The sequence below is a fragment of the Pantherophis guttatus genome, chromosome 1 (assembly GCF_059756535.1).
Source record: "Pantherophis guttatus breed Tessera chromosome 1, ASM5975653v1, whole genome shotgun sequence".
Classification (NCBI taxonomy): Eukaryota; Metazoa; Chordata; class Lepidosauria; order Squamata; family Colubridae; genus Pantherophis; species Pantherophis guttatus.
The window spans coordinates 111219089-111363267 of record NC_142063.1 but is presented as its reverse complement, the minus strand read 5'-3'; the positions used below and the strand labels follow the sequence as shown (position 1 = coordinate 111363267).

The following is a 144179-nucleotide window of genomic DNA, read 5'->3' as shown; positions in this document are numbered from 1 at the left end:
TCTGGGGAAGGCTCTGACAAGGGCTCTGCATTGGAGGCAGAGAAAGGGCCATCTGGGAGGTACGTGCTGCCTCTGGAGACTCCAGAGTCGGACCACAGCGAGGCAGAGGATCAGGGGCAGCCTGTTTCCAGTGCACGCATGTGCAGAGCTGCCAGAAGGCAAGAACAGCTTTAAAAAAAAGGGACAACTCAGGAGTAGGGCTGGGAGATGATTAACTCCTCCCATAAGATTTAAAAGAGGAGCAAAGGCATGTGGGCCTTTGCAGGAAGCAACGTTTGTTCATTCGGTTCAGCTTAAAGCCTGAAGCTCTGTTTGATTCTGGACTCTGTACGGTTTTGCCAATTAGGTTTTTGGCAGCGTGTCAAGGGAGATAAAGTTGGGTGATTATCCCGAAGGACTTTTCCTGAAGGACTCTTTATAACTAATTGGGACTCATCTGTGAATGAACAGAATTCACAGCTGTTGCAATAAAAGATGTCTTTGGGACTACTCGTGTGTTTTAATGACTCAGGAAGCCTAAGTCAGAACAGTTGAATCAAATAAAACAGTTCAGTGGGAAGCTGCTAGTAGGAACATTTATATTTGAGCATGGCATACAATATCCAATGTTGGCATCTCTAGCAAAAATAACCATGTAACAGGGTTGTAGAATCCTCTCTTTTGAAGTGCTGCAGCTAATCAAAATGGGAGAAACTCAGCTTTAGTCCAGGTAGTACAGATAGTCCTTGACTTGCAACCACACTTGGGGACCAGAATTTCTGTTGCTGAGCAAGACGGTTGTTATTGAGTTGCTCCTAGTTGTTTTTTACCCTGATTGTTAAGCAGATCACTGCAGTTGTTAAGTGAACGGTGTGGTCATTAAGTTAAACTGGTTTCCCCCATTGATTTTACTTGTTAGAAGCTGGCTGAGAAGGTTGCAAATGGTGATCACGTGATCCCAGGGATGCTGCAACGTTCCTAAGGGCAAAGACCATTTATAAGTCATTTTTTTTCAGTGCTGTTATAACTTCAAATGGTTGCTAAATGAATGGTTATAAGTCGAGGACTACCATTATAGTGTTTTGTATTTCATTAGAAATGTAGTTTCTTCAGCTAATACAAAAAGAATTTTTCTGCATTTCCCTTTGGTTCAATGGTGGGTTTTTACTACCGGTTCTGTGGGTGTGGCTTGGTGGGCATGGCAGGGAAAGGATACTGTAAAATCTCCGTTCCCACTCCATCCCAGGAGAAAGTTACTGCAAAATCCCCATTTCCTCCCAATCAGCTGGGACTCAGGAGACAGAGAATAGATGGGGGCGGGGCCAGTCAGAATTTTTACTACCGGTTCTCCGAACTACTCAAAATTTCCGCTACCGGTTCTCTAGAACTGGTCAGAACCTGCTGAAACCCACCTCTGCTTTGGTTGATCATTCAGCTTCCACAGAAGCTAGTTATTATGTATGGTTTTAAAAGCCCATTTGCAGAAGATGAATGTAGTAATATTCTCCCATGGGTGTTCCTTAACAACTATTTTTAAGAAGCATGAAAAGATAAAGACTCCCTTGAGTCTCCTGCTAATTACATGGACATATTACTGTGGTTTTCTTCAGCAACAGCCTCCAAATGATTTGTCATTTGGGTTTCTTTCATAGGGTTACCCATACTGGTGTGCAAAGCGCCCAATGACTCCAGATGATTGCAGAGATGTAGAGAATTTCCTCATTACTGCCCCCAAGCAGTCAACCCTTTTGTAGTAGCCCCATAGTTTTGTTTTACCTCATTTTTTTTAATTTTCAAATCTAGTCTATTACCCTGGTGTTCTCTGATGGTTTCCTGTCCATGTACTAACCAGTTCAGATCATGCATTTTGAAACCAGCCAAGCTCCACTAGTGTTTGTCACTGAACTCTATAAAGAGAAGCACCTTGCCTCTAATAACAGGGGGAATATAGTCTTGCCATAATTAGCAGCTATTGATAGGCTTACTTTTCATGAATAGTTTGATTTCCCTTTAAATCCAAGTTGGAAGTCATTTGCATATCCTGAATTAACAAATTTAATTAAACATCCCTAGGTTATAAGAATCCCAAAATGTTCCCAAGATCTACTACTCTTAAAGAGTAAAACTCTTTGGTAAATATGTTCTCTGTATGATGTGGGTGTATATAAATGTATCCACATGTAGCCCACAGACATATATCCGATGGTGTCCCTTTCCCAATTGTTCCATATTCAGAGAAAATAGAGGGAAATTTGAGCTTCAGCAGGACTTCAACAAAAAATACTTAAGTTGCTGCCATCAAGAAAAGTGAAGAGGGGATGACTTTCATTTACCCTATAAAAGGTAGAGGAAAAAAACCCCTTCAAATTCAATTCCTATGGAGAAAAAAAACCCACCAATGTGATGTTGCTGCTGTTTCTGGAAGGAAAGAAACAGTTCAGCTTTCTCCAAAAGGGTTACTTTTTCCTTCAAGTTATTGATCTGGTAAAAAGGAATAATTTTCCTCCAGATCATTTTTTTCTTAAAAGCATTTCTCAAAACTAAATGATCAATAGGCTAATCCTTACCTGAAAACTCATGACTCTTCAGCTGTTTGATAATCCCTGTCATCCTAACCTTGTCCCTTTAGTTCTGCTCTAAAAAGAATAAAATCTAACTTTATTTTTTTTAAAAACAGATTTTTTTTAGTGTGGATGAGGGAGGCTTCGATGAGAAATCCCATTTTAAAATAATGATGCCAAATGCCCATAAAAAGGAAAGGTAAAGGTTTCCCCTGCTCAGTCCAGTGGTGGGTTGCCCCCGGTTTGCACCAGTTCCATAGAACCGGTAGTAAAACCAATGGGAGGCCCCGCCCACTGACCCTGATGTCATGAAAACACTTCTGCACATGAGCAGAAGAGCATGCGCATGAGCGAAGCAAGCGTGCGCGCATGGCCCCATTGCAAACCGGTAGTAAAGGTAAGTAGAACCCACCCCTGGCTCAGTCGTGTCCAACTCTGGGGTGCTCATCCCTACTTCTTAGCCAAGGGAGCCAACTTTGACCAAAGATGCTTCCTTGAACATGTGGCCAGCATGACTATACACTGAGGCGTACCCCTCATGGAACACTATTACCTTCCCATCAAAGTAGTACCTATTTATCTACTCACATTTGCATGTTTCAAACTGCTAGGTTGGCAGGAGCTGAGGCAAGAATAGGAGCTTACCCCGTCATGTGGTACTTGGGCCACAAAATGCCAACTTTTCAGTTGATCATGCAGCATCTGAACCACTAGGCCATAACTGCATATAAAGAAACTTTACTTTGGAGAAGGGGAATAACGAGGGAAGACAACTATCATACAACCAGGTTTATGAATGAGAATTAAGAAGTCATTCTAGATCGTTTAACTCTAACCATGTCTCAGCCTGTACTTACTCACTTTTTTATGGGGTAAAAAATTCCTAGTGAATAGTTGCAGTCAGAAGGGAGAATCAGAAATGAACGTCAGAGGTATAATGTAGATCAAGTCTCTTAGGATATCAATGTTATCCATCTCTTCTTTTTTATTCTAGGATGCATTTCGGGCCTTTCATCCAGATATCACCTTTGTAAAGAAGTTTCTTAAGCCATTATTGATTGGAGAACTTGCTCCAGGAGAACCCAGCCAAGATAGAGGAAAGAATGTAAGTAAGAGGTGGCTTCACTTTCTTTGACATGGGAAGGCCAAAAAGAGCCTGAAGGAAGTGGTATCACATGGAGCATCTGTAAGAGAGAAATGGATAGAAGTATTGAGGTTAAAAATAGGGTAGCAAGAAAATAAAGTGGAAAAGAAAGTAACAAAACATAGACAAACTGAAGACCAAGATAAGATACTGAAGAAATTGCAAGTGCTTTAAGTTGGGAATACATTGATGTGTCTCCTTGCCTAATATTAGCTGAACTCCTCTCAGGCAACAAAATATGCTGAAGGAAATCCATGCATAAAGCATTTATATTAAGATATTTCACCCAATAGAGTTGTGCAAATCTTTGAAGGGGTGCTTCATTTTAATAAAGATTCAAAAGAATCAATCTTTGGAAGAGCTAAATGTTGCTTCGTTTTCTTCTTCTTCTTCTTCTTCTTCTTCTTCTTCTTCTTCTTCTTCTTCTTCTTCTTCTTCTTCTTCTTCTTCTTCTCCTTCTCCTTCTTCCTCTTCCTCTCCTCCCTCCCCCTCTTCCATAAAAGACAGTGCAAATTAAACTCAGCAATGAAAAGGAAAATAAAGATTAGAAAGTGCAAGAGAAAAAAAAATAAGCAAAAAAGGAAGCAAAATAAGAGAAAGAGAAAAGAAATATTTAAAGAAATGACTTCCACTTTTCATCACAAGACCCACAAACAAATTTAGTAATTTTCAATCTCTAAGATTGCATACATGTATCTCTTCTTCCTATAACACATCTCTTATCCATATGGAAATCCATAAACCAGGGTCAGCAAAATGTATGCAAAGGATTCACAGAATTTTATAGAAACATGTCTTATTTTAACCTTGAGCAAACAAACCAACTTCGTACTTCTCTACCAATTTTTATCTTTAATTCAATTAGATGTTATCATAGGATTTAATATCTTGTAAGGATTTTTCCATCTGAAAGGCTTCTTTGAGGCTTTAGCAAATCTCTTTTGTGAATCCAATAAAGCATCATTTCCCAGGTCATTCTCTTGGCTTATCATTTGTATTTCTACTTTGTCATCTCTGTCATATAATCCACATCATTTAAACTTTTCCAGTATTTCAACAACTTCTTTATAATATTTCTGCATTGAATAATGTTTATTTCAGCTCTTTATCTTGTAGCTCTTCCAAGGTATTCTTTTTCATGTGTGTCATTTCTTTTTTAATGTCCTTTGGACAGTCAATCCATAGAAGCTGACATCATTGCTGACATTGTAGTTGCTAGTTTCTGTCCCCGTTCTTCAAATACCAGAAAATGGTATTTAAAATGCCATACTATTTTCTGTCATTTTGTTATTGCTGACCAATAACAAAAGCAATCCTGTCCCTCTCTCTTTTTCTTTTCTGATTCTTTTTATACTTGAAATCTTCAGTCCTCTTTAGTGTAGAATATCTGAAATCATAAAGTCTCAAATTTCTATTAGAACATAAGGTCGATTAAAGAATTTGATTCCCATGAAAGTGATGTTTATTTAAATATTTTCAAAATCTTATAGCAAAAGTACTAATAATCCAAATTTGTGTGGTCCTTTAATTCATTTATAACTTTCTTGAATTAAAATTTTATTTATTTTTTTGCTGTTTATTTCAAATTCTTTACATTCTTAGGGCTTATAATTAATTTTTCTTTTTTTATGGAATGAAGGCAAACTCACCAGGCGGCTTTGCAAACTTATTTGCAGATAAGATCTCTATCTCTATTGAAGGTCTATGTTCAGATAGTTAAATAGGTAATTCATAAAAATGATTAGAAAATGAAGTTAGTCCTTTAAAAATCTGCACAGCTGTTGAAAGTGTGATAATTCCTCTCTGTTTCCCAGCATTAAGACACATAGGAAACAGCTACCCTATGGGAATTTTATTTATTTATTAAATTTATTTGACACCCATCTTTCCATGAGGAGACTTGGGATAACAGGGAGAGGCCAGATGGAGGACTGCTCTCCTGTCCTTAACTGGAGAGGTTACATGGGACTCAACCAGTTCTAAGATGGAAATAAAAACACCAGAATACATCCTGTCCAGCAACCAATGCCCAGATAAGCATTAATATTAGACAAGCAATCTTGCAGGAAACAATACCCCAATCAGAGGTGGGTTTCAGCAGGTTCTGACCAGTTCTGGAGAACTGGTAGTGGAAATTTTAAGTAGTTTAGAGAACCAGTAGTAAAAATTCTGACTGGCCCTGCCCCCATCTATTCTCTGCCTCCCAAATCCCAGCTGATCGGGACGAAATGGGGATTTTGCAGTAACCTTCCCCTGGAGCGGGGTGGGAATAGAGATTTTACAGTATCCTTTCTCTGTGACACCTACCAAGCCACTCCCACCAAGCCACGCCACACCACACCTGCCAAGCCACGCCCACAGAACCAGTAGTAAAAAATTTTAAAACCCACCACTGACCCCAATCAATATCTTAATCAAGAAACTACTAAGGAGAAAATCACATCCCCACCCAGGGGACAAGGTACTGTATATAAACAGGGAGCAAATCTCTTTCCCACTAGCACTGGTGTTACCCAGTTGGACAATGAAACATTGGTAAACAAACAGACAAGCACAGTGAACACAAAGATTCCACTCTGAGCTACATATATTCTCTTCCATGGAACTGCTCTATTTCAGTTTTTGGTCATGATCATGACATCATCTCTATTTGTTCAGAGATGTGCTAGCTTGCTATCCCTCATCCAGAAGCTTGTCTTCTGAACTTCTAATGGTTTCAAAATTGGAAGTTCCATTTGCAATACTAAAGTGCAAGGACATTTGTCTGCTCAAAACATGTTCAAAATTTTATTCCTATATCTCAGCTGTTGATTAAGACTTTAAGATTATATGAAAGACCTTGATGAAGACTCTTGCGTTGCTTTTGAAGTGTGAACTTTGCTGAAGCAAAGCTCAGACTCCTCATACAAGCCTAAGAATGCAGCTGAGATTAGAAACTGTCTGGCCAAGAAGGAGGAATAGTCAGGGAAGCAAATATTCAGGGATTTTTCATCACTTCTTATTCCATCTGCTAGGATTTTGCTCCCTACCTCCTCTCAATTAGCTGCTCATAATCAAACCAATCAGATAGATAGATAGATAGATGATAGATAGATAGATAGATAGATAGATAGATAGATAGATAGATAGATAGATAGATAGATAGATAACTTAAAATGAAAAGCAAAGAAAAAACATTTTGGAAGGCACATAGGTGTGCATGTAGGATATGTTGGGAATTCCTTAATCCCTGCATCTTTCTCAGGATTGAAAATTTAGATCTTCAAATCTAAAGTGCTCACAGCCCCCTCCCTTTTCCTTCTTCTGCACATGACATCAGGTATGGTTTTTCTGACTGAAAGCAACCTGTGCATGGCCTTTTAGTAACCTGAAGCTTTTCTGAAGTCTGACTTGGAAGGTAGCTTCACAGATATGTCCCTGATTCTTTTTTCTCATCTGTCCCTTGTCTCCCAGCCATTCAGAATCCCGCAACTCCCAGCTGTTCAAGCTATCAATTATTCAGCCCTTCTGCTTTGGTTGAGCACTTGCCAGCAAAAGCCCTTCTGTTCTCTCTTTCTTTTTTTGGAGGTTACAATTAGGACAACAAGCCAATGTCTACATATCACCCTGCAAATGCTCCATTATTCTTTCACTATTCCTTATCAAACAAAGAGGGTGGTAAGGCTTAAATTGCATTAATTGATTTCTACAGCCTACAGCTAGGTGGAAATATTGAGAAGCATAAGGTCTATCATGTTATATCTCATTAAATTAGTTCTGACAATGGCCACAGCAGCCACCACGATTTGCAATGGCAAAATACTTTGGTACCCTCCAAACTTCATGATCAGGAACTCAAAGAATCTCAAAGGAGTTTTTACCATTTATAGAGAGGAGACCTTGTGTAAAAGAGCTTCCCTAAATTTGTGCCATCTACATCTGAAGGATGATACAACAGACATGGCTGAGCAGCAAGATCCTTACTGCTCTGAACCCCAAATAGTTACCTGTCATGTCAAATTATTGAGCTTTCATTTAGCAGCCAACACTAAAGTCAAGAAGATTTCAGAAATAAAGAATAGAACACTGTGTTCTGCGCATCCTTGGATCTAGAATGTAGCATTCTGAAAATCAGGGTACATATTAATATATTTCGTTGTGTTATGTTACATCATATCAAATATCAATCATATATCATATTATATCATGCTATCGTTATATTTCTATCCCACCTGTATTATTTTTATAAATAACTCAAGGTGACAAACATACTCCTTTGTCCTCCTATTTTCCCCACAACAACACTGTGAGGTGAATTGGGCTGAGAGAGTATGACTGGGCCAAAGTCACCTAGCTAGCTTTCATGAGTAAGGCAGGACTAGAGTTCAGTCTCCTGGTTTCTAGCCTAGTGCCTTAACCACTAGACCAGGGCTGTCAAACTTCTGGCCTGTGGGCTGGATGCGTCATGCACTGGCCACACCTATGCCCGGTTTAGGAAAGGGGGAAAAGTCCCAATATATCCCATGACGACAATGTGACGATGTGAGTTTGACACTAGACCACTAGACCAATATTAATATTTTTTTCTTCTGTTCAGTTTGTGTCCAATTCTTGGAACTGTTTGTTCAAGTCCCTGCAGTTTTCTTGGCAAGTTTTTTCAGACTTGGTTTGCCATTTTTCAGAAGTGGTTTCTTATGGCTGAGAGAGAGTGACTAACCCAAAATCACCCTGCCAGATTTCATGCCTAAGGGGGACACACGGTCTGCTGGTTTCTAAACAGGAGCCTCAGCTTCTACAACTGGCTCTGTATGGTGTGATGCAGTGTAGTATAGTATAGTATAGTATAGTATAGTATAGTATAGTATAGTATAGTATAGTATAGTATAGTATAGTATAGTATAGTATAGTATAGTATAGGTATAGTATAGGTATAAGTATAAGTATAAGTATAAGTATCGTATCGTATCGTATCGTATCGTATCATATCGTATAGTTGTTGTGGCCCGTCAGCGGCCTGTGCAGCTAGTAGCTGATTCTAACAGCGAGGAGGCTGGTGTGCTGCTGTGCCAGCAAACTGTGCAGTTGGCACTTGAGTCAGACAATGAGGAGGCTGGAGAAGATGTGGTGCCAGAGGTGGGGCTTCAGTCAGGGCCTTCAGAACTTCCAGAAGCTCCTATAAATGAAGAGGAAGAAGAGGAGGAGCCTCTTCTTGATGCACGGGTGTGCAGAGCTGCCAAAAGGCAGGAGTGGCTCCTCAGGAGGAGGTCTCCTCAAGAGTAAGGCTTGGGGCTAATTGGCCACTCCCTTAGCCAATTTAAGGAAGGACGACGACTGAGGCAATTTGCAGGGAACAACTTCGTTCACTCTCCTTTGTCTTGATCTTAGTTCTCTTATCAGCTTCCTGCAAATTGCTTCTGGGCTTTCTGCCAACCATAGTAAGATTATGATTATTTATTTTTTGGATTCTTGTAGGCTGTTAAGAAAGTTAATTAACAGCCTTTGTTTGAAAAAGACTGATTTAATTTAGTAAACTAAGGTTTGTACAGACTTTGTGTATGCTGCGTTCTTTGGGGTCCATAGCTGGGGCAGAACAATAGTATAGTATAGTATGGTATTTAATGATTTTACAGGACAGTTGAAATAGATATGGTTATGAAAATTATATAGAAGTCTTGTTACACAATCAAGCACTGAATCCATGAAGTTCAGCATTGGCCTGACAGAGCAGGATTACCAGACTGAAGTTTGTGTAGTGCTTAAAAGTGAAGCCACCCATTAGAGTATAAAGCATCCAATATCTCATTTTTTCTTCTGTTCAGTCTCAGCTAGTAGAAGATTTCCGTGCCCTGAGAAAGACAGCAGAGGACATGAAGCTATTCAAATCCAATCCTATATTTTTCTCCCTTTATTTGGCTCACATCATTGTGATGGAAATTTTGGCTTGGTTAATGGTATCATATTGTGGGACAAGTTGGAGCATAACCTTGGTACTTTCCTTCATCCTCACAGTCTCTCAGGTGAGATTTTGTTTGCTAAATACTGAAGGTTATCAATGCTTGGTCACAATGTTCTTCTGTCATTGAATTCGTTAAATAAATGCACAAGTTACTTACACTTCCAGGTAACTGTGCTTTTTGGTGGGGAAAGTGAAAGAAATTATAATTCAAGAAACTAAAATCAGTTAGTCATTATTCGAAAGATGATATATTCCCATTCCCAATATATATTTTTTTTGCTCTCACCCCAAATAATTGCAATCTGTCTGCTTTTGACTTGCAAACTGATTGAATTTATTCCCCCCCCCCTCTTTTTTTTAAAATTTGGTTTTTGCCAAGTAAAAGAAAATCCTACTAGGTCTCATCACTGCCCAGCCCAGACCTAGAATAATGACAACCGAATATTCTGTATTCCACACAATTGAATATTAATGACTGAAGATCAGCTTGCAAATGTTGTATAGAATGCTACTTGCACTATTTAATGTCTCATTTTAAGAACTGAAGGCCAGAAAGCAAAAGAGTCTGGACAAAAGCAGGAAACTGGAGGAGATGCAGAAAGTGCCGATCTGCTTCAGGGTAGGGAAAGTGGCAGTGACAAGATGGTCAGGCACTGGATGATGACTCCGAGTGCAGAGATTTCTGCAGCAGAGTCAAATATTGTGGAAATATCTACAAGTAGCCTTTGACTTACAGCCATTTGTTTAACAACTGCTCAAAGTTATATCGATATTTTTATAAAGTGACTTATGACCAGACTTTGCACTTATGACTATCTCAACATCTCCATAGTCACATGATTAAAATTCAGGCGCTTGGCAACTAGCATGTATTTACAATGGTTGCTGCATCCCAGGGTCATGTGATCACTACTTGGGAGCTTCCCAACTGGCTTCTAAGGAACAAAGTCAATGGGAGAAGTCAGATTTGCTTAATGACTTTGTGATTCACATATTAACTGCAGTGATTTGCTTAACAACTGTGACAAAAAGGTTGTAAAACTTAGGCTTACTTAACAACTGCCTTGCATAACAATGGAAATTCTGGTCCCAATTGTGGTCATACATTGAGGACTACTGCATTCAGATTTTTTTCCTTTGAACACAGGTGCAATATTTGGAGACGCATTACTGAAAGCTGCTTACCAGATTGCTGTTAGCAACTTTCCAAACACCCTTCTCTCTAAAACAGTTGACAGGGACTACTGTAGGTCTACTAAAAGTAACTTTGGGGACCATTTATTTGGGTTATGAGCAGGCAATTTGGTGTTTGAATTCATTTTATTTCAACCACAAAAGCATACAGAACTCTGAGAGGAAAACATGTATAAATGCATGTTTTGTATAAACCAAGAATGGGCAACTTTAATTTAGTCAGTTGTCCCATTAATTAAAATGGAAGATAAGACGTATGATGTTACCGTAAGGAGCAGGGACAGAATTCTCCTCTCCTCTTTTTAGGGAAGGAATAGCAATAGCACTTAGCAATAGCACTTAGTTTTATATATCGCTTCATAGTGCTTTTACAGCCCTCTCTCAGCGGTTTACATAGTCAGCATTTTGCCCCCAACAATCTGGGTCTTAATTTTACCGACCTCAGAACGATGGAAGGCTGAGTCAACCTTGAGCTGGTGAGATTTGATCTGCTGGCAGCCGGTGATCAGAAGTAGCCTGCAGTACTGCATTCTAACCACTACGCCACCGCGGTTTATTATGAATGAATTTTGTAGTTTTGTAGGTTTACTAAGCTCTGATTTTTGTAGTTCAAATTTAAGTGAAGAGACTACCAGAAAGATAAGAAGGAATTTGACATAGAACTAGGAACCAATGGACTAGATAAGATTTGGATGGGTACAGAAAATAAATTACTAGCCAAATTATACACATATCTGCTCGAATATGAAAGGGAAGAGGAGGTAGTCAAAAAACAGATGATCGCATGGGAAAAAAATATTGGACGTAGTATAAATTTAGACGATTGGGAAACAATTTGGAATTACAATCTTAAATTGACAAGAGCGGTAGCATATAAAGAGAACCAATACAAGATGATATATAGATGGCATTTAGCCCCCACCAGAATAGCTAAAATTTCTGCACGTCTTAATCCTTTTCTTTTCTTTCCAGGCCCAGGCTGGGTGGTTGCAGCATGACTTTGGACATCTCTCTGTATTTGAGAAGCCTGTATGGAACCATGTAGTTCATAAGTTTGTGATTGGTCACTTGAAGGTAAGGCCTATGCCTGTCAAATTACAATAGAATGATCGCATCAAGATCTAATGAGACTATGTTGCTCACTCTTTTCTGAAACAACTCTGGGCCTTTCACATCATTATGATAGGAGGTACTCAGAGGAAATGGGCTTCCCAACTCAGGACAATTTAGAGAACCAGTTGATTATATTTCATTCTTAAATTCTAGCATCAAGCCTACCTGATTTGCTTCAGAGTAAGAAATGAGCAATCCGTTTTAGAAAAGTTTGTGTAGAAAATTTTATGTTGATAACCAGCATTCATAGATCCTAAACAGTACTAAAGAAGAAGGAGCATACCTTTCTTTGCAATCATCATGTCATCATTTTAGCTAGATCCAACTTCATATCCATTTGTATGAGAAGAATTTATAATCCAGAAACCAAAGCTGAAAGAGTTACGTGAGGATAAGTTAATTATAGTAATGGTCAATAAACGCTTGTCTTGAAGGCAAGACAAAACAGGGAACATGGCCAATAATGAGAGATGCTAAGAGCTGTAGTTACTGTCAGGGTTCCAAGGAACACCTCCAAAGAAATCAAACTCAGAAGCTTGAAGTTCCTCAAAGCTAACTTTTATTAGAATGTCATATTGGCACATCTGGGAAAACCCGAATCTGAAAGCTTCCGGGTTTTCCTCATCCACAAGAAAGTTCAAGATTTGCCAACAGCTTCCACATGTCCACACAGCTCCAATCAGTTCTTTCCTGAACAGAAGACATCCTCCAATTTCTTCTTTGCACAGCTGCTGGACACCATGGCCTTGAACTTCTCTTAGAGAAGTTTGTTATGGCTATCTCTACTTCACTCATGCAATCTCCCCTCCCAACTTCCCACGGTATGATTGTGGCAGGCCTGGATCCTCAAGGCACACAGGTAATATGGCTCCCAGGCATGACAGTTACAAGGAAGGAGTTTAAGCTAAATATCAGGATGACTTCCTGATTGTACTAAAGAACCCATAGAACAGATTGCTACAACATGTGGTTCTTCTTTACTAGAGGCCTTTTGTCAGAAGCTGCATGTTCTTCTCTCAGAGATGTTTTTTAACAGATCCTGCACTGAGCCGGGGATAGATTAGATGACATTTATGGCTACTTCCAGTGTGATTTTATGACAATACAAAGAATGCACAAAATGAATAAACAGAAGTCATCTATTTTAAGTTGATTAGAAGAATACTTAGAGCAGCTTTGTTTTAAAGTCTCCATATAACACATTTAGCAATTACAATTGGGATTGGCAACTTGTTTAGAGTCTATTTGCATAAACAAGTCAGTTGCTAAACAGGACTAGCTGTAATTATTCTGTAGAATTTGCAATCACAAACTCTAATGGTTACTACCTTCAATGGCTTTAGAGGAAATTAGTTCAATTCATAGAGGACAGCTTTATCAATGCAATTGATCTATTAACTATTGTCTATAGATATTCTTGGGGGGGGGTCAGGTTAAAACTTCTGTAAGAAATATAGGATATGTATATCTAGTTGGAAGGAACAAAATTTGCAGTTAAGTAGCAACAATGTGTTGAATTCAGGCCCTCACTTTTAATGGAAGGAAGTTTATTTTGTATTTTAATACCAATATAGTTAATAATTTAATAATTTAACTATATAATATATAGTTAAATTGTGTGTATCTCTGTATGTATATATATATATACACACATACATACATACAAACACACTCACACATACATACTATATGCATCAAATCAAACATAATTTCTGGCTTTTCACAATTCTTTGAAAATTACAATATATACATGAGGAAAATATATATATACAAAATCATATTATTTGGAAAACAACCATTACAAAATGAGAAATAAAACACCATAAAGTAATATAGGCAATTCAATTTTTTAAATAGCAGAAAGAGAATACATTTTTAAGTCATTGTATAATTGATGAAGAATGGGTGTCCTTCCAACTTTGGAGTATTCTATTTTGTAATCATGAAAGCATGCAGTATCTATTTCCATTGTCCTTCTGTTTCCAAGCCACTGGTATAGAATTGAAAAGAATATGAGGATCCATAAAAACAATAAACCTTCTGGAACAAAAGTAATACATGAAACAACTTCTGTGCAAAAGGGAACCATTGTAACAAAAGAGCACATCATATGATCCAATGATGCATTTTGAGCACCTCTCCAAAAATTATCTTCTTTATATCAAAGATATAAAATAATAATTAACTGTAACATAGTAAATGCCAATATTTCTTCTGTTTGTGTTCATAGGCTGGCTCTTATCTGATCCCATGTTGCCCCATTTTTTTGCATATGTAATTCTATTAATTGTTATTTCTACTTTATTATTGTGTAAAAACATATTTAATCTTCTGGAGGATTTCTGGCTAACAGCCCATTTCTAAAGGACAAAAGATTAATAAAAGGTGTTATCTTTCTGTAATTTTAGCAGAAAGAATATTTTTTTTTATGTTGCAATTCTCAAATAACAACCAGAAAATTGTCTTCAAATTCTATTGAGTGATCTAAAGTACCATAAACATTCCACATTCTACCATTGTGCCATTCCATGCCATGCTTTTTTTGGCAACTCTTATCAAAGGAGGGAGAAATCCTTATTTGGCAGGTCTCCAAACATTTTTATATTTACATTTGGTAGCTTGCCAAGTATTAGTTGGTTGCAGAAGATACTTTGAGGAAAGAGTTATAAGGGACTCTATATTTTTTTCAGCTGGTTTCATAAATATTTATCATCTTGAATACAAAGTACAAACTATTACCTGTAATGAAAGAATTGTCCTGCTAAGGGACAGTACCTCACTGATCTTGGCTAATCTCAGAAAGCCTAAATGGGCTCAGATTTGTATTGGATGAGAGACAACCAGCAACCATAGGGTTGTCGAAATCAAAGAAATCAAAAGAATCTCAGAAACAAAGGAGAACTACTGTGTCATTGCCAAGAAAATCAAATGGTCTGTCTATAAAGTTATCAAGGGGAGGTCTTACATTTTTAATCCCCATCTTTGGTGGTATTCAAATGATGACCTTGACAGTACTTTAAAAAATGGATTCTCCATATGTTTCCATAGGGTGCTTCAGCAAATTGGTGGAATCACCGGCACTTTCAGCACCATGCAAAGCCAAACATATTTAAGAAAGATCCAGATGTGAACATGCTGCATCTCTTTGTCTTGGGAGATACCCAACCTGTGGAGGTAAGATAAAAATATGTGAATTCAAGTGCCTCAGATCCAAAGAAAATTCCAGAGGCAGTAGAGACCCAGAAAAATCTAGCCCTCGAGGCAAAAAATTTAATTAATAATTCCTTGTAGAAAAAGGAATACTGCAGACGCTTGTGTTAACCAGTGTCTGTAACAAGTGTGCCCCCTCTTAGTCCTCTTCTCTTGCTTTATCTGCATCACTCTGATTGGGTTCCTCAGAATGACATATTGGAGAGCTTTATTATCAATTCCCTTTGCTGGCAAAACTCACAGCCATGGTGCAATGCATCACTCTTTTTCAGAATCATGTTACTAGGACTGCTAACTGAATAGAGAGCTGATTTAGAGAACTGCCTACCTTAGTAGGCACAGTGAAATAATTGATACAGGTGATAAATTAGAAAAGCAGGTGGGTAAGAGAAAGGCTGCAATTTTATGTCCAATATTGTATGTCACCAAACTAGCTGCTTTTCACTTAATGTCAAGGGCAATCTGTTGACGGATGAATTATTTTGAAGCAAAACTAGTATATCTTTATTTGTTTTCTGTTATAGTTTGTTTTTACTTTTTAAAATAAAATTGCTACCCAAATTCTATAGAAAAAAAAGAAGCATTGAAGTTTGTCACCTAGTGATATTTCAATTCATTTATAAAGATTAATATACAGTACCAAGTTGCCTCTTATCTATTGCTAAACTATATTGAAAATCTCTTAACTACTTGGTAGGATGATATCCAAGTGACCAACTTTTTCTGAATCAAAAAGTCTATTTTGGGATGGTTTGATATCTAATGATATGGCATAGCCATAGTAGAATTCAGAGATGCAACATTTATTCTGCTGCTTCTTGAAAACCCAAATTCCAGTATCCATTGCCTGGTGCAAAATACATACCCTAGAATTAAAGAGTTCAGAGTCCAGAAATTCCAAATCCCAAACTAAAACCTGTTCATAATTCTTTCCCCAATCTGGGTTCCCACTGAGAATCAAAATCAAAGAACCTTGCCCATTTACTGCAAGTCCTGCAGCAATATACCAGAAGACCCAGTTAGATCTACTTTCTGTTTACACTTTCTCTAAGAAAGTTTCCTTTCCATATTCAGCTAGAGATGACTTATAAAATCCAGATGAGTTTTGCCTTGTGTAGATCAGCAAGGAAAAGTAACAATATCATGTGGTTCCTTAGAATGGTATATTTCCTATGGACAATGCTAGAAGAGTGTGCCCTTGTGATAGACATGTCCTTGAGGGACACTTTGCTCTTCTCTAGAACAAAAATGAACTCTAGCTAGGAAAATCAGAGAGCTTCCTGTCCTAACTGATTCCAGTTGGAAACCTGGGCCATGGTTGCTACAGCAACTTTGAAAGTGCAATACATTCCAGTGCCTATTAAGCAAATACTGCAATACAGTCTAAAATATTTTTATATTGTAACTAGCTAAATACATTCCACAAAATGTGACATTTATGTAATAAATTGAACTCCAAAGGCCCATAAGAACAAATTAGTCAACCTTGTCTGATTGTTTTTTAGGCAGTTTTTCTTCCTCTCAATTCCCCACTATCACCCACCATCCTATTTCCACTCAGGACTTATTTGTTGTCTATTTTTTCATAATGATTTTTTCATTCCATCTTCAAAATTATCTGTTTGCCTCAGTGGGATGCTTCAGTAAAAATGCTTTGATCAAATCATACAATTAAAGCAGGTTCATAAAGTAGCTTGGCATTTTGACTTATCTGGAGTGGGGAAGCCATGCCTCTGCTTTGATAGCTTCACTTTGCCATTTGCTGAGAAATGAAGCAGCCAGCTGAGGCAGATCAGCACCTTCTCAAAGTTTCAGGAGGTAGAGCTCATGACCTATGAGGTGTGGCTTTGAATGTCAAGGCCAGTCAGAAGAAGTCAAAGAAAAGCAGCAGGAAAGATCACTGCTACTTTGCTCATATTTGATAATAATGTGTTAGCCTTGTTTTCTTATAATAGCAATAGCAACAGCACTTATATGCCGCTTTACAGTGCTTTACAGTCCTTTCTAAGTGGTTTACAGAGTCAGCATATTGCCCCCAACAATTTGAGTCCTCATTTTACCCACCTCAGAAGGATGGAAGGCTGAGTCAATCTTGAGCCCGAATTGCAGGCAGTCGGCAGTCAGTAGAAGTAGCCTGCAGTACTGCACTCTAACCACTGTGCCACAGTAGCTCATAATGGAAAAAAACTAATTCCCGATTTGTCCAATCTGTGATGAAGAAATGCAGATGTAGTGATTTAGTTTCTCTGAATATGAATATTTCCTTCTCTGTGTGCAGTCAGTGAATCTACTATTCTTTCCTATTTGTTCCTTTGCTTTGTTATATGGAGCATTTTTACCACACTTAGACATAAGTAGCAAAATAAAAATGAGACCTTGATCATATGCAGCTTTTCTGTTGTCTAAGAATCCTTTTGATATTCTTTCTAAAAAGTTACTTCTCCATTTCATGATGAACATTTTAATATTTGCCTTTTGTGACAAATATTTTGCAACAGGCTACATACTCTCTCTGAAGCTATTTAACCTATAAAGCAGTGGTTCTCAACCTTCCTAATGCCGCAACCCTTTAATACAGTTCCTCATGTTGTGGTGACCCCCAACCATAAAATTATTCCTAAAACCATTGAAAATATGTGTTTTCCGATGGTCTTAGGTGACCCCTGTGAAAGGGTCGTTCGGCCCCCAAAGGGGTTGCGACCCAAAGGTTGAGAACCACTGCTATAAAGGCTTACATGGCAAAGGGCCTGGTTACTTGAGGGATCACCAGTGTCCCATAATACCTACCCAGTCAGCTCAATCTGGCAGGGTTGGCATGCTCCATTCGTCAGTGAAGCAATATCATCAATCAGGACTCCAGATTAGCACCTTCTCTGTAGCAGCACCAGCCCTCCCCCAACTTTCTCCCAAAGTTCAAATGTCCCCCATCATCATTCAATGCTGTTGCTGAATCTGTGATTATATTATTATTTCTAAAACTATCCCCTCTGTATTATATAAACCTCAGTTCTTTGAAGCAATATAATGAAAAATATTGAAATCTGTGGAAGTCATCTGAAATAGCACAAAGGTAAATTTCTAGTATTTAGATTTAGAAATATGAATGTTTTAGAACTACAATACCTACAATTTTAAAAAAAATATTGCCAACAGGTACAGCAAATTGTGTCTGTATCAAAATTAATATATTTAATGTCATTGAAATCTTATTTTTTTCTGTTGTTCATCTAACATAATTTTAGTGGTATAATACCAAATTAGGGTTTTATTGTCTTGAATAGTCAGCACTGAAAAGTTTTTGTCTTCTCCTTCAGTATGGAAAGAAGAAGCTGAAATACTTCCCTTATAATCATCAACATGAATACTTCTTTTTGAGTAAGTATAGTTCTTTATACAGAAGGCAGAGCTGATATTTATTTCCTGCTTATTTTTCCATTAGTTGTCCCCAACACAGATATTACAATCAATTCACTGAAGTTTTCCCCCTATATGTTAAAACTGGTTTGTAAGTTAGAAGCCTTGTCTCTTTCTAAACTTTTTGGGAAGTGGACATATTTGAAACTGCCAGAGCACAGTCCTGGGAATTGGCTAACTTCAAGAATACAAAATGGCCATCATGACAAGCACAAATTGCTGCTGGGCACAGGCAATGCATCTTGAATTTAAAATGTTTCACACTCACAATGGGAGAATGTGTTGTTCTGACCGTAGTTGGATGTTGAAAAATGCCTAACTTTGGAACACTTCCAGAATCATTGGAACAGCACTGAAAGATTTCCTGTAAAGTCAGAACAACTGTTTCTGATTTAGATGGAGCATTTTGAACTGGAAACAGTATTTTATTTTTATTTTATTATTTTATTATTCATATTTCTATGCCGCCCACTCTCTGAGGACTCTGGGCGGCTTACACCAAAGACAGTATACTAAATAGCATATTGCCCCCAACAATCTGGGTCCTCATTTTACCCATCTCGGAAGGATGGAAGGCTGAGTCAACCTTGAGCCGGTGAGATTTGATCCGTTGATCTGCTAAACTAGCAGTCAGCTGAAGTAGCTAACCACTGCACCACCTCGGCTCTTATTTTAAGCTGTAAACATTTTAAAATTGAAATCAAAGTACAGTGAAACACCTATTGAGCACCCTCACAATTCCCTCAACTAACCCACATCTTTTTTTTTTTTAACTTAATCTTACCCCAGTGTCTTTTTAAAGGCAGGTGGATACACTTCCATCCCAATTCAGGGCTGCACCACTTATCATGTTTATTATCTGAGGCGGGCTAGAGTAGCTGTGCCAAGCATTCTTGTTAATGGTTGATGCTAGAGTTTTATGTTGCTTTCAGCATTCTCATTTCCTTTTTATAAATTAAATAATATTTTAAAAATTAAAGAAGTGGGCCAGAAGCCATACGGTCAAGAGGGGAGATGTCTGTAGGCACATTGGTTCCCAGAGGGTATCATGTTGGAAACACAAGTCCTGATTATTTTAATAGCTTAAAATATTGAGCCGTACACAGCATTTCTCATCATTTACTGCCATATGCTTTCTCAGAGAGAGTGAGAGAGCGAGAGCGAGAGAGAGACAGCTTCACTGCAGACATTTATTTTTATGTTGTTTTTCAGTCCCAGGACACCATTCTATGTTTTGTGTTGCCTGCTTCCCCTAATGCGTGTTGTTTTGTTTACAGTTTTCCCACCTCTCCTTATTCCAGTATATTTCCAAATGCAAATCTTCACAACAATGTTCAAACACAAGTTCTGGGTGGTAAGTGAAAAATCCCACATGCCCTTTATTGCTTTCATTTCTCTGCATGAAATGAAAATTCATCTGAAGAAGATCTCAGCTGAGGGGGTGAAGCAAGGTGTCTATGCATATTCTTTGGAAAATAAATAATTGTTGGCCTAGGGATAAAAGACATATAGCATTTGCCATGTATAATGTTTTCCTTGTCTCCTAGGACCTGGCATGGGCCTTCAGCTACTATGTACGCTACTTTATCACCTACATCCCATTTTATGGATTTCTTGGGTCCCTGCTTCTCCTCACCTTTGTCAGGTAGGGTTAGCTACTAAAACATTTAAAAGGTACTTCTGCTGGTTTATAACAGTCTGAGAAGTTCAAGACCAGATAAGTTATAGATTCATCTATTTCCAAACAAATCTGCCCAATGTTTGTGCACAAGAAGACTACATTATGACTGGCTGATATAAGTCCTTGCTTAATGATGGTAATTGGGACAGGGAACTCTGTTGCTAAGCAATGTGGCTGGTAAAGTATGACTTCACGTGACCATTTTGACTTATGAGGGCAGTAATGGCAGTCCCAGTTGTCATTGTTACGTGAATCCTGTGTTGTTGCAGCAACTCACAGGTATGTAATTGCCATTTGCGATCTCCTGCCAGCTTCCCCTTTGTCTTGGTTTATTGAAAGATGGCAATGAAGACTATAATGGCAATTATGTCACCACAGGATGCTGCACTGTTGTAATTAGGAGCCAATTATGAATTGTGATCATGTGATTGTGGAGATGCTGCAATGGCTGCAACTAAAGGACCTATCTTCTTTTCCCTTGTCCAGTATCATCATAACTTTGGTTGTTGAATGAATGGTTGTTCAGTGAGGACGACATGTGCTTGTTTCTGCTGTAGACAGGCATTTTCTGCATTGCACTTTCCAGCAGTGGAATATTTTGTTGGAATTTTCCCTCCTATGACTTTCCTTGATTTTATCAATTGTTCTAATGTGTAGTTACTTATCCTTGATTGATTTGATTTGATTTGATTTGATTTGATTTGATTTGAGTGACTGCTTATATCATAGCAACTCTAAACAGCTAAGAATGCATTAAAACACAATCCACAATAACGTCTAAACAGTATTAAAAGTTTCTTTGCAGAGTGAGATCAGTACAGTTTATTTATACAGTTAATAAATAAATAACCTAGAAAGGCAACTGATTGGTAAAAGCCAATCTACAATGAACTTGGAGCCACAGCCACGCTGGCTTCAACTTACCTCCTGGCCCCCCCAAAAAACATTCATGACTTCTACATTTTCCAGAAACCTAGCAGAGTTGAGTTCAGCATATCTTGACGGATAAGGTATTCCAAAACCTAGGTTTTACAGCAGAAAAATCCTGTAAAACGACATTAATCAATGCTGCTGAACAGATGGATATAAATAGCTGTGGTGGCACAGTGGTTAGAATGCAGTACTGCAGGCTACTTCCGCTGACTGCCAGCTGCCTGCAATTTGGCAGATCAAAACTCACTAGGCTCAAGGTTGACTCTTCCTTCCATCCTTCCGAGCTTGGTAAAATGAGGACTCAGATTATTGGGGGCAATATGCTGACTCTGTAAACCGCTTAGAGAGGACTGTAAAAGCACTGTGAAGTGGTATATAAATCTAAGTGCTATTGCTATTGCTAGTCCCACATATAACCCTTTCCCACTGGACTCTAAAAACCTGTTTTTTCTTCCAGGATTTACTGTAAGTTAGAAGTTTCAGGAGGGGCTGAGGGTTAGTGGGTGGATGATGTAAATATATATTGCAATGTATTGTTTTTCAGATGATTGCTGTGCTGTTATATAATCTGTGTACATCTGGGTGCCTATATATCTATGCTTGTCTTTTTAAAAAAATCTTCTGAAGCCACCCAAAGTAATTTGGAGATGGGAGACTTAGAAATTTGACATATAAATCAATAAAATAAAGGCAAATGACATATTAGAGACCAACTATATGCCTACAAAATGTGGGAAGTTCAAGACTCTCCATACTGTTCTGACCTATTATTAAATTACTGGACATAAACCTAATCTTTGACCCTTTTGTTGGCCATAGTTTCTCTAGATTACAGCTTTCAGGCTTTTGAGCTCAATCCCCTCTCTCTTTCTTGCTCTTTAGGTTTATGGAAAGCCATTGGTTTGTTTGGGTTACTCAGATGAATCATATTCCAATGGAAATTGATAGTGAGAAGCACAGAGACTGGCTCAGCTCCCAGGTGAACTTTCTTTACTGAAATCTCATTCCTACCTGGCAATAAGTGTCACCGAGTCCAGGGGAGTTTCTGAGCAACCATGCTTGGGATCATCTGGTAGAGTACTGGAAATGTGTCCTACTGACTTTATCTCAGGTTTGATGAAACTAACGAAAATGTTCCTCCATGCTCCACACTTCTTGTAAAGCAGACTAAACCGGGTTAAGGATTTAATTTAGCAAAATTTTAATGTAGCTAAATCCTTAGTCATCATTAATACTGCAAATATCAATTTAATCTGGCATCTTGAGACAAAGGAACAATGGTTGACCTATTTTTCTAAAAACATGAAGCTGGTTATAATTCAGATCTACACTGCTTTGTTCCAAATGTTGTTTGAAACATATTATTTCTTAATTTCCTGCCTCTTGCAATATCTCACTATTTTGAAGAACTCAAAAGATTACCATTTTACTGTGCAGTCATATTGCACCATGTAATAGATTGTAGCATGTCCACAGTACTGTAATGGCAGACTTTACCAAAAAGAAAAAAGTAATGATTTTGAACTTAACCTCTTTTCAAATTCAGATTTATTGGAATTCACAATTGCCTTTCTTTCACAGCTGGTAGCTACTTGCAATATTGAGCAGTCTTTTTTCAATGACTGGTTCAGTGGACATCTAAACTTTCAAATAGAGCACCAGTAAGTATGCAATGTTTATTTCTGAAGGTACGTTGGCAGTGAAAATACATGCACAAGATGTAATAGTCACCTTGGAGAAGATGGAATAAGAAAAAAATGTTGGCTAACAGCAATAACCATAGAATTTTAGTATGCTACAAGGATATGTAATATTTATTAAATTTATATGGTACAAGCATATGTAATAATTATTAAATTTATACACCGTCCAGAGTCACTTTGCAGACTGAGATGGGCAGCATATAAATTTAATAAATAAATAAAAGGCAATGTACATAAAACTATTGTACAGGTAGTCCTTGACTTAAGATTGAGCCCAAAATTCTGTTGTTAAGTGAGTTTTGCCCCATTTTATGACCTTTCTTGCCACAGTTGTTAAGTGAATGATTGCAGTTGATAAGTTAGTAACATGGTTGTTAAATGAATCTCACTTCCCCATTGATTTTGCTTGTCAAAAGGTTGCAACAGATGATCACATGACCTTGGGACACAGCAATGGTCATAAGTATGAACTAATTGCCAAGCATCTGAATTTTGATCATTTTGACCATTCCAGTGATCTTCCATATAAAACATCCAAATATTCCATCTAATTAGAAATGGAAAAACTAACCTTCTCCCCACCCCACCCCACCCAAAAAAATCCCATGGAGTTTTAAAACCCATTTTTTCAAAGCTTTAAGCTCTTGCTGTCTTCTGGACAAATTTAAAAAAATAACAAGATTACGAAATCTTTCCTCACAGTTTCAGTTTAAAGTATATATAAACAATACAAGTGCATATATAATGACCTAGATATATGGATAGGGAGAGAGAGAGAATGCAAAAGATGTTGGGCTCCAGCCAAGCTTGCCGTATTGCCTCAAAGGGATGTACTCATATCTTAGATGCTGAAGCAATACAGTCCATCATGTTGCTTCTGGATTCAGCTATCTCATCCGGCTGTTGAACAGACTAGGCTCTGTTTATTTCTATAGTGCATGGCATGTCCCCCAGAACTGCTGCTCCTGCGCTTTCCTCATGCTTTCTTCTTCTGTTTTATTTGAGCTTGTTTCCCACAATGCCACGCCACAACTACCATAAGATAGCACCGTTGGTAAAGTCCCTGTGTGCCAAGTATGAAGTTCCTTATGAAGAAAAACCTCTTCTGAGAGCATTTGCAGACATTGTTGGGTAAGAGACTCAATAGGGATTGTCAGTCTGTTCTATCTTTTGGGGAGCATAGAGACACGAGTACAACTTCATAACGCCAGCCAGCCATATTTATATACTAATGGGTTACAGAAATGCAGAAATACTTAATCTGTATGCTGATAGATCTGGGAGTTCTCTGTCTTTCTTACAAGTGTTTACTATAAATTCACGCTTGGGAGAAAGCTCAGGGTCAGCTTACACAGTCAGACTTCTGTTATACTATTGGAATCTCATACCTGTCTTCTTACTCTTTAGATCCCTAAAGAAATCTGGAGCGCTGTGGTTGGATGCTTATCTCCATAAATGAAGCTGGATTTTGGTGAAGAGAATGACTTAGCAAAGGGGAGGGCTGGGGAAAGGGGTAATATGTATTCTTCTTGTCTGATTTCAGTCTGTATGTGTACACACATTTGGAAAGAATTTTCCTGTACTGTATTGTCAAACTGAAGTTAAGGCAGATTGAGGGAACCTATTTTAAATCAGAAGGAATTTCAGATGTGTCAGATATTGGGAAAAAAAGAGAGAAAAGATTCAACACAGGGTAGCTCAGAAGGTTAGGACCTTTTAAAGAGAACAGACAAAGGTGTGAAAGAAGGAGAAAGTTGATCTTTGTATCTTCTCCTAAGTCTTGCTGTTATAGTTCCAGCTCTGTCTCTTACCACAGGGGTTTTCAAAGTTCTTCAGGATTTTTTCAATTGAAAAAAAAAAACTCAGAACCCAATTAAATTTAAGTAAAGCAATGACTCATAATAAATGCAAATATCCCTCCCCAACGGGGTTGGAGTTTTTGAATGTCGGCCAAACAGCCCCACCCTTTCCATTGTACCATGGAAAAATTGCTGCAGACAACCATAGGCTGTGTTTGAGTGGACTTTTTTCTTGCCCTTAGTCTCTCATGAAACTCCAGGGTTCTATAAAACACAGTTTTAAAAAAGCTGACAGAGATGGTTGGGTTATAGGGAATCCAGCTATCTATTTGATCCACATTAAATACAGGAAGCTTAGTTGGTTCTTTCAAAGAATGAACTGTAAACAAATTTAAGGACTTATTCTCCTTAATAATGGTTGCACAAGAGAGGAGGAAAGGGTGAGATATGTTTAATCCAGAGAATAATATCTAAATTATCAGGTAAAACTGCTTACATTCCATCTAAGGGAACAAATCCCACCCATTGATTTAAAAAAAAAAAAAATTAAAGATCAAGTAACTAAGTATTATCAGACATCTAATGGAACCTTTCTCCTTTTCCAAAATGGTCAGGTGAAAATGCTTACATTCTAATGTTTTTAAGAAATCAAATAAGAAAGCATTGTCTCTTATCAAATGAAGCTTCTGTTCTCAGTTTCCAACACACACACACAAGCACAGCTGCAAAACGTTTTCTCTGAATTTGGATAAAAACTTGGTAGGGATTTGCATATGCATATGTTTCTTGAATTTTCCCTACCTCTTCTTGTCATACTGTTTGAAGAAAATTTAATGTGCTTCACTTACACTGAGCCTCCTGGAGGTTAGTTCCTATTCTCTCTTCAATGAACAATTCAAATGCCTGTTTACACTGGATCAACCAACCTAAACCAACTTTGGGCTATGTGTGTATCCCTAACTAGATTCCTAACCAAATAAGAGATACTTTGTGCATATAGATGTGCATGCATGGTTCACCAGCCATTGCTGTAGACAGACAGCTGCACTTAACAGAATGGATTTTAGAATGAGCAAACAGGAAAGTCTGTTTATCATTCTCCATGCCTAAACAGCTGATTAGTAACAACAATGGGCTGTACATTTACATTTTTACACTAGGACCAGCAAGTTCGTGTTTGGCATCATTGCTCAGTTCAGTCACAATTTCTACAAGAACTGACATAAAACATGCTTGCTTTAAACAGAAACTTTTAAAGATTTGCTTCAGGTTCCATGCATGGTAATTCTTAATTACTACTGTATATACAATTGCAAACAAAATCACTGGCATTTTTTCCTCCTCTTAATCAGTCTATTTTACAATATCTAATTCATTGGGGAATCGGTTTTTTAAAGAAACCATTTACAGTGCATGGCCAATGTTTTAAAAGGACCAAAAGTAGACAAACTTTGTCAGACAGTGTGATATATAGATATTGCCTTAAATCTGAGTGCAGTCACCTAGTCTGTTTTCCAAAATCAAAATAATATAAGATCTCTCTAGTTTTATTCCTGATGTGGAATTCCAGAGGCCTTTTAAGAATTACTTTAATCACTTACAATTCATGACAACAGTTTGTTTGTTTTTATATATTGAGAAGACACTTGACTTTGTTTTCTGTGGTTGTATAGATAATTTCCTCTGTTAGTTTTGCTAATTAAAAGCATCTATATATGAAATTTTAAAAAAATCCCAAAACAAGACAATCTCCCTCATCGCTTTATGGCATCAGAAGTTCAATTTCTAGAAGCAATCCAGCTGCAACTGATGTGTTTTCTCTCATTTATTTCTTATCCCTGCTGAGAATTGTGATTCTCTCAGTACAGGGAATCCCTACTTGCAGAGGATAAAAAAGTAGTTTGAATGATTAAAAATAGAGCTTATGACAGCAAACTAAAAAAAAAAAATCAATTTTTTTAAAAGTAAAAACTAATAATTGAATTATGTAGCTCTTGACCATATGTGAAATTGTCCCAGTTCTGCTGGCATCTAGTTAGAGTCTTAGACAGTTCAGGTAATTTAATCAGCCCTGAAACTCATTGTGTGTCTATATTGGAAATAGTTACCTTGGCTAACATACAATATAAGTTTCTTGTGATTAAAACATTGAATATAGTTACCTATCCACATATACCACACTGAGCTTCTGGGAAAAAGCTAATTTAAGAAATTAATAAGTCCATGTGAATGTATTCCCCAGAAATGCTAGAGACATTGTGATGGGCAAGGCAATATACCGGTATTTGGTGAATCAGTTCTTGGACATTTCAGAACACTAAGAAGTGTTACCAAATAGAAACTTTCAGAAATTTCAATTCAAGGATTTCAAAATTATAAATCAAGTGCACTAAATATATGTATGCTACTAGCAAAGAAATCCAACTGAATGATGAGCAAAAAGGCATTTAATTTTTGCTAATGAAATGTTGGACTCTCTTTCGCAATAGTTTCATTGAAAATTATATTATACAGATAAAACTAATGCAACTACATAGTACAGAAAGACATTTTAAAAATTTAAAAGTGCAAAAAAGGGGAAAGAAAAGGAACAAAAAAGATAAAAGAAAAAACCTCTCCCTGTATCCTCAGCAAGCATACTCAACAGGTTATTACTAATACAACCAAACATCTCTTCGTTCCACATCTCACCCTATTCTCCATAAGCCTGTCTCTAAAATGTCCATGTTAATCAGCAAAACCCAGTAAGCATTAGCAGAAATAAGTATTACAAACTTTTATCTGGTACACCCAATTTGAACCTGTTTGTATTTATATCTAGTTATATTTAAAAGATCCTCCATTTCTTCTATTCAAATAGAGTCTAGTCCCAGTTAAAAACAATTAAACATTAGCAGAAATAACCATCATCATCCAGTCCCAATCAGAAAACCATTTAATCCCAACAGAAAGAACAATTCATTATTTTAATTTTGATCAAATAAATTGAATTGTATTCATTCTTCTTTCTCCCAACCATCTTTGAATTCATCACAGAAAGTTCTAACATCTGCTTTCTCATACTCTTTTTCTCTCTTCTCGCAAAATTCTTGTCATTTTTGTCAGGCCCCTTTTGTAATTCCAATGTGACAACTCCTGCAAATGTTTTTTATAAATCCAATATAAGAAAATTATCCATATCACTCTTCTGATTTGTACTTCTTTTAATATTTTAAAAATCTTCATTCAATTTCAGTTTGTAAATCCATTGTTTTCATCCCTTTCTTATAGACTATAATTTTTTTAAACCACCTATAAGTCAATTTCAGTTTTGTTCAATGGGATTTGTTCAATAACACCTTCTGATTCTATTATAGTAGCAGTCTCCAACTTTTCTGGCTCCATGGACTGGCGGCATCAGTGATGGGGGGAGATGGTTTCGTATGTGTAACCTAATCCTGTACATGCAAATGAAGCTTTACGCTCTTGCCCATCACTTGCACTGCAGTTTCCCACGGGGCCCGGACTAGTACTAGTCCATGATCCAGGGGTTGGAGACATCTGTATTATAAACATAAATAACTCAAAGACTTCCTTCACTCTTTCATCAAACATTTATTTTATTTTTATTTTTTTTAAATTTGATTTATATGCCGCCCTTCTCCAGAGACTCAGGGCGGCTTACAATGCGTTAAGCAATAGCCTTCATACTTTTTTGTATATTTATACAAAGTCAGCTTATTGCCCCCACAAACTGGGTCCTCAATTTACCTACCTTAGAAAGGATGGAAGGCTGAGTCAACCTTGAGCCTGGGGAGATTCGAACTAGCAGTAATTGCAGGCAGCTGAATGATAATAACAGGCTATTAGTCTGCTGCGCCACCAGGCTCCTTTTAAGGTAGCCATTGGGTTCCCTCTAGTGTTGAACTTTCAAAGTATCAGTTTCAAAGTATAAAAAAGAGCATTTTCCCATGAGAGAAGATCCTTTTAATTTGATTCAAAGTCTTAAATCAAGTCATCTTGATCCCTTGATTTCACATTTTCTAAATCCAGCAATAATTATTATGTTGCTGTATACTAAAAAATGTTACAAAACTTTAACAAGTTTTTTAAAAAAGAATTGAAGGAAACTCGCCTGTAATTTCAGTAAAATTTGCCAGACTGATATATAAAAGATTTGCCAAGCTTATATATACATACATACATACATACATACATATATATATATATATATATATATATATATATATATATATAGTAAAAAAAACCAGCCAAATGGGAGAAAAATTAAATACAAAGTGATTAAGAGATGAATCTCAGTCAAACATATGATCCATATAGACCAGAGGTCTTCAAACTTGGCAGCTTTAAGACTTTAAACTATGCTGGCTGGAGAATTCTGGGAGTTGAAGTCCACAAGTCTTAAAGCTGCCAAGTCTGAAGACCTCTGATATAGACAATGTTAACGGCTATAAGCACAAAGAAATCCCACCATTTATAATGAGTTGACCACAAAATGAATGCATTTCCTGATGTCTGCTCACAAAAACAGCTGTGTGGGGTACATGCAGGTAATTTTACAATCGCTTTACTTTGGAGATATTTTGGCAGCACAAAAGCATTTGGGTGCCATTTTCAGCCACAATATGTTTTTCTAACATCAGTTTGTCATGATGTCTCACTGGAAGCTTGAAATATTGGGTTAACTCTCAAAGAGTACATGTCAAATTGCAGTCAAAATTTTTCCTAATGCCTATTCATTGCTTCTTGATAATTGGCAAGTAATGGAATTCCTACTTGCCACTATGCATATAACTACCACAAAGGTGGTTTTAACCTTAATTAGACAAAATATTTTTTATTATGAATCTGAGAATCTCTGGTTCCAGAATTAACAGAAACATTCCATATTTTTAGCCTCTTTAGAACATAATATAGGGAGTGAGTAAACATTAAATTATGGATAACACAATACTTTGCCTTAATCCAGACTTTTCCTATCTGATGTCCTCCAGATGTTTGGAGCCAGAGCCTTTGAGTTTTCCTAGATTGGGATATGGGAGTTTTGAAGTTCTGGAGGGTAGCAGAGAAAGGATGTCTTAATATCTCAGGGCATGACCCAGCCAAAGTTAAATGTGAGCAGTTTAAGCACATAATTTAGCATTGACTCATATAAATGTTGGCATTTGGCTTAGTCATGCCTGCCTAGTTCCATGAATGTACTTCATTTTCTTTGTTGCAACAGGAATGAGCACAAAAATAAAGATCCTGTAGCATCTCTTATGCAGTCTTCCAATTGGACAGCTCACTTAATCTGAAGGCTTCTGATTTCTTTGTTGTTCTCTCGACCTTTTGTTCCAGAACAATTCATTTCTATCAGAACTTGCAGGAATTTCCTACAGTTTTGTTCCACTCCAGCCACCTTGCATTGCCTGGCTATTTTCTATTTGTTTAACTCAAGAGGAGCCCCAGAATGTTGGGATTTCAGCCTTCTCGATTCAATAGCTTTATTCTTACCAGGTTATTAATATTTTTTTAAAAGTCTGTAAAACACCCTGCACTGCCAGCAGTTTTGGGGAAAGGCAGCTGCATCTAATGATAGCACCTCTAGGTAAGAATCATTGTTTAAAATAAACAGCAATGTTGCTGGGACAATCCACAAAAGAAGGGGCCATTCACAGTTGTACATAACAATTTTTTGCAAATATAACAGCCCCACTAGAATAAGATAGGCAGAGGAAAGGAAATGGTGTGATAGTTACTTTTCCTTCCTTAACTAAAAAGCTCAATGGTTGCTTAAATTTTCTTGTTTGTGAAAAAACATTGAAAATAAATGGTAGAAATAAATTGAAATAAAATGGTAGCTTTTGCATTTGGAAGACAAGTCTCTTTTATTGTACATGTTCTTGAAGATTAAAATACTTGGTAATCACATGCACACATTAATTGGTACATCTATATGTCAATCCATATGATTATTAGCTCTAAATATTGGGTCTTGTGTTCAGTTTTCTAACCAATTTTTTTCCTCTCAGACTAATCTGAATCAATAGGTTCCAAAGGAGTTGGTGCTTTCTGTGGATTACTGAAACATAAACTGAAACATAAAATATTGCACTAAGTAAATATAGGATCCAAGTCATGCAAAATATTTGTTCCACTCTACATTGCCCTGATCAGATTCTACTTGGAATACTTAGTTCTGTATTCCATAGTTCAGAAAAGACATTGCCCAACTTCAGAGGAGGGCTACCAAAATGGTGAGGGATCTGGAAGATCAGTTAAAGTTTCTACATTTGTTTAGCCAATGGATCAGTCAACTGAGGGAAGTTGTTTGAATCTTCAAATATCTGAAGATTATCCACAGAATGAGTGGACTTATTTTTTATTGTCCCAGAAGATAGGCCCAAAATGAACAGGTTAAAATTATGAAGTAGGCAAGATGGATTGTATAAGCTTTCAGCCAAAGGAAAGCTGCCACATAATATAGCGAAGTCTTCAATGGAAGTCTTCAAACTGATGCTGGATTGTCATCCTTCAGAAATACTCTTCCTGATCCTGCTTTGAACAGGGGATTGGATTAAGTACCTTCCAATTCTCTGATTCTAAATTGATGAAGTATATTTGCTTGTTTACCAAATGGGTGCTTGGATGATGAAATAAAGTTATATAGAAATATATCCTCAAACTTCACATTAAATTTCTTCTCCAACTGAATTATTTTAGGAAGTTGTTGAAGTGTTGGGCCATTGTATAAGCAATGAAGGAAGATGAAACTGCTATCTAGCTGGATATATATATATATATATATATATATATATATATATAATATATATATATGCAAAAAATTAAAATCTCGGGTGTTTTCCCACGTCAATAATAATAATAATAATAATAATAATAATAATAATAATAATAATAATAATAATAATAATAATAGAGAATCTGAGAAAGCTGGGCCTGTAACACGAAGCCAAGCAGCTAGGAGGAGGAAGCAGGAAGAAAAACTGTTATCCTCCAGTTGGAACACAGAGTTGCAGGCTAGCCAGCATACGTCAGCAGCAGCAAATATAGATAAGCGACAGCTCCAGCCCCGCAACAGAGAACCCATAGCTTCTACATGAAACAGAGCCTGAAGATGACAGGGTTGTGAGCCTGTCGAAACGTTGCTTTAAGAAAAACTTTTAAAGTCACTGGTAGGATTTTAGCTGAGGTTTTAAAGGACCTTGCAGAGTGCTCTGTAAGGATTTTTAGAAGATTTTAAGCTGGGATTTTAACCAGGATTTTAAATATTTTAACCAACTTATTTATAATGACGCGGGAAAACACCCGAGATTTTAATTTTTTGCATATGCACACCTGCGAAAACTTAAGAAGACATATATATATATAAATACTTGTTCAGCTGAATTAGTTGTTTAGGCATAGGCCTGGCTATTCAGTATACCTGAGATGTAATTATATGAAGAACTATGGCTGAAGAATTAGTTTTATTTATTTATTTATTATGTGTCATTCATCTAAAGGCAACTTAAAATTAGACGTCAATGAACATATGTTATTTTATGCTGCTGTTCTACAACCATTTTCTCTTGATTCACCCAGAAGATCTGGTATCAGAAACGAAAATATATTTAGCTTTTTTTTTTTTAAGGAAGGTATAAGTAATTTTACTGTTGCTTAAGGTAGGACTATACATTGTCTGAGTTTGAATAATTCCCTCAAGACAATAGAATAATGTAGCAGCATTGCAAATATTAATATATTCAAAAATTCAAATTAAAGCATGCCTGATAGCTTCTGCTTGAACACATTTACAAACAGGAGCCAACCTTCTCATTAGATAATCTGTTTTAACATCAACTGCTTTTGCAGTTAGGATCCCCCCCTCCCCATATTCAATCAGAATATCTTCCTGTAACTTAAATGCCTTGTTTTTTGGGCTTCACTCTAGAATAATAAAGCACAGTAAATGATCTTTTGGTACTTTGTACTAACATATCTCCTTTTAGCCTCCTCACAATGAAACCTATTTATTTCCCTCAGTCTTTCCTCCTAGGACCTAGTGTCCATCTTTGCTACCCTAAGTGAACCTGTTTCTATTTATCTGCATCCTTAAAGTGTAGTGCACAGAACTGCACACAATACTTAAGATGAGGTTAACCAACCCAGGAGAGAACAGTTACTTCCTGTGACAAGGGGAACCTTATTATTGTTATTATTTTGGTGATCATACATATTCAGGTTTGAGAACAAGAAATCATAAGGCTGCCTGCACTTTATATAGTTCATACAGAATGGATTTGCCTCTGATTAGAATTTATTTTAGATGCCATTATTGTTAAAGAATATTTGCCTCCAAGGATAGTAACTGCTATATTGGATTTTGTTTTCTGCTTTTGTTAGGATAAAAAGAGCTTCCTTAAGTTTCTTGGTTGCTAAAAGAAGAAAAAGCAATTAGAAACAAGGAGGAGTTTTTTTTTTTCCTGATGAGGTGAAGTATGGTAATTCCCAACTGACATTTCAACCAAGATGAACCTTTAATCTGATTAAATTAGAGAAATACTGTAATATCATTGTGGTAAGGAACACTAAGATAGAAAGGCTGTTGCTGAGCTATATCATTACAGTCTTTATATGGATGAAATGCACATATTTTATTAAGATTGCAAATACAATAACAGGTGAAAGTTCTACAGATAATATTAACCCCATGACTTAAGCATGGACAAGAAACAATTTAGAAATAATTTAGATGCTTTGCTATTTCATTCTTCATTTGTAAGAGCAACCTCAGTTTGTCTGTGACAAAAGTCTAGTGTTTGGAATGGCACAATAGTGCCCATGGAACATCTATCTAGGAAGTGGACTAATAAACTGACTGCTTTTGTTTCTCAAAAAAACCACTCAAGTAATTTTGTTTATTCAATGGCACACTTGTATATGACTCTTTATGACTCTATCTAGAATCACTAAAACGGTGGACTTAATCACTAGATAATTGCCCATCTGCTGGCTATATTCTGGTATCATAATCTTTTGCTTGTTTGAATAGAGGTATTGGTCTCTCCAAAGAAGCTTTTACTTATTTTTTGTGTTTTATAAAACTAAAGAGTGATGAGGGAAAAGAGAAAAAGAAATGCTTGCCTGGCAACATTCAAGCAGAAGGTTGAAATTATCTTCTTTTCAACTATAGTCTCAGCAGTGATTCTTGAATATATAGTGAAACCAAGTATCTTATTCATCTCTTTCAACCCACCTCACAGGGTTGTTGTTGTTGTTGTTGTTGTTGTTGTTGTTGTTGTTGTTGTTGTTGTTATGGAGAAAATAGGAGGAGGAAGATATTAGGTATGTTTGCCATCTTGAGTTACTTACAAACTGATAAAGGAGGTTAACATCTAATAATAAATAAATAACCCATTTACTTAGACTTTGTCCCACAAATTTGAAAGGCAGCAGGTTGAGGACTTATGCAACCTGTATTTTTATTATGTCTTTTTGTAACTACAGATTTGAGAATTCTAAATACGGCACCATTTCTGAGACACAAAGAGCCATGCTGGATCAGTCATACAGCCTTAAAATCATATATAGAAAAATAAACTTGGAACTCTTGTTATCAGAAGTTAATTTAGTGATTTAATTGCATTTGAAAAGATTGTGCTAGATGCATGAAATGACTTGTTTGGGTCTTTGCAGGTATAGTGCAGCTCTCTGTAAACTTCATGCGTATGTATTCAATGAAAGTTTTAAGTGGCACATTAGAACTGAATGAGGTAATTCATCTTCAACATTAATCTTCCAGTCTGTACCTTAATGGTCTGTACCTCAAATCTTCCTCCCTCAATGCTGTTGAAGATATGAATAGATTCTAAAGTAGGCAACCTATGAAAAACAGGTCAGGCTATTCTTAGAGAGAGATTTACATTAGGTTATAAAAAAGCACCGGGGAAGCTAGGATGAACTTTAATATATGGTGAAAGAAGGCTGGATCAAAAGGAGGATGAAATAAGGGAATCATGAATAATGTTGCTAAATTTCAGGGCCTGAATCAGATACTACCCTGGAGCTCAGAAATGCCCGATAAGAAAGGGATGGACTTTCAATGATGTGGGCATAGCTGTCATCTTTCTTGCCATTCACCTTGTGATAGCATTTCCTACTGTTCCTAACCGATGGTAATCATTGCTGAGGATTGTTGAAGTTGTAGCCCACCAATTTAAAAAAGTCACCAATTTAAAAAAAGACTGTCATCAGGAGCATCCATGGAGAATATTTAAAAGAATGGCTGGTTCTTTCACAGTCAGCTTGCTTCTTGGCTGCCCTGCCCCCAGCTGGAGACTCAACTGATTACTTCTTCAAAAAAGCACTCTTGAGGGCATCCAGCTACACAAGGAAGCAAAAGGGTTGATTTCCAGGATTTCCCTTTTCCCAGGGGAGTTTCTTCTGACTTAGAAAACACTCTAAGTACAAAACTGTGAAGAATCTGTAGTAGACGAGAAGGAAATCCTACAATCAAGACACCATGATTCCGCTGGAAGTTTTCTTTCAAGTCCAGAAAAATTAGAAACACACTTCAGTGGGAGGGGGGACAATCTCCCAGGATTGTCTACTAAGTAAAAAAATTACGATCAGGTTTTGCTAGTCTCACAACCTTTCTTTTACACTGTTGAATGCCTTTTGTGATTGAGAGCATATTAGGACTCCTGCTACGAAATGGTTGCTATGGTAGGTATGGTCAATCTCAAAGTACCCATATACACAAAAGTAGATCATTGAGACAGCTACCTATCCACTCTTAACCTTCCAGAATACTTTATATCAGTCAAATTTAGATTTTTTTTCCTTTGCAGGTGGGCACAATTCTAAGCAAAGCACCTAGGCTGTGTAGAATCTAAGTGATGGAAATCATAATTAATGTAACCTTGCAAGTGATTTGCATTGCAGAAGCTTCCTTTTGTTACTTTACATCGTCTTTTAAAAATGAAATGGTGTACTCTAATAGAAGCGTTCACTGTCCTTTTATACTATGGCACTACATAGTTTCCTAAAGACAGAGGTGGGCTGCGCTTACTTTAACAAAGGGTTCACTGATTGTGAGCACACATGCCCCTTTGGGAGAGAAACATGCTCCTAATCAACTCAGGCAGCTCTGATGAGTACAGCAGGTGCAGCGCGGCCAGCCAACAAGCCAGAAAGTTAGTTATAAATGGAAAGCATAGCAAAAACGGTGGGTGGGTGGGCCCAGCGATCAGAGCTAAGGGTTCGCCTGAACCCTTGCGACCATGCAGCAGCCCACCACTGCCTAAAGAGTCTGCTCTAAAAAGTTGGCAAATGCAAGGCTACTGAGCCTGCAGTCCTTGATTTTTCTTCCTCTACCTCTTATTTTTCCATAATTGGACTCCTTTGATGCCTAGAGATAGAAGAGCCAGTGATTTAAAGGACTATGGCCTGGATTCCAATAGAAGAACTCTGACTCTTTGCTCAGCTGGGATGTTCACTACTATAGTGGCCTTTGCAGCCAGCATCTAACCTATTCCACCTATTATTGTGAAGATAAAATAAGAATGGAAAGGACAACATACACCACATTGAGTTCCTTGAAAGAAGTGCACAACAACAGTGTATAAAATGGTCAGATTGTAAAATCCTATTAACATATCCTGTTGGAGTTTGCAAAATGTAGTATATTCCAATAAACAACATAGAGGGGGGGAAATCCATTAAGAAGTGGTTAAAGAAATTGTATTTAACCACCCCCTTTTTAGGAGATATAGTACTAGACACTAGGCACATAAAAGGTGATGTACAAGTAAGTCTTTGACTTATGACCATAACTGAGACCAGAATTTCCATTGCTAAGCAAGGAAGTTGGTAAGTGAATCATGCCCAATTTATGACCTTTTTTGACACTGTTTTTAAGCAAAATCACTGCAGTTGCTATCTGAATTATGCAGTTGTTAAGTGAACCTGGCTTTCCTCATTGACTGCTTAACAGAAGCCAGCTAGGAAGGCTCCAAATGGTAATCACATGACTCCGGGACTGTAAAATTGTCATAAATACATTCCAGTTGCCAAGTGAATTTTGATCATGTGACCGTAGGGCTGCTCGAACCAGAATAAGTGTGAGGAGCAATTGTCTTTTTTCAGTACATTGTAACTTTGGTCACTAAACAAATAGTTGTAAATTGAGGATTACCTTTATAAAAAGCATTGAGATTATTAACGACCAATATTCATTATGGAAGGAAACGTTTACTCTCAATGATTAGTTGGTGAATTGCAGAGGGGGGATGGAATGAAACAATTATTTCTGTCAATATTTGACAGGGTTTACATTTAAGGCAGAGTTCCCCAACGTTTCCAGCTTTGCAAACTGGCGGGGAGAGGGGAAAGGGGATGGTTCGTGCAAAGCACACGGCACACAGTTCCATTTCCGTGAGGGCTTGCACACACATCTGCCACTTATACAAACGGAGCCCACTGCTCACATAAGTGAGGATATGCATGCGTACCCACTCACCGGCCATTTTCACAGCCCAGCTCCAAACCCTTCATGGCCCACAGATTAGGGACCACTGGTTTAGGGCCAACCTAATCCCAATGGCAGTTGTCTTAAAATCTGGATCAAATCCTGGTCAAATAGAAAGAGGATGGGATGGTATATATTTATCAGCAAGAGGCAGAATTCTTCCTGTACAAATTGTACATAATTGTTTGCTAAGGCAGACACTCTTTTGATCCTAGAGCTCAGCCAAAGAGAAACACATGGGGAGTGGGTAATAAAAATTAAAAAGAGTTATTCTGTAGGAAGGCTAACCGTAGATTGGCATCAGATTCTTACATCCTCCACACAGGAGACTGTTCTATTTTAGAGGGTTTTTTTAAAAAAAGTTCATTTGTGCATCAAACTGATTCACGTGCCAGAGATGTGCCAATTTTTTCTCTCAAAGGTATACGCTATCTGCATTTGGAAAAGCTCTTCTTTGGAGACTGTTGGTGTATCTTATTATGGGCAGAGGAAAATCAGTCTGTATAATATGGAAATTTGTTACATGTTAAACTCTCCCTTCCTTCAGGATTTCTCCGGGATCAAGGCTACTCAGCAACCCAAAGTGTGGTTGAGCCATGAATTTAATTCTCATATTCCCTGGCCTTGGAACTTTGCATTCATTTTATTCAAGCATCAGCATACATGAATATTTGTTGTATCAGCTGCTCCTGAGCAAGAAAATGAAACAATCTGTTGATAATTGTTCTTGAAATTAGCATAACAAGGACAGACTCATTTGAAATTTCGCTACATGGATCTTCAGATTGAGCATCTCAGTTTCTAGTCAGTCACTTTATTGTTTTAATATCCTTTTTAAGAAAAAAAACTTAATACCACTAAATGGACCGCTTTTATAGTTTATTTTGTCATATTTATATGGTATATGCCTATTTCTCAAAAGCTAACCACTATTGCTAACTAGATCAAGATTTAGTTCCCAGAGTGTTGTAGATTCTCCCACCAGGAAGTCAGTCTTCTCAACTCAATTTAGGTGAAATGTAGAAATGTGATGAATGAATGAATGAATGAATGAATGAATGAATGAATGAATGAATGAATGATCCTTAATTGTGCTTTTGATACATTAGACCAGCTGCTACAATCCCCATCTGCTTGGGGATTACGGTATTAGAGTTGTGGGATCCTTGGTGTTCTCTGATCTTGGTTGTTTTCTTGCAGATGTTTCATTACTAGGTAATGAAGAGTTGAAGCTCAATGCATTTAAGGGGCAACAGGAGGGAAAGGCTGCTGTAAATAGTTTAAGAAAAAAAAGCAATGTCAGGGCTCTTCCAAAAATGCCAGTTGCTCATCACAGTTCACACTTTCTTTCACAATTACCCAGAGCCCACAGATTATGTATAGATTAAAAAAAAACAAAAAAACCACCAGGAGCTAAAATCCAATTAAAGTCAGGGAGGCAGATTCTTTCTAAGCTATACAGTTTCAAATGAGTTAATTCATCAGGCTGTGTGAAAGCCCACATTAATCTGCAGTTTTACAAATATAGCACAGGAATAAAACTAGGAAAACTAAATCTTCACTAGGGCAACGTATTGAACTAAGCCACACAGAGATGAATTATAATTTAATTTCATCACATTTGCTCATAACTAAGAGACCCATATAACCCTAATCAACTGTCTATTAGTCTGTGCACTTATAAGTTAATTTTTACCTCAAATTTTGCAATATTCCAAGGAGCATAAAATAGGATGACAGACTGTGCTTTGTAGAGCATATTAGTCAAGAGGTAGGGAACACCTATGTTCAAATTCATACTGAAAACCTTTAATGGTCGTTATTCACAGATCTCCTTTCCTGGATTTTAGGATTTGTGTTCCAGGAAGCAAAATTCTAGGCCAGAACATCGATCAAAGCCTGGTCCTAAAGAGAAAAATGCCAATTTGTATTTTGGGGTGTGTTCTGAATGAGAGAGTCATTTTCTACCTCAAATCATTCTTTCCTCCACACAAAGAGCTCTTGTTTTACTCAACCAAATGGCCATTTCATGCTTACAAAGCGTGACACTTAAGTAATGCCACAGCAGAGTATTTGATGGGGAAGTATTTTGAGCAGGCAAGCAGTTAATAGAAAAAGTAGTTAATCTGTACAGACTATGCTTCTGACATTCCTCTGATCCAAATCAAGCCAATATTTTATGTTAAAATAAACAATATGGTCAAAGTATTGTCATGAATACTTGTGGGTACTGTTTCTATTCGCTCCTTGGTGGTTTGTCTTATTGTGAACTAACTATGCAAGCCAAAAGGGATTGTTTTGGACTCTGGAGCTAGGTATCTTTGATTTCTCCATTTGAACAGGACATGCATCCTTTCCATGGTTAATGTGTCATGCTTCAAACTGATGGGTCATTCTGACCCCAATGGAGATACTGCTGACTTTTAGGCCAAGGCTCTTTTTGGGTGCAATTTTGAGTTTGTTATTTAGGTAATCTGAATTGGATTCTAGTGCTGGTGATTGTATGGAAAAATGTTTGCCATAATGATGTCTCTAAAGGCAGTAAAATTAATAGTAATTCAAGCTCCAACACTAATATATATATATATATACACAATCAATACGGGTTGTAATGCCTTGTTTATTTTATCACTGGAATACATGCAGACTTCAAAAGAAATAAGTCCAATGGCAATAAGAACCAGCTTCATGTCAACACTGGAGTCTATTTATTAAATAGAAATCAGCATACGTTATTAGAATAGGAACACAGAAATAAGGAAGAGATAATAATGCAACCAGGAGAAAAGATTCAAAGCTGCTGTAATATGCTTTTTTCTTTCTTTTCAGGCAACCAATTCTTGTAATTTGGGAAAACTGGCAGCTAGCAAAGCCATCTTGATCTAATCATTTCCTTCATCTCTTCTTGGACCAAATATTGATAAGTAAATAATGACAATGCAAAACCTCCAGCCAGTATGAAATAAACTGGAGGCCTTTGCAGGGAATTTGGTGTGAGAAATACTTTTTGCAGATGAAATTTCAGAGGATATTTCTTCACAACAGTTCATTTTGTACTCAAAACAATGCTAAATCTCCTTTCAATGAACAAACTGAAATTTCTCATAAGGCAGTCACCATTTCTACAAGGATCTCTTCAGTTGTTCTTCACCATCTTTTATTATTTGCTTGCCTATCACAGTGCCTTAATGCACCCTCCACCTTCTTACTGTCTTCCAGATGAGCTGGACTAGAGTTCTCAGTTAACCCATCAGGAGGACACTGGGCTGGGGAAAGGTGATTGAATATCAGAATGCTCTAGGGCGCATCCTTAATAGGTCAATTCCTTAATCACCTAGTAGGCAAAATTGCAGAAGTCAATATTCTTGAAGCAAATGTTGCTAGAAACCATTTCACTTCTGGTTTTAGCTCAATAGAAAAGCAATCAGATACATGCTCACCACTGAGTATGAATAGATTTAAGGCCTCCTTTGACAATTTCATTCTGCGGTCTTTGCAAGATGACTAACTGCATCTCTGGCCCAAAAGATCGTTCTTCATATACTCACATAGTTCATCATTTTAGGTGTCTGAGAGGTGAGATTATAAAGGCAGCACTCTCTGTTGTAATAGAAGCAATTCTAAAACTCTGGCTTATTCATCCATCTTGGTGCAGGTGCCCTGTGATGCACAGAAATCTTATAGCAGGAAAAGGGTGTGTTACTACTTGTTCTCCTGATTAAGTAATTTCAACAGCATATTTCCCAAATACATCCTTTAAGAGAAGAGTTCCTGACTGCTATGTCTTTAGCCCTCAAGTGGTGCTATAAATGATTAGGATAGTAGGATAGTAGGGATAGTGAACAACAAAGCAGTGGGGCATCTTTAGTTCCACTCCAAGAACTGGGTCAAGAAAATACTGTTTGATATGCAACACTATCAAACACTCCCAAGTCAATAACTTCCAGGAAAATGCCAAAGAGTGCTTGTTCTATTGCTCATAAACACAACATATTAGTGAAGTCAACCTATTAATTTCAAGGCAAACTGAAGAAAACATTACTTCCCCAAGAATGGAAATGGTAGGGTCCAATTCAGCTATTATAGACAACTCAGATGTGTTGTCAGTCAGATGTGGCTTCACATCGCATTCAGAAAATAATCCCAACAACCCCACCAATGATCAGTTGATAACCTCTAGGCACTGTGTCATGTTCTGGCTTCCTCCTCTTATGATGGTAGAGTTGAAAACCTGGTAAAGTCCACACAGATCTGGGACGAGGGTGTAATCATAAGGAGCCAAAAGGAAGCCACAATGTATGCAAAACTCTGCTGCCAACCAGGTATACATGCCCAATGGAACCAATGGAACAATCTCTCAGTAACACTAGCTGAATTGATTGGCTAAATTCATCCAAGCAGGAGACTCTGTTTGTAGAGGCTTTGTGAATTCATGGATTACCAACAAAACCTGATTTTCATTGTCATTATTCAGCTGAAGCTGAAATAGCAAGTGCCTTCCGCAATCAGTAACCAGCAACTAGACCACTCGGTCTGAAAGTAGGAGGGAATGGCTACCAAGGGAAATTATGTCTTCTAGGAAGCCTGTATCAGCTGTTCTCATCTCAGAAGTTTCAAAATATTATCCCAAAGGAAAAGCTGTTTCCTTCTTTAACCAAAGAAAATGAAAGGCATTTTCATTGTATTTACACCCAACAGATCATCTAGATATTTGAATTAAAAATTCAATATCAACTTTTAGTATACCCTAAAATACAATAAAAAGAGAGAGATCCTCATCAATACTGTAGCATCAAAACTGAAGATTCACTTATGAAATCCAGATAGCCCCCACTTTTTTAAAAACTGCAGAATGTGTATAAGGACTTACTAGAAAATTCAGTCTCTGTGGTCAATCTTTGGATGTGAATCAGGTGGGGGTGGGGGGGAGGGCTTAAGTTTAGAAAATACTTAGCCAAATGCAAGCCTCTAAATGAGAACCAGGAGTACAGCAGAAATGTGGGCTAAAGAAGGTCATGGCAATGGATCCGTGACTGGTATGTTGAATGCAACGAAGCATAGTTGAAGAAGCCTTGGGAGAAAGAATTTCAGGTAGGAAGAGCTTGTTCTAGAATGTCCGTGGCATAAAAAAGAAGTCCATCAGTTACAAGTGGCTATCCATTAGATCATTTCCCCATCCTTCCATCGTGACTGGGGTTTTGATCAGGAGTGGCTTTAATACCAGCGTGCAGAGTATGGCAAAGGGTCTGTGGATCCCTCAAAGGAAAACCCTGAGCTACAATCAGAAACAAAAGCAAAACCTTTCCCAACTACCTCTTTCAAGCTCCTAAGAAATACTGGAGGAATCTGCACCTTGCAGCTTTCAAGGAAGGCCGTTTTCAGCAAGAGCATGTCTTTGGAAAGCTGGAGCAGTAGTTTATCTATCTATCCATTATGCAGCAATGATCAATAGCACTTAAGATTTCAGAATGGCAAACAGATAATGAGCCCAAGGTCCAGCCGAGGCCTCAGGAATATGTTTTTATATATTTATATATGTGTGTATATAGAGTGGCTTTTAAGTAGAACATTATATACTGGCTGAGGAGGAATGCATAGAAAAAAGGAAGGAGTTCCAACATGGCCTCATTCCATAGTGCCAGAGAGCTCATATTCACTAGGTAAAAATGCCTGGAGTAGGTGCTCTCAAGAAACTGAAGTTGTCACTCAACAGGAAAAGCCTGTGCTTCTTACATTTTCAATTAATATTGCACCATCTTGAATATGAGCAGACATTCTGTCATCGATTTTCTGGGTGTCCACAGAATAACTGACAGCAAAAATCCTTCCTGACCATCATCTTCCATTTACATCTCGCTGGGATAGAAGCCCAGTTTAGCAATGGACATTTCCTTCCGAAGCCTCATGACTTCCCAATACATCAATTCCACTGTGGGTCAAAGGAAAAGAGAGAGATTAAACAGAGAAGCAAATGAGAAATCGTTGTAGCAGAAGGCAAACGTTGTAGCAGAAGGCTAGCTTCCCCAAGGTAGTGCTCTCCTGAGCTCAACACTCATTGGCTCAGCCAGCATGGCCAAATGATCAGAAGTCATGAGAATCATTTGAGGAACCTATCCCTTCCATTTGGAAAATCCACTTCATATTTTAACAAGAGATCTTGATAAAATATGAAGGTAGAGGAATTGATGTGTATCGTTTGTGTGGCACAAAAGCAAGATCCTTGCCCTGCAATAATGGCTATTTCTCTATGGACCAAAAGGTGGGGGGGGTGTTACCACTGTACTTTGCTTAACAGTATGATATCTTCTTTTCCCACCACCATCAGCCCTCCACTTTCTCATATTATTTTATTTATTTATTTATTTATTTTATTTTATTAGATTTATATACCGCCCTACTCAGATTTATTAGATTTATATACCACCCTACTCAGGGCGGACTCAGGGCGGTGAACAGCCAAAAAGATAAAACACACAGATTATAAAATTTAAAACAATATAAAAACGTATTAAACAATTTGGCCAGAGACGAATTAAAACATCCCCATATTTAAAAACAGATTTAAAATTACTCATATACCATTTAAAAGGGAAAGTTAGGCCAGGCCAGCCTGTTGGAATAAAAGGTCTTGAGGGCGCGGCGGAAGGTGCGTAAATCCGGGATCCTCCGTATCTCCAGAGGAGCTCATTCCAGATAACAGGTGCCCCCACAGAGAAGGCTCTCCCCCTGGGGGCCGCCAGCCGACACTGTTTGGCCGACGGCACCCTGAGGAGCCCCTCTCTGTGAGAGCGTACTGGCCAGTGAGAGGCTATTGGTGGCAGCAGACGGTCCTGTAAGTATCCAGGTTCTAAGCCATGGAGTGCTCTAAAGGTGGTAACCAAAACCTTGAAGCGCACCCGGAAGACCACCGGGAGCCAGTGCAGCTCGCACTGGCTTACATTTCTGCTCTGGATTCAGATTTCTTTTACCCAAGCATCTTAGTTGTGGCTCTTCCTCCTGTTCACAAGGTTATTCCTTCTGCCCAGGACAACCACATATTTATCTTCTCACTGAATGGAAGGCATTTGTATGTTGAAACCCTACCCATTTTTAATTAATATGCTGTCCTAAAAATAGTTCAAATTCTGCAAAATTCAAATCCGAACGTGGATCTTAACATCACATATACCTTCTTGAACTTATTTCTGGAGTTTGGGGTTTGATTTTATGCACAGGAACTTTATGCCATTACACATTAGATTATCTAGATAAGTTCAGGTAATGTAGCTGAACACATTAGTTCAGCTAGACTTCCTTTCTTTTCTACCTGCTTTGGGTAACATTTACAAGGGGGGTGGGGAATAATACTCTCTTGAATGTTCCCTTATGAAATATCCAAAATGCTTGGAATGATTTGGTGGTCCCATTTGTAATCACGTGAGTTGGTTGTGTACCTTGTGAATTAGCTACAAAGTGAAGAGCCCAACTTCCACATCTCAAAGAGAGAAAAAGAGGGGAATTCTTACCATCTTGTCTCACCAGTCCCTGCTGGATGTACCGAATGTAAGTGAAGAAGTTGCATACAGCTGTAATCTGAAAGAGGGAACAAACATAACACCTATTTATAAGCACATTTGGAAATATTTACAGAAAACATTTATGTGAATAGCACAGACAATTGTAAACTCTTTTGTCTTTAAGATGATAGATTACTCTGTTGGCATCAGATGCCAAGATACCTAAAAAAGGCACGGAGCAAGGCAAAGCAAATGCAAGCAAGCTGAACACAATTTTTCTGCATGTATTCACATTTATACATAATGTGTATAAGATAAAGATTATATTATTTTCTGCTAGGCACATTACTAACAAGAACTTACCCTGGCCCTGCAGGAAGGGGAAATGTAGTAATAATTCCCAGAATCCCCCAATTTGATGCGATGCTTGCAGGCTCGGGACAGGCCGCTCAGAGCGCATTTCCTAAGAAAAGGGAGGTGGGAGTAGAAAGAGTTAAGCAGGATGTCATCTAGAGGCCTTGACAAAAGGGAACAAAACATGATGCTGGTCACCACAATGAAAACCCAAGCAAAGACCTTCATTTTTGCATCCTATTAAAGGATTTCACAGTATGTTATCGGGTTTTTTAAAGTTATTCTCTGTACTATGAATTTATCCTAAAATATATTAAGACTATAAAGCTAAGTATAATAAGTATAAAGCTATACTTATTAACAAAGAAGTTCAACTCAACTCAACTCAATTCAGTTCAATTTACAATTTACACTTCTTAGAAGCGGATGGTAAATTTGTCAACTTCATATTAGGGATTGTTATATTCTGGGAGGAGAACTTCCTATTCTGTCAGCTAAAACTGTGAACAATCTAAACCAGTGTTTTTTAACTCCCAGAATTCCCCAACATGCTTGTCTTTGTACAGCCCTCCTGCTTCCTGTTTTTCATCTTGGAGGCTAATCAGTGCTTCTGTTGAATCAAACTTTGTTGATTCAAAATGTGCTATTTGCAGCTTGTTTGAAAAGTGCATTTGGGGCGTTCAGTCTCAAAACATCTAAAAATCAAAACATCTCAAAAGTCTAGCTATAGGATTTGGGAGGTAACCAGCATCACAGAAAACCAAATAAAGTTAATATTAACGGAGAAAGTTGATAGTTAGTAGACAAAAATATTCCTCTGGGATTATATACCCAGCAGTGCAGGAATAAAGATGAACCATTTCAAAGACAGTTGTAATTGAAGATTACCTATATGGTATGTTGTCAGCATCCTGAATGCTTACAATTTATTTGATAGCACCAATTACAAAGCTGTTAGTAACAACTTGGGTTAGTAGCTTATTAATAATGGAGTAAATACCTTTTCAACTGGCTTAAAAAAAATAACTTACGTTATAATTTGGGACCGGAACCCACTGTGAGAAGAAATAAGAAGTTGAAACTAGTATTAGGCTAGAAATGGCAACATTCATTCTTCTTGGACTAATGGCGGTGTGTGTGTAGAAAGCACAGCTCAAACTGAGGGAAGATTAACATCTGAATTATTTAGGCTACAATCCTATATGAGGGGTCTTTGGAGTTCTCTGAGCTTGCTTGTTTTCTTGCAGACATCTCATTACCCTAACTAGGTAATATCATCAGTGCACATCCTATACCTACCAAGAAAGCGATAAGAACAAACTCAGAGTAGCAGAATTCTGGGTTGCACTATTCCTAAAGTTTAAATGGGGCAGAGAGAATATCTGTCTCAAGGATAAATTATTTCCAGCCCAGCAGACAGACCATACCACTTGGGTCTAAAGTAACCACGTGCCCCTTCTTGTGGGCCACCTCGCACTGGTGACAGGGGGAGGGGGATTGCACAGCAGATGAATCACCTTAGCAGCCATGCAGTCTAATGAGAGAAAGCAATTGGGTAACTCCAGGCAGTTTAAATCCTTTGCTCAGAGTTGTGTACAAATAGTAAGACATAGAGATCAAATCATATTTTCTCACAAAGTGGTGGTTGAGGGTAGCCATCAACAATATTTAATCATATCTCTCAGGCTCCCTTAATGTCTGATTTCCATGCCTGGAAGATAAGCATCCCTTCAGTCAAGTTCTTACTGCACCAGCAGTAAGATAGTTTTTGCATCAGCATAAAACAATTTTCACCTAGTACCCAAGTTTGTAGTGCTTTTCTGGCTAAATTTAGGTCCATTAGAACTGCTGATTGTTGCTAATAAAATTTATACTTTTGTACATTCATGTAATCTGATTCTCCTATTACTGATCCCTTCGCCTCCTCTGCTTCCTCCTCTGATTTTTGTGGGCCAAGCAGTACAAACTGAAAGGAAGGATACACAATGGGGCAGTAAAACAAATTCCGTGAACAACCAAATAGAAGACCTTGTTTCAGAAAGGCAATTGGTAATGTAGCATGTTAAAAACTCAAGGTGCATCTGTGGAAGAAGAGGGGGAGTAAAAAAAAAAAAAAGGCAGCTGGACAGCTGTTATGATCTTACTTTGGTCCACCGCATTCAATGGCTGCCACCTTCACTACCGGCAATGTCTGAGTAGCCACTGGTTCAATGGTAAGGGTGTTCTGCTCCACAGCTGCCTGAACTAGCTCTGAAAGCTGCACCAAAGAAAACAAACACAAGGAATTCATGTCAACAAGGAAGAAGCACCTTCATCTCTCAGAAATCTCTGAACAACTCATCTTTAAACTGACTTCATGCTTGGTGAAGTCCAGGCAAGGGCCTACATCTTCATGGTAAATCCGCTTGAGAAAAGGACACGATTTATCCAATGTTGGAGACTCCTTCCAAGCCTGAAATTCTGCAAACAAGATGGAGTCCACCTGCAGCGACAGAAAACCACGAAACAGAGGTCTGTTGAAGAAAACTAGGGAGAGAAAAACATACACAGATACACAGGCACGAAGAAGGAAAACCAGAAAGGTTTTGTGAGGGAAAACCTCACAAAAACCAGAACGTTCTTCTAGTGCAGTGTTGGCGAACCTTTTGGGCACTGAGTACCGAAACGGGAGCGTGTGTGTCGGTGCGTGTGCCGGAAGCCAGAAGCCAGAAGTCGGAAGAGCAGCAGCCGTGCACATGCGTGCAATGGGCGGCTGCTCTTCTGGTTTCCAGCACGTGTATGAAACCGGAAGAGCAGCTGCCCGGTGTACATGTGTGCGCTGAGAAGATGATCTTCCAGTTTCCGGCGGGCGCATGTGCACTGCACGCCAGAAACCAGAAGACCAGGTGGCCGGTGCTCATGCACCCGCCGGAAACTGGAAGAGCAGCTGCCCGGCATGCGCTGTTGTGATTCACCAGCGGCCTGCACAGATTGTTGCTGATCCTGATGACGAGGAGGCTGGTGTGGTGTCGCGCCAGCAATCTGTGCAGCCGGCACTCGAGTTGGATAGCGAGGAGGCTGAAGAAGATGTGGTGCCAGAGGCAGAGATTCAGCCAGGGCCTTCAGAACCTCCAGAGGCTCCTTCAAGTGAAGAGGATGAAGTGGAGGAGCCTCTTCTCAATGCACGAGCAAGCAGAGCTGCCAAAAGGCAGGAGTGGTTACTCAGGAGGAGGTCTCCTCAAGAGTAAGGCTTGGGGCTAATTGGCCACTCCCTTAGCCTATTTAAGTTTGCACACAGCCTGTAAACATTGCAGGAAACAACACATGTTCACTTGCTGGTCATTGAATATGGATTTTCTTTGCAAACCTTGCTTCTGGCCTAATTGCCAACTCTTGTAAGACTTTATCTAATCTGTGGAATTTCTGGCAGGTTGTTAAGGACGTTTTATTAACAGCCTGCGTTTGCAAAAGACTGTGTTTGTAGTAAACCGAGTTGTTCAGAGTTTTGTGTGTGCTACATTCCTTGGGATCCGTAGCTGGGGCAGAACATGCGCATGCGCACTGGGCAGCTGCTGTTCCAGTTTCCAGCGCTCCCATGTGCATGAAGAACAGCTGGCCGGCACACCGGAACCCAGAAGAGTAACGGGTGATGGCTTGCGTTCCCGGAGAGATGGCTCTGCATGCCACTTCTGGCACGTGTGCCATAGGTTTGCCATCACAGTTCTAGTGTATGTCCTATTCATTAGGCAGATGATGAGGCAAGGAAACAGAATTGACTTATGCATCAGCAATAGGCAGTTCTGCCTCCTGCTGTGGTTACTGCAGAAAGGGCATGACAGAGAGAGCATCATCAGGAGACAATGTATCCTCCATCAGTAGATTACAGTAGTAGTATCCCAATAAGGTAACCAAAGAGAACATCAGTTATTAGTCTGTAAATATTTGAACATACAGGGGCTCACATGCTCTATCAGTGGTGAAGATCAGTTCCCTCTTCTCCTTGGGGAAACAGCCTCGCATGGATTGTGATCTGCATTCATACTCAAGCAGTATGTCAATGAAAGAGGGCGGCGCCTCAGCAAAATCTCCTGCTTCTCTTTATGACAACTCAGTTGCTTCCCACAGGTCCAGAAGAAGGGCAGGAAAACCTTAGACAGCTCAACTGTACATTCTCCTATAACTTTATTACTATTGGCAACATGAATTTTAAGCTCTTCTAAACAAGTGATATGTATTTTAAATCTCAGTTTTTGTTCCACTGAATAGGGAGATAACCGTGTGCATGGCTTTCCCATGAAAAGAAGCTTAATTGCCTCCCTTCATCAAAAAGGAATTCACTTCCGATCCCAGCAAACAAGCATCCCTTCACCAGTTGAAAAAAAATGAGTCTTTTCCAAAACACTGCATGTCTACTTAGTTGTGTTGAATAAGGGGCCAATTTCAAAAACAACTCATACTTGAAGCATTCTATGGAAGGTTCTGACTGTTACGAAAGAAGGCATATTAGTTAGGAAAGGCAGGATGCAATGAGTCCTTTCTTCTAGCCGTGTATTCATATGGCAGGGAGAAGACTCACAAGATCAAAGAGTCTTTTCAACTGCGGTGGCATCACATTCATCTGTCAAGTAAGCCAGCCAAGATGTAAATAAATAAATATTTAATCAAGCAAGTAAAGGCGATCGGGCACCCATGATTTTGCATTAGCAGGCAGGCAAGGCCAACAGAGAAAACACGCCTGCTTGTTTTTTGTAGTCATCCCTTAAGGATAAAAAATATTTTAAACATTCTGTGATGAATCAAGTCTCAAATGCTGATTACTTCCAGAAATGTCTATTGGTGCCTTTGGGAAACCCAAGGCAAATAGGACATGATTGCAGAGCCCCCTTCCAATTTTGCTTTTAGCAATTGCTAAACATTTGGGATTTCTGATTCCAAAACTGGACGTAATATACAGCAATCCTGAGTAGCCACTGACCATCCAGTCTTCCATAAATTTGTGAGCTCTCCTTTCCAAAGGTAAATAAGTTAGCAACTCATATTTGATTTGTGGAAAAGAACTTGTCATTTCTCAACCTGGCCCACGGAACTGCCAAAGCTATAGACGAGACCTTTGTTTTAAATCAGGGGTAGTGAATTATGGCCCTTTTATGACTTGTGGACTTCAACTCCCAGAATTCCTGAGCCAGCAAGTCATAAAGGGGCTGTAGTTCCCGACTTCTGTTTTAAATAAAGGCAATTCTCAAAATCTTCAAACTTTGGTACCTCCAGGTTTCCTCTTTAAATAAAGACAATCCTCAAAACCCAGGAATACCTCCAGGTTTTCAGAAAGCCGCCAACCTCTCCCAGCATGTTCTCTTCCAAATGTTGGAGAGGGTTAGAAAGTTCCACAATAGAAGGCATAACCATGATAATCAGAAATAACTGAATGTCTATGGAGATTCTCAATTATCCAGATTATGGTTGTCCCAAAGGTGCTTTTTCAAGAGGCAACTGGACTTTCTGGTTTTTCTTTGAAGGCATTTCACTTCTCATCCAAGAAGCTCAGAGCTGAAGAAGCTTCTTGGATGAGAAGCGAAACGTCTTCAAAGAAAAAACAGAAAGTCCAGTTGCCTCTTGAAAAAGCACCTTTGGGACAGAAATAACTGACTTCCAACATCCCTAGCTGAATTTTTTTAAAAAAAAAAAAAAAAGCTTATAAAAGGTTCCAATATTGGAAGATTTTGGGGAAGATTTTTTCTTACTCTCCTGTCCGTACATAGTTTTAAAAAGCAGAGCACAAACACGCCAAGAACTATGAAAAGAATGTAGCAGTGAATGCAGCCTGAAGGAAAAGTTTCTACTGACAACATTACAAGCATTGAGCTACAGGGACTGCTCACCTGAGACCAGGAAACCACCTCAGAGCACCCGTATGGGGGAAGAGGGAAAACATTTAGATAGAAAAGAACACACAAAAATGACTGTTAGTGTTAAAGAAAAAACTGAACGGGGGGAAGGTGTTAAAAGCGCATCCAAAAAGTATTTCTTGTCCCCAGAACTGATCCTTCCTCAAGATCAGTGAAACCAGTTTCCACAGCCAGACTGATTGGGATTGCAACTATTAAGATTTTTTAACCAGCCTTGATGTTGCAGTCCCACCCTTTCTGGCAACAACTGCTATGGATATAATCAACAGGAAATGTGAGGACATGGCTCTTTACTGTCTGTACAGAAGAAGAACAGCTTCCCTCAGACTTTATGAACACCTTCACCAGCAAATCTTGTTGGCACTGCTGTGACCAAATATCTGAGCCTACCTTCTTAGTCGCAGAGCTATTCTACTTCACCCCACCCTAAAAGAGATTACCTGCCGCGAGAGAGGAGAGGAGAAAGGAGAGTCTGCTGCCAGGAACCGCCAGCCTGGCTCATAGGTGATGTGGATTGCCTTCGCAGGGACGATACAGAGCAGCAGGGAGAGGAGAGTGGGTACCCCAGACTTTAAGGAATGGGAGACCAAGACAGATAGGTGACAAGGGCAGAGAGAAGGGGGGAAAGAGGAGAAAGACAAGGAGAGAAAGGAAAATGGTGTGAGAGGGACAGAAGATTAGAAAGACGACGACCTCAGTCACAAAAGACCTTGGGCACAAATACCCCACCCCAGAAGGTACATAAAGGTGGCATCCTATCTAATCCAGATGTACTGGGACTGCAACTCCCAGAATTCCCAAATTATCCTTCTCCAGCAATATCAGGAACTCTGGTCCAACATGGCTAGAACCTACAAGACTTCTCGTGTTTGATTCCAGTTATATTTAAGCTCATTCATGCCTATACACTATAATTACTGCTTAATTCTTTGACTCTGACTTAGTATATCAAAAGAACCCAACCAGAATCAAGGAATTAATCAAAATAGGTCAATGAAATTTTTCTCAACACTTCCTGTAATGAAGCAGGTTGTGTAAGTACAAGATAGAACAGATTTTTCCACTAGATCCCTGGCCTTACTGCATTTCCCCACCACACACACAACACAGCATGGCTGATAATTTTTTGCTTCCTCCCAGGGCCTCAAGCTAGATGCGGATCGATCACATTTACCCACCTCTTTGAATTCGCTGTTGACTGACTCCTGGGGTGCACTCTGGCCAGCAACTGTGATTGCACCGGTGCTACTGGTGCTCTTGTTGCGTCCATGTCCCTTTCTGAAGGATGTTTTGGTGGGGCTCTGAAGTTGTGGGTGCAACTCCCGATTTGGCGAGGAAGGAGTTGAGGTTATAACTAGCGTCTTCAAGGCTGTCACCTCTGCCTGCAGCATGTCAATCTGACAAGAAACAAAGAGCCATCAGCATTGATCAGCAAAGGACTTGGTGGTCCCAGGATTATGCCATGTCCAGGAGAACATTTAATGGCTCATGAAGCCAATCAGTCGGGGCTCTTCTTTAAAGCAAACAGAAAGTTGAGTTCAGGAGTTACTAGCTTTATATCCTCTAAATTACATGTTTTTATTCTTATTTCCTTGCATAATCCCCAAATGTTAAGCATATAAGCTTTATAAAGATTTTCCCCTGTACGTCATAACTACCAAACACACTAAATAGGAAAGGATGCGTACATATTTGCATATATTAGTTACCTACATATCTGGTTTTCTTGGTGCAAAATTTTTATTTATACAAATACTGGCAAATATAAAAATATTTATACAAATACTGGTTCATGCAAAGGCGGCCACAGGTAGTCCTCAAGTTACAACTGTTTGCTTAGTGACTGTTCAAAGTTACAACAGCACTGAAAAAGTGACTTATGATCATTTTTCACATACAGCTGTTGCAGCATCCCTAGGGTCATGTGATCAAAATTCAGATGCTTGTAACTGGCATGTATTTATGTTGGTTGCAGTGTCCTGGGATCTTTTGATCACCTTTTGCGACCTTCCAACAAGCAAAGTCAATGGAAAAGGCAGATTCACTTAACAACTGTGTTACTAACTTAACAACTGTATCTGTGGCAAGAAAGGTTCTAAAATGGTGCAAACTCACAACTGTCTTGCTTAGCAACAGAAATTGTGGTTGTAAGTCGAGGACTATCTGTATTTCTCATGGTTGGATAAAGCATATAACACAAAATCTTTCAGGTGATTTGCTTTTGCTCTGCCAACAGATGGCGGTATAATCACATTACAATGGCAAGTTTTTTTTCTGTAATTCATAGCTACAAATCTTTCAAAAATCCTTAGCTGTGCCTCTTGAATTTTTGAATATACAAGAAGTTCGAGTTCAGCAAGTTCTTTTAAAGTTATCAAAAAAGGGATTGTGGAAGCTGAAGCATCAGTGATGTATCACTAATCTCTTGTCCCCTCTTCTGCACAAACTGGTTAAGCAAGACACTTCAAATACCTGAAGGTTTCTCATGCTGGAAGCAAAGACATTTTCTGCTCCTCCAGAGAATGGGATGAAACCTAATTGGCTTCAGTTACTGTGGATAATTTGGGGATGAAGATTTAATGTCAAAATGTTGATATTAAGAGAAATCTCACAATGGATCCAACAGCTAGGCTTTATCCAGGTCCTTGAGGCAATGTATTTAATACATTATGCTTCTTGGTCCTTCTTTTTTTTCTGCATGGATTGTTTCTGAATGTATACTGGTAGTCCTCGACATGGCTATAATTCAGTGTGTAATTTCAGTCACAAGTTGTTGTGAAGCAATTTGTGATGGTTGTTGTGATGGTTGTTAATCACGTGGCCGCATCCAATTTTAAGCAGCCATTAACAGAATGCTATGGTAGTTAAGCAAACCCATTGTTCGTTATGGGTTGTGATTTTTTTTTACCTCAAACAGGAAATAAACACCAGTTTCTGGCAAAAAGGTCATAAATCATGGTCAGGTGATCACAGAATGCTGCCTGTGGCTGTAAATGCAGGCCAGCTGCTGAACACCCAAAATGCAGTCATGTGAGGGTGGACATTTTAACTTCGAATCTAGGTCACAAATAGCTTTTTCAGGGTCTGTTGTAACTAAACGGTCTACAACCTGTTGTAAATTGAGGACTTCCTGTAGCTGCTAAATAGGCCTGTATTTCAGCAGGCAGAGCATGTTTGACTTATCTTTTCTTTGCCTTCTGAATACTCTCTGAACTCTTTCTAGTATCAAGCCATAGGGGTACACCTATTTATGGCCTTGCTCATGCCTACTAAGGCTACAACCCACTGCTCCCTTCCTTGGAAGCAAACCCCAGCAAACTCAGCAGGATGTGTTTCTGAACTGGAACTGCCAGAACTGCATGGAAAACATTTCCCAAAACATGTGAAATAACACGAGTTTTCAGTCAGCTAGAGCCAAGTCTCCTGCTTCAGCAAAACTCAGGTCTTTAACTTTAGAGGATTTCTCTTTTTGATCGCAGTGCATTTATGTTTAGCTGTTTGGTTTTCAGTTTTCTACAAACTTATTACAGTTTTCTACAAAGTTATTACAAACCCTACTGCATTCTTTTTATTGCTTTATCATCAAATTCCCATGAGCATTCACTGAGAGGAACGGTGTCCCATCGGCTTGGGCTTTGTTACAGTTATCAGCACGGAGGCAACAGGTTGACAACACATTTGAAAAATTACACCTCAGAAGCATTTTTATATGATTTGATTCCTGCTCCTGTACAACAGCTTGATTTGGACTACTCTGCCACATAAAAGGGCCTTTTTAACCTGTTGCCTCCAACCAGGAAGGAGAAAGGAGCCGCAATAGATATTCTACACCCAAGTGGCTCCCACTACCTTTACATCTGAAAGAAAACCCTGCTCCAGAACTTCTGTATGCATACACACACTCCCCACACAGTTGGGAACTAGTACAAGCAGGTTTGCTATCCAGATCATGAGAGGAGCCCATATCTAAAAGCTTCCTTTTCAGTATCAGGCTCATGGACTTTGGGATATGCTTAGTAGATATGGTCTTGGGGTCACCATGATTGTATGGATGAAGGCAATGTATGAAATGGATTTCTTCACCTTCCCTTGAGCCTCCCTCAGCTGCTTCTCTGAGGCTGCTTGCTTGGTGTTTGCCTCCCGGACCATCTTGTGGGCTTCCTATGGCAGATAGAATAAAACAAAAGGACGCTTTTGTCCAAGGCAATCAGGTTCTCAAAAATGACAAGAACAACTTTTAAAGAACATGGAATAGAGGCCCAACTGTCTTTTCCCAAACTGCCACCCATAAGAACCAACACAGGCACACGGTGCACAGGGCACATTAAAATAAGGAACATTTAATCACATACAGCAGAAGAGCATAGACTTTGAGAACTGGTGACAGGCGAGTCTTGCAGAATGCAGAACTCTAAGCAAACTTCATGAGGAAAGGGTAATGTGGAAAATGAGTGCAGCCAACATGGAAATATTGAGATTAAATCGTGATTTTTAAAAAACATTCCATCCAATTTCTTCTCCACAAGCTTATTTTTGCGGTTTCTCTTCCATCTGCATATCTGTTACTTTTATGTACTACAAATTGGTGGCAGTTGGGCAGGTGGCTTGCAATACCATAAAAAGCAGTGGCAAGGGCAGGTATGATAACCACACAATACGAAACAGAATTCTTTTTCCCTGTTGGAAACATGTACTGTATCTAAGGTAACATTTCCTCTTTTCAGGGTCTTTTTTGTCTTGGCAATCAAAATACCACCAATACAGTTAGTCCTCGACTTACAACATTACATTTAGTGACTGTTCAAAATTACAATGGCACTGAAAAAAGTAACTTATGATCATTATTCACACTTATGACCATGGCAACATCCCAATGGTCATGTGATTTACATTTGGATGCTTGACAACTGGTTCATATTTATGATAGTTGCAGTGTCCCGGGGTCATGTGATCACCTTTTGCAACCTTCCAACAAGCAAAGACAATGGGGAAGCCATATTACTAATTTAACAACTTCAGTGATTTACTTAATAAATGTGGCAAGAAAAATCATAAAATGGGGCAAAACTCACTTAACAAATTTCTCACTTAACAACATAAATTTTGGACACAATTGTGGTTGTAAGTTGAGGACTATCTATATTTTAAATTTGAGATTTTTATTTAAAAAATACTGGACTGAGACATATCTTTTATTTATCAGCTCTAAATGGGGCTGCCATAGAATACTTTGGAATTTTGAGAGGATAGGGCTGAAATAAATCCTCTTAGCTGAAAGATCACTGCCAATCCTAATTCACCAATATAAAAAAATTAGGTCCTCACATGATTCAGAGTGTGCAGGCCACAAAGAGCTTTATGTTTGACTGGCAATTTTAAAGTACTTTTATAATATGTGGAGTTCTTCCTGCATGTTTTACTTTTATTTTCATAATTTTCCTTGAGAATGTGTTTGAAAGAGCAAAACATAATGTTCTTAAAAGCAAACTAAAAATAAATAAAGCATTCAGTATTCAATTTATATTTAATATTCACCTGGAGCCATATAGGTGAATATTATTCACTTGCCTTATCCTGGTGTATCTTCAGTCAATATGATCTTGCAAAGGGATAAGAACGAGCTCCCCTCCACCCAATGGTGAAATCCTACCAGTTCGCACCGGTTCAGGCGAACCAGTGGTGATAAAATCTACCGGTTCAACGAACCGGTAGTAAAAAAAAAAAGCTAATTTCCGACGATCAGCTGTGCCATGCGATTTATATTCACTAGAAAGCAAGAAATCCTACTTTCTAGTGAATCTAAATCACACAGCACAGCTGTTCCCCCCCCCGCTGTTCTGCTTACCTTCAAATGGCTCCTTTTTCTGTGCGAAGCGCACACTTGATGCACACTACGCATGCATGCATGTGCAGTGTGCGTTTGGTGCACATTTTACATGCAGCATGCATCCGGCACGCACCACACATGCGCGGGCAAGCAAACTGATAGCGACCCACGGAGGATTTCACCCCTGCCTCGACCACACACTTATATACAAGCAGTAATCAGATACTGACTGCCCTAGTTAGCATTTGTTCAAACTTATGACAGTACTGAAAAATAGGTTTATCACTGGTCCTTAAACTTACAACAGGCACAACGTGCTGTTGTTATGTAATTTCCATTTACAACCTTCACAGTCAGTTTCTGACAAGCAAAAGCAATGAGGAAGCCAGCAGTAAATTGCAAGATGCAGTCACATGACACTGTACTTAACAACCATAAGTGATTCACTTGATGTCCACAGTGGAGCAGATGCAAGTCAGATGATATTTCACTTAAAGATTGTGTCACCTTGCTATGGAGTTACCTGTCCCAAATGCAGTTGTTAAGGAAGACTATCTGAATTAGATGTGGATTGCAGAACCCAAGCTCTCTCAAGTTTGTTCATAATTAAGGCGTATCCACTTAAATTATATTCCATTTCTCATTTTTCCAGCCTGAGTGAATCTGTACCAGTTTGCAATTTCGATTTAAAAAAACACATACCAATTTTTGTGTACATCTCCCCCCTTTTGTTTTAGTTCCAAAGTGCACTGTGAAATTCAGATTTCAGCATTTCAAGTTTACATAAGAATTCAGAAAGATCAAATTGGATAAATTCCCTGAAAAATGGGAACTGAATAAATTCCTCGCTCATCTCTAGCTAATGTTCAATGGCAAGAGAATGACTGCACACCTCTCTGACCCAAGGCCATGGATGAATAGCCTCATCCCCCAGAGAAAGGCTATGCATCCATACAAAATGAGAAATTTCCATTCCTATGAGGACTACAACACATCAGGGTAATGAGACAGAAAATGCACCAGCTCAGATTCTGCTGACTTTAGGGAAAGAGAAATGGTTGCTCTGCTAACGGAGGAGAGAGTGCTCTTATGCAAACACCCAGTTCCTGTTGGTGCTGGCCTACATAATCAAAGAAACAACACAGTGTGGCTTTTGCTGGATCTAACTTCTTCCAGTGGAATATGAGTTTTACTGCTCTTACACAGTAAAGCTTTTCTGAATATATAAAGTACAGCTCTAGGAAATCACCTGGGTCAAAATGTTAATGGTAAATTATTAAAACATGCATAATATGAAATAATACAATAAAAAAAAAAACCAAGATAGAATTCTATTCTTTCAACAAGTATGGCTTTCAAAGTCTATCAGAGCATACTTTGTGGGAGAGAAGAGATGCATGGATCCTAATGTCCAAAGAGATGTTTTCAAAGATGTACACCAATTACTTAAGCTAAAATTTGGACTTGGTTTGTAAAGGAGCCATACCATTACCTTCAGGATTTGGATGCCAGGTTCGAGTTAGGAAAGTACACTACCTCAAATAAGCTTGCTGTCAGCTCTTCCAGTTCCTGCTCCAGCTGCTCCCTGACTTTGGAAAGTCTCTCACATTCTTCATCTTTCAACTTTAATTCCTGCAGAGAGAAAACACAAGAGATAATGATAGTCATTCTAAGAGAGAGAGAGGGGAGGGAGGGAGGGGGAGGGAGAGAGAGAAAGAAAGACGGAGAGAGAGAGATACAAACACACATGTACATCCACAGAGATCTATCATACACTGAAACTTGTTGACAATTGTCTACCCCTATTAAGCTGAAAGTAGTTTTACAAACCTCACCAAAACTTTCAGTGGGCCTGCTTTGCCAAAAAACATATTAACTGAAGGAGGCAATGGCAAAAGCTGGACTTGGACATGCAGCTTAGAAAATATGGAACTCTGAATTCATTTTCCTACCACTTCAACTTCAGATTGTCAAATATAAAGAAAAGCATAAAGAAAATAAACCCACTAAATAGCATACCATAATTTGGGCTTCCCTATGGGCAACCAAAGGCAATATGAGACTCTCAGCTGACTATTCAAAGTCCTTAGCTGTGATCTAGAGCCAGATCATATAAGCAGGAAAGTGGGGAAAGAAAACTTGCTGTCAATCAGAGTCTGGAATATAGAGAAGCAACAGACTGGAACTTTTGTTTGCCGAGACAGCACAATGTGGAAGTGTGTTGTCCCAAATTTCAGTTCTGATCCAGTTTGTTATGGAAAACCCTGGTCTTGTAGCCAGTCTGTTCCGCAATCCAAACTACATAGAAGCATTACAATGTAATGATCCCTGTTTCAAAAGGAACATATCATCATTTATGAATAGGAAGCAGTAAGGATTCTGTAAAAGCATAAGATCCGTGAAACCAAGTTAAGAAATAGACATTTGATCCAAGTTCTATTTAGAAAAATCACCAAAATCAGTAATATGAAATGGGCTTAAATAATATATGTACGAACTTTACAGAGTATGAGGGGAATCATATAATACAGTAAAAACCTAGCAGGAAAAAAAATGGAATAACATAAATCATCTGGTTTTCTGTTTTAATTTCCTAATAGTATTCTAGCGTTTTACCTGCTCAGCAACTGTCTACTTCATGAATTGATATGAAATAGCTTTGGACAGAATGGAATCAATGTAGCTCACAAACACCTAAAGACAAGCAGAGCGGCAGGACAAAATGTCAATTTCCTAATGCAAATGGACAAAAGCTCAATATTTCTTGGCAAGCAATTCAGATGAAGCTTTTGGACCCACTGAGAGGCAACATCTGAGCATATGCTTTATGTTTGCCAACAGGCGGGTTTAGAACTAGTGGCCAAATTCTCCACCCCTTCTTAACCTCATGCTTACCTTCTGAGCTCTATGGAGCTCCTCCTTCAGGAACTCAGAGCCTTTCTCACGGATTTCTACCGAGGAGCTGCGCAAACGGGAGACGTTCAGTTGTGCCACCGACTGGGTCTCATCCCCACCGGCCAGGCTCTTGACAGAAGACTCTGGGAGCTGTAACTCTTGCCCTCTGTTAGTTGATGAAAGCACTTTCCACTGACCCACCACTAGCTGCTTTTGGAGCTGTGGCCTGGCCTCCTCAATATGGGTCTGGCTGTAAGAAAGAAATCAGTAGATTCAGGATTAAAAAGAGGGACATCCTAGGTGGCACACATAGCCATATCAGTGGGCACGTTAGCTCAGCTCTGGCGCGCATGTGCGCACCGGCCAGCTGATTTTCGAGCCTTCTGGGCCCACCAGAAGTAGGGAAACAGGCTGTTTCCTGCCTCCGGAGGGCCTGGAGGTGGGGGGTGGGGAAGGCCCGTTTTTCTTTCTTACCTGGCTCCAGATCCTCTCTATGCATCTGCGGAGGGCGAAAACAGCCTTTCCCACTGCCTCGGAGGCCCTCCAAAGGCCTGAAAGGGCCCATTTCTCAACTCCCGTTGGGACAGGAAGTGACGTTTTTTGCTGTCCCCAGCCTCCAGAGACTCCTAGAGAGACTTCCCAGATGCATAGAGGATCTGGAGCCAGGTAAGAAAGAAAAATGGGCCTCCCAGGCCATCGCGTGCCAGGAGTGGGGGGGAGGGGGATTGCACACATGCGCAGCGAGGGCACATAGAATTATGGGTGTGGGCATGGGCACGCACGAACCTCCCCCACAACCCCTCTCCTGGCACGCGATGGAAAAAAGGTTAGCTATCACTGCCCTAGGTCCATATATCCCTTATTTCACCTCATTCCACTCAAGGATGTCCCACATGAATTCCATTACATAGTTACTCACACACACACACACACGGGGTGGGGGGAAGGGAGGGAGGGAGGGGAGTGAAGATGAAGCAACACAGCAAATCAAGCAGGCTGTTTATTTTAAGAGTTCGTTTTCTGCCAGTGAGTTTTACAAATGGAATTGGCTATCACATGATAAGAAGGCTAGGCTGGAAATATTTCTCCAGGAAGCAATCTCTTCACTGTTTTTTTTTCCTTCACTGAAAACATGAATGAGGCTATTGACAATTAGCTTTGGTGCAGTCTTGCTCATCAAAAGAATAGGTAAACTTGGTACAGCAGCCCACAAATATTTTGTCAGAATACAAAAGAAGGCAGCATTTACGTGATATCATCACTAGCATGTATTGTTATTTTGGCATCACCCGGTGCAGAAGAAGAGCTATAACCCACTTCGCTCCACATACAACATGCTTTTCAACCAGGACCTGACACCTCCAAATTACAACCCAGTTCGATTATGGGAAATGAAATCACATTCAGAACTAAAGATGGTATCTCGTTGGAATCAGCAGGACTTCAAACCCAATGCTATTCTGCCTTGGTGAGTTTCTCTCCGTTCCTTCCCTTCCAGATTCAAGCAGCTTCCAAATACCTGGACAGCACTCTGACAGCATTTGGGGGAGAACGAGGACAACATTATGTACTACCTCTAACCAGGTCCCTCCAAGTGCAACCAGGAGCTGTCTCTGTACTGAATCCAGGCCTGAAACCGGATTGCAACAGGTCCAAATAATCTGTTTCATTCAAGGCTTTTTGCATTTTCTCCACTATTTTCTCTTTCCTCAGAAAGAGTTGGAGACACATCAGTAGTTCATTTAGTACCGTGTTTCCCCAAAAATAATACCGGGTCTTTAATTTTTGCTCCAAAAAACGCATTAGGACTTATTTTCTGGTTAGGCCTTATTTTGGGGAAATACGGTATCAAATGCATCCATCTGGCTGACAATCTTAACTGGGGCTTAGTTTGGGGGTTGGGCTTATATTACGAGCATCCTGAAAAATCATGCTACGACTTATTTTCCAGTGGGGTCTTATTTTCGGGAAACAGGGTACATCTGAGTCGAGCAATGGTTCCTTAAGAAGGGGCATATCACTGTCTCCTTCAAAGAGGAAGGCAGCTCCTCTTCTCTCAAGGATTCATTCACCATGACTGAAACCCAGCTTTTCCTCACTTCAACCAGGAAAGAAAGAGGTCCAGATTACAGGGGATGGAGTTGATGTGGAAGTTGCTGCAGATGCCACTGGAAAGAAGATACATTGCCCTAATATACAGGTCAAAGAAACCTCGCCCTTGCATAGTAATTAATTTTTATCTATTCCCACATTTGTGACAATAATTTTTCAAATTATACACAAACTTTTCCATACACAAATAGGTTTACGTAGAATCTTTGACTTCTGCGATATAGCTGAACTTCAATTTCCATCAACCTCTCAAATTGCTTGAAGATTTTCTACTCCTAAATTTTCAGTGGAAATACTTTTTTTTCTTCCAGTTATTGTACGTTATATATATTTTTTTAAAAAATACTTTCATAACTTAGACGCAGCCAAAAATGGATTATAGCTCAATGTACTCTTCAGCTGACCATTAAAAAGATACAAGAGTAAAATCACAACAAAACTATCAACCAGAGATCTTTTCACAGACTTTTGACTGACTTGGTAACATTACTGAGCATAGTTTTGCGTGCATTCCATGCATACTCTTGGTTCCTGTTGAAGTTGAATATCAGAGGGCATTTGACATAAAAAAAAAAACCTTTTATTTTATTTGAAGACATTCTGAAGCTCAACATCAACAGGATATAAGAGCATGCAGACAGATACGCAGACACAAACAAAAACAAACCACAGTGTAGAAATCAACCAAATCATTCCAACGTAGATAACAATAATAGTCTTGATATATACAACTTCAAAAGTTTCAGCCATGCTTATGAATGAAACCAAGTGATGCATTCCCAAGCACCAACCTAGGTCAGACAGTGGCAACATTCCTGCCCTTGTTTTCCAGCACCAGAGCAGACTCCACAATGGCTCTTCAGTTCTGAACCATGTGCTTCAATAAGGGCTTGTTTGCCTTGAAGTTCCCTCCGCCATTCCATCCAGTCCAAGCCAGGAGTAGCAGTCCCACAACCAGCAAGAAAAAACTGGAAAAACTGAATGAAATGCAACCTATCACAAACCACAAAACAAAACTTCTGGTACAGCACTCAAAAACCACCCAGAACTTTCAAAACAATTCCATTCTCAATGCAGAGCTTTTGTTCTGAGTATAGAAAGAAACAAAACTCTTGAAGAACTGGATTTTTCTGTCATAATAATAATGCTTTGCATGCAGGAGGTCTGAGATTCAGTCCCTGGTTCCTCCAGACAGGACAAAGAGAGACTTCTTCCTAAAATCTTAAGAGACATTTTCAGTATTTCTTATCAATGGCCTAATAAAGTATAGCATTAAGGCAGCTGCTTATGTTTTGTATCTGCTCCACACAAACATTCCCAACACATGTTGTGGTCCGCCAGCGGCCGGCGGAGCTGGCAGCAGAGTCGGAAAGTGAGGAGGTTGGGGAGGAACATGGGCCAGTCCTGGAGTCTGGGGAAGTCTCGGACAAGGGCTCTGCGTCGGAGGCAGAGAAAGGGCCATCTGGGAGGTACGTGCTGCCTCCAGAGCCTCCAGAGTCGGACCTCAGTGAGGCAGAGAACAGGATGAGCCTGTTCCCAGCGCGCGCATGTGCAGAGCTGCCAGAAGGCAAGAACAGTTAAAACAAAAGGGACAACTTGGGAGTAGGGCTTGGAGATGATTGGCCCCTCCCATAAGACTTAAAAGAGGAGCAAAGGCATGTGGGCCTTTGCAGGAAGCAACATTGTTAATTCTGTGCAGTTTAAAGTCTGAAGCTCTGTTTGATTCTGGACTCCATGTGGCTTTGCCAATTAGGTCTTTGGCAGCGTGTCAAGGGAGATAAAGGTGGGTGATTATCAGCCTTATCCCGAAGGACTCTTTACAACTATTTGGGACTCATCTGTGAAGGAACAGAATTCACAGCTGTTAAAATAAAACAGGTTTTTGGGACTACTCGTGTGTTTTACTGACTCAGGAAGCCTAGGTCAGAACAACACATGAACAGACATATCAATAGAGAGAATGGGTGTTTCCTTTAGAGTTTCCAGTGGCAATTCTTCAAATTCTGAAAATGAGTGCTTCTTGGACGAGATGCAAAAGGTTTTCAAGAAAAAAACCAAGGAAATCCAAATCCAATTGCTTTTTGTAAAAACACCTTTGGGACAACCAGGATATGGATGATTGAGAATCTCCATAAACATTTCTACACTATCCCAAATTTCGTCATATAAAATGGAAAGAAAGGGGGAAGGGAGGAGGAGCTAGTAATAGCAGTAACAGCAGTAGAAAGCTGTTTCTTTCACAAGTTATAATGAATGCAAAAGTAAAGTAAATTGTGCCGGAGCTTGGAGCCCTGGGCATCAGACACAGCATATCGCCTGGCTATGTGAATAACTGGATAACACCTAATTTCTTTGTGTTTTATTTTTATTTTTTATATTGTGTGGTTTATGTATTTTATTTGTTTTATTGTAAGCAGCTGAGAGTCACATAAATGTGAGATGAACAGCTATATGAATGAATGTATTAATAAATCACTAAAAGGAGTCCTGGTGGCGCAGTAGTTAGAATGCAGTAACGCAGGCTAACTCTATTCACAGCCTGGAATTCGATCCTGACCGGTTCAAGGTTGACTCAGCCTTCCATCTTTCCAAGGTCAGTAAAATGAGGACACAGGTTGTTGGGGGCAATATGCTGACATTTCTAAAATGCTCAGAGAGTGCTGTAAAGCATTATGGAACGGTATATAAGTCTAAGTGCTATTGCTATTGCTAAAAGATCTCAGAACCACTGAAAATCCCTGTGATAGTTTTAAAAGGATAAAGATCCTAAGCATAATAATTTTTACCTATAATTTATTTAAAAAAAAACATATGTCACACACGAGAAGAAAAACCACTGTGGAAAAGATCCAAACAGGAAACTACAGAAGTGTAGCCATTATCCAGACACCCCTACGGGTTAATCCTGGGAATGCAATTGCTCAAGTTTAGCCAACATTATCCTATGGCCAAGATTTGATTACATCAAGCTTGGAAAAAAGATCAGGAGTAAATGATATATATATATCAAGCAATGGCAATTAAATCAGATTGGTTCAAGTTCATGTGAAGCAAGAAACAAATAAAGGATATCTTTGCAAAAAACTTTGCAAAATAAGAATAAGATGTTTGATTTGGCAGTTCTTTTTTTTATACTTCAATTTTGATTCCAAGTAAAATAACACACTAGGCAGCCAACAGCCTGACTAGGAGCCCGATGGAAGCCACCCAGATCACACTGAGGCTCAAAGTTTCTCAAAAGGACCAAGTGAAGAGATGGATATTGATCATGAACATAAATAAATGGCATTTATTTAATTGGACCTGCCTTTTGGCTATGATTAAAGAGCCAGGAGCCTGTGCTTCCTCTCCCCGCCTTGAAGGCTGCTAAAGGACATATCAGCATCAATCCTAACCAAAATTAAGAGATAGGATCAGGAGTTCTGCAGTGGGGTATTAATGAGCTTCTGCACATTGTTATTCCATGAAATCAGCTTGCCTGAATTTTGCAAGTGCCCAAATGTCTATTTTTATTTCACAAAGCTATTGATATCAAATTCATTCCACAATGTGTAAGTACCTACTGGCCCATTTTTCAGCCCCTAAAGCTCCTGCCAAGACTAAGCAAATGAAATTTGCAGGCAATTTTCCAATTTCCAGCAGAGCTGTTTGCCAACTTACTTTCTGAAAATGCTTTAAGTCTCCACTAGGCATAGTTTAGCCCCACGCTGGCTGCTGATGATATAATTCCCATGCCTCCTCCAAACTATTGCGAAAAAGAGGAGGAGGCCTTGCTTGCAAAAATATTCCCCACCCCTGCATCAACTGTATATCAGCTCTCTATTGTTAGATGTGAATTACCATTCCTGGAATCAAGGAAAGTCCCTCTCAGCATCAAAAACAATGTGCAGCAAAAGCTGGGAATCTACTGACACGTCCTGTACCTGATTTTACATTGTTCTTTGCTCAGTGATCTAGAAAAAAGGGAAAACAAAGTGTTCTATGAAATTCTGTGGTTGGGATGAAAGCCCTCAAGTTCTTTGGAGGTCTGACTGCAGGTCTGACTAGACCTTTCTTTTTCAGCAAGCCGGGCTGGCTTAACACTTTTTAAAATGTTTTTAATATGTTTTGTTATTGTTTTTTAACTTTGGGGCCAAACTTATATATATATCTTTTTAAATTGTTTTTAATGTTTATATCTATGTTTTTTACTTTGGCTGTACACCGCCCTGAGTCCTTCGGGAAAAGGGCGGTCTATAAATTTGATAATAAATAAATAAATAAATAAATAAATAAATAAATAAATAAATAAATAAATAAATATTCCAGAACAGGTGGTTTCTTTAAAATAAATCATATTGAAAAGGTTTGCAGAGACAATCACTTCTGGAGAGAGAAAATGGGTCTCTCTAACAAAGTTTAAAAAAAAAAAAACAATTATCAAAAAGAAAAAAGTTAGAGGAAAATATAATAAGCCAGGTGTTTCTTTGGTGCCCAGAAAAAAAAAGTTCCTTATCAAAGCACAACTCTTAAAATCAACCAGAGAAAATTAAAATGCAGATGGGTGAAGAACATAGAAATCTGAAGGGAACAGCAATACAGGTTCTCGTCAAGTTACAACTGAAAAAGAGCCTGCCCATCAGAGTTATAACTCATGAAGATAGTAAAGCAGGCTGGTCATATAACCAACCCGATTTTATGATATTTTTGCAGTGGTCATTAAGCAAACAAGGTGATCATTAAGTGACCCAATGGGTCGCTATGGTGCAGTTTTGGTTTTCAGTAAAATTGATGCAAAATAGGTCAAGTGACTGCAGGATGCTGCAAATGGTTGTAAATCTTTGATAGTGAGATAGGCGGCATATAATTTTAATAAATAAATAAAATGCGGCCTAATTGCTGAGTGCCCAAAATGCACTCATGTGACTTTGAGAGGGGGAAGCCATTGGAATTTTGAATTGGTATCTTAAGTACCCCCAGGTAGGTCCATTGGGACTTTAAACAATCACTAAGCAATTGGTCATTAGTCGAGGACTACCTGTACCATCTCTTTTAAACCCAATTTGAGACACTGAGTAACAAAAATGCCAAAAGATCTTCACATGATCAAGAAAGATCTTCACCCCAAATCTTACACTTCGTTTCCTGTTTTAATCTGGATCCCATCTTCTGGTTTGCATACTGATTTATAACCTGGCCGAATAATCTGAGAAAGTAGAACACAGGGCAGGCAAATCCAAACCAATCCTTTTTTAAGAAAGTGAATCACTTAAGTAGATCAGGGACTATTTAAAATTTAGGTAGGAAAATAATTAAGCATGGTGGGGAAAATGGTTAATAAATAAACAAGTCTCTCAAGAAGATTTAAAAACTAATACCACCGGAAAAAGCTGAGCCCAACCCAGATAGAAGTCACAGATTTGGAAAGCATTTTGGGATTAGGCAAAAAGAAAAGAAAATCAGTGCAGGAACATTAGACAATCTTATTTGATGCTGCTGTGCAGACAGTTCCCTAATCCCCCATATCCCTGCAGAAAACTGTATATTGGTGAGAAAGGATAGTAGATTTGCTGACATCTAATTTTCTATATGCAGAAATCTTTTTAATATGAAGAATCAAATCCTTCCTGCACTGTGGCACAGTAGAGCAAATCAAACTATTCACACTATTCATACTGTCCAGCTACCTTTTCTTTATTAACAAAGTGATGCTGTGATGATACTATAAATATCTACTACAAATATCCTTAACTAATCATCATCTGTTGGATAACAAAAAAGATAACCTGTACAATATTGCAGACTACCCACATTAAACATTTTCATATATTTTTTTAGTTGCCTGAGGGAATTAACAGGGACAACAATATGCATTTACTTTAATGAAAGGAATTATTAAAATAACTAGTATATGCAATTTCTGATTAATAGAAGTGTGCTAATAGGAAGGTAGAAAATGGTTAAATGTACTTCTAGTGGCAGTAGAAGACTCAGAATAAATTAGTTGATCATGAAAAAGAATGGAAAAGGCTAATGAGATATTAGCAATCCCAAATTTTATGCTGGGCTATGAAGCAGCCCAATTAGCACAGTTAAAGGCCTGATTTAACAGTGATCAATGAAACCATTTGCTCAAAAATCACTTAAACAAGATATTAAGAATCCATTAGAAAGCCTTTTAGTATTCAGTAAAGTGGGGGAAGGCGAGAATGTGGGACAAAATTATTCCAAATCACATGGTAGAAATATGGGACTTAACTAGAGACACTTTTATTCCATACTAGATTTTGCCTTGGACTTAAAAACAATAATCTTTTATGAGTGTATTATAGACTTTATTGTCGGAATTAAAATATTCATCAACCTGTAGAACCAAGATAAACTAACATGTAAAGAGTATTTAGATATTTTAATGGAAAGATTAACATCACTCCGATGGGATTAGCCCATCCCACCCAGTCTGGCAGAAGGGGCATGCTCCAGATCCCATCAGCTAAGGAATTTCGGCTGGTGGGGTCCAGAAGAAGAGTCTTTTCTGCCATGACTCCCAGCCACTGGAGCATCATGCTCCCCAGGTGAGATCTGCTCCCACGCTTTTGACTTTCAGAAAGGCCTTGAAGACATAGCTGTGCCAACTGGCCTGGGGCCCCAATGGGGGTGTGCAGGATGGATGTGGCTAATACAGTAAATAATACCCCACCTGCTCCTTGTGCACACTTTGCTCCCTCATTCACTGCTTAGCTTTATTTTAATTGAATTTTAAATTTAAGACCTCTTATTGTTTCAATGTTCTAGAATGTGTTTTAATTGAATGTCTGTAAGACGTCTAGAATCTCCTCTGGCAAGATGGACGGCATACAACTTTAATAAATAAATAAAATAATACGTGACAAAACAAAGCCTAACATAACTGAAACTTGGTACCCTGGTGAGAAAGTATTACTCTTATCCCGGGAAGGGGTTGCTTCTGTCCTATCCAAAACAATTCCTAAATGTTAAGGCTGCAGAATATGTGGCATGGGTGGAAGGGAGGTTGGGGGCGAAGACAGGCTGAAGAATAAGAATCAGTCACAAAAGATACCTGCATCAGATTTTCAGAAACTCTTCTCTTCAATCTCCCTATGTTAACCACTGAGGGATCACCAATTCTCAAGAGAGGTTTTGGGCTGTTGTTGGAAGGAGAGGTGAAAAATTGCTTTCCACCAATACTTCTCTGGAACCAAACCAATAATCTCTTCCTGTTGCTATCTTATTTAAAGCCTTGAGAGGCTTTGAGAAAATTCTGCAGCAGCCACAATGTGGGAACTTCAATAAATAAATATACTTACCCCACAAGGTGGTTGTTGTGGGAAAGGGAGGGAATGTTATGTACACTGCCATGAGGTCCTGGAGGAAAAACAGGATATAAATCTACAAATAACTGAAATCACATTTTTAAAAAACCTTCTGAAGTTGAAGAATGATAGGGACTTATTTTGTTTTTGTAGCTGGGAGTTGAATTTAACTGCTGTGAGCTATCTAGTACACTCTGTAGCATAGACTGAATATATATGTCTAGAGTAAAATAGATTGTCTTTAAAAAGAAGAATTACATTACTTAGAAGTGACTTAATAGAACTTTTTCAGGAAAAACAAACATTATTTCCTTTTAAATTTATGGGAAGTTTACTAGAAGGTCATCTATCACTAGTAGTCAACAGGTTGTCTTTTTAAATAATTGCAGAACAAGCCTTCTATAATTTTTATGTTTTAGATAGAAGATTCTGCAAAGTAACATTTGGCCAAGAAATTTTATTATGATCGGTTTAATGTGCTGCATTAAAAACAAACAGGAAATTGAGCAGAAAAGTACCAAATAACATGTTATTTATGCAACTGGCCCTGCATTCCAGTATGATGCCAGGTGACGCTGGCAGAATCTGGTCTGCCCTTTAGAAACATAGAAATGAATCAGCAAGTCTTGGTTCCTGTGTGGCTAACAGATATCAAACATACTGAGTCAGCATTTACAGCACATTTGAAAACATCCTTAGGTAATTATTATTCTAGGGCTAGTTAGAACAGCAGAGGCCATAGTAGAACATAGAAAAACTATGTTTCATTTAGCCCATGGCATAATTAGGAATCTATATCTTGGCTTCTCAAACTGAAGAGATCCAAAATCTTTTTAAAACTGCTGATTTTGTCTTTCTATCATCACACATTCTGTAAGATGGACATATCAGTTGGCTGTTCTGCTTCCATATATAACAGCTAATTAAAAACTTAATGCAATGTGATGTGATGTGTAATGAAATTTCACTCATGTTTGACATATACAGTTTACATGCAGAAGAAGGCAACCATTCATTCACAAACAGAAACATCTGAACTTCTGCTTGCCTAGTTTAAAAGGAGCTCAGTCAGCAAGAGTTTCTTTAAAAACAATTGTCAGTTGAGCAAAGTAGTTCAGGTCCTAAATCATTTCCTAGATCAGAGGAAAAAAGGGATGAATTATATTAAAAATCTTTCATTCCCACAAATACTTCTTTATTGCCAATTTTCTGGAAATGCTAATGAACTGCTACTTACCTACTTTATAGAAATTGTAACTAAGCTTGCATGCTTTCATAAGGAAAACAGACATTTACAAATCTTTCAAGGCTGGGCATTCTGTTAGAAAGAGTTGTTTAGTGGCAACTCAGCAAAGATAAATGAGCAGCAATCAGAAAATTTCAAGTATACTGAGCCTTAATAAAATGTAGAAGTATGAACCTTTTTTTATTTAAGGCAGCAAACCGAAGGTTTCCTGTTTTGGGTAACTTATGAAAATTCTGGGAATGTAAAAAACTAATTTTCACAAATCCTTGGAAGACAGGAGGAAGTAGGAAAACCTTTATGTAACAAAAAGTAATAAATTTAAGAAGAGCTCCGAATACTTTTTTCCTTTCACTGATTTTTTTTTCTTTTTTTCACTTTTTTATGCCACTTTCCCTCTCCCTACACCCAATTTGGTGAAGCATTTAAGGCATCAGGCTAGAAACCAGGAGACCATGAGTCCTAGTCCTGCCTTAGGCACATAGCCAATTGGGTGTTCTTGGGCCAGACACTTTCTCTCAATTCTAAGAAGGAGGTAAGAGCGAAGTACTTCTGAAAAACCTTGCCAAGAAAATTGCAAGGTCCAAGGCAGTCTCCGAGAATCAGACACAATGGGACAAAAGAAAAACAATATTCTTCTAGCTTTGCCTTTTATGCTTAGCTCAAACTGCAAAGACTTACCAATTCATTATTGGTCCATCCACTCCCTGCCCAAAACCAGATTCTCCTCAGGTCCATGGGGATTGCAACATGTAGGAATGAATCTCCAACTTCCTTATAAAAGACTTTCTATAGTCCAAAGGACTTTCTGTAGTCCTTTCTGGAGATGTTGAGACATAAACTTGGCACATAGTCTACTGTGTATGGAAATTCTCAGTTATCCAGATCATGGTTGTCCCAAAGGTGCTTTTTCAAAAGGCAACTGGACTTTCTTTTTACTTGAAGATGTTTCACTTCTCATCCAATAAGCTTCATCAGTTCTGACTGTATGATGGGGGTGGGGGGAATGGAAGGATTAATTCTGGCCCAAAACCCTAAGAATTAGTCAGAGCTAATCCTTCCATTCCCCACCACTACCACCATCCAGTCAGAACTGATAAAATTTGAATGAGTTGAATGAGAAGCAAAACATCTTCAAGGAAAAACAAAGGTCAGCTGCCTTTTGAAAAAGCACCTTTGAGATAGTCTACCACCAACATTAGATAAGGGGGGGGGGAAATGCCTTTCTATAATGCCTATCTGCTGCAGTCAACAATACGACTGGTATTCTACAGGATGTAGCAGGGATGAATGAACATGTCTATTGAATACTCCCATATCCTGAATACATGCTGTCATGTACTGAACTTCCTCTTGGCTTTCAAAATGCATCATCTAAATACATTCAGGCCATTGCAATAAACCTCATTCCCCAACTAAAGCCCACTCACAAGAGCAATCCTGGGAAATCAAAGACAAGTCCTGAACAGATAAATAATTGTTATTGCAGATCTAGCATTGGTTTAGCCCTGGCAAAAACTGGCTTTTCCAAAGTCTAGAACTCTAACCATCTATATTACCCATATACGCAACACTCAGGATTTAAAATTAATCTCCTACTTTAACAATGTAAAAAATTGGCCACAGCTCTTTTCTCTGGTCTTTGCTGTCTGTTGTCTATTTCTTGCAGTAGCTTATATAATAGTCCTTCCTGTTTCCTTCCTACTTCGCAGATGTCATTTCTGACCTGCATGGAGTTAAATAGGCTTTCAGCCATATCAATATCTAGGAATATTACACTGTCCAGTAATTTATTTTCTTTGCTCAACTCCAGCACTTCATGTTTATTTGAATTATTTGGAAATTTGAAGCAACCACACCGAAGGTAAATTTCAAAACCATTAATCAGTGCAGTTGCCACTGTTAGTCTAGATTAAAATTGCAATCTGGTCTTTATTTTCAAGAACAGTTGCTATTTAGCTGTTCTTTTCAAGAAGAAGCTTTTTGTGAAGGAACTCCCCCACCCCAAATCTAAATGAAATTAACAAAGCAATATGATACAGTAAAGTATTGAGATAAATGTCAATAAGTATCGTAAGTCATTTTCTTAGTAGACTTTTAATTTGAAGCTGTCAAAGAGACAGTCCTCAGTCTAGGCTTCAAGGTTACAGATGCTCTTCTCTGCAACACTGAGCCCAAGTAAAAGGCTGCAATCCTCCATTCCAAGTGATGAAGGCCAATGTCTGTGCCTCATAAAGCCTCTGAATAATGGGAAGTTGTCTTTTTAAAAAATCTAATTCTGCAGAAACAAGAGGAGAGGAGAGGGAAATGTGCCTGATCTGCACTTTTAGCAAAAGGCCCAATGAGTTCCCTGCAGAGTTGGTCTGACAGAGCAATTTCCTGTATGAAATGCCTTTAGATGACTTTTGGTAGAATTCTGTAAGGAATATGCCCAACAGAGAAATCTGCAGGGCTTCTCTCTTCAGTGAAATAAATCTCCTCTGACACCAGAATAAAGAAATGAAATCTATGTTCCACTGTGCAGTTATTTTTCCTCCTACATAGTGTATACCTGGAGAGAAATTATTAACTGGGAAACTACAAGGAAACTTCATCATTTTTTCCCGTGCTTTCACACAGATTAGCTAAAGCTCTCTGAATACATACACATACACATACACATACACTGGCTATTAACACAGAAGTAACACTCATAAAGCTGTTTTGCTCCTGGCATTCTACTTTGCTTTAATGAGAGAATCAAGACACCTCATGAAGTTATCTTTGATTTCCATAATATTTCTCACATTGCAATACCACATCATTAAACCTGATAACACAATTCTGAATGGGAAATCCACTGACATCTTAACTAAAACTAGAAAGCTTTTTGGAACAAAATCTAAAGTGCTGGGCAGTATATATAAAAATGTTTATACACAATCATTTTAGTAGGATTTCTGGCATAGGAATTCCTAAAATAATGTACATATTCCTTGACAGCAGTCTACAATCACTGGCTGTCTCAAGTTCTATACACACATCACTCATGTTCTTAGGACTTCAAAGGCACAGCAACAATTGAACCAAGGTAAACGTGGTTCTGCATGTCCACTGCATATGCAAACACCAAAACAAGGAAAAAAGTACAATTGTGTACTACTTATCTTTCTGCATCACATCTGAGTTGGTCCTTTACCCTTTCAAAGATAGTAAACAGACAAAAATAGATGCTGAAGAGCCAAAAGTGCTAGATTTAGAATCAGTCTTCCGAGTCTTTACCCCAAATAGTTTCAACCTGACTTTAATTCTTCCTTTACGGTCCTGAGCATGAAGTTACGAATGTTTAATGTCAAGGATATTTGTTTCTGGAAGCTAGCAATTAAGCTCTGCCCCATAAAGATGCCAATATCAGACTTTTATTATGCATCCAGACAACGTCATCAGCCCACCTTTGATCTCCCATCGCTCTTTTTTTCAGTTCATGGGGCTAACCTTTAGCTAACAGACTGAAAAGAATTATTGTATCCTTCTGCACAATGTGCAGAACTGGATCCCTAGGGGAGAGTGATTTGGGGTCTAAAGTGATAATTATCCATTCTAATGCACAGAAGCATCAGTAAGGCTAGAATCTGAGGTGTACCTCTGGGGCTCCACAAAAGAACACATGTCAACCATGGCTGAAATTACAGCCAAGCACTTTAAATTGTTGTACAACAATAGGTGGACAGCCAGCAGAGCATTTACTTTCCATGTTGGTTGCTGGGTGGGTGGCTAGTTAGTACAAGGAATAGGAAGCAATATTGGCTGTTAAGTAATGGGGACAAGGAAGAGGAAAAAGCAGAGGGAGTATGGCAGACAATCAGGTAGCCAGATGGGTTTGGAGGCTTTCCAAATATTTTGTTTCCCCCAAACCTGGAAATGCATCAACATTTCCATTCACACTCATGCATGCATGCATGCGCACACACGCACACACACAGGAACCCATCTTGCTGTTGTCAGTCCTTGGACAGGTATTTCCTACACCTGCACATATATCTTTGGGTATGTTTGCAGGGGAATTTATGGAAATTCAGAATGCACCACTTCTGCCATTTTCAAACCTAGAGCTTTTCACTGGGACTGCATGCACCAGAACCCCCAGCTAGATGGAGATTTTGCAGTTCTGGGAGCTAAAGAGTCCAAACACCTCTGGAACTCATCAAAATGTTCTGCCTTTACGGAGTAAAATTGGATCATTCCAAAGGTACCTGACACCAGTTCAAACTTAGACCCCTCGCTGATCACGGCGCACCATTATTCCAATTTACACGCCAGCCGCGGAACTGTCTTGGAGGGGCTACTCCCCGTAATCAGACTCGCACAAGTTCTTATCCGTAAAATGCAAGCTAGCCAACAACGCATCCCCCTCCCCTCTAGTCAGCTTCTCCCAGCCGGCGCTCGGGGACTCCTCTCTGGATCTCGCCCCTGCCTCCGCACCGTTCAGCCGGGGCTCCCTCAACCTAGAAGCAGAGGCTCTTCCGCGGATGAGCTGCAAAAGCAGATTACGAGAATTCAATCCTCCCCGAGGGGGAAAAAAGACCGACAGGACAAAAGGCACGTCAAGTGTCACTCATCGCCACCCCAGTCGGACATTCACTGCAGACTCAGACTTCCTACCCAGTCCACATGCTGGCTTCGCGGCACTTCCAAAGGCGCCACCGCGCCGCGTGCCTCACAAGCAGGACAGGGTATCCATCGACCCTTCAGAGGCTGTGCAAGGACCCGGCGATCGACCCCTTCCCCTTCCTTTTCTTCCCAGCTGCGCTGCGGCAGTCGCTGGACGGTGATGGAAGCCCTCCCAGCCAGCTGCTTGGCTGGCTCCGCAGCTGGGGGGGGGGGGAAGAGGAGGAGGAGGAGGAGGAAAGCCGGGAAAGACACGTGACCCCTCCGAAGCCTCTCCTCCTCCCTCCCTTTGCCCATCGCAAGAATGCATGTGCATATCCCGGCACGGCGGCGGGTCACATGACCCGCCTCCCATTCACTTCCATGGAGTTCCGTAGCTGAGCTTTGGATCCGGCGAGTCCCGGCGATGCTTCTTTTTGCCTTTGCTTGGCCGCTACCGCTAGTTTTCCTTTAGATCTGAGGATAGGGGTTTTACCTTCTGACTAAGCCAACCCTGCCGCCTTCTTAGGTTTATGAAAGAAGTGGAAGATCTGCTAGAAGTTGGGCGGGACAAAGAATACAATAAATAAACAACTAATGTGAAAAGAGGTCGGGCCACGTTGATGGTAGATCGGCCCGGATTGATACAATATTTATTTTTTATCCGTGCTTTTCGGTGAAACTCAGTAAAAATTCTAGAAAGCCGCACCGTAATTCCCTTACTGCTTAAATAAAATTGGGGGGGGGGGGAAGTTGCATCTGGTGCATTTCAATGTTGAAATAGGGAAAGGGAAGAAGGCTAAAATTCAGTGTTCCTTTAAGCCATATTTAGAAAAACTCATAGTTAGCTGCAAATGCCTCCACAAAATGAGGGGTGGCCTTTCTTTTCCTAACTGGAGCACTTTTAATTACAGCATAAACTGTTTCAAAATGCCTCTGACTTTTCCAAAACCACAAATTAATCAGCTTAATCAATGTTAATCAATGTTTCTTAAAGTAGCTCTCTAAATCAGTCACCTTTCAATTGCTTTTTAAGTCAACATTAATATATGAATTCAGAGTTCAGGCCTGTATTCTGAAGATTATCTCCCCTACTTGGAAGTTGGGAGCAAACTTTCTATTTTATCAGAAGCATACAGGAGTTCCAGAGTCTGTTTGCAAGTTCTGGTTTTAACTCTTCTACACTTCCTATCCTTGATTCAAACTGGTTGGGGAGGCAAAGGAAACTCATGCATTTAACTTGTGACATTGGCCCACATGTGTTCAGTTACTGAGCCCTGGCAGTGCAAAATAATACAGAACAGGTTCCAGAGCTGACCCCTGTCTCCATTAGGGCCTATAACCAGCACCCAAGAAAAGAAAGTGTATAATTAGATGATTGTTGCCCTCATAAATTCATGCCATAAATAAAAAGTACCACAATTCTTTGGTGATTGTCTTACTGCTGAAACCAGCTACGAGTAGCAGTATGATTATATTGCAAAAACACATTCACTTTTGAAGCATTTGAATTGCCAAACAGATTGTTTTCCTGTCCTTCTCAATAGTAACCAAAATCTGTTTATTTTTGCTACATAACTGGAAAGTGCCATATACTCCAATTATGCTGTATTAATAATAATTAGATTGAAGATAATGCAGGATAATCTTTCTTTTGCCCTTGAATGTTATAATATGGGATAATAAACAGTCATAAGCAGAAGAGACATTTGAGTGTACATGCAAAGGCTTGGAGGACACATATCAAGATATCCTTGAAAGTCCTTTTGCCAGATGTCATTGGGCTACCTATTCATGGAAGTACTCTTGCTTTTCTTTGCACATTTATCATGGAATTAACATAACTTCCCTGTCATATTTATGAATCTATCTTTTAAGAAATTTTAAACATAAGGTTTAATACCAGTACCCTCAGTCCTAAATTCTGCTCTTAAAAAGCAAGATTCAGACTGCCTTTGAACAAACATTAAAGTCATGGCAATCAATTTGCTAATTGGTAAGGACAGAAATAAAAATCCAGGGTTCACAATAATATATCTGTTCTATTATTTCGATCTGAGAATTTACAGGGAAATGTGGACTGCCCCTTTGTTAGGTTTTCCTCTTCACAAGTCGTTCTTACTTAGTTTAAGGTGCATTCATATGGTCCCTAGACTAGAATCTCAACAACTTTAGGATATTCAGATTTTCTGTTTCAAACTTGGAAACTTCCTGAGCATCTTCAGTAAGCCATACTGAGCTCAGTAGTATTTATTTCTATTTAAATGTGAATATAAAATTGAAATAGCAATAGTTTTGTTTCTGCTCCCCAGTGGGATTTAGAGCAAAGTCCCATTGAGTACAGTGGGTCCCCCACCCCCACCCCATGTAACAAAGTATAGAATCAGTGGTAGGTTGCTCCGGTTTGTACCAGTTCACAAGAACCGGTACTAAAAATTTGTAGTAGTTCGGAGAACCGGTAATAACATTGGCTGGCCACGCCCCAAACCGGTCCCTGGCCCGGTTGCCGCTTGCTTACCATGCCCACCTCATCAGAGGCTTTTTTGTTTTTTGTTTACTTTTAAACGCATTTTTTCTACAACCTCTTCGGCTGAAAAAATGCTTTTAAAAGTAAAAAAAAAAGCCTCTGATGATCGTGCGGCTCAGCTGGGATCGTCAGAGGCTCCTAAAAGCATTTTTTTTCTGTAACCTCTTCAGCCGAAGAGGTTGTAGGAAAAAAAATGCCTTTAAAAGCCTCTGACAATTCCCGCTGAGTTGCCTGATCGTCAGAGGCTTTTAAAAGCATTTTTTTCTGTAACCTCTTCAGCTGAAGAGGTTGTAGGGGGAAAAAATGCCTTTAAAAGCCTCTGGCAATCCCAGCTGAGTTGCCTGATTGTCAGAGGCTTTTAAAAGCATTTTTTTCTGCAAACTCTTAAGGTTGTAGAAAAAATGCTTTTAAAAGTAAAAAAAAAAAAGTTGGCCACGCCCACCCAGTCACATTACCCACCACCACCAAGCCACACCCACAAAATAAGCCATGCCCACAGAACCGGTAGTAAAAAAATTTAGAACTCACCCCTGTGTAGAATGAAAGACTTTATAGGTAATATTTGGTCACATTTTGGGTGTGGGCAACCAGCCTGCATTTGTGGCCATTTACAATGCCCCACAGTCACATGACTCAATCTATTGTGTTTTTTTCCAGTGTTTGCTTCCAGTTTCCAAGAAAAAAAAATGGCCATAATGAAAGGACAATAGGTTTGCTTAACAACTGTGGTGTTCACTGCAAAAAGGTTGTAAAATCAGGCCTGGCCACATGATGTCCTGCTTTATGACTGCCATGACTTATGACTGTACTTGTCAAGCTCAATTATGAGCTTGACAAGTAAGTTGAGGACTACCTGTATATGTTTCTCTATATGTTTTAAATCATGATTGTACACTGCCCATTGTACACCACCCAGAGTCATTTCTGGTGAGATGGGCAAATAAATGTGATAAATAACTAATTACATTTCAGCCAAATCTTTTATATTCACAAATAAATGTGTGCGATCAGTGCATGTAACTATAGAGACGTTTTCGTCTTTCCTTTCCAAACTGCTCTCAATGGAAGAATCTCTAAAATAGGAGAGAAAGAAGAACTGCTTATTTGCAAATCTACTTTGCTCTTTCCTGTTTTTTTTTATTCCAGCAGCAGCAGACACAGTGAACAAATATTTCTCCTTTTTCTTTTGACATCATTATAAATATTTTGAAAGCTGTAAACTTACATCTCCTGGGATTTCTTCCAGCAAGCAAAACATGCAAAGTTTACGCAAGTTCTGGTAATGTGATTTGCCTTGCAGATTTTTTTATTATCCTTGTAGCTCTGCCCACACTCTTTTTTGATTTGTCAACTTCCCTCTTGAATTATTCCTGAAACTGGAATGATCAAATATTGCTCTGAATGGTCTCTGATCTTTCTCACAAGCCTGGCCATGAGCGTCTCATGCTCAAAACTGGAGGGCATCATTACACTAATCATCTATCCTAGGGTATAAGGCCATTTAGATGTTCCCTGTATAATCTCTTCTATGCATAGGAGAAGCAGTGGGTGATCCATGCCTGGATTGAAATATATGTTTAATCTAGGCATGAATTCAAAATGTGTATATGTCAGAGATGTTCTAGGGTGGGAGATGAGAAAAAGCCAAACCACTGGGATGGTTGGAGAAAAATCAGTAGAAAGAGGGACGGGCAGAATTGGGTGCATTAGACTTGAATTCAAGAGTGACAAGGAAAATGGAGAATGGACAGATGAGCTATTTGGTATGCCTTTGTTGAATTCAAGCATGGAAGGGAAAGGGAAGGAAGGCAGTGGGAAGATTGAATATGAGCTGGCTCTCAATGCTAAAGAGGAGGTAAGAGAGGAATAAGAGGAACAAGCCTTTCTCTGTTCTCTCCATAAGACAGAGAGAGAGATTTTATCTCAAAGAGGACTAGGTTTCATTTGCCTTAACCATGACTCTGCTCATAATGGTTCCATCAACTTTCCAACACTTTTATGTTTCACCTGCTGCTCCTACCCTGGATAGGAGATTTCTGTACACAGAAGCCAGAGGCCTCTTCCACAAAGCACCAGATGTTTTATGATATGGCACTTTCTGGAAGCAATATCCGAGCAAACCAGAGAAAGAATATGAACATGAAGTTTAAGAAGCCCATTAAAAAGTTAATCTCTGATGGGCAGCTGGAGCTTAGTTAACTTGACAGCATGAGAAAAGGAAAAGGTATCACCTCTGTAATGGTGGATGATGCTTTGAGAGACAGCAGTGGAGATGAATGAACATGACTTGCTATGCACATGACATGTTTTGGATGCTCTCCTGAAAATAAATCATCATATATGTGTAGAAAGCCCAAACTTGGAGCAGGCTTTTAAGAAAAAGCACAATTGGAGCAGGAAGTAGACAAGCTTCAACTCATCAGACAGCATAGATTCAATAAAGACACATTCAATAAGAACTGACAATGAAGCAGTTTCATTTCATAAAACAAATGAGTGTTTGTTTAATGAGTGGATAATTGTGTCATCCAGAAACAACATAAAAGATACTCTGCACTAATGGAATTCAGAAACAGATTTAATAGTCTTCCAAAAGAAAAAGCCTCTGGGCTTGCAAAGAAAAAAAATGTTGTTGCCGAACAGGAAATGAGATGGTGCCTCTTTGAAGGCCAAGCAGCATCTGGCAAGGAGACAGAATAGTTACAGTAATGAATGATTCAGTACTATGAGGAATAGAAATAAATATGTGTTATCACTTAAGTATGCTGCCTGACAGAAGGATGGATCAGGAATGTACCACAATGAATTTTAAGATTTATTAAGTTTATCATTATCAAAAAATATTAATTAAAAGGAGGATGGGAAAGTTTATATTCCATATGATTAATAGAGATAACATTAAGAGGATTAGCTAAGACTCAAGAAGATAGTAATACAATTCAAAATAATCTTGATAGATTGTAGAAATGGACTGAAAAGAATGAAACTGGGACAAAGTACAAAAGAATTCACTTAGAAAGAGAAATGAAATGCACAGCTAGAGGATGGAAAACAACTAATTTGGCAATATTACTAGTAAGAAAAATCTTGAAATAGTAGTTGCAAAGTAAATTATGAGTCAGCTATGTGTTATGACAACAAAGAGCAATGCATCTAAAGAAGTTCTATATCACAAAGTAATAATTTCACTTTATCCTGTGTTGACTAGACCTCCTTTTTAAAGATTGGGTTCAGTTCTGGTCACAATACTTTAAAAAGTATTCAGATGAATTGGAGAAAATTTAGACAGAAAAATAAAAAGTATTGGAGACAAAAAAACCAAAATCTCATAAAGAGAAATTCCAGTAGCTGAGGTGAAGAGATTTCACACAGAATAATATCAAGCACTGTTTGCATAAGGCAGAACATGAAATAATGGTTTTAAGATAAGGATAGTCAGATTCCAGACAAATGTTAGGGGAGGAATATCTAAGAGTAACAGGAGTTTGATAGTGCAAGTACACAAAGAAGAGATAGGATCCCCTTCAGTGTATTTATACAAACAAAGGCAGGATGGACAATTGTTCTTTGCTTTGATCTAACTTCTCTATTGAGCAAAGATGGCCTAAATGGTGCCTTTCAACTTTAGGATTATATGATTTATTGGCTAATTTTTTTTTTTTTTTGAAATATTTAAAAGCTGAAAAAATAGCTATCTACTTCCAATATGGGCAAATTTGTTCCTACTGCAGTTATGTATATAGAATTGACAGGTTTGAATCAGCCCTCAATAGCATCTTGTTAAAATGGAGAATTATGGTAACAGCAGTCACAGAGTAGTTCCAATAGAAATGCAAAGGGGAAGACCCATTCACAATACTAAAAAAAAAAAGTAGAACTCTTCTTACTGTATTGTTTGTGAACGTGTAAATGAGTGCAATGGAACAGAACGGAATGGAACAGAATACAGTAGAAGTTTATTTCTCTTTTGGAGGAATAACAGGAGCAGAATGGACTATGCCTGGCCGTCAAATAGAAGAGAAAATGACAAAAAAACAAGTAAGTCAGAGATATTGTTGATTTATGATAGAAAATTGTTTTATATTTGCTTTATAGACCCAGGAATTTTTTAAGATCTGGTGGAAATGTGCCAGAGAGATTTATTTTGCCCTTACTCAACAAACTACTACAATAACAAGTAAACACTACAATGAAATACCACAGTGCAGAGCTAGAAATAGCAGCAGGAAACCCAATTCTGTGATATAGAAAAATAGTTGATAGAAAATATGCTGATAAAAATATTTCAGATGGGTAGCAGAAAATAACAAAACCGTATTTGGGTTCTTAAAGACATGTTTTTGGTGACCTAAATTGCTTATGTTGCTCTCCAGATCTGTTAGCCTACCAACCCCATAATCCCCAGACGGGGGCTTTTTATCTAACATAACTGAAGGGTAAAAAGCTGGGGCAGACCAGCAATCTCCTTTTATAAACTTCACTTGTTTTTTTTAAAAAAAATATTTATTAAATTATCCAGAAAGAAATCCTTAGCAAACACTGGGAAGAAAAAGCAAAGGGTACTTTTTACTGAGGAAGCCGCTTTATAAAAATCTACTCCATAGCAGTTACAACTGTATAGCTGGAGGAGCCCACCAACTGCAATAACATACGAGTGGAATTTAAATTGGTTCCAGGCACTGTGGTTCCTTCTCTCAAATACATCACCATCTGGAATGCAACAAGCCCTCAGACTGTATTGCTTCTCCAGCTTGGCTCAGAAGGAGATATTGGAGTCTCTAGAGTCACGGAAGTGAGCAGAGCAACATCCAGGGACGGGGATGGGAATCTTCAAATGAGAGAAGTTAGACTGCGTGTATTTGAGACTTTCTGGAGCTTGAAAGCCCATGGGCAGTAGGTTAAGGATGGAAACAGATTGACTACGTGGCTTGGATGGTCAGTCAGAACTTTCCCAATGTGCAGAAGACAATGATCCCAAACCCCCAAACTCTGCACGCACATGATAACTGTTGCTTTTCTCTGAAAACAGAATCTGGATGAGAGATTGCTTTCAGAGGTCTTTGATACAAAACATTAAATAGCAGTTGCTATAACAGCAAAAGCCATCAAATTATTCTATCACTTCTGAAACTGAATAACAGTGCTACTTCATTAAAAAAAAGTTTCCATGAATATAGAGATGGAAATTCACTCAGATTTGTTTATTCCTCAAATTTCCCATTATTCCTGGGGAATTCTATATTCTCAATTTCCCCTTATTCCTTATACATTCTATAAACACTTTTGTCTTTGGCTCATGATTCATTTTAGACCATTTTAGATTAGGTCAGATTAGATCTACCATTTTTAACCTAATTCCTGCATCTCTCCAAAGCCATTGAAGAACTATTTAGATGCCCAGCAAAAATCAACACAGCTATTTACTATGCTTTTTACTTGCCTTGAAGAACTGATAGCCTACAAAGGTGTGCCAACATACTTTTTGAAAAAAAATGACTGGGAGAGAAATGACCTGCCCAAATCCACATTTTCATAGGAGCTGAATGACGAAAAACAAATAGGATAGGATAAGCTTATTGCCTGATGGCAGCCTGATTTAAATTTGAAAAGTATTGATTAATGGGAAGATGTGTGTGGGTGTTTTAGTGGTAAAGAGCTTGACTGCTAGTATTTTGTTGAGTTAATGCTGGAGAGATGAATTGTACCCTGGGGACACATACTCAGGACCTGAGCTAGGAAATGTTTATCTGATACAATTCACACACAAAATTATTTGGAACTGATAAGAGTATTTCTCTCCCATAACCTTTCACAACCTTTTACTTCTCCATTTTTAGGTGTATGTGTATGGCATTACAATTATTACCTTGTATAACCCTCTTTTGCTCTGCTACCTATTGTTTAATCCTCTTCTTTGAACACTCCCCAACATTTTCCAGGTTGATTATGATTTAAGGACATTTCCCAACCTGGTGTTTGCCAGATATGTTAGGCTGTAGCTCTCAGAATTCCTTCCTGGCCAGGTAGGGGCCCTCCTGGCTGAACATTCTTGGAATTAGCTTCCAATATACCTGAGGATACAGAACTGGGGAAGTCTTGCTTAAAGCAACAGTTTATTCTCAGGATAAAGATCAGGACTGTCAGTTCATGGGGCTAAATAAGATGACTCATCAAAAGATGCATTCAGGTTCTATGGGACTCCGGATCTTGGTGTAAATATTAATGCATATTGATGTTTCCACATGCAATAAACCCATGCACTTTAGCCACCTAGCTCCTCTGAGGGATCAGAGCACATGACTCCAGTCTTTGCTTCCCTCAAGGACTAGTCAAAAAGATGAGGAATGAATCACCAGATAAATGACACTCCTGTCATTTATTAGCCTGTATAATAATTAACTCCCAGACTTAATTATCATTGTACAACTTCCTAGATCTTTGGAGTCTAGCAAATTAAAAATTAGCAAACTAGGCTAGAAGCAGGAGTGTAAGGACATGTATAGGCAGTCCAGCTACTAAAATAAGTATTAGCAACCATTATTTCTATGAAGGCATCTATAAAAGTGATTGTGAAAATTAAAACAGTTCATTGGGAATTTGGTGAGGCATCTACTGAAAAGAAGTAGTATTCATCATGTTGGATTTCTCAATAAAGGATTATGATACTGCCTGGCCAAGGCTTGTTAGCATCTGATAATGTCCTGGATATTGCTATTTTTTGTTAGTTTTACTATTGCTTCAGTGTAAGTTTTTATGGTCTCAGCATGATAGGACTTTGCCAACACTGACTTCCCTCTGATCCTTCTGCTTCTGCTCCTCCTTTTGTTCCTGCCTCTTAATGTGCAGGGAGTAAAACTAAGTAAGAGTGGAAAATGCCCCTGGCTGTGTTTCAGGGCCGCTTTGGCTATCAAATAGCCCAGTTTTCTGGGTTTCCTACATTCCTATATTGTTATCATAGTTGGTCGCATAGCCAGCCAGTTATTTAGACTGGATTTAGCATTTTTTATCCACCTATTGAGCCCTTTCCAAGGATCTGAAATAGGCAAATTATTATTTACTTATTTTATTTAATTTGTATACCACCCTTCTCCAACAGGACTCAGGGCGGTGAACAGCCAAGATAAACATAACATATAAAATTTAAAAGCAGTTTAAAAGACATAAAATAATTTTGGCCCTCAATTTAAAACAACCCAATTAAAACCAATTATAAATTAAAACCGAAAGGATGGGCTCAAGCCAGCCCGGCTAGATGAAATAGATGTGTTTTCAGGGCCCGACGAAAAGTCTCGTAGCTCTGGTATCGTGTGTATCTCTGGGGGTAGGTCGTTTCAGAGGGCAGGTGCCGCCACAGAGAAGGCTCTCCCCCTGGGGTCTCCAGCCAACATTGTCTGGCCGACGGCACCCTGAGGAAGCCCTCTCTGTGCGAGCTAACTGGCGAGTGGGAGGCTATTGGCAGAAGAAGGCGGTCTTGTAGATACCCCAGCCCTAAGTCATGGAGCGCTTTAAAGGTGGTAAGCAACACCTTGAAGCGCACCCAGAAGACCACCGGAAGCCAGTGCAGCTCGCGCAGGAGAGGTGTCACATGGGAGCGCCCCGTCGCTCCTATAATCTCCCGCGTGGCCGCATTCTGGACCAACTGGAGACTCCAGGTGCACCCCAAGGGGAGCCCCATGTAGACAGCATTGCAGTAGTCCAGGCGGGAAGTGACGAGTGCCTGAGTGACTGTGCGTAGGGAGTCCCAATCTAGAAAGGGCCGCAACTGGCATATCAGGCGAACCTGATAAAAAGCCCCCCGTGCATCCAGGAGGACGCCCAAGTTGCGAGCCCTTTCTGTGGGGGCCAATGATTCACCCCCAATAACCAGCGATGGCACCAGCTGGCTATATCGGGATGCCGGAAGCCACAGCCACTCGGTCTTGGAAGGGTTGAGTCGGAGCTTGTTTCTCCCCATCCAGGCCCGCATGGCCTTCAGGCACCAGGACATCACTTCAAGGGCATCGTTGGGGTGGCCTGGGGTGGAGATGTACAGCTGAGTGTCATCAGCATACTGATGGAACTCCACCCCAAAGCCACGGATGATCTCACCCAGTGGCTTTACATAAATGTTGAACAGAAGGGGCGAGAGGACCGACCCTTGCGGCACCCCACAAACAAGGCGCCTTGGGGTCAACCGCTGCCCCCCTGCCAACACAGATTGTGACCAGTCAGAGAGGTAGGAGGAGAACCACTGCAAAACAGTGCCCCCCACCCCAACCCCTCCAACCGGTGCAACATGATACCATGGTCGATGGTATCAAAAGCCGCTGAGAGATCTAAGAGACCAGGATGGAGGAACAACCCCTATCCCAAGCCCTCCAGAGATCATCCACCAACACGACCAATGCCGTTTCCGTGCTGTGCCCAGGCCTGAAGCTGGACTGGAGCGGATCTAGATAGACAGCTTCATCCAGGTACTGTGGAAGCTGCCACGCCACCACACTCTCAACAACCTTCGCAATAAAACAAAGGTTGGAGACTGGACAATAGTTAGCCAAAACAGCCGGATCCAGAGAGGGCTTCTTGAGGAGGGGCCTCACCACCGCTTCTTTCAAGGCAGCCGGTAGGACACCTTGAAAGATGTTGTTTGATGGTGCTAAAGTTATCTTCACAGGATGTAAGCTGTTCCATCACTATTATTATTATTGGTTGCACATTCATCCAGATGTTTAGACTGAATTTGGCATTTTCATCCCACCTATTGAATCCTTTCCAAGGACCTCAGATATTTATTATTATTACTATTAATTAAATTTATATGCCACCCATCTCACTATCAAGTGGCTCTGGGGAATTTACACTGGATTAGCCCAATAAACCAAGCCAAAACATGGATAACCAGTTTAGTTTTATATGCATGAGAACTCAACTGCTGATAAATAAGATCTGGAAAGTGGACCCAAGCTGTTAATTAGGGGCAATGAGGAGACAAGTTGGAAGAGACGGAGGAATTCAAAAGAATGGATGCCCATTGAAAGTGTCTTACCCAAACTATCCTATGGAAATGAAAATGGTCTAGACCACTTGGCCTTAAATGAAACATGAGTAGCTCCACAGGATATAAGACTGGGATATTCCATCAGCATTGGAGACAATGGTATAGAATGAGTTAATCACATTCTTCATTATGTGGCAAAAGATAAAGGCCAAGATTCAAGGACAGAGTACCAGTCCTAAGCTTCTTGATGGACAACTGTGGTAACATCAAGCCCAAGTCTTTAAGTCATAGTGAATGCTGCTAACTGGAAGGAATGCTATATGTGCTTATTTTGAAATGTGTATTCGGGGGTTATTTTATCTGTTTGTTTCCTGCCTTATTCTTTTTATAAATAAGTCAAAGTGGTGAATACACCTACAATTCCTTCTTCCTCCTATTTTCCCCACAACAACAATCCTGTGAGACAGTTGGGCTGAGAGAAAGTGACTGGCTCAAAGTCACCCAACTGACTTCAATAGTTAAGGTGGGACTAGAATCAGTGGTGAAATCTGAACCGGTTTGCTACCAGTTGCTGGCCGTGCATGCGTGCTGCGCGCCAAGCACGCGCTGTGCACATGAATGCACAGTTCACACCAAACATGCGCTGCACACGCATGAGCATTACATGCCAAAAGGAGGCTTGGGAAGGTAAGTAGAACAGTGGGGGGGAATCAACTCTGGTGCACAATCTTGGGAACCTTTTGAAAAACTTTGTTAAAGCATTTTTTACTATCGGTTCGGGCGAATAGGTAGGAAAAAGTGCTTTAAAAAAGTAGGAAAAAGGTTCCGACGATCACAGCTGTGATCATTCGAGCCTTTTTTTTACTTTTTAAAATAATTTTTTTACTACTTATTCGCCCAAACCGGTAGTAAAAAAATGCTTAAAAAGTAAAAAAAAAAAAAAGTTCCAACGCTCAGCTAAGCGATGCACGATCATCTGAACTTTTTTTTTTACTTTTTAAGCATTTTTTTACTACCAGTTCTCTGGAATGCTTTAAAAATGCTTTTAAAAGTTGAAAATGCTTTTAAAAGTAAAAAAAAAAAGTTCCGACGATCACGCATCACTCAGCTGATCATTGGAATGGGTTTTTTTTTAATCTTTTTTTTTACTACCAGTTTGGCGAACCAGTAGCAGATTTTGCTACCGGTTTGGGCAAATCAGCCCGAACCAGTAGCATTTCACCCCTGACTAGAATCTTCTCTTATTTGCTGTTTGGCAGGATTATTTTGCTGCCATAACAAAGAAGAAGATGGCAAAACAAGATATTTTGCTGCCATAGCAAAGAAGAAGATGGCATGATACTCACTCACTCCTCCAAATTGCAAGAGATAACCAAATCAGCTCTGAATGTTTCTTCAACTCTGATAAAGAGATGAAGTTCTCTACCAGAATGCAAACAGCTAGTTAATGGAGCACAGAGTAAATCAGACATCATTCATAACCATTATCTTCCAGCAGAAATGAAGTCATGGAACTCAAGAGGACCCTTCCACCTCCTAACTTTCCCCACCATCTCACACAGCTGACTCACTGGCCTTAAAAACTGAAACCCAAATGAAGGGCAGGGGTGGTTGTTACAAGAGAGAGACAGGGGGCAAGACAAGTACTGTACTTCATCTTTCCAATGCAGGGAGATTGCTATAATTGGTCATACTTTGAATTTTAAGATGCACAAATACATGGATTCAGAGAAGGGAGAGGTGGGGGAAACAGTTGGAGGCTCGTATGTAGGAAAAAACGGCAGAGATGGAAATGGACAATACCTTTCCCCAGTCTGATGAGTTCTCCCCCCCAAATGCCCCCCTCCTACCTTCACCAAAACAGAAACAGAGAAGAGGTCCAGAACTGCCTCATAATATAGACTTCTGCTCTGGTTTTGTTCATACAGGCAAGGCAAAATAACAACTGATATAAATCTAACCATGCACCCTTTCTTAAAAGTTTGTTTTTACATCTCAGATTTACACATTCTACAGATTACAACTCTGAAACCTTTGTTTATAAAATACACTTACATCATTTTTTCTAACATGGCCTGAGATGTAGTTCCCCTTATTTTGCTAGGGAAAAGGCAAGACACCCAAGTTCCTTCTTTTAATTGCTGCGTCATCAAAATCCATTGGCAGATTTGAGCCAGAATTGACAACAGCAGCTGGGCCAAAGTCAGCAAGAATTTGGACTTTTCAAGCTCCTGCCCTCCCAAAGTGAAGTTATGGGAAACTCAGAACTCAGGAACATAGAATCTGAACTTCAGAGATCGAGGTCCATGATTCCTTGGTGGAAATATAAATTGTATCTCAAAGTTATTTAGAAAATAACAAGGGTATAGTTGTCAAGAGAAGTGGAGGGAGGGAGGGAGGGAGGGAGGGAGAGAGACAGAGAGAGAGAGAGAGAGAGAGAGAGAATAAAATAAAAACAAAGGCCTTGGAAATAGAAGCTGTTACTACCTCCACTTCTCCTGATCCAGTTCTGAACGTTTACCCAATTGGTTGGAAAGGTTTTGTGAAGAATCCTCCCAAGATCCTTGAAACTAGAGAGGGTATGAAAGAAGAATCACAGCATTATGTCCTATTCACCATTAATTACCATACTCTCTTGACAAACTAAGACTCTGCAATAGGAAAAAGAGAGATGCTTAGATTTGAATTCTCAAATTGAATTCAGAATCCTCACTTCATCCATAAAGTGCATGGAAAGAACATAACCCACTCAGTCATAGGCATCACAGTGCGATTAAAAGTTAACTGACAGATAATGAGGGATGGATCTGCACACGAGGTTCCTGACTTTGTATTGCTTGCAGTCACCGTGCTCCCTGCTAGCCATGTAAAAGTGATCACTTCCAGGAATCCAATTACAATGAGCTCCCGCTTTGCAGAGGAATCTAGCTCTAGTTTTTCTAGGTATTTATATTCTTAAAATACTGTATATAAATGAAAGTAGATAAGAAATGTCCAAGGGTTTGCACAGTCTTAACTTGGCCTATTTTTAAGATTAGAGTCAGAGGGCATTTTTGAGATGAGAATAATCAAATGGTTCTTGGGGACATGCTCAGCAAAGGTTTCTAACCATGGCCCTCCCAAAACTCCGTGTCTTGCATATGCAAAGGAAGGGGCAAGCATGCAAATCATAGTTCTTTCTCTCCCATTTTATCTTCATAACATCCCTTTAAGTAAGCTGGTAAAATATGGCCAAAATTAATGGGAACCATCTAAACATCAATCTCGTTCAAATCTTCTAATGCAGGGGTATCAAACTCAAGGTCCATGGGCCGTGGCCAGCCCGCCTGCAGGGTGCTTAAATCCAGCCTGGGGGGCCAGCCTGGAAATAGCAAAATACCAGCCTGAGGTGCCTCTAGCAGCTTCCTGCACCCCGTTTTGGCCAGCAAAGTGCTGCAGGAGGCCGTCCAGGTCAAAAATGGGGCATGGGAGGCACACACAGGTCCTCTGCACCTCATTTTGGCCAGCAGGCTGCTGCAGGAGGAGTCCATCCCGTCTCCCCACCTCCTTCCCCGGCCAGCCCATGGAGAACTACAGGGATGCTGATTCATCCCTCAAAGAGATCCAGTTTGACACCGCTGTTCTAATGCATTTCATTGCACTGGTTTAGACAACCGAAAAAGGAAAGGAAGAGTAAGAAAAAGTTGCCTAGAGGCTGCTAGTGAGATGAGATTAGTTTCATGTTTGAACAAGAACTGATTAGGTGAAATCTCATCAGCCCAGTTCTTGCCTTCTAGTCCTGGCTGCATCCTTATGCAAGGCAGAAATAGGACTTTCTCTCAAGAAATCCATGAAACTCAATAATAGTGCAAAACCCTGCTTTGTTCTATGTGTGAGTTGAATGATAATTCCCAAGTCCCAGCCCAAGTCTTTCTAATACCACTTCAGATGTCAGGTAGGGAATCCCATGCTGACACAGACACAACTGGAAACCTAACATGTATAAAAAAATAATTATCCCATAATGATGCAAAAAGTTGTTTTCTAATGGCTTTTCTTCCAATGAGAAAAGTGGTTTGTGTTTGTTAAGAATTGGTTGAGAATTATAGCCTGCCTTTTATCCAGGACTTCAAAATAACTTAAGACTAGAGATCTCCCTCAACAATAACCCAATGAGACTGGTGGGGCTGAGAGAGTTACTGGCCCAAAGTCATCCAATATATTTCCATTGCTGAGTGGACTTAAACTTGACTTTGTCCCTAGTCTTTGTCCAATATGTTGACCACAATACCACACTTTCACTCAGCTGGTTTGTACTAAAGTACATACAGCTGTTTGTGACATATTTAAAATAAATCAAAAGTCTTTCTTGAGCCAACTTTGAGTCTAAAGATTGGCTAACAATTAGACTGCTCTGGGAAATTGAAAAATTATTCTGGAAGAAAGCAAGGCAAGCCACTTCTCTGTTATTGCCAAGAAAACAACAGCAGGGATTGAGTTTGACTTGAACCCAAATCTTTTTATTTAAAATTGTACATTGAATCCACTATCTGGCATGCTTTCTCAGCACTAACAGATTGCCTGTACCATGCAAGATTTCACAAATGGGGCCAAACACAGCAGACAGTTTTACATATCCCAAAAATGGGTATAGTCCACAAGTGAAAGAAAGATTATCAGGCATTCTTGACTGATAATGGTATCCTAGTTACTTATTTCTTATTTGGAAAGACCTCCTGTGAAGAGTAAAACTTTTCAGAGGTAAAAGTTCAACAAGGCAGGAAGATAATGCAAGGAACACAATCTTCTCTACATCTCTGCATCTGCCAAAGACCAAAAACCTGCAGCTATAATAGAATATCTCCTCTTTCATCTTGGCACTCATTAATTAGGCTGAAACCTATGCTGGTCTCTGGGCACAGGAGGCACCTAAGAAGGATTCTGCTGCTGAATCAGCTGAAAGGCTTGCCTGCTTCTTCTGGCAAATGGAGCGCAACAGCACCTTCCCACACTTGTTCCTCTACTAATCTATAGAATTTATCTGAAAACTTCTTAAAGCCATCTGAGTTGGTGGTAATCACAATAGCACTTTTTCTGAAGACACTGCAAATCATAGGCTAGTCTCAGCCTCTGCTAATCTAGGCTGGGTTAAAACCAGTATGCAAGTACCTTTTGCTCTCCACCAATAATCCTATTCTTTTTTTTTAATCTATGAACGGTCTTTGGAGCCCCCTTGTGGTAAAACTTCCCCTTTTCATGTTTAAAATATGGAATAGACCGGAAAGAAGGGATTTCCTGCAGAAAGTTTGGTGGTTTTGTATTCTGAGCAATAATCTTTTGCTTAGTGGAGCATGAACAGGCAACCAAAGGCCGAGGGCTATTTTCAGTCATCTTTGAGCAGAGGATTCCCCAGTCTTCACTATCATCACTATCATTTATGTCGGAGTTTTTCAAGCTTGGTAACTTTAAGATGTGAGGAATTCTGGGAGTTGAAGTCCACACATTTTAAAAATACCAAGTTTGAAAAACACTGATTTAGATAGTTCAGTCCCTAGCTACTAAATTTTTAAAACTGTATGAAAGGAAGCAGATTTTGAGCCAAGAGATAGGCAAATATATGTGTTTCAGTTACAGAGAATTTTAAAAAATCCAAACCATTTCAGGTGCATTATGAGAGTCAGCGTGTTTCTGTGAATCTGTTCTATTTATTAGGAATCTATCTCAACACTTGCATGACAATCTCACAACATCAGGCTTGCAACCAGAGGTGGGTTTCAGCAGGTTCTGACCAGTTCTGGAGAACCGGTAGCGGAAATTTTGAGTAGTTCGGAGAACCGGTAGTAAAAATTCTTACTGGCCCCGCCCCCATCTATTCTCTGCCTCCCAAGTCCCAGCTGATCGGGAGGAAATGGGGATTTTGCAGTAACCTTCCCCTGGATTGGGGGCAGAATGGAGATTTTACAGTATCCTTCCCCTGGAGTGGGGTGGGAATGGAGATTTTACAGTATCCCTCCCCTGCCACGCCCACCAAGCCATGCCCACCAAGCTAAGCCATGCCACCAAGCCACGCCCACAGAACTGGTAGTAAAAAATTTTGAAACCCACCACTGCTTGCAACCCTATTAGTATTGGACATACACTCATTCCTGGAAGCCATGTTTTGTTTGCCTGAGGCGTATTTTGAATTATGACCTGGGAAATTGTTTGAACAAAGGCAGCAATTGAACAAGAAGGTACAAAGGAAGATTTGTACTAATATAGCAAGAATAATAGGTCTGTCACTTTAAAGACTCTGGAAACCTTGAAGGTTTTATCAACTCACAATTTTCCAGCAAGGTCTGAATCTCTCAGGTTCCCTTGACATGTTCACTCCCACAGGAGATCTTTTGCTTTTTTGATAATATTTGATCACTGGTTGTATGTTAATTACTAATTTTAGTAGCAATTTGGTGAATATTTTTTTATTCACTCTGTTTATGCTCTGTTTATTTGCTGTTTGTTCAGCTCATTGTTTGCTCAGATTGATAGCACATTTCTTGTGTCTGGATTGTTTGTCATTTAATGTTAGGTGCTTTAAGTGTCTTGAATTTCTAACTGCAAAGGAGAGCTATAAATATTTTGAATACTTTATGCATCCCATTTCCTGTTCTATTATGAGTACAATGATCATATTTTCTTGGTGAAAAAATAAAGGACGAAGTTGAAAAAGGGAAAATTGAAAGAGTTCATATAGATAAAAAATAATAATTGTTTATATTTATAACTTTGCTTCAGAGAGGAAAATTTAAGAGCAAAATCAAGAAAATAAATAAGGAAATTAAATAAACCTAAAGGATAGTTTCTGGAAGAAAAGACTGCCCTTTATAATTAAGAACGTATGGCTGCTGGAACTATGAGTGATTAAAAATATAGTAAAGAATTATTCCTGTGTATAATGGCGCTCATGTAGATTACATTTTATCTACAGACTCTCAGCCACATTTACTCTCAAAAAATTTCAAACACTTTTCAAATTGACAACCAGTTAATGTGTAAACCATTTTCTACACATATATTTCTAAATAATGATATTGTATTATTGATTTACTCAACACTGTATATCCTGCTTCTCAGACAGTTGGCTACACAAAGTGGCATGCCAACAGTAAACGGGAAAGGTACAAACATATAAGAAATGATCTAAAAACAACCCAGTTTGAACTGAAGAAATTCAGCTAAGATTAAAGTTGCCAAAATGGACAAATACATTCTTCAAACTATTTCTTCATGATTCAATTCCCAGTATTTGATAGTTGTCTTCAAATGTCCTCCATCACCACCAAATTGCTCTACTTGATATGGGGGTAGGGAATGTCCATTGCATTTGTATGTATTTTTAATTGCTAAATTTCTATGAATCCTCTTTAAAACAAAAAATCCCTCTGATATTTCTTTTTCTTTCCAATTACTTGAAACATACTTCCAAAATCACAAAAGTCAGAATGGAAATAATCTTTCCTAATCTAAGGAAAAGTATATCAACATTTTTATATGAGATCAGTGCAGCCTTTCTTTTTACACAGGTGCATAGGACAGAGAATTGCTTGGTGTAGTTTGTTTTCACATTGCTGACAAAAGCAGCTCCACAACTCCACATGAGATGGAGCTGAGTTGTGTACCCAGTTGTGTACCTCACTCACTCTTTCAATCTGAATAAAGAGCGATCACAATTTCTTTTTCTCTGGCTGTTTTTCAGTATATCCTTGGGTTTCTTCCAGAAATGTGACTGCTAGCAATAATAGGTGTTGATTCTTCAGTGAAATCTGCAATACTGTATATTATAGACTACAGTGGAAAAGCCCAAATTGCTCCATAAATTTAGAGTTTGTGTTCTGATCACACATTTATCCACAAAGTTGGATAAGAATTCCCAGATAATTTGTGTCTGGTTCTAATGAAAAACACAAAGATAGCTCATTATGAAAGGATAGTTATGTTAAAATTAGATTGAAGCTAAGAAGAAAGACAAAGGATGATCTCTATTTTTGCAGATAGTACTAACAATTCATATTACTGTGACAGTTTTGGTTTTCATTTGCTTCAGATCCTGGCCAGATGGTTTTTGGGTTTTTTTAAATTTGATTTATATGCCGCCCTTCTCCGGAGACTCAGGGCGGCTTACAATGCGTTAAGCAATAGCCTTCATACTTTTGTATATTTTATACAAAGTCAGCTTATTGCCCCCACAAACTGGGTCCTCAATTTACCTACCTTAGAAAGGATGGAAGGCTGAGTCAACCTTGAGCCTGGTGAGATTCGAACTTACAGTAATTGTACACAGTTGGTGTTAATCACAATGCTATCAGTCTGCTGAGCCACCAGGTCAGTGGTGGGTTCCTCCCGGTTCGGTCCAGTTCGGCCTAGCCAGTAGCGGTGACAATATGACGTCTTTTTCTACTCAGAAATCCTTTAGAAGAAGCTTTGCAATTTCTAATGAATTTCTCAATTTAATCTGATCTGAAAACCCAGTCCAGTCAATTTTATAATGACTTAATTTCAAGATACTGGTAGAAAGTCACATATTTCTTTATGCCAGTGCTATGTCCACAACTAAACTAATAATATGCAACTTTGAAACTCATTGTATGCTGCAGCACCCAGAAGTCATGATGATTCTTTAGCCAGTATAAAGAATACATTTTTAAGGAGAAAGAGCAGGGGTGAAATCCAGCAGGTTCTGACAGGTTCTGGAGAACCAGTAGCGGAAATTTTGAGCAGTTCAGAGAACCGGTAGCGGAAATTTTGAATAGTTCGGAGAACCGGTAGTGAAAATTTTGAGTAATTCGGAGAACCGGTAGCGGAAATTTTGAGTAGTTCAGAGAACCAGTAGCAGAAATTTTGAGCAGTTCAGAGAACCGGTAGCAGAAATTTTGAGTAGTTCGGAGAACCAGTAGCGAAAATTTTGAGTAATTCGGAGAACCGGTAGCGAAAATTTTGAGTAATTCGGAGAACTGGCAAATACCACCTCTGCCTGGCCCCAGAGTGGGGTGGGAATGGAGATTTTGCAATATCCTTCCTCTAGGAGTGGGAAGGGAATGGGGATTTTGCAGTATCGTTTCCCTGGAGTGGGGTGGGAATGGAGATTTTGCAGTATCCTTCCCCTGCCACGCCCACCAAGCCATGCTCACCAAGCCACACCATGCCCACCAAGCCACACCCACAGAACCGGTAGTAAAAAAAATTGGATTTCACCACTGAGAAAGAGCATTAAGAAGATTGGACTACATGTCATATATTATGTTAGTTTGATACTATAATTACAAAGAGACATGTGTAGATCCTTCCATTTGTAAAATAGATTTCTCAAAACCAATTCCTCAAACAGAACTCTATCACATCTTCTCAAACACAATATGAAGAAGATTTACCTTCTATTGGGTAGAAATGGCTGGAAATTGTACAGATATAAAGAGAAACTTTCAAAAAGTATGGTAAGGGTTTTAATAGTTGAACAAGCTGCCAAGGTATACTTTTCTTTGCAGAAAGCATTGAACAGTTGTATGAACAGCTGAAGAGTTAATTCAACATAATAGAACCTGCTTTGAACAGCAGATTTTGACTAGATGACTTCTCAGGTCCTCTCCAATGCTACAATTCTATGATTGGGTATATAAAACATTTAACTGAACAAGTGATGTGATAGCACATCAAGATAAGCATGCACCTGGGTTCAAGATTTTGGAGGCTGCAATGTCCTAGCTCATAGCAAGACATAGTCTGCATCTGTTTGAGTTGAGCTCCATCCAATATGACAAACGCTCTATAAACATTGTGGAAAATTCCAGCCCCACTTAATCCCTGGGGTTTCTTAAAAATGACATTTCAGAAAGATCCAAACAGGAAAGAATTAGTGTGATAAATGCCTTTCTTCTTGTGGAGGCCACGGCTGTGCCAGGAGTCCGCCAACAGGAGCCGCCTCAGCTGAAGGGCCACCCCCTGTTTCCCGTCTCCCAGGCTGCTGCCTCTCTAAACACATAAGGCTTACTCAGAAGATTAGGAAAGAGCACAGGAAAAGACCACAGAGTGCCTTTTGTAATGGGAGTGGGATTAAGACACCAGGTGACCAGCTGTGGCTCCCAAGTGGGTTTCAGGCTTCTTAGTGCACCAGGTCACTGTCAGGTTCAATTAGCCACACGCCACAGAGGTGGGAAGAGGTGGAGTGTTAAGCGTGTTGCAAAAGAACCTTGCTGGAATCCACACCAGGCCCATCTTCTCAGCTTTGAAGGACAGGGACAGAAGCTATTGTTGTAAGTAGTTCTTCTGTTGTTGTTCTATGTGGAGAACTTGTTCAATGTTTCTGTGTTTTTTACTTGGGCAAATGTATTTGCGGCAGAGGAGAGGAGTACAAACTCTGTTAATCAGCTCATAATTATGAGATGCATGACTTCAGAAATGAATGATTTGAAATGAAGAGAGGAGGAAAGGGGCAGAACAGATCCTGCATTTTTTCAGGATGCATAAAAGAGATGGGAGCTTCAGCAAGGCAAGCCTGTCCTGCTCACACTAGTAAAACGACACCTGTCATGCTCATATTCATCCTGCAACCTTGTATCATTCTGCAACCTTGTATAAAGTGGATCATTTTGGAGTACCTGGTCACCTTACTGAGAATCTAAAGTTGTGTTGTTTAATTTTGTTTGATGAATCATTGGCTTTTTCAATTGTTATTAGTGTTCTCCAAAATATAAATATTATTAAACATTTATATTGAATTAATTAAATTAAGAATTCTTTTAACTTTTTGGAGCTGCTTCCTTCTGGACCTAAATAATCATGTTTATAATTGGCTTGGTTCAATAAGATCTATAAAACATTTTGAATCTAACAGCTTCTGTTTGAGATCATAGTTCTTTGCTCCAGATTGCCAAATCTGGGGGGGAAACATCCTATCAGAATATGGTATATATAAAATATTATACTTAAACAGTCACCATTCCATGTGGAGAATCCACACATGAAATCAGTAGAAAAATCTGTTTTTACCACATTGGTTATATTTAGGAATGTCAATGTAGACAGTACCCTTATAAGTAAAAAAAATGAAAGCTTTAAAAGAAGATGGATTTGTGTTGTATAATTTTTGAAGTGAACCCTTCTTTTTTGAAGATTATCTGCCTTGATAACATAATTCATAGGATTGTTGGTCATAGAATTGGTCACTCCTAATATTTATGAGGAATTTGCCAGGGGAGAGTCTTGCAAAAGAAATCACTACAACTATATGATCTAAGATTGATCTGCCTACCAATCAGCTGAGCAGGCTGCCTTTTTACCTTTAGATAATATCGTGATCATTCCCTCATCAGCTGTCTCTTTCTCTCTCCCAATGTCTGTGTGTTGGGAGGAGGAGATCTTGGGCTTTAGCATTGTTCTACAGAAAAGCTATGCATTGGTAATCAAAGGTGCTTCCCATGGTGAATTTTTACTATCATAAAGTGGGAATGTAGCCTTTCCTTCCATAACAGATTTTTTTTTGTTCTAAAGAAGAAACTAGTGAGAGAAACAGCAGGGTTATCAACGGAAGATGAGGTTTGCCTCTCTGCTCATAAAATTCTATGAATGGAATGGGGCAACTTTGTCCCGAAGTATCTTCTGTCTCTTTTTCTCAGCTCTGCAAGATGCAGTTAAAGGATATCCTATTTGCTAGCAGCCTGAGTTCCAATAAGCTGAAGGAGGTACTGTAGCTCTGCTGCATTACATACAGGAGGCAGTATAGCTTTTGAATCTGTGCTCCCTACTCTGTCCCTAGAAATATCATCTGGCAAAAATTCATGGGCGTTATTCTCACAGACATGATTTGAAGTTTTCCATGTTTGGTAAAAATAAGAATTCTGCATGTGAATTTCATGGCAGCAAATTTACCTGCATGCAGTGGAAAAACAAAAGAAATAATAAAATAACTACACAAACCAGTAATATATGTAAATGATTCTCAAGTCTGCATGAAAAGCATTTTTTATCGTTACTCTATTATTTATACCCGTACTTTAAGATTCTTCTAGTAAGATTCAATGCATGCAGTATTTCTGACTGTAATAACACTGATACATTTTTCTTAAAATACAGAAAGGCAGTAAAAATATAAAGTACTGTACACAAGAGTTTCCCACCAAATAATGCTGCCAAGACAAAGAGTGGGCGTACAAAGTGTCCAATGCTACACATTTTGTACGATGCCAAGTTACCTGTTATATGATAAGGAGACAACCCCCCAACATTTAAGAACTGAGTAATCTGCATATCTGAAAGATTGTAACAATGCATTTCTATTTGTAGTACAGATGTCCTAAACATTATTCTCTTTCTGGGTAAGCAATGATAGACAAAATGTAAAAAAAAAGGGGGGGGGGAAGCAAGAAGTACTAATCTGAAGAGATTAAAATATGAGATAAGAAACAGAAGAAAATACAGATACATTTGGTTTGTATCAAATCATGGATTATACTTTTTGGAAACCTCTTATGGACTTTTTTTGCTGAAATTGGAAAAAAATGAATTGATGATTTATGGATTTGCTGATTGAAATGGATTGAATATGGGATAAAGAGGACCATGTTGTAACTTTAAAGAGGGAAGAGAAATAATCAAGTTGCTTATAACTGTTGTAAAGAAAATTGGAAGCTGCTTCTTTATGCCCTATATATCTTTCCTGTTTCCTACCTGCAATGTCTTTTCTACTTCTTTTCTCTCTTCTTCTTTATTAATTTCATTCTATGTAATTTCCTATTTATCTTTTACTTATATGAAATTTTTTTTAAAAACTTTCATTATCCTTATCCTTATCATTTTATCTCCAAGGCCATTCTTCCTTAACCTTGCTCATATACTGATTCGTACATTGCCTCTTCTTTAAATTTGGGCTTCTTTTTTTCTTTCTTCTTCACCCTTTCGTTCTATATTTGTTTTGAAATTTGATCCTTGTTCATTCTCATTATAGGCACAAACAACTCACTTTTCTATTCAGCACCCATTCATTCTTGACACCGTCCCTTCTTGTTTTATCACATACACATAACCCATTACTACGGCATTCAATTAACTTAAATATTTCTTGTGATATATCCAATTTTTGCTTCCACATAACAATGAACAGTTTGGACAGTTTCAAAAGCATTTTCATACACAACCCTTTTCACTTCTTTTGACAAACATGTATTCTTTACAACAGCAGATCACATTTAAGAAGAGAGAGAGATACTCCCATCTTTAGTAAATATTTTACCAAGGCATACAAATTCATTTACTTGCTCCAGTTTTCCCCCAATTATATATAATATATCATTTAATATTTCTGGGTGATGGTCATCATCTCTCTCCAGCAAACTTTAAGATGAAACACAGTATAAACATTAGAACTTTATGAAAAGCATGTAATCCATCATGTTGAGCAACTCCAGGCATGATGCAACTGAGCCAGGAGAGCTGTCTCAAAGGAAAATTATGACACTTACATAATCAAGGGAAAACTGATGTCAAATATTGTATTCCATTGCATTCTGTCTTAATCATTTGTCCCTTGTGTGTCTCTTTGAGACAGGGACACAGTGTAGAAATTCTCTCCCATCTCATACTTTATTTTTTTCACTCTGCAACACAGGGTGGACAGAATCACTCACTTCAGTCATTGTTAGCCAAAAACAGTACTTCAGAGCAGTGTTGCTGTTTGCTTGGGGCAATGTAGAAAGGCCCTTTGAGGGATCAACATGCTTTAATCTTGCTTTTAAATCTGTAAACTTTTTCCTGGGCAGCAGTTCCAACCAGAGTCATGGTACTGCCTAATAAATGACTTTTTCTGCATTGTCTTTTTTTTTTTTTAATTCTGTGCTTCAATTATGCCCCAATTTGGAGAGGTTTCTCTATAGTGTTACCTCTTTTTTTACTCTTTACTACAGAATTACTACCTCAGAATTATTCTTAAATTCTTTCCTTGTCTGCAAATAAATGCTCCAGCATTTTTCATGTTTGTCTGCCTTTCTCTCTGTGAAATTCTGTTTTTGGTCTCTGAAATTGCCTAAAACACCATGGGCTGGTGCATGGGCTAATTGGTTTGCAATTACTTTAAAATACTGTTTAGGTGCCTTTATCATCAGATTTTTTTAAAAATTTTCTGGAAAGTACTTTATAATATAAGGAGATATAGAGCTAGTTTTTCTCTCCTCCCCTTTTCTTTTTCCCCTCATTTTGTCCAGAGGTTTGCTGATTTACTCTGACTAGAACTCTTGCCTGATCACTTGCAGATGACTTTTGGAAATAAATTGGGAGCTTATGCAGTTAGACTAGGATTATGACTGCCCACGCTGGATATAAGATTTCTACAATGCATGGTATATCAGGAAGAATTGAGTTTGACTTAGCCCAAAGTTTGCATTGACCATTATTTGAGATAGTGGACTTGAAGATATATTTATGTATGATGGACTCTGTTTGTTTCATTCTTGAGTTCACCGTGAATTTTTTGGAATGGTGGTAGTCTTTCTATGGATCTTTCTTCTGGTTTAATTCTTGCCATGCTGCTGTTTGTTTCTAGCAGGCCCTGTGATGACAGTGACCTACACATACCGTGTAGCTGAGGCCCGCCTGGGCACTTTCTCACAGCTTCTGCTACAATGGAAAGGCAGCATTTACAAGCTCCTGTATTGTGAGTTATTAATCTTCGTATCACTTTACTTTGGGATCAGCCTCATCTACAGGTGAGCATTTCCAGTTCTCTAAACCTGAACAGTGTTGTTGTTGGGGGGGGTTGTTGTTTCTTTGGGGAGGGGGTTGTGAAAAAGAGATCAGTAGGGTAGCTTTGTTCCTCTTGGTCTGGTTGTTACTTCTGTATCTTCTGAAGATAGTGAGCCAACGCCTCTCAAAAATTGTTTTCCACTCTCCTTTCTGCTCTCCATGCACTTCTTACCAGATAAACTATGTCTAATCTTAAACAACAGTAATTGCTTCTAGGAACACATTTCACTAAAAAAAAATCTTTGGAGGGCAATTTATACGATGTAATCTCCCATTCCTTATTTCTGCTTTCTCACTGCTTCTTTAGTCTTTTTTCCCCATACAAATGTTTAAAATATGCTGTAATAGAGTTGAAGGACTTGAAACAATACAATTGCAAAATAATGTAGCCTATTGTGGCAGTTGCAATTCATTGTTACTATTCAGGCATACATTCTCATATATGATCACTTTTTTTTAACAGAATCAAAATAGCTAGTTGATGATTGATCAAACAGGGTATCTGATCTGATACAAAAGAACTAATGTGAATCATAATTGCTAACATTCCTATAATAAAACCACAAAGAAATTGCCATATGCAGTAAAAATTACATATCCCTTGGTTTAAAGAATAGTCTTTTGATTGGTTAAAAAAGTGGTACTTTCCTATAGCAAAAGTGCTGCATTAGCACATGTAACCTCTATGGAACAAATAAAAAAGATTGCAATTTTGCAAAACCGCAATAACAATACTTAATTCCCAGTATGTACAGGAATGCACCTGAGTCTGTATTCATAGAGCAATTAATATTTTGTTTGTTCTCACCAATAAGAAATGTTTTTGTTGTTTTGAGACATATCACAATGTGCTTGATTGCAGGTTAATTCTGAATGAGAGTCAAAGGCTGATGTTTGAAAAATTAGCCCTTTACTGCAATAGCTATGCTGAATTGATTCCTGTGTCTTTTGTCTTAGGTAAGATTGCAAAAATGTGAGACAAATGCTATGAATATGAAGTCTCTCTCTATATGTTAGTTAACTGATTTATCTACAACAAGCAGTAGCTTTAACTTTAGTGCTTAGGGCAAAAAATCCAAATGGTGTTTCTGATTTTTCTATGTAACCTTTTAAAAATGAAATTAATTAATTCGTATTTAATGAAACCACTAAACCAAAGTCCAGTTGAACCGGCTGTCTCTAAGCTTATTTATAGTCCATTATCTCCAGTGGGTTCAACTCACTTCATTCTCAACAGAGGCAAAATAGAGATTGAAAGATGAAGCCATTTGTGTTGAGATCACGTCCTGGTGACTTCAGGGACAGATCCTTCATTTTTATATTGATAACATTATGGAAGCAGGTTATTGTTTTCTTTTTTCTTTTTCCTTTTTTTTTTCTTTCCCCAAAATGTGTAATGTAGCCCTTAGGTTTTATTGCTCTTTTTAAAAAGATCACAAGAACTGCGGAAGATGGGAGAAAGATGAATTATACTATTATTATTTTTAATTTATAGCACATGGGATGATTTACAAACCTTTCCCTATTGCAGAATGTTACTGCAAGACAATTTTACAGTGCCTTTTTATTTATGGCCAGTATTTTTATCTCCAGGTGATCAAAAAGTTGAAAAACAAATGATAGTTCTTAGCAAGAGTTTAATTGAAGCATTACTGATATCATTCTGCCATTCAGGCAGTTATTTCTCCCAACACAAATTCTTTAGGATAATAATTTTTATTATTATTATTATATATTCTAAAAACAAATGTGGGGCTTTCATCAAAGCCTTGGTTTTGTTACCATAGAAAAGCATGTATTTTCTGGACAATCAAATACAAAAAAAATGGATTCTATCCACAGAGAACTGGCTGATTTTGAGCTGTGCCTCGCTGTCCTTGTTCCTTTCTAGGTTTTTATGTAACTTTAGTGGTATCTCGCTGGTGGGGACAGTACGAGAGTATCCCATGGCCTGATCGCATTATGAATCTGGTTTCAAGTGGCGTGGATGGGAAGGACGAGTATGGGCGTCTTCTGCGGCGCACACTCATGCGCTACATTAATCTACTGAGTGTGCTGATCTTGCGCTCAGTCAGCACTGCAGTCTTCAAGCGATTTCCCAGCATGGAACATGTAGTGACAGCAGGTAGGCATTGCCAAGAGAACTCAGCAGAGGCTAACTAGCTAGGATAAAATGCCATGGAAGTTGGTGCACCTAATGATACTTCTGGGAGCTCTGAAGTTGATTGAATTATTTCCAACAGTAAGTCCTTCAGACTGTAACTCATGCCAGATCTTCTAGGAGGAGATGATGGAAGTTATATTCCAATACATCTGGGGATACATGATTAGGGAGAAATGGCTTACCAAGATGCAGACAGGAAGAATAAATAAATAATGTTTATTCATTACAGTCCCATCCTATTTGCCTTTTGTCCAAAGGATTCACAGCATCATACGTAGTTTTCTCTCTTTATTTTATTCTACAAAATAGCTTAGAAAGAAAGATAATGCTTGCCAAATAAGACCACTCCATGAGTTATAGGACTGATAATCTAAAATGATCTTTGCCTGATAACCCCTTCCTAACACTGCCTCTCAGTATCACATTCAATCTATGGAGGGTTCAGTCCCTTGGAACAGTTGTAACTGTTGTTTACAGCACATCTCATATCATAAGTAACTGGGTTTGATTTTCTTTGGGAGAATATTACTGAGTCCTTGTGAGGTTTATAACAGTCAGCCCCCCTTGAATACTACCATTTAAAAACCCAAGTGCTTAACATTCCCTAGTCAAGACCAAGATTCTAGCCACATACCCACATAGATAATCCTATGGATATCCATTCATTTTATTGCAGTACTGGGTGATATACTCAGTCAAATGAGGATGGCTATGCAGACTCAAATGATCACTAATTGTGTAAAGGCATTCTTTTAAAAAGGATTATTCCAAGTAGCTTCGGCAGTTTTCCCAGATCATTAAGACTCCAGTCTTTTTGGCTTCCTTTAGGTTATTTTACCCTCCCCCCCCCCTCCCCATCCAATTGTGTCTGATTGTCAGAGACTGCCTGGACAAGTCCCTGCAATTTTTTTGACAAGGTTTTTCATAAGTAGTTTGCCATTGCCTCCTTCCCAGAGCTGAAAGAAAGTGACTGGCCCAAGGTCACCCATCAGCTGTGTGCCCAAGGTGAAACTTGAAGTCAGGGTCTCCCACTTTCTGGATTAATATGTTAACCACTTCACAAACTAGCTCTGTATAATTATTTGATAAACAGTCTTCTCTGTGATAATCCCTTTACCGGCTTGACTGTTTCTGTCCTACAGTACTATTTTTAAAAAACAATCAAAGTAATTAGAGTAAGATCCATTCAGTTCTGAAATCAGATCCTAGATTTAACAAGGAATCGTTCTCAGTGAAGATTCTCAATCATCTAGTCAGACATGTCTAACAATTGTCTGAAGTTGTCTGAAGGTTGAATCATTGCAACCGGACTAATGTTTAGTTTCAGAGATGTTTCACTGCCCATCCAAGCAGCATTCTCAGTCAGCGCAAGGCAGTTAGGCAGAGAGTCGTTGGAATGTACCAACCCTTGCCACACCCACCTGAGGGGATTCCAACATCTCTGAAACTAGAAATTAGTTCAGCTGCAATGATTCCACTTTTAGATAATTTCAGACAATCTTCAGACATCTCTGTCTGGATGACTGAGAATCTTCATCAACATTTTGCAATGCATTTTGGGGAAGAATCCTCTGAGGTTGGTGTGGCAGGAGTTGGTACATCCCAACAACTCTGCCTAACTCTCTGCCTTGCATAGACTGAGGAAGCTGCCTGGATGGGCAGTGAAATTACTAATTACTAAAAATTAGTCCAGCTGCAATTATTCAACCTTCTGACAACCTTCAAACAAGGAATCTTGTAATCCAGTAACATGTAACCAGGTGGATGCATTGCTTCATCCCTAGATCTACAGGCAAGCGTGAAAGTTGGAGGCTGTTTTGAGAGGTTGTTTAAGCAGCAAAGCCATGCATTAACCAAAGGATTAGTTGTATCAGCTCAAAGACTGATGGATCTCATGGAGGCCACTCTGGGGTATCTAAAGGCAGCTTTTTCCAACCAAGAGAACATTTTATGTCAGGAATTTCTGCAATCAATCACTATGGGAAGGAAAACCAGCAGCAGTTGTCTATGATAACCAAACCACACCCTTACTGTCAGTCTCTACTTGACTAATAGGGCCAAGTAGAAATAATACCAGCAAACTATCCTATGCCTTCCAACAATCAGCTTGGGTGGGTACAAATTTCCGTTGCAATGTTTTATTTCTTTTGGCTTTTGTCTGTTGTTCTAATGTTTACATTTTTCCTCATTCTGTTATACTCTGTATTTTTATTGTTCTGAGATTGACTGAAAAAGTTTTACACTGATGAGCTTTATGAAAATGTTATTAATAAATCAATCCAAGAGATGCTACCACTGCAGTCCAATATTTCTGTTCTGGAGAATAAATCAAATTAAATTCTCTATAGCTAATTCTGAATAAGAACAGTTAGTTGGACCTGATGGCTTAAATGACCCCTTCTAACTATACAATTTTTGTGTAAATGGATGTGAGGTATAACCTAAAACTACTCAAACTCAGCTCTGCATTGCCCAGGGGGAAAAAATCTGTTGGACTCATATTCAATTCATATATTGAAAAATGTTCTCCTCCCCTCTCCCCCACCCCAGAAGTGATTATTCATACAAGTGGAAGATATGGAAATGAATTCCATATTCATTTCAGTTCAAGGGTTGTTCTTTGAACTATCCCTGATGTGTCCGAGAGGGGTTACCTCTCCAATGCAACTTCCATTCCAATCAATACTGCAGATTGCTCCATTTTCAGCATTGTTCCATAAAGCTGGTGCCTTTCCATGGCCCTTCTTGCTTTCATTTCTCAGCTGAAAGCTTATTGCCTACTTCCTTGGGAAAGTAGCAGGCTCTCAGAACTATCTAGAACTGGCCTTAGTCTGAGTAGACCTAATGATTTCATGAGAGGGCTTCTTCAGTTGACCTTTCAGTTTCTGTTAGGCAGGCCCTGCTGGTTTGAGTCCCTCCTGCTTACTCTGCAGAAAGGTGCTTTGGCTCTCAGTCCCCAAATCTTTTCTTGATGGCACCACTATCTTTGTCTTTCTGTATTCATTTTTGTCATTTTTTTAATTCCTGCAGGCCAATAACTTTTCTTACTTCATAAATTCTAAGTTGTCTTTAAAATGCTGAATAACCTTAGTTGTTGGGTCCCCTGCAAACTTATAGTTAACTATAGACTGACTTCCCAGCTAAACTTAAGAGTTGCACCCAACACTCAAAAGTATCTCCTAATAAATAATGTTGCTATATAATTTTAATAATAAGATGATTCACCACAGGATGGTTTTGTAGCAGAGGTGGGTTTCAGCAGGTTCTGACCAGTTCTGGAGAACCAGTAGTGGAAATTTTGAGTAGTTCGGAGAATCGGTAGTAAAAATTCTGACTGGCCCCGCCCCCATCTATTCTCTGCCTCCCAGGTCCCATTTCCGGGAGGAAATGGGGATTTCGCAGTAATCTTCCCCTGGATTGGGGACGGAGTGGAGATTTTACAGTATCCTTCCCCTGCCACCCCCATCAAGCCATGCCATGCCATGCCATGCCACGCCCGCCAAGCCACACCCACAGAACTAGTAGTAAAAAAATTTGAAACCCACCACTGTTTTGTTGTCCCCTTAGGGATGAAACGTATGTATGATAAGTCCTTCAGATGAGCTACAGCTCATAAAGTGAATTGTTCTATCTCATGAGGTATAACCTGTTTCAGTTGGCTGTTCAGCTTCATAAACACTTTAGAAGTGAGGAAACAAATCTACATCTCTGCTTCATTGTCAGAATGGGAATTTAATTAGACTTCCTGGTCTCATGAATTCCAATGAAGTGAAACATCTTTTGAAAGATCAGCACAGCCCCAATAAAGATGGATCAATGAGCATCAGAGTAACAAGCGAAAGCGAAATTTTCTCTATATGTGTGTCTTTCTCCAATACCATTTGTAGTAATGAGGCACTATCTAGAGGCCATTCTTCACTCTACTTCTGCCTTTTATTTTCCATTGCTGTGATCGCCCCCTCTTTGGCTTAGAAACATTTATTTTTTTAAAAAAAATATTTTTTCAACAGTGCACAAGAGTGTGACATATGAAAGAGCAATTGACTCTTTTTTTAGAGTTGAAATCTGAAAATATCATTTGTTACTATGGAAACAGAAACTTCATAATAAAATTCAATTTTAGCATAAAAATAAATATATAACTTTAAAAAATAGTAAGACTGTTCAAGTTTTTTTTCCTTTGAGATTCAGTCAGTGGAGTCCAGTTTCATAGGGGTAAATGAGGCAATTGGGAGTACTGTAACTGGCTTTTTTCTTCCACTCAGTGGGAGTATAAAGGTAGAGATAAAGCAGGAGTAAGAGTCCCATTTACCTCCAAGTACTATGGTTATAGATCCTAATTCTCTGTGTGTAGAGCCATAGTTTGTGCTAAGCCACAATGTGAATTTGGTTGTGAATCCTTGTTGAAAAAGGTGTAAATGCAACCATTTATTAGTTTATTCAGTTTATTCAGCAAATCACAAGACTTAGAAAAATGTCTGAACTTGAATATGTGGGAATGAAGGCTTAAGACACCAGGAAGAGCCACAGTCACAGGAATGGTAGAATAAGAGGTAGCTTAGCCTATGAGACAGGAATATGGGCATGGCAAACATTTCGGAAAGGACCATTTCTAGTTTCTTGAGCTGTAAAGGTCAGAAGAGAGAGATGTACATATTTACAAACTTACAAGACTTGTTTAATGTAATTTTACAATAAATATAATTGATGCATCTGGGAGTGCTTCCTGTCTGGACTATCTTGCAGGGCTGACAGAACTTAGCTATTTGTTTTAACCAGAGATTGTTGAACAAGCTAAAGTGATCTGGTTCATATATAACACTAAGCCATAAATCATTAATTTACAAGCCATAGTAGCTGGACTCATATCTCTTGGTAAGCCAAAACAAGCAGATCCTATTGTGGTGTAATAGAATGAATCAAACTAATAGTGCAATCTGTGCAATTAGACTACAAAACTAATCTGATCAACATTTATTTTGATTTTAGATTGAGAAAAAACATTTAAATTTTTTGATGAAGGAAAGGAAAAATTCAATGAAATTATCATAGAGTGAGGATTTTGTGCCTAAAAGATAAACAAGGGATGTGTACAAATATTTTGTTTTTCATTGATTATCACCTATCTAATAGATGGATGGTTTCAGTTGTATCCCAAAGGAAGTGATCATCAGAAATCTCCTCTCATGAGATTTTCTACGATCAGGAAATATGATTAAGTATAGCTGATGGAGAGATGAGTGAAGAGAAAAACAAATTGCCCAGTCTCATTACCCTACAATAATAAAATCAACATATAAATATACTATTAAAAATTTGAAAGATACCTAAAACACGTTGAGAATGATGTAGAAAGAAGTCAAGATCATTTTTAAAATGGAAGATCAGAGTTTGACTAAGCATTGAATTACTGGTGTTCTATGTTTCATACAGATTTATTTATTCAATTTCTATAGCTGCCCATCTCAAACAAATTACTCTGGGCAGTGAACAATTATGAACTCAATTAATACAAAAAAAAAAAATTCAAGGCTCAAATTGTAAATAAGGGGCAGAATTAGTAGAAGGTTGAGAATTCTGTACCCTGAATTCATTGTCAAAAATAAAGTACTGCTTCTGTCTAGATTGTAGTATTAATTTTTACCATATCTTTCTGGTGAATTTAAACTTGATTTGAGCAAGGTTCTAGTGAAGAAGCTCTTTTTAACTTTAATAGCAAGTATCCAAGGACACAGCATACCCAGTTTACCAGCTGAGCCAAGTAATAGACTACACAGATGCAAATAGAACAAGAGGCACAACAGACTGTGAGTTTACAGCTGGACAACTGCTCCTCAATGGAAATGGGCCAATCAGTTAGCAAAGCTGAAAGCGGTCAGTTGATGCTCTGCCATCCACAAAAGTGGAATACACATCAGCAACACAAGTGTAATAAGAAACTGTGTGGCTACATAAATTGTTAATGGGCTATGGAATAGATATACCAAAGCCAAGAGTATTGACTGAACACAATAAGGAATGCATTCAAGATGAACACAAATAAATCCAGGATAAAGCACAAAGGCACACATGTGCAACACACAAGAAAGGGGACATGGACCTGAAATACTGCCCATTGGCAGAGATGATGGCAGATGAATTCACTAAGCTTTTATTCAGAGATTGACTCAGACCACTTTGAGAGATGATGGGAGTGGTAAATTATTGCATGAGTGGAGAAGGAACATTGCAAGTGTGACTTTAGTTGTACTAACTCTTAGCACCTCACAATCTATCGCCCACTTAGATGCATTGGGGTATAAATAGATAGTTTAACATTTCCTCTGTGTTCTTTCTTTAGCTCTTACTGCACTTTTCTCATGAGTTTTCAAACTTCTTCCTGCCTGTTTCTCAAGCATAGTTGCTCGCTTGATTCTCACTTGAAAGAATATAGTTAGTTGAAGTTAGCCTGTCCTCCATGTATTTCCTACAGTAAATTTCTACCATCTCTATCTATGTAGGCCTGATGACACCAGAAGAGCACAAGAAGTTTGACAGTTTAAATTCAGCCCATAACAAGTTTTGGATCCCATGTGTCTGGTTCTCAAACTTGGCAGTGAAGGCACGTAATGAGGGGCGAATCCGTGACAGTGTACTCCTTCAAGGCATCTTGAATGTGAGTCAGATATACATACATTGCATGTGTCAAGCTTTGAATTCATTATCTGACATTTTTAGTATCTTAGCAGAGGAGACGCTCCAGCAAAACAGTTGTTATAGTTCAGCATGCTGGAAGGCCTACTATTATCAGATAGGGCTGTACAGCAATTTAAAAGGGAAAAGGTAATTTGGTTTATTTGTGGACACTGACAGAGCAATTGCCAGTGGTCCCTTAAAGAAGCTGTATCTTTTTGTGGGTTTGCATTACTGCCCTCCAGAATTCACTCCTGGGGAAAGACAAATTGGGTTTAAGGAAAAGTTCTGAATCTCCATTAAATCTAGATTTCTAGATCTCTCTCATATTGCAACATTCATCATTTCAACTATTGGACCTGCTAACTATAGGCTGTGGAGGAGCTAATAGCTCGATAGCACCATGGTGGGAATAGTTGCCATAAATCAGTGTTTCTCAACTTCAGACAAGATCTCAACAACTTTTAGATGTGTGAACTTCAACTCCCAGAATTCCTCAGGCAGTATACTGATGCTGGCTAGGAAATTCTGGGAGTTAAGACCACACACCTTAAAGCTCCTGAGGTTGAGAAACTGTTGTACACAATTCAGAATGGGTAGCATGACAGGAAACCTAGAATCAAAGAGGCCTTTGGTACAAAGGAAAGTGGAGGATTAATATAGAGAAGTTATCAAGTTCTTACAATTCTACTACTTGTACAACAAGACCTTTTGACTATGTTCACTGTTATACTCTCCTAGCGGCAAAATACCCTAAATAAAAACACTTTAGTAACACACTTTTCAGAGATTGCTGACAGAGACATGGATAACAAAATACACATTGAAATCCTGAACTGAAAGTCCTATGGTGAAATTTTATTTCCTCTAATGGTACTTTTCCTTCTTTCCAACAGGAAATGAACACATTGCGCAGCCAGTGTGGGCGTCTCTATGGATATGATTGGATTAGTATTCCCTTGGTCTACACACAGGTGAGAATTGTACTTCCACTGTATTTTTGTCTGACTGAAGCCAAAATTACAGTACATCCCATTTATAAGAAAATAGATCTCATATGTGCTTCATATTAAGGCTTTCTTATAATTTAGTTAAACTCTTATCTGACTTTCCTATAGGGTTGGTATGTTCCAGATATTTTTAATTAAACAATGTCATCTATTCAGACCTTAGACATGTACCTTCTCTGTAGTAGCACAGTCTTCTGGGACAAGGTTCCCTCCCAAGATCCAGATAGTCTCCATTCTGCTGTTGTTTAGAAGGGCCTTTAAGATTTATCTCTTAACTTGACAAGAGAGAATGAGATCCCTTCCTTCCTTGTGTTTGCCAATTTTTAATTGATTTTGTTATAATTACTTTTGTTGTGAGCCACTCAGAATTATTGAGAGTCGGGCAGCATACAAGTTTCATATGAAATGTTCTGTTCCCATTACAGATCCCATGGCTTGTTCCCATTGATCTTATTTGCCTCTGTTTCTGATCACTGCCACTCTGCTGATTATCTTGCAAGGGAAAGGATATAAAACCTCACATTTTGAAATATGCTTGGATGGTGGTGGAATAAGGAGAACTACTTTTAACACTAACAATATCCCTAAGCCAGCTTCAGTTATGGGCTGGGGATGAGATAAAGCCAATATCAGAAAGTTTGAGCAGAAAAATAAACTAAATAAACATGTATTGCTAAAACATGTTTGTGCTACAGTTAAGAATAAATGGGGAATGACCACTATGTATGGTTACATGTGTGCTATGTACCAACTGTCACAAAGCAAGGACACTTTTTTCTGTATCTATGCTTTCCTTAGGACAAACAGGAAGCTTTGCATGACTTTCCATGAGGTCATGTTTTTTCTGGAGTCTTAAGGGCAGTTTCTCAGCTATTGGCAAACATTCTATGGCCTTTAATGATAGCAGCCTGCATGCAGAACACACTTTTATCTTCTTCAAGCACCAAGCAGATTAGTTGTTCAGCTCCACCCAAACCCCAGCCTACTGTTCAGATAATGAACTTAAACTCTATGGGGTGGGAGCAGAATCCATTCCTTGTGGACCAATAAGTATAATGGGAAATTCATACTCAGCACAGCTAGGTCTCCTGCAAATCACATTCAAAGTAGATGAAACCAAGATCTAATGCCCAATTTGCTTGGTCACAGCAAGTCAAAGCTGGAAGCCTTTATGGAAGCCAGCCACAGTGTCTTTGTTGCTAGAAACAGAATTGAGTAGAGTGATTGAAAGGCAGCTTGTGTTTTGCATGACGTCTTTACATTCATGTTCTTTTGAATATAAGGCAGCACTTGCTTCTTCTACCCATTTCACCTCTATCCCTTTGTTTATGCGCTTTTCTCACTGGCTGGGTTGTGCCCCTGGAATCCTGTTTGCTTTTTCAGGTGGAGTAAAAAGTAAAACAGCAGAAGCTGTTGCTTTAAACTATCTGCTTAAAGAAACATGTAATTAGGCAACAAGGCAGCCTTAATTAACAAGTCTATTAGTGCAATATAGAACAATAATAAATTTTGCCACATTTTACTAGCACACACTCCAAATAATGGTTTTATTTTTAGTGGTCTACAAATCTCTTATTGCAGGATGGCATTTGAGTTTAAGTTGCTAACAAAAAAATTATTAAAAGAAATTAGCACATAGTCATGCACATGTAGCTTCTAGCCAAGGTTCAAATTGTGGAATTCTTCTGGACTGCAACAGAATGGGTAATAAAATGTCTGCAAGCAAACAACCAAGCTCAGAGAGCACCAAAGGCTCCACAGTTCAACCCATATATTTTATTTTATTTGTTTATATCCTGCCCTATATTATTTTTACAAATAACTCAAGGCACCAAACATATACAATGTATCTTCCTCCTCCTATTTTCTCCACAAAAACAGTCCTGTGAGGTGGGTTTGTCTGAGAGAGAGACTGACTGGACCAAAGTCACCAGCTGGCTTTCATGGCTAAGGTGGACTCTTGGCTAAGGTGGGATTTGAACTCATGGTCTCTAGCCAAGTGCTTTCATCACTAGACCAAACTGGCTTTGAAAACCAAAACAGGTTGTTGATGTAGAATTTATATGGAATATTAGCACTGGTAGCCTAAGAATGTGTCATCTGGGATGTGAAACTATAGAACAGCGTACAAACTGTAGTGTATTTTAAAATCTGGATTAAGCAGAAAACCTCCTCACAAAAATGGGATGTAGCTCTTCAAAATCTTTATAGCTTTCCAAGGAATTTTTTCCCCTCTAGACAGCAATTCTATTTCATTTTATTACCTTAGTAGTCCTAGCTGTACCATGAAAGATCTTTATTTCCCCGTAAAGAAAGGGAGCGAATCAGGTAAATACAGGAAGATATAAATTTAAGGCTGTAAATGGAATGAAATATACATTAAGATACTGCAGAAAGTAGGCAATATTGGGAAAAGGTTTCATGAAATGAGTTTAAATGAACATGGTTTAAATAAGCAAAAGTGAGGCCTACATCATGTGGCTGCAGCAGACATTTAGACATCTGTGGCTCAGAGGTGACAGGACTTTTGCAAAGCACACACAACAAAAGAGATATGAGAAGCTGTGCTTGTCGAGGATATTGAATTGTTGAACTAGTGACTGGAGTGTAAATCAGGAGTGGGCAACTATGGCCTCTTTACAACCTGTGGACTTCAGTTCAACTCCCAGAATTCCTGAGCCACACAGGGACCTTAATTGCCTACTCCTGAGGTAGATAATAGTATTTCTGCTCCTATAGAAGCATGTTTTGGAATGATTCTTAGTTCAGTACTGCTCCTCAATAGAAACCTATCCTAGTAAAGCAGGGTTTTTAAAGAGTTCCTAACAATGTTTCTTTCTCCAAGGTTGTGACGGTAGCTGTTTACAGCTTCTTCCTTGCATGTTTAATTGGTCGGCAGTTCCTGGATCCAGCCAAGGGATATCCTGGCCATGAAATGGACCTCTATGTGCCCATTTTCACATTCTTGCAGTTTTTCTTCTATGCTGGCTGGCTAAAGGTCAGTTTAACATGGAATTGTCCTCCAGAGAATTTCTGTTCGTTGGGATAATATTCTGGAGTTCGTTCTTGAATTTCAAGTGCCAAAACTATGTTCTGCATTAGGTAGGACCAGCTCAAAATTCTAATGAGAATCAAATAACATGTAATAGTGGTACAGGTATGGGTTTTTTAATATATATTATGAAGTAAATGGTGAAAGGAAGGTGATGTAGCCATCTCATCGATCCTCTTTTACCTCAGCAATCCTTAACTCCAGCAATGTTTTTCCCAAGCAGTTTCTAAACTCAGAAGTGAGGCTGATAAAAAATTGACGAAGATAGGAAATCTGCAAGGTCTTTAATAAATACAAATATATTGTTGCTTCCTTTTCTAAGAGTCTTAGAAAAGACTCTACCCTACTCTACTAATCTTACTCTGTTTTCCACTAACAGGTAATGTCACTTTAAATATAAGAGTGCACTATATTTTGCTGGACCACCACTGATGTTTTTTTCTGATCTTGTCCTTATTCCCATTTCACAGGTAGCAGAACAGCTTATCAATCCATTTGGGGAGGATGATGATGACTTTGAAACTAATTGGCTTATTGATAGGAATCTGCAGGTGAATTGAAGAGCTTAGGATAAATCCTAAAATGTCTCAAAAAAAATTCTGTCATGTAACTTTAAAATGAAGAAATGATAGTACAAATTAGAACTTAATTTATCTTCTTTCTCAGCAATGCAATAGATGATATTCAAAAGAAATATGGCTGTGAAAAGTTTTATGTTAAGTTCCTCTTCTTTGAGTATATTACTTGTCAGATATGGTGTTACTTTGTCTTAAAAACCTAAGTGACTGGCCTAAGATCACCTACTAAAAACCTGCATTTTCATCTTTTACGTATAGTAATTTTCAACATATATTCTTTTACTTGCTTTCTGTGGGTGGATGATTTCTGAAAACTTGAAATTTAAACTCTTCCATAGAGAGTTCTGACCAAGCATTAAAAGAATAATAGAATGGCAAAGTTGGAAGGAACCTTGGAAGTATTCTGGTCCAACTCCCTGCTCAAGCAGGAATCTCTATACTGTTTCATACCATTTTCAACAAATGGTTGTCCAATCTTCATTCATGCTTTCTTGCCTGTTACTCATTCTTATCAATCATGAAGTCATATTTTTTTCTAAATGCAAAAGGACCAACAGCCTAAGTGCTTAGAAAGAGCTGCACAGTCTATGGAACATCTAGCTATGAAGTGAATCTTTTGGGTTTAACAGGCCTCCTTGTTTTGCTGCCAGCTTGGGGTTTGGGGCCTTATCAAGCCATAATTCATTCTTATCTTCATGCAGACCCATTATCATAAGCTATCCAGTTACTAAATGGCAGCAAGTCCATAATTGTTTCTTAGATTGCAGCTGTCCCTAAATTGTTAGAAATGGGTGCTTTCTCAGAAAAGGAGAAATAAAGAACAAACACCTTCAACTACTGCGGCTGAGGTAGTGTGCCATATCTTGGCAGGTCTCCCTTATGGCTGTGGATGAAATGCACCAGGACTTACCAGCATTGCAGAAGGATCCATATTGGAATGAATCAGACCCACAGCCACCTTATACTGCAGCAACAGCAGAATATAAGAGGACATCGTTCCTTGGATCAACTTTTGACATCAGGCGAGTGAAGCTACAGAAAATAGCTTCTATGACAAGAAAGGGATCCCTTTCTTGTCATAGAATATACATCTGCAGTAGATTCTCCCCTGCGGAATATCATGACTTTCTAGTGTTGTAGGAGGACTTATACACATCTCTGCAGTATGGATTGCACCTGTTCAGTGTTTCAGACAGCCATGCCAAGCTTGGATATTACTGCTTCTTCTCCCTCCCTAACTTCAATAGTCAGAAATAATTCCACATTATTAGCATGCACATTAAACATGCTCATTTGTCATTTGACTATCCCAAAGGTGCTTTTTCCCCCCTCAAAAGGCAACTGGACTTCCTTAGTTTTTTTCTTTGAAAATGTTTTGCTTCTCATCCAAGGAGCTTCAGAACATCGTTCTTTGTCACCAATTTCTTGTTTTTCTTTTGTTGGTGAGTGCCACCACTTTATCTACAGTAGGATCCAGTCTCAGTAAATATATATCAGATTGACACACACCTCTATTTTACACCAGATTAGCAACCCAAATTGTTTCACTTGACTAGTTTAAGACTTGAAGCTTTTTGATACGATACCCATTACAACAACTTCATTCATCCCAACACAATTTTGTGAAGCTGATTTTGTCAAATTACCAGAGCAAATTGTTTCCTTTAGCCCTGTGCAGTTTTCTCCCTGAACACTTCATAAAACAAATATTGTTAACCAAATATATCAGGTTATTGATATGAGGGGAATGGGTGCTTAAGAAATAAGAAATCTAAAGAAACAAATAAAATATCACAACATTATATCTAAAAGGATTACGTTACTATGCTCTGAGGGATGAGATTATCAGGACATATCACCACATTCAGCTTTTCTTGGTGTGATATTTAATTGTTCATGGGGTTATTTTTTAAGCATCTACAATATTGCTCATAGTTAAACTATTAAACCAGGATTACCCCTATATAAGTAGGCAGAATCAGGCAGTCACCTCACATAAGTAATTTGGTATAACATGAAAGGAAAGCAAATTATTACACTCTTCTATTATAGCAATAACGGAAATAATGTTCCTGCTTGGAGTTGGCAGGGGGTGGGGGTAGTTGGGAAGTTGTGAGCTTCTCTACCTAAGTGCTAAAATAACTTGGCCAACCATAGATGCAATGCATTTTGAATGGATTTTATAAAATGCACAGTATTGTGATATGCATTTGATGGAGTTAGTTTATATATATTGCATGGATTTTACAACTGGAAAGCCCTTCACTTAGTTAAAAAAAGTAGGGGGATACATAAATACACATTGATATACATATACACACTCATTAGATTGGGAGTACTTTGTTGTTCTGCCAAAATGTCTTAGGCAATCAAGAATGATGAATGTAGGCATATTAATATTAACAAGCACAGACAGCATTGACCTTAGGAGTTGGCATGGACAGGCACACTTGTGAGCTTCTTGGGCCTGCTTCATCTCCTTCGTCCCCACTTTTCCCCTATCTTCTCCTCTATTATTCTCCTCTCTAAGAGGAAGATGTAAAGGGAACATCAATGACAGAGAGGAGGAGCAGGAGGAGGAAGAAGAGGAGGAGAAAGAGGAGTTGCATTCAGCTATTTTTCCTCATTGGGTCTCAGGTAATAAGCAACAATGAGCAATAATAGGGAGGGATAAGTAAAAGCAACTGCCTTGAGAAAGAGGTGGACTCTTTGAGCTACATAGGCAATGCTGAAGGACAGGGGGACCACTGAACCTGGAGATGGTGCTGCTGAGAGTCATCATGGCCTTTGAAGGATTTTAAGAAGGTTGGGAACAGAATGTTCATATAACATTCCCTTCCCTTCCCTGTATATCTTTTGTTGATATCATTTTCATTTCTTCATTGTAGTTTGATCATTGGAGTCAATGATTCAGTAAACAAAAGTATATGGAGAAATCTGAAGCATTGGAATGATTCTTGGGGTTTATATTTGCACTTGTCACTTCCCCTCCCTTGAATGAAAAGTGTCGATATGTCTGTCATATCAAGTGCAGAGTCCCAGGTGCATCCTCCCCAACCCCCAAAGTTTCCCCTGCAGACTTTTGATTTCAATTCTCTTTTTCAATACATCATTGTATTCTACTATCTGTTTCCTTTCTACAGCATGCAGAAAGAAGAGATGGAATTCCAACCCCTGGAAAAGATCAAAGAGAATGAGGAAGCAAATCACTCAACACCATTGCTGGGGCACATAAGCCGCTTTCTGAATGTACAATCCCCCAGTTTTACCAGGTCACCAAAAATGAGCCTGATACGTCGGAGGAATGAAAATGTCTCTCCTTCTTGTTATGCTTATATGGATGGGGTTAAGCCTGGGAACCTCCAAAGTATTAACCAGCTAAGGGGAGACAGCTCCCCAGTAGGCATCGGTTCTCAAGATCAATGGGACACTGCTGCCAGTAAACTAAGAGAATTTGATGCCTTCACATCAAGCCCTTTCTATGAAAGACCTGGATTCTACAGTGCTCCTCAGACACCCATCAGCTCAGTCCCAATGATCTTGCCATCCCAGCGTCAAAACCGGAAAAAACCTCCTGCTCTCTCCAATATTGCTGCCTGTCCCACTTTTCCGAAGGACAATACTACCAGCCAGTCTCCTTGCAAAGCCAGTGATTTGGATAGGAGTGAGAACTTGGTTGGTTCAAAATCAAAGGAGTCTTTTCCATGGCCAGCTGAAAAAAGCCATGTTTCAGATTCATTAATCATACCAGTTAAAGAAGATACAAAAAACATAAGTTGGTCAAAAGAAACATCTCCTCTCGGAAGCCCAGAAGGACCTCTGTCCTCAGGGGATTCTGTAAATACCAAGTTCCCCTTTGTGGAGTGCACGGGCCCTGAGATACAAACCAGTTTCAAAAGCTTGAATAACCTGAAAAGCCACCAGCAACTTCCAGATAACATATCTCCAGACCATTCCAGCTTCCTTTATACTCATAACATCAAGACTGCTAATAGCAATGGTCCTGCTACTTTCTTTCCCTTCACCTCTTTGACTCCCCCAGGGCTTGAGCCATCTCATCGGAGCAAAGGGAATGCTGTTATTGTCCCTAGTTCAGAAGCTTCTCCTGGAGTTACAAAGCAAGATAGTTCAGCTGCTTCTGAAGCTGCAAACGATCCAGGAAGTATTTATTACACTGAGGAGCAGAGAAAGCCCACCAGCTCTTCACCTAATGACTCTGGCATCTCCCTAGCAGAAAGAGACTTTGTGGGATTAATGGAAGTGATCATGGAAATAAGTGAGAACACAAGTGATGAAGGGAAGGGAGAGAAGGGACAGTTCAGTTAAGTGGGCTCAAAGTCTTTTCATGTAGATGTGATGGGAGGGATTGCTTTATTATATTTAACATTATTATTCAACTTTTTAAGAGTAGCAAAAGCCCACACTACAGACTACAAAACAAGTGGAAATCAACATTTAGGCTGGGCAGCTGATTCCATAAATGCGTAAGTGCTGTCACTAACAAGCAAGTTAAGGGCCACTCATGGAATTTCGGCACCACACAACTAAGGAAATAACTTTAATTTCAGCAGAGTTACTTTGGTTCCATGTTTAATCTTTTGTTTGCTATTTTATCTGAAAGTACCAAAGAATGGGACCTTGCTGCCAGTGTTGCAAATACACATCCCACTTCAGGGAGAGACAATTTAATTGGGATAAATCATATACCCAGTTGTATGGTCATTGCCCAAGGACACAATGACTTCTTTTCCCCATCCTCCAATTACTTACAAAGGGGATTTTTTTTCCTCTTGTGAATATTACCAGTTCGCTTAGCCAAACTATATTTATTAGATCCTAGAGGGATTCTGTTACACAAGATCATACTTCATGTGGATATTATCAGACAATAATTACAGATGAAGATTTGATAGTGGCATAGTACACTCCATTCGAATTGGGCAACAGCAATATGACTCAACTCAGCCAGTCAGTTTATAGCACCAAACTTTCCAACCCAAACCCTAACATTTTTTTAAATAGAAGTTAATATGGCCTTGGTATTAAGGACTTGATGGCATGGCCTGTACTCCAGATGGCAGGAGAGGATGCAAATATTGGGGGCCTTTCTGTTGCCTTACAGTACAATTCTACCTTCACTGACTGAGTAAAAAAGAAGTTGAGATGTCAGAGGACAATATTATTTGGTCACTTTAGCAAACAAGATGCCTACTGAAGGTCAATTGGAAAATATGTAGGAGATGTATTGCTAGTTTCAATACATTAAAAATGGGCCAGTGTTTCAACAGTTTGAGAAATGTTGTTTTACTTGTATAAGACAACTTGAAAATAAATGGAGAAGTAGAAAATTGGAAGCTTCTTCTCTGATAAAGTTTGAAGGGTTTACATTGGGCTAAATCAGTGGTAGAATGCAAAACAGTGTTGTTGTCTGGCAGCTTGTTCATTTTAAATACTAATTAGATATTGTATTCTTTTTCTGGGCAAAGGATTAGCAAGAAAAAGTCATTTTTTCATGCATGTTTGTTTATAATCTATTGGTAAAAAGCAGGTGACAGTAACACCTGAAACCAACTGAAGAAAAGGTTTCAGTTCCTCCTAACATAAACTGCAGAGATAGAAAGCAGACAGTAGTATCAAACCGATTGTGCCATTAATAGATATAATCAAACTTCTGCTAGGTGAGTGGGATAGGTGCCAGAATAATTGCAGTCAAGAAAATATGAAAAATCACTATCTGGGATTGGCAGACTGAAGAGAGTTCTCTCTCTCTCTCTCTCCCTCTCTCTCATTCTCTTTCCCTCTCCCTCCCTTTCTCCCTCCATCTCACCTTCAAGTCAGTCTGGATTCCTAGCAATGCCTAGGCAGTACTCTATAGTATTCCTGGCAACGTTTTCCTTTTTCTTGCCTGCCTGTTTTGTGCCCAAGGACTAGAACTCGTGTCTCCTGGTTTCTAGTGGGCTGCCTTAACCATTACACTAGTGGCTATGTTTGTCATGTTAGAAACCTTGAAAGATGCTTCATAGTTCTCTAGAGACTCAGTGGAAATGTCCCCAGCATTCAAATCTTTGCTTATCCTTCCTTTTGGTCTCTCCTTTAACCTTGTGCTCTTCAGATGTAATATACTTCATTTCCTCCGCCTATGATGGCTAGGGACGCTAAGAACTATGGTAGAACATTCCAGAGATCATAGTGGAAAGCTGGCCTAGCAGGTTATGAAATAAAAACAATGCATTTCAGACTTGAGGACTTTCATTGTCCTTGTTTAATGAAGTGCAAAGGAGAATATCTTTTCTATAGAGCAAGTCTGTTCTGTAAACAATTTCTTTGCTCTTTAGATTTCTATCTCACCATTCTCCAAGGTCTCAAGGGAAGCTTACAGAATGGGACAGTCCCTTTATTTCAACTTCATAGTACAATCCTTCAGGATGGATAAGTGACTGGCCAAAAATTAGCTACTAAAAATATGAAGGCTGAGCCTGAATCTTGGTCTTCAGTTTTTTAATCCAACATCTTAACATTGTTTCTCCTTTAAGCAAGATACCAAGATAAATAGCACAATCAAAAACATGCCAATTGCATGGTATTTCATCATGCGATAGACCAGATTTCAAAGAATGCATTAACTGAGAATAAAAAGGCTTTAGATGGTCTTGAGATAGAGACATCACTGATTATATCACAAAAGCAATGCTATCAATAGAATTTGAAGAACATTGAATTTCTTTTCTGGGGAAAGGAGGAGAAACCTCAAACAGGGGCTATGAGTAGGTAGAGTTCCATCAGTTAGCGATTCCAATTCGATATTCAGACTTTTGTGCTAACAGAACAGTCTATAGTGAAGAGATCTTATCCTGTCTTGCAACGTCTTAAAAGTCTATTTCTGAAAATATTCTGTAAACATATTTGGCATATGAGAGTAAAACAGGACAATCTTAAGTGAATTATTGATTTAAAAAAAAATGCTGGAGAAAAAGAATCATTTTATGGCAGATAGTTAGTCTCTACTGCTATTATAAAATCAAGCCAAACTGTTTTAGGAACAAATGACACTTTGTCAGAATGTGGGTTGGCCAAGGTTGTAATTTTCCATTGTTACTTTAGCTTTTGATCTAGAGAGATAAGCAATGTGAAGCTTCATGTCACATGTCATGTTTAGCTCTCTATTTGGAACCCAAAAGCCTCTTTAACAAAAAACTGATAGTATGGCTTATTATGTTGGTGCAGCGTATGAGACTTGTTTTGTAAAGCAGGTTTGGTTACAAAACAAAAACAAAATCTACAAGCACAGGAAAACTCTGGCTGCACCCAAGCATGCCTAATATTGCTTGACTCACTTTGCATCACTGCCCCACCCTTGCAGACTTCTCAAAAACACTTCTCACAGAAACAATGCCCTGTGGCTCTACAGCATTTTTCCCACTGAGTTTCCCATTCCTTATTATGGCTGAGCAACAGAGTACAGCCCATAGTAATCCAGCAAAGAGTAAGTGTGACATGTAGACTGTACATGGTCAGTATTCAGATGACTTCCAATGTGGGGCCACTAAGTGACACGCAGCATCACTTAGAAACCTAATCCCCCTTCAACATCCCAAACTGTGCCCCATTTAATACACCACACATTCAATGTTATTAAATCTTGCTGGGTATCCAGGCAACAGGTTTTAAACTTTTCTGCATATAAAATCCAACAAACAGTTTAAACCCCATAATTTGTTTTTAAAGTAAGCATCTTTATTTTAACTTAAACTTGCTCCAAAAGCTAGATTAGTTTTCCAGTGATGCGAAGCACTGAGAAATTTATTGTCCTAAAATGTAGACCAAGTTTGAGAAAGTATGCCACATAGTATAGCTTAATTTCTATTGAAGGTGGGTTTGTGCTCTTTATATGGAAGCAACTTCTTACTCACGATTATACAGATCCTACAGGTCAAACACAGAGCTGTCTGGACATGGCATTAACACTTTCTTATCCACATTCATTGAAGTGCCATCAATTTCAATGTTTACTCCTAAGTAAATATAATAGCCCAAGCTGTGCTGCATATTTCCTAGTATAAAAATAGGGAATTTATAAATTGCAGCCCGTACAACTGAATAGCTGACTGAACAAGCTTAATATTAATCAGATGCTCAGAAGTTGGGCAGCATTGTAACTGGGAATTACAAACATGGACTGAGAGGGTGCAAATTAATAGGAATGAGCTACCCTTTGGATCCACGTCCAAAAAGTGTTTTGCTATTTGGCACATTGTTAATGCCTCCTTAAAGGAACCAAATCCACCACCATTCTGAAGCACATTTTCACCTTTGGATTGAGACCGCAGCCATAACTTCATTTATAGGAAAACTCTTCTTGCATTGTGTGTTTTATTTTTTTAAACTCAAAACATACTGCAGCGCAACTGGAAATAAGTAGACCTAGTCATTTTATTGGGGGTGAGATATAACACATAAGAAGTAATTTTTTTTTACAATTATGGAAATATTAGAGATAAACCAAAGAAGCATGCACAAGTGTGGAGGATAAGAGTCTCTTTGCAACATTCATGGGTGGTTTTTAGTTCTCACTGTCACTTTCTCCCAGAGTGTGCTTGTCAAAAAGATATTCTGCCATTCCAGATTTTGGTGCTCCCATCTTACGCAAGTTGGTCACGTGGTCACCCAGCTCTTTGATGGATTTAACTTGTTCATCCAAGTAGTGAGTTTCAATGAAGTCACATAACTAGAAGACAAAAGCAATATTACAAATCTATTCTCTCTTCCTAGAGGAGTACAAGTTTTTTTTGCAACTAAGAGAAACACAATTAAAAAACATGAATTACTAAACTCAACCAATGCTATTTAAAAGTTCCACTTCTGGCAAGCCGAAAAAAACCAAATTTGCCTAGAAAATATACATCTGGATGCATGGGCAGCAAAATAGTAGAACTTGATCCTTAAAAGTATGAAAGCAAAAATTAAATCTATTATTTATATGACCTTAGGACACAGTGAAGATCCATTAGTTCCATATTCTAATTCTTTAGTGAAATTTGAAACAGTAATTTGCATCTTGCTCTGTATTTAAAGAAATACAAGTAGTCCTTGACTTACATCCATTTGTTTAGTGACTGTTCAAACTTACAGCACTGAAAAAAGTGACTTATGACAATTTTTCATACTTACGACTGCAGTATCCCCTTGGTCACATGATCAAAATTTAGACATTTGGCATGCATGAGTTAGTGTGCCCAGGGTCATGTGATCACCTTTTGCAACCTTCTGACAAGCAAAGACAATGGGGAAGCCAAATTCACTTAAACTGTGTTACTAAATTAACGACTGCAGTGATTCACTTAACTATGGCAAGAAAGGTCATAAAATGAAGCAAAGCTCACTTAACTATCTTGCTTAGCATTGGAAATTTTGGGCTCAATTGTGGTTGTAAGTCAAGTAGTCAAGGACTATCTATAATTACAAGAAAGTCAACACCAGCCACATTACATAGAGTAAGTATAACTTACGTGAGGGTCATTTTTGTCAGTTGCTAGCTTGTGTAGATCCAGAAGTGATTGATTTACATTCTTTTCCAAGTGCAAAGCACACTCCATGGCTGTCAGTCCATTCTCCCAGTCATCACGATCCGGTTTCTAAAAAAAATTTTTTTTTAAAACTGAACTACTGGAATCAGAATGATTACAACACCATGATATTTCAGAACAATTGACTGATATAGTGAAAGATGGGCTACTCAAGCCAGCACCTTTTATCTTTAGCACTTGTTTTCCAAGTTGCAAGACCAAACGTTTTAATAGCACCATTTTTCCAGTCTCTGAACCTGGAATGAAACAGGGTTTCATGAAATAACTTTACAAAGCAAGCATCCATGAACTTGCTACCAACTGCTGCTATCTTTCCACCCCTCCTCTAACTCAGAACCTAACAACTTGAGGAGTAAAAGAAATCAATTGGCTTAGTAATGTCTGAAAGAGTCAATGATGCTAGTTTGATTCTAAATGTTGCTCAGTTACAATTTCTAGCAATCTTTGTTGGCCCACCAACTGGACTACAATTCAATGACAAGATTATCTTCCTATTGTTTGAAGATATTCTCACTTAGGTTTCTTTTAATAAAATAGCTCTTTCAGCTTCACCTGTTGCCCACAAACATAAGGTGGGTTTTGCCTTTAAGACATAGGCAATCTAATCTTTGTAGGTTTATTAAATAGGTTATTTGTCCTGTGCAAACACTATAGAATCAGCTAAAACAAAAACATTCTTGTACATTTTAGCCTTGTTATCAGTTCATAGGAGACAGCAATAGCAATAAGACTTATATACCGCTTCACAGTGCTTCACAGCCCTAAGCGGTTTACAGAGTCAGCATATTGCTCCCAACAATCTGGGTCCTCATTTTACCAACCTCGGAAGGATGGAAGGGTGAGTCAACCTTGAGCCTGGTGAGATCTGATCTGCCAAACTGCTGGCAGGCAGTGATCAGCAGAAGTAGCCTGCAATACTGTACTCTAATCACTGTGCCACCACGACAAGACAACATATGAATCCATGCTTTTCCCAGCGGTTTTCAAGATTACTATTTAGAACAGGGCTGTCAAACTCCCAGCCCATGGGTGTGGTGGCTCCGTTACCTGAGCCTGTGTCATCGGCAGGAGAGGACTCCGAGAATGAAGGAGAGGAGTTGGCAAGGCCTCCCTCTCCAGGACCCTCCTCTCTGGCAATGCCTTCGGTGTCCGCCGAAGGGCAAGAGATAGGGCCGGGGCCAAGCACGTCCACGCAGCCACAGGTGGACAGTGATGAGAGTAATGAGTCTTGGCTGGATCCTCGACAGTGTCGCAGAGATAAGCGCGCACAACAGAAGAAAAGGCGTGCCTGAGATTAGGCTGAGTCACTGGACCACACCCCACAGGGTATAAAAGGGAGCGTGGTGGCCAGTCAAACCTTGTGACGAACAAAGCTGAAAGCTTCCATGCCATTCTGCATTGCCGGACTTTTGCTATAGACTTTGCTGGATTATATTTGGACTTGATTTACTCTGTAATTATTGAACATTTACTTTGATGTACCACTCCCACAGCCCATTTAGCGAAGAGGAAAAAAGTCCCAATACGCCGCCGTGAGTTTGACACCCCGATGTAGAAAGAACTCTGTACACATCAGTGTATCAGTCAAGAGCCTCTGCAAGTTCTAAAGGCTATGGGGACATATCACAGCCTGTATATATCTCATAGAGACTCTTGATCTATGTAACCTGATCATGGGCAGAGATAAACCATGGGGGGTAAGCTTTTTTGTCATTTATCAGGGAGCTGTGCTAATGCCCTATTGTGGGGAATAATAAGGCTTCTCAAAACCATGGTGATCAAGGCAAGATAGGCTCAACAGCCACACACAGTAAGTATAACATCTGAACAGAGCCACTTTAGATCAACATTTTCAGCAGAGAACAAATTCAGAGTTTCTATGAGAACTTCTTGCACCCCAAAAGCATTTCAGGTAAAGCAATAGTTCTTGCCATTTTTTCCACAGCTGTTCTGATCACAACATGAAACACTTTGCTTATACAACCTCCTGAACTAATTTAAGTCATATCTGTTAATTATGTGCAGTTTCTTGTATTAAAATCTAGATTCATGATACATCATTCTCAATTTCTCTATAGAACCCTAAGCAGAAAGCAGCAATATTTCACTTATCATATTCCTGCCATCTCATCTCCCCTGGTACAACCTACCTTGATATCATGTAAGAAGATGCGGCCACCTCTCTTGTTCTGCAGCTTCATGAGTTTCTCTGCATGTTCACGCTCCTCACGAGACTGGTGCAAGAAGTACTTGGCAAAATTCTTCAGGGCCACATCATCACGGTCAAAATAATAAGACTGAAAATCAAAATCAAATTCTTGCATTAGGATAATCATCTATTCATGCTTAATCCACCAGTTTGCATTTTCCTAAGATAACTAACAGCTAGCAGAATCCATGGGACATATGACATAAATTCCATTGCTTTGGGGCATGCAGTGGCACACACAGGTGGGAAAAAAGGCAGAGCTTGCATTATTTCTGATGCAATCTAACTCCCTTGCCTCCCTGCAGATGTTGCTTATTACTAGACAATTAGACAGCCCAAGGTGTTATACAATATGAAGTGCTCATACTTGTGTGGAACTGGCATTTAAGATCAAATCATCAAACGTTCTCTATATCCTACAGCAAGAACAGGACCTGAAAAGTATTTCCAAATCAAGGTAGCTAGTTCATTGCAACAAAGAACTTACTCTTTGCAAAATTAGAGCACCTAAGAACAGGAAACAATTATTTGGATAAATATTGGCAAATAGCTTGTCAAAAAATTATACAAGATTTTTAAATTAGATAAAATACCAACGACATTTTTTTTTTAAACAATTCTGATCCAATTCCTCTATGACTGAATTATAAGTTCAGTCATGTAGCAAGCTTCAAGAAGGCTTTAGAAACCCCTTCAATTTTAAAAGGCAGCAGCCGCTGCCAGAGTTAACATGCATGGTTATCAACAACAAGAGTCTTTCCCAACTTGCTGCCCTCTTGGACTTCAACATCAATACCAAACAACGTTATCAAATGCCTTTTATTAGAATCAAACAATAGTTTCCCAGCACAGGGCGGAAATCCACATTTATCGAATTCGTAGAAAAAAGTACAAAGTCAATTAAAGCGCAATCACAATTTTTTTTTTTTAATCCGAGCAGGCACTGCTCATAAACAAGTTGCGTCACTTCTCCAGCAACCCGGAGGCATAAAAATCAGGCCCAAGAGGGATTCCTCCGCCCTCCCCCCTCGGCGCAGTCAAGCCTACAATCCTTTAAGTCAAACAATACGGCTGTTACACCACCACCACACAAAAATACAGGCGCCTTGGCTTCCATTTCTAGGTATGGAACTGTGAGGCTCGGCCGAGCATTACAAATTTTTTTGGGGGGGGGGGAAGCAAGGTAGCCTAGGCCTAAAGGGAAACGTCTTCTGACTAGCACCGATGATGTTACCTAGTTTGGTGTATGAAACGTCTGCAAGAAAAGAAGCAAGCTCAGAGAGCACCAAGGACCTCACAATTCAACCCCGAGCTACAAATATTCTCCTTTATTAGGAACCTCTTCGTATAATGCAGGAGCCACGCGGGTTGATCGAAGATCGAGGGGTTCGGAGCTACCTTCCACGGAAAAGCCACGCACGAGAGCAACCCACGTGGACAGAAGCCCCAAAACCAGCGACAGGGCAAAGTCCGAGATATGAGAGCCTGTTTTGGAAGCGGATCGGTTCTTCACTCCTCCCCTCCCCGCCGGGAAGCGGAGAAAACCTTTCGTGTTTTTTTTTTTTGTTTTTTTTTAAACGAGGGATAAAACCCGCAGGAGGATTATATATATCGCTCGCATAGGAGACAGACCTCGCTCGCGGCTCAAGGACGCTCGAGGGAAGAAGTGGCGTAAACACCCGAAGCTGCGGCGCGGAGGATTATTTCCTCCAGCCCGTAAAGGAGCAATGTCTTCCAGGATTTGGAGGGGGGGGGTTTCCAGCGCTCTCCCTCCCTTCTCCCGCCCCTCTCCAAGAGACTCGGTTACTGACCATGCTGAGATACACGTAAGAAGCGTACAGCTCCAGGTTGATCTGTCGATTGATGGCTGCTTCGCAATCCTGATGGTAGTTCTGGCGCACCTGAGAAGGGGAGGAAGCCATGGCAGCGAGGGGTCTACTGTGCTGAATGTAGAGAAGTCGATAAGGCCCAAGCACGGTGGGTCGGTGGGTGGGTGGGTGGGTCGGTTCCGTCCAATCACTGTTGAAGCAGGAACCACCTTACGCCGCCGGCTCTCTCAAACGTTCTAAGCTCGGCCGCCTGACGTAGCATCTATATATATGGAGAGAGAGAGAGAGAGAGAGAGAGAGAGCGACGTGCCGAAGTCACGTCACAATTGGACACAAAGAAGCCACGCCCTCCGTAAACTGAGAAGGTGGGAGAGTCTTTCTCAGAACTCTCCCTCCGGTTTTTTTTTTTTGTTTGGTTTTTTTTTTTTTTTTAATGCACGCGCGTCTGGAGTAAGCGTGACTCAGCCGTTTCTTGAGCCCCGCTGCTCGTTTGGCTCGGAAGCCTTTGTTTGGACCGGAAGGCGTTCAGGGTGGGAGGGATGATGATTCCAAGAAACTGCTGAGTAGCCGCCGTGCTTACATGTCAAAAGAACACAGTTAAAAGGGGGGGGGGGGGGAATCCCTGGAGCGGAACCCGATCCTTTCCAAACTGAGGCAATTCTGACCGTGCTGAGTGAGGCAAGGCGCGCGCAACGCAGTGTCTCGGAGAAAAGCCAGTTGTGCAAGATGCATAGCTCATATATTTTTCCGTACCGCATACATAATGTGCATGTGATCAGATCTCCGTTTTTATAAACGCGAAAACAAGAATCCGATGTTCATCTGGTTTTAAAAGATAGCGCATTGTTTGGATTTTCAGCGGAAAGGTTGCCTAACAGGCTGCTATTCAGCATTCGACAGAATCTAGCTTAACTGTACAAAGTTATTCCAGAAATCTAAAGCTAGATTAGAATTACTGGCTTTCCTGAAGAGAAATCCCAGGGCTACCGTTGGAAAAATATTCCAGGAAAGTCATCGAAATAATCGCTATCAAAAAAAGCTACATGGACAATCAGGAGCTAAACTTGACCCAAGGGAGTATTTACTGTGCCTTACTTTTACTACAAATAATGGAAATTTTTCCATTAATATATAAATATAAATATTTTCCTAAATATATAAATAAAGTCCTCTGCTAAAGCAGATCAAACTACAAGCCACATGAGGAATAAAACTCCTACCTGAAGGCTGAAAAAAACTGATAAAACAGAATAAGCTTTTTTTCTCACTTTAGATGGGAGTCATACCAGTTGATCTTTAGCAAATTGGGTTGTACAGTGAATTTATTGATCCCTACTGGGTAGGGATCTTGTTGGCCTAAAATCAGAGCACCAACTCACTTTCCACTATATGAACAGTGCAGTGGTGGGTTGCCCCGAATGGGGTGAACTGGTAGCGGTAGCCACCTGAGGCTCCGCCCACCTGCCTGGACATTTCTGCACATTCACAGAAGTGTTGCACGCGCGCCCACGAGCGAACCAGTAGTGAACGAAATTGAAACCCATTACCGGAACAATGTATAACTACCGGTATATATTTTGACAGTCCCTGGTAAAAGTTTGCTACTCAGCTTTGAGATGTATGTTTGCAGACATAACAAAAGCGCCCATTTAAAAGTTCTTTTTGTTTAACAATATTTTTCCATCATGTTTCTGGAGATTTGTAATCCCTTCCAGAAATTCAAAGAAATTCAATTAAAATTTATTCATTTTGAATCATGTAATTATTATTAGAAATGTTTATTTTTAAAAGGGAACTGACGTTCTTCCAAATAAATTGCGGGGGCTTATGAAAAAATAAGTTGAAAGCTTTTTAAAAAGGATTTTTTACACTGCAGAAGAAAACTACAAACACTATCCTCATTGTATGCATGGTAAACAGCCAGCCAAAATAAATGAAGTCTGAGTTCTGGAACAAGCTCTACCAAGTTTTTTTCTTGTAAAATATGCATTCCCATATTCCTTACAAGAGACAGAAACACATTTTTATTCTAGAGTGTATCGAGCTTTTTTTTTTTTAAAGCATTACACATCGTCCTCAATATCCCTACAATTTGAGCATTTTGAAATGCAGAACATTTCAATGAAGTTGTGAAATTAGTTCTATGTCAGCTGAATTGATTCAGTCAGTTGAAAAGATGCATAACGTATGAATTTAGAATACCAACAGAGACAATAGAAGAGATTTAGGCACTGAAAATATAATTATTACTCCTTGGAGATTATGAATTTCATCCAAACTTCTCAGCAGTTCTAAAATAACTGCTGAGCTTGTTATTTCAGTATATCCAAGCCCCCCAAAATATAATGTATGTATTTATTTTCAGTAAAGAATGAAACCATTATGGAAGAAGAAAATCTTAAAACAATACCAAAATGTCACTTGAATTCTAAAGCCTCTAGTAAATGTACTTCAGAACACAGTACTCTACAGTCTGAAATATAAATCTGTATACTGGTACTTCCAAATATTTAGGTAATTGTTCTACCAACATTTGAACTTCTGTCTGGAATGATCTCAGCCATGATTTCAGAATTCTTAGATGGACCCAGAGCAATGTCTCAAGTTTGTACTTCCAAGTATTTCTCAAAAGAGAAGTATGCTAATCCTTTTGAAGTTGAAGATTTCAGATACATACTCTGGCTGTAAAGCCATTTGTTATTAGGCTTTGAACATCAAAATTGATTGGGAATGTTAGATAAAATTGCTTACATTTACAGGACCACAATGGAATAAACTGAATGAAGAGTGTGGATGGTCAGAGTTGCAGGAACTGAACAATAAAAATAGGTTAAGAAACAAGCAAAGGATGGGAGATCAGTGAAATGCCTTAGTGAGACTCTCTTTGTGCATACAACACACGTCAGTAATATATAGGATCCTGTGTGCTGAATGCACACTAATAGGCTTTGATCTTAAGTGTTTTGAATGGGAATATAATCAAGCAGAATGCCAGGTAGTATCTTAAACTCCCTGAATGTTTAAGAGATTTACTCTGTAATATTCAGCTTCCACCTTTATACTATAAACCTGTTCACCCTTGCATCCATCATGCTTTCTACCAGCCAAGAAAGGGTTCTCTACCTGCCTCAATTCATATTAGCATGTCAGCAATGTGGTGGGAAAACATCTTACTCTTTTATGTGAAGAATCTTGACAATGGAGACTTCCGGTTTGCTGCTTGTCGCTGCCAGACGTTCCTTTGGGATCGTCAGCTTCCATCGCCTGTCAGAGCCGCCTTCACAACGGAATGGTGGCTCGAAAAAACTCCGTTTCCATGAGGATCACCCCAACGATGCCCTTGAAGTGATGTCCCGGTGCCTGGAGGCCGTACGGATCTGGATGGGGAGGAACAGGCTCAGGCTCAACCCATCCAAGACTGAGTGGCTGTGGTTTCCGACGTCCCGATATAGTCAGTTGACGCCATCACTGACTATTGGGGGCGAATCATTGGCCCCCACGGAGAGGGCTCGCAACTTGGGCGTCCTCCTGGACTCACGGCTGTCTTTAGAAGAGCACTTGACGGCCGTGACCGGGAGGATTTTTCATCAGGTTCGCCTGATTCGCCAGTTGCGTCCCTTTCTGGATCGGGACTCTTTACGCACGGTCACTCATGCCCTTGTCACCTCCCGCCTGGACTATTGCAATGCTCTCTACATGGGGCTCCCCTTGAGGAGCACCCGGAGGCTCCAACTGGCGCAGAGTGCGGCCGCGCGGGTGGTAATGGGAGCGACATGGCGTTCCCATGTAACACCCCTCCTGCGCGAGCTGCACTGGCTCCCGGTGGTCTTCCGGGTGCGCTTCAAGGTTTTGGTTACCACCTTTAAAGCGCTCCATGGCTTAGGACCCGGGTACTTGCGGGACCGCCTACTACCACCAATAGCCTCCCACCGGCCGGTACGCTCCCATAGAGAGGGGCTCCTCCGGGTGCCGTCAGCCAAACAATGCCGACTGGCGGCCCCCAGGGGGAGAGCCTTCTCTGTGGGGGCACCTACTATCTGGAACGAGCTCCCCCCAGAGATACGGAGGATCCCGGATCTGCGCACCTTCCGCCGCGCCTTAAAGACCTTACTATTTCACCAGGCCGGCCTGGCCTAATTTTCCCCCTCTTTTATAAAAGATTTTTAAAATTTTAAATATTTTTTAGTATTTATATATTCAATTTTAAATTGGTTTTAAAAGTTTGGGGTTTTAAATTTGTCGGGGCCAAAATTATTTAATTTGATTTTATTCTATTTTTTAAATTTTGTATTGTATGTGTTTTTATTGTTTGGCTGTGCACCGCCCTGAGTCCTTCGGGAGTAGGGCGGTATAGAAATCTAATAAATAATAATAATAATAATAATAATAATAGAGCCGGCAGGGGTGGGTAGAACTCTCTGCGGAGTCCCAAAAGTTTTTTTTCTACTTTTGGGACGGAGCGGATGAGATGCCCCGTATCCCCAGCCGCTGCTCCGGGCTTTGGGAGACCTCTGCTGATGCAGAGCTAGGCGTCAAAAGCGAGCCTGTAAATTTAACAGACTACTCAAAGAAAATGTGAGCTGGACCTGTAATACTGAACCGCAAGTATTTTACTGAATTTTTAAAAGAAATTACTTAAGAGAGAGGAGGAAAAGAAAGAGGAAAAAAAGCCTTTTAAAATGGCGTCGGCTGGAGGAGAGGCTGAAAGGGAAAGTCCTTCCGTTTTTTATTACTACAATGTAGCGGAATAAATACCACTGGCTACATTTGTAGACAAAACTTCGCTCCTGTGTTTTTTTCTCTTTTTCTCTCCCTTGGAGACCTGATATTGTTGTTGATTGGAAAGAAGTCTTTCTTGCTTTTTTTTTTAACAAAGTCTGCCTGGGCGGAAACATGGCACTGAGACTCATAAAGTCAGATAAACAAGAAGGGGGGGGATTCCCCCACCAGCAACTTAAAGGAACAAGTTTTAACTCTTCAGTCTGAGAAACCTGATTTTAATATAATAGAATTTTTTATAGAAGAGATTGAAAGAAGGGAGGAGATTGTGAATCAGCAATTTGAAAAATTTAAGCAGGAAATTAAAGAATTGGTGAAATCTAAGTTTGATGTTTTGGAGAAAAAATTCTCAAAAATGGCTAATGGTTTTACAGAATTTATGATGCGGTTGGACACAAATACTAATGTACTAGAGTCTAAAATGGAAGGAACTCAAGATAAATTGGACAATAGAATCCAAAAAATTGAAAATGACTTGATAAACATTCAGGATAATAGCTTAGAAGAAAAACCTAAAATGAATGCTGATCAAAAGTATGGTAATGCAGAAAATCTGCAACAGAAGATTGAAAAAGAGATTTTAATGGTACAATATGCGATAAGATTAAGAGGTTTGCAGGAAAATAATAGAGATGATTTAAGGAAAATATCTTCTGAATTTCTAGCTGGGATTCTAAAGGTTCAACCTGATGAAGTGTTTAGTAGGATTGACAGAGTTTATCGAATCAACTCTTGGATTGCCAAGCAAAGGCAATTGCCTAGAGATGTGGTGATTTATTTTATAGATAAAGAAATTAGGAATAACATCGTGCAAAATTCCTTCAATTCTAAGTTGCAACTGCATGGAAGAAAGATTTGGATTTATAAGGAACTCCCACCTAAGATATTGATGGAAAGGAAGAAATTTGGTTTTTTGGTGAATGAGTTAAAAAAGAGAAATATCTCATTCAGGTGGGACGCCCCAGTTGGTATTATATTTAGATATCAAGGAGAAAGATATTAGCTAAACACTGTTGAAAGAGCGGAAGAATTTTATCAAAATAGGTTGAAAATGAACTTAACATCTTCAGGTATAATACACAATAAGCAGAAGGAGCCGGAAATAAAGGTAAAATATCGAAATATAGAGACTGTACCAGATGAATTGCCTTTGATTTCATTGGATACCCCAGCTGGACTATCTATAAATCTGAGAGAAGTGGCATCTAACCTTAATGTGATGACCTATCAAGGCAAGGACAAGCATGGAAACCAATTAGGGGAAATACAAGGGATAAAAAAGAAATATGAGATACAAATACAAAACCAACAAGACCAATCTACAAAGCAGAACAAAATCCGACCAGATGATACACAATTTCTAGAAAAGAAACCAGGATGGAAACCAAACCCACAAAAAGTAAAGGAAAAAAGAAATAGGTGGCATAAAAATAGAAATTTCTAAATCAGGCAACAGTGAAGCCAGTGACTTTAAAATATGAATGATTATGTGTAAACACAGAAGAGGCGATGTATTGGTTAATATCATCCTGAAGATTGTGGCAGATCTCTGCATGGCCGTAATTTGGGGGCGTGAAATGAGCCTTAAACTGATGGATTTGAATTATCCATTTTGGAATTTTTTTTTGTGTTGATAAATATATTATATTATCTCGAATTACAAGGCAAGAGAATTATGCTGGGGCATGCAGAAGATCGGGTTGTTACCCACTACGATGACGGGAATTTATAATCCTGATGAAACCCACAATTATTACTATATGGAATATAATTATAATGTCACTCGGGTGGTTGTTTTTACTTTTATATATATAAGAAGATATTTACTACTGATGGGGGCAGATATGATTGAAGATCTTGAATAAACTGTTGCACCAGCAAGCTATGTTACCCGATTATGGATGTTGGTTCTACTAATCCAGTGGAAAGACCTTAAAGAAGATACTATATGGATTATAAATTTAAAGTTATTGTCTTTTCTTTTTTTTTATTTAGATATAATGGAAAATATAGATATATATTTTTAAGTAGTGTGGGCAGTGAATTAAAGATATTAAGAAATGTGTATGGTAATGATAGTGGGTGAATAAGCTAGTTAGTAGATTGATTAGTCTAAGAAAAGGGATTTTTAAGTGATATATTTAGGGGAGTGGAGGAAATGGATAGAGTGGAATAAATGTTAAACTAGATTTGATGGGGAAGGCTGCTCTGAAATGTTATAGTAATATACATAGAAGATTAAATGTTAAAGTAGGACTTATTGTATAGTTTTAAAGTGGAGAAGTTATTTTATAATGTTATAGTATAATGTCCTTTTTTTCCCCCTCTTTTTCCTTTCTTTTCTCTTTTCTGAAATGTATGGATAAAGGGGGATGTTATAATATTAATAATATTTTTAGTAAGTAAAGGTCAATATCTAGAGGAGGGAGTAAGTAATCTGTTATGAATTAGGTTTTTTTTGTTATGAAGAAGTCACAGGGGGGGATGGGTGGGGTGGGGAGGGGGGGTTAGGGAGGGGGAGGGAGAGGGGGGGGAAAAGGGGGAAAAATCTGTATTTGAAAACTTTTTCAATAAAAAAAAAAAGAATCTTGACAATGTATATGAGTAAACACCAAAGTCCCTATTAGCCTTCATACTAGGATTCAGTTTCAGCAGTATGTCATGGCTCATGAGTGATGTCTAATCCCTTACTCAGGATTCAACTAATTCTGGCAGCCTCAAATTGTATGTGGAACAGAATGAAGCCACTGACAGAGGCGATTCATCTTCACAGCAAAACAAGAAATTCAGGGTCAAATATATTTATGCCTCAGTGCTTAACACCTTGCTTTTTTCCTCTCACATTTCTGAGCCAATGACCCTTGCCTTTTCTCTTGATGGCCCTGAAAAGTAATTGGGAGACAGTTTCACAGTTGTCCTTCTGGCCAGGGAATTGCTGGTTAGAGCTTCACTAGTTTCAACCCTTCGTATCTGAGTCGGATGAACAGAAGACGGGATGTGGTCATCCATGAACTAGCCGTAGGAAACTCTTGTGATCCTCCTCTCCCATAATGTAAAAGAAGAGCTAGTGGGCTGAAAGGCAGGGATAATCCAAAATTTGAAATGTAGGTGTGGGTAAAATGGATAAGAAATACATTCTGAGTAACACTGGGATATAATATAATTATTTAAATTAACTAGGCAAATCAGGGTGTAATCCTTTAAGATAAATACAAATGTTCTAACTATATATATATATATTTAACAACTTGTTTTGAGCCTGGCAATGTATTACTCAGGCAATAGACGTAGAAATTCTATTGAGCAAATACTAAGATACCAAGCTGTTGCTTTTAAGTGTAATTGTAACAGGGAGTGACTAGATACTGAAACTATGTGTTAAGCTATGGAGGGATTTTTTCAAAATGAAGAAAAACAACAACACAAAATTCATCATAAGATGAGATGACTAAGGGTTTAAGATAGCATAATCTGTGCTTAAAACAGGTGTTCAGGTAAGTTAAACCACAATAATATCCAGCATCTTGTTACAGCCAATTAGAGAACTGAACAGTAAAACAAACAAAGAAGTTACCCAGAGCAGGAATCAAGACTGGAGAAACACACACTATTGCTAGAAAAAGCCAATGGCGTTGAGATATTTATTTGGTCAATTATTCATTTTGCATGACACACACAGATTTTCGTAACTATATGTGGGTTATTGTACAAATCCTTTGACGTAGGCCAAGGCTAAGAAAGTTAATTCCTGCCATAACCATGGCAGGAAATAGGAAGCTATTTTGATGCCAGTTCATGTTGTGACATTGCACAAAGTGCTACCATTGCATACTTGCATCCTGGTGTCTGACCCAAGTACTGAGATCATTTATGAGCATTTATGTAATGAAAGCTTATACATGATGTTGTTTAGCCTTGTTATTTATGGTACTTCGTAAGTCCCTGTATATGAATTACAGTACTATATATGTCAGGTCACCACTGAGGACAATTTATCACAAATGAAAAAGATGTAAAGAAGGAGCCAGTTTGGTCTAGTCGAGTGGGGTAGAAAGCAGGAGACTGAGTTCAAGTCGTGTTTTAGGCATGAAAGCCAGCTGAGTGACTATGGGCCAGTCACTCTTTCTCAGCCCAACTCCCCTCATAGGGTTGTTGTGTGGAAAATAGGAGGAAGATATGTGGATAATAAAAGTATAGTACAAATAAATAATAAAATAAAAATGTATCAAGACTGTAATTTTCAAAATCCTTATTTTATGACATACTAAGCCAATGCGAGGGCTGAAATCTCTATTAAGCAAACAATTGACTACCGTATTTTTCAGAGTATAAGGCGCACCTTAATTTTGGGGGAGGAAAATAAGAAAAAAAGAATTCTGCCTCTGCCTACCAGCATCAGGATCAGCGACCTCCTCACTTCCATTTGGATTTTGATAACATGTAGCACAAATCTTTTTATCAGTTTAAAACAAATCCTATCTATTTAAGTGGACTGGGTAGGGTGGGGTGGGGGATGATTTTCATGGGGGCAGTTATCTCAGAAGGTTAAAGAGAAGTCTGCTGCTATAGGGGGTGGGGATTTCCAGTCCACACACAAGTTATGAAGGCAGCCGTCAGAACTGCTGGAGCTGCTTCCAGGCAGATCCTGGGAGAACTCAGAGCTCTCGGTGGCTAAAGGGGAAGAAGAAAACTCTGGGCACGTTGAGAACACACACACTCTTGTTGCTGGAAGAAGGGAAGAAGGGCTGCTTCTTCTGTAGTCCCCCCCCCCCGCTATCCTTGCATCTTGTTCCTACACTCCTCCCTCCTCGGCCACCTTCTCCTCCCAAACGGTCTTCATGCTCAGAGGGACTCCAGTCGCAGTCGAGGTTGATTCCCCCCCCCCTTGCTCTCTTAAACTGAAATGCACTGAGCAGCTGGGGGGGGGCGGTGTGAAGGAGAAATGTCTCAGCTCTCCACAGCCACTTGGCATTTTGACCACCCGAAACGGATCAGCGGCGGCGGCTGCTTTCTCCCAGGATTATTTATCAACGAGTCAGAAAAGCAGTGCAGTTCAATTTAAGAAAGAAAGGGGAAGGGGGGGACAAACTTCGATCTTCTTCCAGCAACAGGAGAATGTGCTTTTTCTCCCCAATCCCCCGAAGCAATTCGCAAAACCGCCCACCCTCCTCCTCCTTTTCTGCAGTCTCACTTTCTCTTCCCTCCTGGCCAGATCCGTCTCCGGGCCAGGAGCAGAAGCTGACCGCCCTCAGCCTGGGTTGTCTGGAGAAGGGGCAGGCTGGGCGGCGAGCACCTTGCCTTACACCTCTCACGCAGAAGAACCCACTGCGCAAGAGCAGAGCCTCCATGCATCGTGTTTTCTGGCGTTTTCCTCCCCGATGCAATTTGTATAGCCGCGCGCCCTCATGAAAATGCGGCGGCGACAGTTTTCAGCAGGTTCCAAGCAGCATCCTAACCGTTTCCACCACCCATCTCCCAGCACGCAACATTGCTCATTTTTGGCAACGTGAGGATCCCCACCGCCTGAAACCGCCGGAAAATGCAACGCACAGAGGCTGACAACCTCCCAAGGGTGGGGGCCAGCGAGTGGGTGGGGCTACATTCGGAGTATAAAACGCACCCAGATTTTGGGGGGTAAAAAGGTGCGTTTTATACTCCGAAAAATACGGTAATTATACCTAATAATTTAGTTCAAAGATGATGACGCCTTAAGGCATATATCTTATGAAGTGGAGCTAATTCAGCTTTGCCGTTTGTATATTCTCCATCAAATCAAGGTTTATGGAATTTTAGTTTAGTATTTTGACTAAGGATATAGTACTTCCCTATTAAAGATTCTTGAATGGAGATAATACATTTTTTATATTTATTTAGGAATTTATGCTTAGAATCCAAACTATGTAAGGACTGTTTAAATTGAGAGGCTACTGGTGAACTAAAAAATTGGGAAGTGACCGTATATGACATTTTTATTTGGATATTGCCATCATCTGTTCCCAAAATGCAACCATAAAATCCCTTGTCACCAATTTCAGTTCGGAAAACTTCCAAACATATGACCATCTCAAAAAAATAGGAAAGCTGGTTACAGAGATTTGTTTTTTCTCCAGTAAAAGCTAATGCAAAGTGATAGACTCCCTGTTGACAGCCACCTTTTTATCCATATGTCCAAAAATGGTACTATTCTTCTAGTCTCAATATTTAAGAAGGGTAATACATTGTAGCCATCTAAGTAACATCCAACAAGTCTCTTAAATGTTATTAATAAGTGATAAGAGCCCTCTCTTGCTATCAACCAATTTCTAACAGGATTAAATTGCCTTCTTGAACATTTTCTTACATTTTGAAATTTTTATAATTTTATAATCTTAAAATTTTTAATTTTAACTTTAACGTTTTCATTTTCACTATTGTTCTTTATTTTTATACTGTACTGTACACTACCCAGAGTCCCTCTTTGCTTGAGATGGTGGTCTAGAAATGTGATAAATAAATAAACTAACTAAACACCTTATTTATTTATTTATTATTTATTAATCAAATTTCTATACCGCCCTACTCCCGAAGGACTCAGGGCGGTGAACAGCCAAGATAAAATACAGACAATACAAATATTAAAAATCCCTTAAAATTATTAAATATTTCGGCCGAAACACAGATTAAAACACCCAATTTATAAAATCACGAATTAAAAAATTTAAAATTTAAGAATTTAAAAGAGGGGAGTTAGGCCAGGCCAGCTTGTTGAAATAGAAAAGTTTTCATGAAAAACTCATTGATTGGCTAGAAGAACAAGTTTGGGCTGATGATTAGCATACTTTAGAACTGGAAGATCAACTAAAAGTCAACTTATTCTAAATTAATCTATCAGAAAAATAAATCTTGAGATACAATTTGGAGGTGACTTGATTCAATCTCTAATCAGGGACTGTGGAGGAAACTAATAAATGTATTTAGGGACTGCTTTGTTATAATGTTCCATGAGAATTTGTACAAGTTACATATGTACAAGGCGTATGACAAGCAGAAGACTCTCAGACCCAATTTCAATAATAAGAGAAATTAAAGAAGGCTATATTCTGCCTTATTAAATTTAAGCCTTAATTTTAGTTCAAGCCCTAAGAAAAAGTAAATTCACTAATTAACAAAGAGTACCTATTTGCTTTACCCATACCCATGCAGTCATCCCCTTTCCTGAATATAATTTGTTCTTCAATCAGCAAAACCTAGGTGCTTATTGTAGGGCAGAAAAATGAAAATTGTTTATAGTAAAACAAAGGGGCTGCACTCCATAAATGAAAAATGAACAGCAATCAAACTAAGCAAATAAAAACTCTTAAATAGTTATGAACAGTTTTTCAATCTTCCTAGGCTTGGAAACAGCAAAACACATAAATTCATAATAAAGTAAAATATTTCATTTCATACTTAGAATATTTCTAATGATTTGCCAATCAACATTATTACGGTTTCTTTGTGGTCATGCTATTCCAGATCAAAGAACTGTAAGCCTATTACTTTATGATATACAAATGTGTACCGTATCTATAAAGAAATATGGAGATAATTCAATCCAAATTTTCAAGAACAATACTTTGTATTCCTTGATGCATTTCAATTGCGAGTGTGAAAGTAGAACTTGTCTGAATAATTAGACCTGCAGGAGGATTTGCCTGCTAAAATGCTAGTTAATGTTAATTTGGGAGGGACAGATCCTTAAACTCAGTTAGCCTTTGTGGATAAATTACCATAACCTCAGTTTTGGCCTACTGTGGATGCTTGGCTCAGTCCTTAATAACCCTAGGATCTGCAAGAGCTTTGTGAGAGGTTAAGCAATATCAAGAGTACAATGAAATTCAAAATCAAACTGTTTCACTTCAAATTGTTATTTCAAAATTACTGCAAAAGGAGAAGAAACTGGTTGAAATGGTGCTGCAGTATTTATCTTTAGATTACTTATTTATATTCCACCTTATTTTTACAAATAACTCAAGGTAGAGAACATATCCAATAATTTAAATTATTAAATTATTCATTATTTAGATTAAGAATTTATTTTGAGCAATATTATTTTATTTGAATTTTACAAGTTGCAGTTAAACTTATTTAGCAGTAATTTTCTCCATATTATTAGATGCCATTTCCCCCTAAACATCTGTGTTAACCTATATTATATTACACTTTGTGTTTGAATTTTAAACTGACATATCTGAAATAGCACAAGTGCAAAACAGAACTTGTGCAAATATACTATCCTCTGCTATTGGCTCAAAAGTCTGTTATTCCTTTGCTGCTTACAGACAAACATGAGCCTTCCTGCCCACACATGTTTTGGCACTTCTGGTCTTAAATTAATTCTGAATAAGCCCAATCATAAATCACCAGTGGTTTGGGTTTTTTTAAAAAGAAAAACCAGTCATTTTATTTTTCATAATCAGGCTGTATTTACCAATGTATTTACCAATGCTTGATCTGATAAAACTTCCTTGATGCCAAGAGAAGTTCTCTTATTCCTATTTTTCTACTCTGCTGACTCCTTTTTCTACTGGACTAAAGACAACATTTTGTCCTACAGTCTAGGTAAGCAGAGTAAATAGGTTTTCATGGCCAGCATGTAATGACATGTGGGTGTGCTCTGTATCTTTGTGGCCATAAATTACCCATTCATAACTAATACACATACTTTCCACATTGAAATATTTTTGTTATGCTCTAGATTTTTTGACCAGCTTAAGGACTGAAAGAGTAATTCCATAGTGATATTAAATTTAATACTATATGGATCTATTTGTATTAGTTTTTTCTTTTGTTAGGTTCAGTTTACTTTAATAGCTCTGATGCATGTAATTTTTTAATGTACAGTATTATATAACCAGTATTGTATTTTTTTCTGGTGTTTTAACTGCTTGTTGCATTTTGCCATTAAAAAAGGTTACAGTGACATTCCTCGCTTTAAAATTTTACAGTCATATTTAAATACGAATATTTTTGCAAGTTAATACAAATTTTGTAAGAGCAAAACTAGTTAATCTTACACATTTCTCTCCATGCCGAGAATAGTACTTTTTGAAAACAAGAAAATGTTTGGCATTTGTCGAACTATCCAAATTATTAATAAAATTTGTGTGGGAATTACATTAGAAAAACCAATATACAAAGGCTAATAAAACCAAAGGGCTTCTTTTATATGCCTGATTATTTCTTTTTTCTCCCAAGTTATATTTCCTTGTATATAAACATTCTCCCCTTGCAAAATGTCTGCCTAGGCCTTTACTATGGCACTACAATAACATGTAAGGTGTTTTCCCTTAATCCAATGGCTTCCAAGTATGTTGAAAATGAACCTTAGAAGCTTCAACTAGAATGTGGCTTACAGACACCCTTCCTGAGGCCCAGTGAGCTTGCAGACTCTCTAATTCCTTCCTGCTAGTCTCTGCAGCTGTCATCATCCTCCCCAGCACTATTTTTACTCATAATACTTCCTCCTCTGCCCATTGGGTTACATTGTTCCTATTTGCACTGTACCAAATCATGTCCACCCATCCACAGGTACACCCATTATTATTCTCACATTTTCCTTACTGAAAGAAATGCAAAAGGATCGAAGTTGTTTTCAGCTAGTCAGAAATAAAGCAAAGCAAAGCAAATCTCTAGGTTTCTGCCATTTTTCTAAATAGATTTCTGTGGATCCCTTGGAGCTTAGAAAGGGCTAGGAATGTTGTGCTCTTTGAAGCAACTCCCAGTAATTCAACACACTAGGGTGATTGTGGGTTTGCCAAGATATATATGGGCAAGATATACTCTGAACAAAATGGTTTTTAGTTTTGCTTCCTTATAATTGTGCATTGTAAGGGCAATTATGTAATGCTGTCCATATTTTCTCTCAGAAATGCAGTTTTCTTCATTAGATAATACGTGAGAAGCTTCAGAGGCATGCCAAAATGTTCTGGAATAAAACGTGAAAATAATCCTGTATGCTTTTCCTTAACTTTCAGCATGTCAGTTATTCTTTTTTTTTAGTACATTCTGAAGAAAATGTGCACTTTATATTGCCTTTTGCAAAAGGATATGTTATTTCAAATCACACTTATAATATAGCTGAAGACCTTGGTTAAGATCTTCAGAGGCAGATCCTCCTTTATATGCATTGCTTAACATTACGTACCACTTTTTAATTTTTATCACTAAGTGTTAGTCATTGTCACATTACTGAGCTGACAAATATAATTACTATCATGCTAGAACATGAAGGTTCAAGTCCTAGAAACAGTAGCAAAGGCTCTTTAATTATTAATGGAGAGAATGACAAAGATACTGTAGCAGAGACCGTAAGTGCAGGCAGCTACAGCAACCTCTTTGTGATAACTGAAATGATAATCTATCAGCAGTTTACAGTACAAGTGATTCTCATTTAATGACCACTAGTTCAGCAGCCATTCAAATTCACAATGGTGCTGAACAAGTGGTACATACAACAGGTTGTCATACAGTAATTACTACAGTCAGAGTCCCCGTCATGATCTGGGTCCCTGGTGCCCAACTCATAACTATGATGTTGCAGTGTCCCTTGGTCACCTTTTGCAACCTCACTGCCAGCTTCCAACACGCAAAGTCAATGGAGAAGCCAGTAGGAGGTTGAATATGGTGACCATATAATACTGAGCTTTATGGTGTGGGATTCACTTGACTAATTGACATGTTGGAATTGCCATCGCTAAGCAATGCAACCAGGTGACATAATACTTTCTGATCACGCCTCTTAGCAGTGGAAATTCCAATCTCAATTACTGTCATTAAGTGAAGGATACCTATACAACAGAAGGCCAAGAGATATAAAAATCATCATTTAAAATCCTTGAGCCAGTTTTTAAAAATGTGATTTTATGATCTCATTTTATAAGGTAGGAAAGAGATTAGGATGCCAGACTATATGGGAGTTTACTGTGTGAGAGAAATCCATAGCAACCATAGATAAAAATGGGGAACCATTCTCAAAAAATGGGGAAATATGTATGTTCTCAATTAGTCAGAATCCAAGCCACATAAGATTTTAAAACTAATGCCATGGAATTTTGTTCAGGAACAAATTGATAGCAAATGCAGTGCTTTTAATATAGGTATTATC

At 38.9% G+C, this 144179-nt stretch overlaps 4 protein-coding genes across 9 annotated transcripts in view; 2 read left to right on the top strand and 2 right to left on the bottom strand.

The window, feature by feature from the left end:
* Positions 1-26582, top strand: part of LOC117667019 (acyl-CoA 6-desaturase-like) — a 32928-nt gene extending 6346 nt beyond the window's left edge. For all 3 annotated transcript variants that reach the window (XM_034420163.3, XM_034420165.3, XM_034420166.3), the window contains exons 3-13: positions 3535-3645; positions 9483-9680; positions 11786-11887; positions 14975-15100; positions 18451-18511; positions 19828-19904; positions 20098-20195; positions 22047-22143; positions 22746-22825; positions 23873-23998; positions 24275-26582. In XM_034420163.3, the coding sequence (XP_034276054.2) occupies positions 3535-3645; positions 9483-9680; positions 11786-11887; positions 14975-15100; positions 18451-18511; positions 19828-19904; positions 20098-20195; positions 22047-22143; positions 22746-22825; positions 23873-23998; positions 24275-24326 (1128 nt within the window). In that variant the 3' untranslated portion in view covers positions 24327-26582. The remainder of the gene's footprint in view (positions 1-3534; positions 3646-9482; positions 9681-11785; positions 11888-14974; positions 15101-18450; positions 18512-19827; positions 19905-20097; positions 20196-22046; positions 22144-22745; positions 22826-23872; positions 23999-24274) is intronic.
* A 13195-nt stretch (positions 26583-39777) lies between these two features.
* RAB3IL1 (RAB3A interacting protein like 1) lies at positions 39778-75446 on the bottom strand. 4 transcript variants are annotated; one of them, XM_034420157.2, is made up of 12 exons: positions 74944-75163; positions 59635-59884; positions 58276-58371; positions 54996-55073; positions 52091-52309; positions 51353-51481; positions 47381-47509; positions 47172-47284; positions 46059-46082; positions 45037-45136; positions 44683-44749; positions 39778-43106 (listed from the first exon to the last, which is right to left on the bottom strand). In XM_034420157.2, the coding sequence occupies exons 1-12, from the start codon at positions 74952-74954 to the stop codon at positions 43024-43026; spliced, it is 1299 nt and encodes a 432-aa protein (XP_034276048.1). In that variant the 5' UTR covers positions 74955-75163; the 3' UTR covers positions 39778-43023. The 4 variants fall into 4 exon arrangements, with proteins under 4 accessions (XP_034276048.1, XP_034276051.1, XP_034276050.1 ...); XM_034420160.2 differs by lacking the exon at positions 51353-51481 and having other exon boundaries at positions 74944-75446; XM_034420159.2 differs by lacking the exon at positions 46059-46082.
* Positions 75447-81222: 5776 nt separating this feature from the next.
* On the top strand, positions 81223-120001 carry LOC117667015 (bestrophin-1). Its single transcript, XM_034420155.3, has 10 exons — positions 81223-81493; positions 100978-101140; positions 102040-102134; positions 103069-103302; positions 109842-109996; positions 110910-110987; positions 113869-114021; positions 114546-114626; positions 115524-115675; positions 117797-120001. The coding sequence occupies exons 1-10, from the start codon at positions 81445-81447 to the stop codon at positions 118977-118979; spliced, it is 2343 nt and encodes a 780-aa protein (XP_034276046.2). The 5' UTR covers positions 81223-81444; the 3' UTR covers positions 118980-120001.
* Positions 120002-123065: 3064 nt separating this feature from the next.
* FTH1 (ferritin heavy chain 1) lies at positions 123066-128767 on the bottom strand. Its single transcript, XM_034420156.3, has 4 exons — positions 128258-128767; positions 126388-126534; positions 124160-124285; positions 123066-123378 (listed from the first exon to the last, which is right to left on the bottom strand). The coding sequence occupies exons 1-4, from the start codon at positions 128366-128368 to the stop codon at positions 123214-123216; spliced, it is 549 nt and encodes a 182-aa protein (XP_034276047.1). The 5' UTR covers positions 128369-128767; the 3' UTR covers positions 123066-123213.
* Between the last annotated feature and the right edge of the window lie 15412 nt (positions 128768-144179).

Bases quoted from the DNA above. Each gene is read 5' to 3' on its own strand.
- LOC117667015 (XM_034420155.3), top strand. From the start codon at position 81,445: ATGGACTATGCCTGGCCGTCAAATAGAAGAGAAAATGACAAAAAAACA. The intron at 101,141-102,039 runs GTGAGCATTTCC...GCTTGATTGCAG, and splicing joins GGGATCAGCCTCATCTACAG to GTTAATTCTGAATGAGAGTC. The intron at 115,676-117,796 runs GCGAGTGAAGCT...TCCTTTCTACAG, and splicing joins GGATCAACTTTTGACATCAG to CATGCAGAAAGAAGAGATGG.
- RAB3IL1 (XM_034420157.2), bottom strand. The intron at 58,372-59,634 runs GTAAGCATGAGG...TTCTCTCTGCAG, and splicing joins AGCTCCATAGAGCTCAGAAG to GAATTAAAGTTGAAAGATGA. The intron at 51,482-52,090 runs GTGGGTAAATGT...CATTCCTTAAAG, and splicing joins TCAACAGCGAATTCAAAGAG to TCTGGGGTACCCACTCTCCT.
- FTH1 (XM_034420156.3), bottom strand. From the start codon at position 128,368: ATGGCTTCCTCCCCTTCTCAGGTGCGCCAGAACTACCATCAGGATTGC. The intron at 126,535-128,257 runs GTCAGTAACCGA...TTTGATTTTCAG, and splicing joins CTTACGTGTATCTCAGCATG to TCTTATTATTTTGACCGTGA. The intron at 124,286-126,387 runs GTAGGTTGTACC...AATTTTTTTTAG, and splicing joins TCTTCTTACATGATATCAAG to AAACCGGATCGTGATGACTG.